Source organism: Rattus norvegicus, chromosome 4, assembly GCF_036323735.1.
Source record: "Rattus norvegicus strain BN/NHsdMcwi chromosome 4, GRCr8, whole genome shotgun sequence".
In the NCBI taxonomy this organism is placed as follows: domain Eukaryota; kingdom Metazoa; phylum Chordata; class Mammalia; order Rodentia; family Muridae; genus Rattus; species Rattus norvegicus.
Genome location: NC_086022.1, coordinates 105,767,470 through 105,905,062, shown reverse-complemented (window position 1 = coordinate 105,905,062; position 137,593 = coordinate 105,767,470). Strand labels below are relative to the sequence as shown.

Below are 137,593 nucleotides of genomic sequence, written 5' to 3'. Positions count from 1 at the left end.
ACTTGTAGAAGAAATACACACACACACACACACACACACAATAGAAGTAAGCTAGTTCCTGTGTTCATTACTAAAAACATTTTTAATACAGGGTCTCACTGTGTGTTCTGGGTCAGGCTGGCCTCCAACTCACAGACATCTACCTGCCTCTGCTCCCTGAGTTCAAGGTGGGGCGGGGGTTAAAGGCATGAATCACCATGCTGGCCAGTTCCTACATTTCAGTTTAAATTTTGCTTGAAACTTAAGCTTCGCTTAATCATTAAGCCTTGTGGTGAAAACAGACCCTTTGGAAAAGAGAGCTCAGCTGCAGAATCCTCTGCACAGCCGTTCCGAAGACATCTAATTGCCACTCTCCGTACTGCCAAGCCCACTTATCTGAGGCGTGTGGTGTGCTGCCCTTTTTCTATGAGTCACACTCTCTAAACATCCTGCTTAAGTGTGAACCGTGCACTCTCCTTGTCTCCACTTAATAAGCCTGTCCACCTTGCTTCACTCTCCTGCTTTGAACTTCTTTTCTGCTGACAGTGCTACACAGTGTAGAGCCTCGGTCATTCTGTTCCTAACTCAGGGGAGTCCCAACAAGTTAGAGCTGGTCAGCCATCCTCTCCCCCCACAATTAAATAAAAATGTAGCCATGAACTACGGACAGGGAATTTGGTCAGCGGAGCCACACCAGAATCAAGTGGGATGGAGCAGTCTAGCCATGTCTTCAAGGGTATTGATATGAGGTCCAAGGTTGTGGAGAGAAGAGGGCAGGAAGTGTTTGTGGCCAAGCAGCCATGCCCAAGCTGTGGCCTGGCTGATCATTGTGTCGGCTCTGTTAATACGAATGTTGACAGGACAGCCACAGCAGGGCAGGGGGCAGATCTGTGTCTGGCGCTGAGGAAATGCTGGCATGCAAGAGGGATGTCTACAGATTCTGTTTGCTTTTCATGTGTTTGTCCATCAGTCCTGTGATCCTGGCAGTTCAGGTTCTACAAGCCCAGATTCTGCAGAGATGGCCCCTTCAGAAGCCACTTTCCCTAAGAAGCACTGACTCCTCCCTTGGGTCAGCTAAAGCCGACTGGAAGCCACCATCTCTGCCCTTATTTTGTGTGACTCCTTTCCCCTGGGGCACCTGCTTGCCTCTGCAGGTCTACATAGTCGCATATGACTCTTGGAGTGTCTGTCCAGCACAACTCAGTCCCCTTTAGTGCTGAAGATGTAGAGAGAAGTCACTGACCTAAACATGCAGCTACTGTGGACTCCAGAGAGAACATAACCTTGCAGTATACACGCCCTGCCCCCAGAGAAGGGTTCTCACTTGTGATGGGTAGGCTAGGAGCACCCTGGAGCAGAAGTGAGCATCTTCTAGAAACTAGACTGGACCCCTCAAGGAATGGTGCTGATAGGAATTCTTTGGACCTCTTGCTCCTTACCCTAATGCTTCCTCTGTTAAAGCTCATACCAGTATCTCAAAGACGGACTTGAGGGCTACTGAGTCTCTTTATCTGTCCCTCTTCACAGTGTGACAATCTGACCATACTGAATCAATCCCCTCTTTTCTTTTACCACTACTTAGCTACTGAATTGGTATACCGCCTAGTTGCTGTGTTTTTATAACCCAGAGTTTTACCTAAAAACTCTGTTTACACTGATTATGGGGTGTCTTTGCTTAATTCTCTTGTTGCTGTGACAAAAATGCCTGAGAAAAGCAACTTAAAGGTGGAGATGCTTTGACTCACAGTCTAGAGGTACACAGTCTGAAGGTACACAGTCTGAAGGTACACAGTCTGAAGGTACACAGTCAGAGGTACACAGTCTGAAGGTACACAGTCAGAGGTACACAGTCTGAAGGCACACAGTCAGAGATACACAGTCTGAAGGTACACAGTCAGAGTTACACAGTCTGAAGGTACAGAGTCAGAGGTACACAGTCTGAAGGTACACAGTCAGAGGTACACAGTCTGAAGGCACACAGTCAGAGATCCACAGTCTGAAGGTACACAGTCAGAGTTGTACAGTCTGAAGGTACACAGTCAGAGTTGCACAGTCTGAAGGTACACAGTCAGAGTTGCACAGTCTGAAGATACACAGTCAGAGGTACACAGTCTGAAGGCACACAGTCAGAGGTACACAGTCTGAAGGTACACAGTCTAATGTGCATAGTCTGGATGTAAACAGTCCAAAGGCACAAAGTCTGAAAGTACACAGTCTGAGGTAGACAGATTGAAGGTTCACAGCTGAAGCTATACAGTCTAAGGTGCACAGTCTGAAGGCACACAGTCTGAAGGTACAAAGTCTGAAGGTGCAATCCATCACAGTGTCAAAGTAATGGTGGTAGGAGTGTGAGGTAGTCATGCTGCAACTGCAGTCAGGAGGCAGAGAAATGAATGCTGGTGTTTAGCTCTCCACCTCCTCCTTCTCGTTGTTTCTGGGACAGGATCTCACCAGGTAGCCCTAGATGGCCTGGAAATCATTATATAGACCAGGCTGGACTCGGATTCAAAGAGATTCACTTGCTTTTGTCTCCTGAGTCTGTAATTTAAGGCATGTGCCACCATGCCCAACACCTTCTCCTTAAAATAAAAATATTATAGGGCATAGAAGTAAGAGTGCCTGCTCCTTCCAGAGGACCCATGTTGCATTTCCAGCACACCTGCTTTGGAGAGTGACCTCAGGTTCAGGCTTGGCAGCAAGTGCCTTAGTCCACTGAGGCATCTTGACAACACACTTCCTCCTTTCTCTTCGGCCTATGGGACGCTGCTGTCCACATTTGCCCACATTTAGGCTGGACATTTTCACCTCAAATAATCCAAGTAGAAACTGCATCACAGACATGCCCAGAGATTTATCTCCTGGCGACTTTAGATCCTGCTAAGTTGATAGTCAATTAAGCATCACCTGGTAAAGTGGGACTTCCTTTCCATGGTGGGGTGATTGTCCTTACTGATGGGAACAGTCTTATCAAGGAGTGATCTGTCTGAGCTTGGAGAGTTTAATACCTGAAGATTTCCTGCCCACTGTTCTTAGACAGAACCAGGTCAAGCTGGCAGTCACCACATGTCAGAGACACCTTAGCCACTTACCTTGCAGTCTAAAGCCTCAAAGGGGAGAATTATTAGCTTTGCACAGACACTCCTTACATGAGCAATACACTTGTGCACAGAGCTGAGCAAAAACCTGACCCAAAGTTAAAGGCACACAGACAGACAAAATGAAGGCAGAGGCTCCTTTGGTTCCCCCTTGGCCATCTGCTGGCCTGAGTCATTGGTTTTCAGCAAACACGGATTTTTAAATCCCTGTTATAACACCAGTTATAACAGGTCAGAGAGTTTCTTGTCTGTTGTAACCTGGAATTTAACTTCAGCCTAAACTTGATGGAGGATGTTGTCTCTCCCAGGAGATTCTTTGAACACTTCTTTCTTTCTTTTCTTTCTTTCTCTCTTTTTCTTTCTTTCTCTCTTTCTCTTTCTTTCTTTCTTTCTTTCTTTCTTTCTTTCTTTCCTTTCTTTCTCTCTTTCTTTCTTTCTGACAGGATCTTACATTTTATACAGCTTATAAGTTGATTTTAAACTCACTTTGTAGTCAAGACTGGCCTTGAATTCCTAATCCTCCAGCCTTCTTCCTTCAAGTGTTGGAATGACAGGCATATGCACTTGGCTGGCCTTGACCTCTTGGTTCTCCTACCTCAGCCCTCCCAGCTAGCTGGCATTGCAGGCCTGTGTCACCTGGCCTGGAAATCCTTGCTGTCTTCCTAGAGAAGAGACATTGAGTTCTCACATACACTTGAGGCAATTGACCTGGGTGCAAGTCCTTGAGGATCAACAGGACCAGAATGTTCCACACACAACTGGTTAGAAAACAGAAACTGACAACCTTGATGGTTTCCTCCATCCTGTGGTGCATGGGCTGGGCCTTGCAGTCCTCACAGCACAGATCTGAGGACAGAAATAGGTGGCCACCAGGTTCTTCTGTCCTAGTAGCTGCTTGAAATTCCTCTCCACAGCAGGTGGCCCAGCCTGAGCTTACATTTCCCATGTCCCAACCCTAAGCTGCCATGAGGTTGATAGCTTGGATAGCAAATTACATGAAGTGTTTTCATTTTATTTTAATTTTTATTTATTTCCTTCTTAGTGAGGGTTTCACTTAGCACAATCTTCCTGTCTTCACCACCTGAGAGCTAGGGTTGCAGGTGTGACACCGAGGTGGAGGAATTACTTCCTTCTCGTGATGAGCTTGCTTATGTGCACAGTTCTCTGAGGACAAGCCACACAGACGCTGCTGTGGGCTAATTTAAGAGAATGGACATGATGGGACAGCCATGGCTGCCACGGGGTGAGGCCTAGATCCGAACAGACGGAGACAGAAGTTGGAAGGAGTATGAACTCTCTGTCTTGTTTGTGGCGTCTTTTTGAAGGAGGGTCTGCCTCAGCCTCCTGAGCAATGGGCTACAGGTGTATGCCACCACGAGTTGTGTGGTCACTGGGGGACTTGCAAGAAATTACCCTTTCCAGTGAAGCCTGGATCTCGGTTGTTGAGAAATGTGAGAAGAACCAACAGGAAACGTGGGGAATCCTTTTGGCCTAGGTAGAAGGACAGAATATTAAGCCTATACTGAGAGGCTGAATCTTTTAAATTCAGACCCCATTTTTTTTTTTTTTTGAGAACTTGACCTAAATTTGAATTCAAGTAAACTAACAGGCTGGTATCTAGCATTAGTTTCCAAGTTATTCCCCCAACAAAACCCAAACCTAGCTCCAGTCTCTAGGCTGACCCCCAACAAGACCAGCATCTCCAGGTTATTCCCTAAACAAGCCTACACCCCCAGGGTACAAGCCCAACCCTTGCCTAAGAACTTAGGACAGAGGAAAACAGAAGTTAAGTTTATGATAGGACTCCCAGCACCAGCCAGTTATGTTAAAGGCCACAGAGCTTTCCAATCAGATGCTTGCACTTCCCCCACTTGCTGCTCACTATAAAGCCTTGCCCTGATAGATTGATAGATATTCAGGACTCCTCTCTCCACCAGAACCATCCTGTGTATCATTGGGTCATCAGTGAGCTGAGGGGCCCAAGCCAGCTAGAATAAAGACCCTGCTCTAAGTTGCATCAGATCGGCTCCTGACTGTTTTGTGGAGGATCTCTACACTTCCCTCGTATTCCAATGCAAGGGCTCCCAAATGATTGCCCAAAGGATCTCATGGTGATGCTAAGAAAGAGGTCAAATATACATTTAAAAAATGGTAGGCAGGGTCTTGCTATCTCACTGCATAGTGTTGGTTGGACTGGAGCTCCCTGTGTAGCCCAGATTAGCTTTGAATTGGAAGAAATCCCAAGTGTCAATGGTCCCTGCCTGGCTCAGAGGCACACCGTGTAATACAAGGAGGGTGGGTGGCCATCATACTTACTAATGGGAAGCTATTTCTTTGACGGGAATCAGGAGCTGGGGGCTTCCTGGGAAATGGAGACCTGTGTCAGACCAGCTTTCAATCCACTCACGCTGAGAACCTTGGAGCCCACTAACATGTCAGCTGTTGTCTGTAGTGGAGCAGCTGTGCCTTAGGGACTGTCACTCAGACAAAGCCAGGTCCCAGCCTACATGGCAGAAAATAATCACAGGAGTCAGATTACAGCACAGTGCTTAGTAAGGAGAGGTAAGAGCAGCACCTGCTTCAGATTTTAACAGGAACGGAAGCATCAAGAGAGGTGAGAGAACCAAGTGGGAGGGAACCACACAGAGACAGAAGGACACAGAGAGGCAGAAGAAGAGAGGTAGAGGAAGGGAGAGAGAGCACACGGAGACAGAGAAAGAGATGGAGAGAGAGAAGGAAAGGGAGACAGAGGGGGAAGAGAGACAGAGACGCAGAGACAGCAAAAGAGACAGAGGCAGCAAGAGAGTGAGAGATAGAGAAAGGGAGAGAGGGAAGGAGGGTGCACATGTGTCTTAGGTACCTCCAACCATATATGCATATTGAAGTTTTTTATATATATGATATATACCTTATAAATATATATTATAAATAAATATATATTGGAATTTTATATATAAGATATACATCTTATAAATAAATATCCATATACATATATCTATGTATATATATGCAAACCATAGAATCATATCTATCTATACACATATATATGAGTCTGTGGTTTGCAGAGTTAAAATTGCTCAAAAGATATCATTTACAACCAGATTTAAAGATTAAGCAAACCTAAAGATCAAATAGGAAAATATGAGCTGGTTTCCCTGTTTTTCTTTTCTTTTTTTTTTTTCTTGGTTCTTTTTTTCGGAGCTGGGGACCGAACCCAGGGCCTTGCGCTTCCTAGGTAAGCGCTCTACCACTGAGCTAAATCCCCAGCCCCCTGTTTTTCTTTTCTTAATGAATTCCCTTTGTGTAATGAAATGGTAAGATGACTTACCAGACGCCCTGCTTCTATGGAGGAAAGACAGTGCTGACACAATTCAACTCAAGGCCCAACTGAGAAGTCTCCTCTGTTGTTTGTTTTTTCTTTGAGACAGAATCTCATTCTTTTTTTTTCTTTATTAACTTGAGTATTTCTTATTTACATTTCAATTGTTATTCCCTTTCCCGGTGTCTCTGGGCCAACATTCCCCTAACCCCTCCCCCTCCCTTTCTCTATGGCTGTTCCCCTCTCCATCCTCCCCCCATTACCACCCTCCCCACAACAATCACATTCACTGGGGATTCAGTCTTAGCGGGACCCAGGGCTTCCCCTTCCACTGGTGATCTTACTAGGATATTCATTGCTACCTATGAGGTTGGAGTCCAGGGTCAGTCCATGTATAGTCTTTGGGTAGGGGCTTAGTCCCTGGAAGCTCTGGTTGCTTGGCATTGTTGTTCATAAGGGGTCTCGAGCCCCTTCAAGCTCTTCCAGTCCTTTCTAAGATTCCTTCAACGGGGGTCCCGTTCTCAGTGGTTTGCTGCTGGCATTCGCCTCTGTATTTGCTGTATTCTGGCTGTGTCTCTCAGGAGAGATCTATATCCGGCTCCTGTTGGCCTGCACTTCTTTGCTTCATCCATCTTGTCTAATTGGATGGCTGTATATGTATGGGCCACATGTGGGGCAGGCTCTGAATGGGTGTTCCTTCTGCCTCTGTTTTAAACTTTGCCTCCCTGCCAAGGGTATTCTTGTTCCCCTTTTAAAGAATGAGTGAAGCATTCGCATTTTGATCATCCATCTTGAGTTTCATGTGTTCTGTGCATCTAGGGCAATTCAAGCATTTGGGCTAATAGCCACAGAATCTCATTCTATAGCCCTGGTTAGCGTAGAACTCTTCACACAAAGACCAGTCTAGCCTGGCTCAGCTTCCCGAGTGCTGGACGAAAGGCGTGCACCACCATGCCCAACCCCCACTTTTGGCTTTAATGTCCTCGTTTGAGATGCCTTTGGGACAAGGAGTCTTGTAGGCAATCTTGATTCTGTCAGTTATGAGGCTTTGACTCAGACAGCAGGAGCTGTAACTGGTTCCCGGGTGCTGGTGTCTTTCCAGTCCCCGGGTTTCTCCTTTCTGTCCCTCTCCTTTGGGCAGGCTGTCTTTGGCAGGCAGCCTGGTCTCAGAGTTGCTGTGTAACTGAGGATGACCTTCAGTATTTGAACTGCGTTGGGATCACAGACTTGTGCCACTATTCCTGCTTTATATGGCTCTCTTATTAGGGTTTTACTGCTGTGGACAGACATCATGACCAAAGCAACTCTTATAAGGGACAACATTTAATTGGGTTCAGTCCATTATCGTCATGGCAGGAAGCAAGGCAGCCTGCAGGCAGACATGGTGCTGGAGATAGTGAGAGTCCTACATCACGGAGCACCTGTCCTGTGGCCTTGTTCACTCTTGAGAATAATTCCTTGAACTCAAGTAGCTGCTTCACCTGTGTGTGACATGTGGTACATTTTCTGCTATGTGTTTATTTATTCATATTATTTACCACTGCATGTAGCTTGTGTGCGAGTGCCTGCTTGTGCACACATGCATGTAGGGGGACAAAGGTCAGTGTTGGGTGTTTTCTATTTCACCCTACCTTTTTTGGGAGGTGGGGGAGGAGTATTGAGACACGGTTTCTCTGTGTAACAGCTCTGGCTGTTCTGGAATTCACTATGTAGATGAGGCTGGCTTCAAACTCACAGCCATCCTCCTGTGTTTACTGGGATTAAAGGCTTATGTCACCACCACCCAGTTTCCTACCTTTTATTTGAGACAGAGTTTTCCTGAGCTCGGAGTTCACTGATTGGCTAGAGTGGCCAGCCAGTGAGCTCTGGGGATCCTCCTGTCTCTGTGTGTCACTATCCTCCCATTCTGGCTCTGAGATTATAGACAAACACTGCCATGCCCTGGCTTTATGTGGTTGTTGGGGATCTGAACTCAAATCCTCATTCTTGTGAGGTAGGCACTTCTGAATAAGCTATGTCCCCAGCCCCCTTTTTGTGAAAGTTCTTCTTTTCTTTTCTTTTCTTTTCTTTTTTTTTTTGGTTCTTTTTTTCGGAGCTGGGGACCGAACCCAGGGCCTTGTGCTTCCTAGACAAGCGCTCTGCCACTGAGCCAAATCCCCAACCCCGAAAGTTCTTTTTTAGTGTGGGTTCTCATCATTTGTATAAGGGTGTGGATGCTGTAATCGCTTGCTCTCTGGGACATACTTGGATTGTTTACTGTGATGATTTTATCACCAAGACTCACTGAAAACCCGATTCAGATGGGTGGGAGCACAGGCCTGTAAGACCAGCATTCAGAAAGCAGACACAGCGGGATTGTGTGCTCAGAGTCTCACACTGCATTGGATCCGTTGTGGTACACACCTGTGTCCCTGCACTTGGGAGGTGGAGGCAGGAAGTTCAGACATTTATGACATCATCCTCTGCTCCATAGTGAGTTCAAGGCCATCCTGGGATATATGAGATGCTGTCTCAAAGAACCATAGCAGCAATATCATCACTACCCTTGAAAGAATCACAGGGGTGGGAAGAACCTGCTTAAACCGTGGTTCACATGCTGCCACCTACTGGGAGAAAACTGCATTTCACCCTATTAGATATGAAGGATTTTTAAAATTTTTAAATTTTTATTTATTTTTAAAGATTTTCTTTATTTTATTTATATGAATATAACTGTCTTCAGACACACCAGAAGAGGGCATTGGATCCAATTACAGATGGTTGTGAGCCACTATGTAGTTGCTGGGAATTGAACTCAGGACCTCTAGAGTCAGTGCTCTTAACCGCTGAGCCTTCTCTGTAGCCCTATTTATTTATTTATTTATTTGTAACTTTTCTTGGATATTTTATGTATTTACATTCAAATGCTATCCCCTTTCCCCCCTCTTCCATACCCATCACTATTTATTTTTAATAAGCCTTCAATCTTACAAACTCTTTCTTGTTCTTCCTCACATCAATTGATATTATGGGCCAATGTTTCATTGCAACAATCAGACACCAATGGAAAACTTTGCTATAGGCTAGGCATGGTGGTGCATGTCTATGATCCTAGCACTAAAGAGGGTTAATATTAGATTCATAGTGAGTTTGAGGCTAGCCTGGGCTATATGAGACCCTGCCTCAAAAACAAAACAAGGGGTTAGAAAGGTAGCTCAGAGGTTAAAGGGTGCTTTGCTCTGAGTACCAGAGTTTGGATCTGAGAACCCACACAGACACTTATAACTATCCTGAGAGATCCAACACTCTCTTATGTCTTCTGTAGGCATATATACATATAAATAAATAAATAAATAAATAAATAAATAGTAAAGAAAAGCAGCAACAAACTAACAGATGCACTTTTAATCAAAATACTTGGGAAGTAGATATAGATGGATCTCTGTGAATTTGGGCCAGCCTGGTCTACATAGTCAGACTCTGTCTCAAAAATCAAGACAAAAGTAATAATAAACAACAACAATAAAAAGGTCTTAGAAATATTGAGTTTTTCAAATATATACCACAATTGAACAAATAAGTACCTATAAGTGGGATAGTGGAATCAGAACCCATGTAACAACATTCCTGCTCCATTAGATCGGATCCTAGGCACTGGCGTAAGCTAATGATTTTACACACAGTGATAGTCAGACATGACCACTCCACTGCACAGGTTGTATCTCAATTTACGATTAGAAAGTTCCATATGGCAAGACTTTAGATAATGAGAATGTGTCTCAAACACAGCCTGACTTGGATTTGTCACAAGCATTTACACTGGGTTTGATGAGCGTTTACACTGGAGATGAAGAAAGCGTAGGCACATCAGGATGGAGCCCCAACCTCTTCTGGGCCCTCAGTGTCTCTCCAGGCATGGAAGCCTGGCTTGCCTTGTGTCTCATTTGTGTGCCTAGAGCGGGGCCCACTGAAGCCGAGTGGATGCCCAACACAGACAGATTTTTTTTCTTAACTTTCTTATTAATTCCTAAAGACATAACGTTCGTTTTTATTTTCAAATTTTATGTGTGTGGGTGTTTGGCCTGTATGAGCATCTGCAACATGTGCATGCAGTGCCTGAGAAGAGGGCATTGGGTTGGGAAAGGGCAAAGGTTCTTCCATCTTGTCTCAGCTGGAGCCATCTTTGATTTAGCCTAAAACTGACCCCTTCTCTACACTCATGTGAAAAGTCCCATGGGAAATTAGCCAACCCTGTTCTAGAAACTCCGGTAGAAATACCCCAGGTAACTGCATGTTTTTGCCTTCCGTTAAACTGCTTACTTTACTCCAATCTATCTATCTATCTATCTATCTATCTATCTATCTATCTATCTATCTATCCATCCACCCTTCTTTCCACCCACCCACCTATCCATCCACCCATCTATCTATCCATCCATCCATCCACCCACCCACCCACCCACCCACTCACCTATCCATCCATGCACCCACCATCCATCTATCTATCTATCTATCTATCTATCTATCTATCTATCTATCTATCTATCTACCTACCTACCTACCTACCTACCTATCTATCTATTAGGTTAACCTTGAACTGGCTATGTATCTGGGTTTATAAGGGTGAGTCCCTACACTAGATTACGTGGTGCTGGGAATGGAGCCCAGGGCTTTGCACAAGCCAGGAGGTACTTTATTAACTGAACTACATCCTAGAGCCTTGATACCATCTTATATTTTGAACCCGTGTATGTGTCAATTTTGATATCTATGGGGTATCCTGAAACTGGGCCCACAGGATAGCTGGGGTTGACTCTCTACACTTCCTAGTTGAGTTCTCTTTGACAGGCACTAGAACCAAAGACATCCTCATACTATGAGACTTTTCTTTTTCAGGCCTTGTGTAGCCTTAACTGACCTTGAACTCACTGATATAACCTTGAACCTTTGACCCATGGCCTCTACCTCCCAAGTGCTAGGATTATAGTCGATGCCACCACCGTAGTTTTGTGCAGTGCTGGGGACCAAACCTAGGTTTCATGCACACTAGGCAAGCACTCTCTCAACTGAGCCACATCCCCAATGAAATACGTTTTAAAATTATATACATTGAGCTGGAGAGATGGCTCAGTGGTTAAGAGCACTGACTGCTCTTCCAGACGACCCAGGTTCAATTCCCAGCAACCATATGGCAGCTCACAACTGTCTGTAATTCCAGATCTACACAAACATACATATATATATATATATATATATATATGCACATATATATGCAAAACACCAATGCACATAAAATAAAAATAAATAAAAAACCTTAAATTAAAAAAATGATATTTATTTATGTGTGCGTGTACTCACATGTATGAATGCAGCACAGTTTATGGAGGTGAGAGGACAGCTTGTGAGAGTTGTTAGACTTGGAGGTTTGGTGGCAAGGGCCATTATCTGCTGAGTCACTTTGCCAATCCCCTGTGAGATCTTGATCTCAAATATCATCCTTTCTTTTGAGACAGGACCAAACACAGTTTGGTCATCAAGGTCTCTGTTGGTCAAGTCTGGGAGAATTAGAGGAGCAAATAATTAACAACTATAAAAATAACAATTTGGAATATGACCAAACTCAGTTTCTCCACATGGACGGAATATGCAGAGTTGAATAAGCCAACAACGGAAGAACGATGCTCTTTCTCCCCCAGAATTCCATTTGGTCAGGAGGAAGGAACGCTGGAAATAGAAAGTCCAGCCTTTGGCTAATGCAATGCAATGTAAAGTAATGGTTAGAGGCTCATTCCTGAAGCTGAAGGTAGTGGTGGGGGATGGGACAGACAAAAGACATTGCACATTCTCAAAATGTCTCCACACAGCACGTTGATTTCAAAGGAGAAACACAGTGACTTCGCTCGCAACCCATCCCTTGTGTGCCACCTAATCCAAGTGCTCATCTTTCTGTCATGAGGATCAGAGGCAGCCGCCTGACCTCCTGGACAGCAGTCCCTGACTGAGGATGCAATGTCTCTTCAGCAGTGTTCTTGCCCAATATACAGACCTACAATCTAATCGTGAAAAATACCAGACACACCTCACATTTGCAGAATGTGAGGAACATTCTGCAAAGTAACTGGCCATTGCTCTTCAAAAATGTCACAATCTTGACAGGCAAAGAGTAAAGAAACAGTGTCAGATCACTGGAGACTAGGGAAACAGACTGGCTCCATTTGGGATCCTGGATTGGAAAAAACATCAGTAGGACAATTGATACACTTTAATTAATGTTTGGAGATAAGTTAACAGCATTCTAGTTCTGTTCCATACTCTGGTTTTACTGATTAAGTGGTGGCTATATAAGGCGTTAGCACTGAGGGTTGGGGCTTAGGAGTAGAGCCTGGCTTCCCCAAGGCTCTAGGTTCAATCTCTAGGACAAGGAGAAACATTGTTAACATTTGGGCGAGCAGTACTGTCTCTGTCTCTGTGTCTCTCTGTGTCTCTGTGTCTCTCTCTATCGCTGTGTCTCTCTCTGTCTCTGTGTGCCTCTGTCTATGTCTCTGTCTCTGTGTGTGTGTGTGTGTGTGTGTGTTTGTGTGCGCGTACACATGTTTTGGGGTTTGGACCCCTAGCCTTGTGCATGCTAAGCAAGTATTCTACCACTGGGCTTCATCTCCAGCCCTGCTCCCCACTTTGGTACAAATATTCACTGAGTTCTGGAGCTCAGCAGTGCTCTGGAGGCCATTCCCTCCCTAGGGTTCTGTTTTCAGAGCTGCAGATGTCCCTAGAGGGGACTGGTACCTGTGTCCCAGCATGTTGCTCACCTAGGCAATTTATTTAGGTTGGAGTTCTTTTCCTCCCTCCCTCCCTCCCTCCCTCCCTCCCTCCCTCCCTCCCTCCCTCCCCCTCCCCCTCCCCCTCCCCCCTCCCTCCGTCCCTCTCTTTGACTGGGTCTCATGTAGCTCAGGCTTTAAGGTCACTATGTAGCTAAGACTGACCTTGAACCTCTGATTCTCCTGCCTCCACTCCTGAGTCTTAAGATTGTAGGTGTGTATCACTATGCCCAGCCTACTTGAAGATTCCGACTTAATGATGTCTCCCTTCTAGACAAAGTCAATCCTGGGGCACCTGAGCCCCGCTCTTGCTGTTATAGTGTACCCCACTTGACCCCTGAGAGGAAACAAAATATGGAACAGAAATATGAACGGAGACAAACCTCAACCACAATGTCTGAGAGTTTAGTCCTCCCTCCTTAGCGCCCTGAGAAGTGTGTAGGATAGGCGACCGGGACTGGCCCAGGAAGCCCATGCCGGCTGAGTGACTCTAAACTGGAGCCTGCTTTCTCTGGGCTTTGGTGAATTGAACCCTGAAAGAGAAGAAAGCTGATGATTTCTTTCTGGGGTTTCTGCTTCCGGCTGGCTCCTCCATTTTGTGGCACCAGGAGCCTTCTGACAAAGGCAGAAGGAAGCCAGGCCCATTCCTGGAGGGCTTGAAGGTGTCTGCTCTTGGCTGTGGCTCTAGGGAGAAATTGTCTTTGCTCTGTCTGCAGTTAGGGCTGAGTCAGACGTGAACATGCCGTGTGTTAAAATAAGAGCGGGTGTTTCTGAGAAGGGAAGTCCCAGAGCCGGCCAGGCCGGGATTAACTGTTGATAAGGGCCTGGCATTGTTCTAGCTCTCCCCTGAGGCCCATACCACATCCTAGAAGAGAAGCCAGGTCCCTTGACTGGGACAGTTGCAGGCAGAGCTGGAGGGGTTGTCCTGCAGGCCATCTGTGCCGGTGGCTGTGAGGAGACAGGGTAGCACAATGGTCAGGCATAAAACTTATCCTTGGCCCAACCTTGCTGTCACAGCCTGGGCCCTGTCTTGTAGAAATTCTTACTCCTAGACCAGAGTGGAGGCAATGAGCCAACCAGCAATGTGTAAGCCCAGCCATCCAGGCCAGCCACATCCCTAACGCCAAGGTCAAAGCAAAGAGCCAAGGAATGGGGAGAGAGAGGGGAGACCTCTCCAGTTTAGACTCTTCAGTCTTAAGAAACAAAAGCGACAGGAATGTGAGGAAACCACTGTTTACATGGTTCTCATGAGTGGTCCACTCCAACGTGTCCTAATGCACTTCTGGGCTGAGCAGGGAGGGGGAGGCATACTGAGGTGGGAACCGGAGATGGGGGTGAGGACTCGGTGTTCTTGGGAAGTTGTGGGGAGGTGGCCAGCTCTTTCCCCTTCCCTGAGGATGCAGGTGTTGGCCACTCTGAGCTTCAGTAGGGTCTGGAGGAAGAGGGGAGGGCAGAGGGTCTCCGTGGAACACCAAGGTCCAGCCAGGAAGGTGGATAGGAGGGCAGTGAGCACCGAGGTTGGTTGAGGGCAGATGACCACCCGGGGTGGCCTAGTGTAGAAGGACTTGGAGAGGGATGCATGGAACCAGGGAGTAAGGTTTTGAACCCAGCTCCCAGCAGGCCGAGATATAAAGCTGTCCATTTTGATTATTCCAGTTCATGACCTCGATGAGCCAACCAGCAGTGTGGCTCCACATGGCTGCATTAGGGTTTTTCTGACTTTCTGGAAACAGAACACGCTCCCAGCTACTCAGAGATCCTCCCTCTCAGTCCTACGTTCTAGGGAGTAAACGTGACTGCCCCGAGAGCCACAGGCGTGGACAGGTGAGGCAAGCCCACAGGAACAAGGGCGATCCTTCCACGTCCTCAGCAGCTCTGGGAGGTGGGGGAGGAAGCAGTTTTCACAGCCCAGAGAAGCAATATGGGAACTGGGGAGTGGGGGTGAGCAAGGAAACCGCCCGCCTCGGAGGGATAGAGCAGGGAGGGATGGGAAAGAAGAGTTACCGTCTCTGGCCCGAGCATGCGCAATCCAAATCTTTCACAAATGATCTGAACTCATGGCTTGAGAGATGGCTCCCAGGGTTAAGAGCACCGGCGGCTCTTGCAGAGGACCCAGGTTTGATTCTCAGCTCATGAACAGCCAAGACTGCAATTTCAGATCTGATGCCCTCTTCCGGCCCCCTTAGGCACTGAATGCATGTGAGGCATAAATATGCATGCAGGCAAAACACTCCGACACAAAAGAAATCTTAAAAAAGTGAGTGCCTGGACTTACTACATTAGACTTTCCGCTAAGTGTAGTGGGATATGTTTGTGATCTCAGCGCCTGGGAGGTTGGTGCAAGAGCATCGGGGTTTAAGGTCATTCTCGGCTACAAATCAAGTCTGAGTCCAGGCTATGTGAGATGCTGCCTCAGCAGCAGTGGTAACAACAACAACAACAACAACAACAACAACTACACACCATAAGACAGACAAATAGAATTCCAATGAAGACACTCTGTAATCCATTTGCCAACAACTAATACAGAAAAATGTCTTAACTTCTTTAAGAGGCCATTTAAAAGATTTTATTTATTTATTTTTCTTTTTTTTCCTATTTCACTGTGTGTGTGTGTGTGTGTGTGTGTGTGTGTGTGTGTGTGTGTGTGTATGCATGTGTATGTTGGTGTGTGGTATGTGGGTCTCTGTGTGTGTAGGGTTCTCTCTCTCTCTCTCTCTCCCTTTGTGTGTGTGTGTGTGTGGTGTCTGATGCTGGGACTCATCTCCCACTGGCCTCACTAGTTCTATGTCACCTGCAGTCACTTGGGCAGAGGGAACCTCAGTTGAGAAAATGGCCCCCATCGGACTGGGCTGTGGTCAAGTGTGTGGAGCACTTCCTTGACTGATGATTGACGTGGGAGGCTCAGCTCGTTGGGGGTGGTGCCAACTCTGCGGGTGCTCCTGGGCACTATGGGAAAGTATGAATAAGTCACGAGGAGCAAGCTAGTAAACCGCGTTCCTCTGTGGCCTCTGCGTCAGTTCCCACCTTAGGTTCTTGCCCTGACCTCTCTTCAGGTGAACTGTAATTAGGACATGGAAGCTGAAATAAACCCTCTCCTCCCCAAGTTGCTTTTGGTCATGTGTCATGTCACAGCTATGGGAACCCTCGCTAAGATACCTACCTAATCAATGAGGTGGGGTTTCCAGCCAGACCCAGGGCTTGAAGACATGATTGTCTACCAGCCATCTTGTTCTGGGGGAGGCTGGAATCATAGGCAGGCTGCTATAGACACTCCACATTTACACAGCTCTGGGTACCCAGACTCTGGCCCTCAGACAAGTAAGTGTTTGAAGCACTGAGCCATCCTCCTGGCCTCGGAGCAGGGACTTAAAAAAAAAACCCCAAAAAACCTCAGGGGAGTTATGCACTGAAAGGTAACATTTTGTTTCATGTACAGGAGAGACATTCCTGCCTGCCTGTCCTCTGCTCCAAGTCATTGACACTGAGCTCTCAGAGGTGGCACATAAATGCCCTGGTTATTCCACACATGAAGTCAGCCTAGGGATAGACGCAGTCTCACCCCCTCTCCATCACAGGTATTCCAATGTCTTGAATTCCCAGAACTGACACCTGAGAGCCTCGTGGCACAGAGGTAGCCACCTCAATTCCTTTTCTTTCTTTTTAAATATGTATCTTACATGTCTGGTGGGTGACTGCTTGTCTGCACTTTGTATAGACTCTTGGAGGCCATAAGAGGCCATCAGATTCACTAGAACTGGGGTTACAGGCAGTTCTAAGCTCACCAGAGGCGGTGCTCACACAGCCTAGAAATATCTTGGGTTTCTGGAACTTTCTCAGTTTAAGCCCTGGGCTGTCTAACACCCCAGGAAACCGTTCAGTCCTGGTTAGTGGTTGAGGCCCAGGTCTCCCCAGATACCAGCTCACGGTGGTGGTGCTAACGCAGGGTGAGGCACTCTCAGCTGAGGATCAGAAAAGCTCAGCCGCCCACATTGGACACTGACCCCAGCCCACCCCTCCACCTTCCCCGGCTGTCCCAAGCCTGGGGCCCTGCCCTGTCCCAGGGAACTCTGGCTTTTCTCACACCCACACTTGCACATTCATAAGCAAGGCAGAGAAAGAAAGCAGGTATTGTTCAAATTCATAGCAGGTTATATTGTAGGAAAAGGTGGTGTAAGGGGAAAAGATAAAAACTGGGTTGATTTCCCCACAGAAACAATACCAAGATGAGAAACCCTGAGCTAGGGAAAGAATTCTATTAAAAAAGTCCTGACCTGGTTGGGAAAACTCTCTCATTATTCCCTTAGGCAACATGCTGAGAAATTAGGGCCCAGATGTAACTGACCAAAAGAAGGTCACCATCCAGGTAAGACACTGCAAGTGCTCCTGCAGGCCTAATCGGCCATCAGCTGCAGGTAGTGCCAGCTCTGTTGGAAAAAGTCGAAATGAGAGAGGACTCAGGTTAGTGGGATGCCCTCAGCATGGCTGCCCATTGGTGTTGCCCAGAGGAGCTGTCAAACCTATTGCCCTGGGTTGTCTTCTAGATATGCTGATGCACTGGGCTATGCCTTGAGGCAGGGTGTCACTGTGTAGCCCAGGCTGGCCTTCAATGAAATTTAGTTTTTAAAAACTTTTATTTTTTGTGTGTATAGGGGTATGGAGTGCTGGGATTACCAATGTGTGCCACTATGCCCCATTTACGGAGTGCGTAGTGTGGATTCATTTGTGTGTGCTGGGCAAACATTTGGTTAACTGAGTTCTGCCCCCTCTCCTAATTTGTATACTCTTCCCACAACTGTAATCAAATTAGTAGGAGGCTTTCTCCCCTCCCTTCTTCATACGTGTGTGTGTGTGTGTGTGTGTGTGTCTGTGTGTGTTTGTCTGTGTGTGTGTCTATGTATGTGTATCTGTGTGTGTTTGTCTGTGTGTGTCTATGTGTGTGTATCTGTGTGTGTTTGTCTGTGTGTGTGTCTATGTGTGTGTATCTGTGTGTGTTTGTCTGTGTGTGTGTGTCTGTGTGTGTGTGTCTGTGTGTGTGTGTCTGTGTGTGTGTGTCTGTGTGTGTGTCTATGAGTGTGTGTGTGTGTATATCTGTGTGTGTGTGTGGGGTGTTGGGAGTCATCCTTCACTTTTCCACTTACTCACTAAGGCAGGGTCTGTCAATCAAATGCTGAGCTTGACAACGTGCTCTGCCTACCATGGCTGGAATTACAGGTGAGATGTCACTCCCTAGGCTCAACTAGGGGACTCTACTCCAGTCCTTACACTTTAATCACAGCCATTTCCCTAGCCCCAGTAGGAGCCCTTCTAAGTGTCCCCTCACCTGCCCTGTTGGCACAAAGCCTCTCTCCCTAGCAGGCCTGTCTGGTGGCTGCCTCACACAGCCGAGGGGAGCTGGGAGCTCTACTCAGAACTGAAGACCAAGGAGGGTTAGGTTGGGATACTGGGTCCTCAGCCTCCATTGCTTGAGGATGAGGTACTGTCTGGGATGGGTGCTGTGGGTGGGGCGGGCTGTGAGTCTGGTAAGTAAGCTGGGCGTGGTGGTGGCGGTAAGTGGGTAGATGGTATGACCAATAAGAGCTGACTCCCAGGGCTCTCAGTTGAGGCAGGCAACTTACCAGGCTAAATCACTGTGCTTCCAAAGCCAAGGTCACAAACCAAGAAGCAAGGAGTCCTTCTTCCCTGCTTCTCAAGAGCAGGTGACAGAGATTAGATTATGAAGATTAGATTAGTGGTCTTGTGACTCCTATTTCCCTGGTGTGGTGGATTCTGATGGAAGGAGACCGAACCTTCCTTCTTTGGACTTAAGCTCACCTGTAAACTCACCATGTGAGGCAGAGGAGAGTACTAGCCTCCCTGGGCCACAGTCTCTTTGTCTTTGAGATGGGGACAACATGCCCAAGTCCTGTATGTCCAGAAGTGTCGGGAGGGGAGAGGACCGAAGGATGTGAGCTGTGAGGATGCAGTGGGATGCAGAGGAGACCGGAAACTGGGCACCTCAGGCTAGGGCTGGTGATACCAGTTCTTCAGTGGGAAGAAAATTCTAGATGGGGTCTCTACACAGGTCTCCATCTGTGGGCACTGGAAACTGTCACCTTGTTCTGTTTTAGAGAGCTGCCAACCTTGATGGCAACGGCTTTTGCCTGCCCCACCCCCACCAGGCTGCCTGGTTGTCAGCGATGGTTGGACCTGTGCTAGGCGGACCTCACAGCAGTATACAGCTAGAGTCCAGCAGGGAACAGACCCCAAGCTGAGTCTCCTAGAGAACCCGCAGCCTGCTAGGGGCACTGGCTTCTGGGGAATGTGAGGAACTTGTGAGGCGGCTGGGCCACAGTCACCAGAGTTGGTCAAGGCTATTTGCGAGCTCTTGAGTCAGCCCTGCACGGTTGCTTCACACACTGCGTTTTGAAACTTGCCTTTGCTCTCGGTCTTTGTTCCATTCAGAAATATTTACCAAGGGCTGACATGGCCTCTGTACAGCTTGCAACTCAGTGAGTAAGTAAACATGAGAAGAACGCAATGAGAATCTAGGAGCTGGGCTGAACCGGGAGCAGTGGTGGGGCGCGCAGGTGCCCTCCCCGAGCTGTATCATTGAAGGCCAGGAGGAGACCTAGGCCGTGTGGGAAAGTGTTCTAGGCAGAAGGAATAGCTTATGCTGAAGCTCCGAGACAGGAGAGAGCCCAGGATCTGAAAGACCAAGCAGCCAGAAGTACTGTGGCAGGGACAAGACAGTCTAGAAAATAGACAGGGTCCAGACCGGTCCTACTGTGTGTGTGCGTGCGTGTGTGTGTGTGTGTGTGTGTGTGTGTGTGTGTGTGTGTGTGCACACGTGTGTATGAGAGCACATGCACAGTGTCTATACGTGCGTGAATGTGTGGAGGTCACAGGACAACCTTGTGTGTTATTACTCAAACACTGACATCTTTTATTTTTTGGAGACAGTGTTCCCCATTGCCCTGAAACTTGTCAAATAGGCTAGACTCTCTGGTGCATGAGATCTGCAGAGATCTTCAGGGGTAACAAGTGCTGGCCACCAAGCCTTAGTCTATGTGGGCCTTGGGAGCCCCTGGTGCCTGTGCTTGGCACTTTGTTGACTAACCCCCACCCCAACCCTAGAGTTTGTATTTTCTTCTATGCGCCACAGGAAGTGCTGTGGGGGCTTAAGGAGCACATGTGGATTTGATCCACGTTCTCCAAAAGCTACAGACCGCTCTGTGTGGTCGGAATGATAGAAGCCAGAGGTTGCCCGGGAGATTGAGTGACTTGGGCCATGAGGGCACTTCAGACAGGAAGAGCAGGTTGTGCTTCAGTAACAAACAGCCTCTGAGTTTAGTGACTTTACCATAGGTCAGCAGAGGGGTTCTGATCACCTTAGCCACTTAGAGGCTCCAAGGACACAGCTCCCATAATCTACAGGGCGAGAAGAACGAAAGCACATCAGCCTTGAGATTCACTGTCAGAAGTGAAGTTATAGCCGTACAGTGGCAGAGTACCGCTCTGAATGAGACCCACTGGACCATAAATAGCCCGGCTCAGGCCATGGGAGTGAAGGTGGAGAGAAGGAATGAGGTGAAGCCATATCTGAAAGTACAATGGCTGCTTTAACTGAGGAGCTGTATACACAGACCAGAAGGCAGGGAGAGTCTAACTGACTTCCAGGTTCACGAGCAGATGTCAGGTGGTCCCCATGGTCTGATATGGGTTCTCATGCACACTGTGGCAAAGTGGGAATTGGGATATAGGTTTGGGCCAGGGCAGGCTCCAGTCTGGTTACTGGGTTTTGCAAATCTAAATCAATGAAGAGGTCTAGGCTGGAGAAGAATTTGGGTGTTATCAGCTACAAACAATGATTAAGACCTTGGACATAGATGGTTCTCAGGCCTTTGAATTGAGTCTGGCCATTCACCGTAGGTTCCTCTGGTTCTTGGGACTCAGCTAGGGACTTCCTGTGTTCACTTGTTTTCGGGGAGCAGATGGTAGGACTTCTTACCCAGCACGGTGTGAGTCCAGTCCTGTCAGTCCTGTAACACAATGTAAACATATGTCCTGTGAGTTCTGTTTCTCTGGAGAATACTCCAACATTCTTTTCAGTTTGCATTTCTACCACCAATATTTAAGATCCCTATTACCCCATCTCTCACCTGCACTAAAACATATTTGAATCCTCAAGGCTGGCATGCTAAAACTTCAGCCAGCGTGATGGAAGGGGAGAGATAGGGAAGTGGGCAGAGTGGCTGCAAACTTGGCTCCAGTGTGTCTAGTATGGAGGTCAAGGGCAAACCGTTTAACATCTATGAAGCTCAGTCTTCATACCTGCAGAGAGCCTCATCAATGTCAAAAATTAGAGCTGCTTCTAGCTAGCTTAAAGGAGCAAGGGGTTCATTAGAAGGGCCTTGGTGGCCCCTGGTTTCCAAGGCAGGGCAGGTCACTTAGCTCTTGGAAGGGCCAAGAAGGCCAGGTCCAGGATGACCAGCTTTGAGACCAAACTTCTGTGCAGCACGGCTCATCCTCCGTGTCTACGGCACTAAGTCCTTAAAATTCCAAGTGTCATGTTCTGGTGCTTTTGAAAATGCAATAAAATTAGACGATGAGGCAGAGAGTTTGGAGCTTGGTGAGCTGGGCACCATTCCATGCTGGCTGGAGCCCTGAGGACGCTCCCAGGGCCAGGGTGTCATGGCACCTGTTGTACAGGGAGATGTTCTGCCTGCCAAGTTCACTCAGCTTTAATGAGAATTACGGGCTCCCCCTGGAGACTGACCTTTAGAGGCCAGGGGTGGTGTTCTCTCTCTCTCTCTCTCTCTCTCTCTCTCTCTCTCTCTCTCTCTCTCTCTCTCTCTCTCTCTCTCTTCCAAGACAGGGTTTCTCTGTGTAGCTCTGGGTGTGTCCTGGACTAATTTTGCAGACCAGGTTAGCTTGGAAGGAGACTTGCCTGCCTCTACCTCCTGAGAGCTGGGATTAACTTCACGAAAATGATCCTCAGTGCTCATATGTTACGAAATAGCAGGAGTTGGGCTAGTTAGTTAGTTAGTTAGTTGGTTACTTAGTTAGTTTTCTCGAGGATGGCTTTCATGTCTTTGTTTTGAGAGGGAGTTGATGAGTTGATACAGTTAAACCAAGTCTTCTCAAGGCAGGGCCAGTGTTGGAGAAGAGTCTGAAGCTACAGACAAATATCTTGGTCCCCTGTCTCTCTTGTGAGGCCATTTTAATTTTTTTTATTCCATAAAGAACTTTCACTAGTGGACCTGTGTAGCTTTTAAAAATTAGGGGTTGGGGATTTAGCTCAGTGGTAGAGCGCTTGCCTAGGAAGCGCAAGGCCTTGGGTTCGGTCCCCAGCTCCGAAAAAAAAAGAACCAAAAAAAAAAAATTAAATTAGCAGAAAAACGAAATAAAGAGACTTACACAGTATAGACTTTCTTTCTTTTGAGACAGGGCCTCACCTAGGAAAAGACTAGCTGAGGATCAACTTGAATTTTGGCCCTTCCTGCTTCCACAGTCTCACTGCTGGGATTTCAGCTATGCACCGCCACATCTGGCCAGACCTTATTTTTAATTATTGAGGTTAAGAGGCATGAAGTTGCTTTGTCAAATTAACATCAATGTTTTTAAAGCTTCCCTGGGTGAGGCTTGACGGCAGAGCCTGCATCTTCCCTGGCCCCAGACAAAACCTGGAGGCCACCCCTTGCTTTAGATTATTGCCAAATTCAGTTTACGTCTCTGGACAGTGTTCCACAGTTTTGTTTGCTTGTTTGTTTGAGTTCGAGTCTCATGTGTCTCTGGCTGGTCTTAAATTTACTATATAGCTAAGAACGGTCTTGAACTCCTAATTCTCCTGCCTCCACCTCCAAAGGGCAGGCATTATTACACACCACTGCTCCCACTTCTGCTATGCTGGAGAGCAAACCTAGACCTTCATACTAAGCAAGCACTCTACCAACTCACCTACATTTTCTCTCTCTCTCTCTCTCTCTCTCTCTCTCTCTCTCTCTCTCTCTCTCTCTGTGTGTGTGTGTGTGTGTGTATGTGTGAGATAGATGCCTCTGGGGGTATGCACATGTAGGTCAGGTATGTAGGTCCTAAGATGACATCTGATGTCTTACTTCGACAGTCTCCACTTTTCTTTCTTTCTTTCTTTTTTTTTTTGGAAACAGGACTTCTCACTGAACCTTAGCTCCCTGATTCAGCTAAGCTTTCTGGTCACTGGTCCAAGGGTCTGCCCATCTCTATTCCTAACCCTCGGGGCAGCGTCACAGACATAGGCATCCATGCCTGGCTTTTAGATGGGTGCTGGGGATCCTAAGTCTCCTGTCTTCACCTCCGAAGTGCGGGGACTACTGTCACTCAACTCTCAGGTCCTCATCCCTGAGCAGCAGCATTCTGACTGAGCCACCTGCCAGCCCCTCCTTATTCTTGGAGGGAACCTGGGTCAGACGGCAGTAGAACATACCTTACTTGGGGAGACCTCACTTGTGGAGAGGCCCCCACTGTTTTTGTCCTGTGAGTATGACCTTTCTTAAACAGAATCTAGGCACCTGCATCTCCTGGTTCATGTTCGGGCTTTTGAGCCCACTGTGTGGCTGGGGCCGTGACTTTGCTAACAGGAGAACACCAGGGCATTGGTTTCTGGAGTTACCATGGAAACCAGGTTCATGGCAGGTCAGTTCAGCAGTGGGCTCCTAGCCATTTTCTGGGAGCCCACTAGTGCCTGTTTTTCCACCCCTCTGACTCCTGAGCTTTCTAATGTTTCCTGCCAGAGTGAGGATTGAACTCAGGGCTTCATGCACAGTACAAAGTGCTCTATCACTGACCTACGACTTGGCCCTTTTAGGTCTTAATAGAGCCACTTCTCCATCAGCGAAGGTGGCTTCTGTTGTCACCCATAAACCATAACCAATCCCTCCATGTTGGAGGATGACTCTGAGGAGGGGCGTTGTGAGCTGACAGTCCGTGGGGAGTTGTCTAGGGTGACATCATGCTACTGGGATGTTCTGAAGACGAATCATAGATACATGTCTAATGAAACTGTCATTATAAGTTCTCAGTGAATAGCTGAGGGTGCAGGAAAAAGTGCTGGCTTCTGCCCCTTGGGTAGCTGAGATTTCTGATGGTGGGAGGCTCATGGTTGAAACTTGTCTCCTATACTGGACCAACGGCTGCTATCGTGCATCTTCTCAAGGGTTTGGTAGGACCAACCTGCCCAGAGGTTTCAGAGTTGTGAAGAAGATGGGAGAGCAGACACAGGCATAGATCTCAGATTTACCTCCTTTACCATCTTCAAGAGCCTCTGCAGGTCAGGACTTTTAAAATGACATAGCTACCCTTCCCCTCCACAGTGCCTGGTTAATCATCGCTGCACAATTCACACACACACACACACACACACACACACACACACACACACACGGCCTCTCTCCCAGAGGGCACTGCAGGGTCTTCACCAGCACAAAGATGGAACCATTCAACTACATACCAAACTGGAAGGCTGGGTATGGTAGCACATGCCTTTCACCTCAACACCAGATAGATCTCTGTGCGTTTGAAGCCAGTCTGCTCTATACAGCAGACTCTAAGCCAGCTAGTGAGATCTCTTCGGGGAGGGAGGTGGAGCTGGGCTACATTCCCTGGCATCTGTCTCTCCTATCTCCATGTAGAACGGCCACCTGAGACAGTGGGCATCATGCACACAGCCATGCTAAGGCCGGGCTGCTTCCCTGGGTTCTGCCTTCATCCTCATTGTGGGTTCTGCTGCTGGACTGCGCTACCCTTCCTGCTTCCTGGCCCTCTCTCTCTACGCTTTGTCACTTATTTAGTAGAGTGCACCCTCCAGTAGCTTCTAGAAAAAGGATGACCACTAGGCCAATTTTGGGGGAGCTTGCTTATCTGAAAATGCCCTTTAATTATATTTTATTGACAGTTGGCTAGGCATATGGTCTAGACTGGAGACAATCTTTCTTGCAAAGTTGATTCATTGTCTCCTTCCTCAGAGTGGCTGTTGGGAAGCCAGAGGCTGCTCTGCAGGGAGTCTATCAGTGCGCTCTACTCCCTGTGGAGCACGTTGAATCAAACCATCCCTATTCTCTGGCGCTCTGAAATCTCACAGCACTGCACATGCGTTAGGTTCTTTTACCCACCTTTGGTGCATGGAAGCCTTTTCATCTAAAAACACAGACTTCAATTTCTGAATTGCATTTTTAACTGTCTTTATTGGTTTCTTTCTTTTTTGCCCCTTATATCCCTAGAATGCAAAAATGATTGACTTGGGTGTTGGGCTTCCTGGATTCTGTCTCTGTTTTCATTTCTCCTCCCCTTCTTCTCCCTCCTCCTCTTCTGTTTTTCATTGTTCCTATTATCACCATCATTATTGTTTAGCTTAAAAATTTTAGGTCTTTGTGTATTATACATGCGTGTACACATATGTGTACCAGTGCATGTGCATACTGTGCAGAAACCAGAGGGTGTCATATTCTGTTACTCTCTGCCTTATTCCTGTGAGATATGGTCTTTCACTGAGCCTGGAACTAAAACGTCAGCCAGCAAAACATAGAATACCTCCATAGTATACGCAGCAAACCTCCTGCCTCTGTTCTCTACTGTACTGGAGTTGCAGACCCACATGGCTATGCCCAGTTGTTTTTAAGTGGGTGTTGGGAATTTGAACTTAGGTCTTCATGATTAGCAAGATCTTTTACCCACTGAGCCATCTCCCTAGTCCATGTGTTGTTTTTCTGAGTCCAGGTCTCACAGTGTAGCTCAGACTGGCTTAAAACTGGGGTCCTCTTGCCTCTGTGTTCTGAGTGCTGAGATTACAGGTGTGTGTTCTGAATCCCCGCACCCCCCACACGTCAACAGGAAGAACGTTCTCTAGGAGAAAGACAGGAACCAATGGGAGGGGGCCCACTGGGGGGGCAGGGACTGAAAGGGCAGAAGTGAGCCAAGTACAACCATGTGTGTATGAAAATGTAACCATGGATTTGGTTGCTTTGTATGCTAATGTTTAAATTGTTACAATTTAGAATCACCTGAGCAGGAAGCCTCAGAGGAATTGTTTTGATTGCCTTAATTGATACTGAGTGACCACCTCCCAAATGTGGGCCCCATCTTGAAGCAGCCAGATAAGAGAGAAGAAGAAAGGTTTCCATCTTTTGGTCCCTCTTGCTGCCAAGCTGATTTTCCCATCCAGGCTGTGACTGACTCGGTTGGTGATTCCAGAATCTCAGGCTTCCAACACAGTCTGAGGACCAGCAGCTCGCCGGGAACCATGGAGACATCCATCTGCAAGGACAGAACAACTGTGTTGTCAGCCTCTCTGGGAATGCTGGTTAATACACTAACTGAAAAATCGTAAGAACAAATACAAAGAATTGAATCACAGCAATCTTTAGGATTGCAGAAAGGAAATCAGAGAACAACCAATGCTACATGTGATAGTTTTGGTAGGTAGCCTAAAGAGATACAGTGTGACCTCAGTGCTTAAAATAACTAGGTATAAGGCCAGGCATGGTGGTGCATGCCTGTAACCCAGCACGGCGGGGAGGGGTGGAGGTCGGATAGGAACTCAACCAGAGACTATGTATCAAAACCAAAGCAAAACGAACAAAAACAAAACAAAAAAAAGAGGGGCTAAAGAGATGGCTCCCTCAGCAAACTGCTTGCCTTTTAAGTGTAAGGATCTGAGTTTGATTCCTAGTACAAGCCCAGGCACGCTCACACGCACAGGCATGCTCACACACACTTACATATATTAAATATATACACTTAAAGCCAGACATGATGGTACATAATTGTAATCCCGGCACTGGGGAGGTGGGGACAGGAGGATTCCTAGAGCTTGGAAGTCAGCTAAGCTTTCAGAATTGAACTCCAGATTCAGTGAGAAACCCTGTCTCAAAAAAAAAAATATGGAGAATGATTGAGGGAGACACCTAACATCAACCTATGGCCTCCACACACATGCATGTACATGCATATGCAGACATACATGCAGACATGTACACACACCTTTCAACAAAACAAAATAGATGTATGTGTAGAAAAAAAACAGGAAAGAAACACATTGAACCACCCTCAGTGTTTGTTGCAGGGTACTGCATGCCTTGTCTGGGCATGTTCTGGGAAGGCTGAGATGCTCCCTTTGTCCCAAGGGGTTGGGGGCTGCTTACTGGTACCTACCAGATGAATGGTTATCATGAATGGGTTTGGCTGTCTCTGGACTTTCTGTACATTTTAAAGTTTCTATAGCAAATGTATACTTTTAGAATCACAAGCAAAAATGTTTAATAAGGAAAAATATTTAAAAGGGAAGGGACATAGTATAGAAGTGTGGCCGACCCCAAATGGACCCCATCCTCCTCCAGATAGTGACGGCAGGATGAGTGATGTGAACCAACGCCTTCCTCCTAACACTTCGTCATCCCAAATCAGCCAAGGACTGGGTTTCCAGACCACCCAAGGACCAAAGCCCTGGCACCCGGCCCACCACGTACTGGTGTGCGGAGGTCCTGGGTGGTGGTGGTGGTGGGTGTTCCACTCTGTTTCTGAGCTAGGCACACACCTGCCATCAGACATTGCTTGTGTAGAATTCCAGGGAACTGTGGGACTCCTAATTATCCCCTGGAATGATTCATTGTCAACACGGAGAGGCAGGGGTGAACTGGGGAGAGAGAGTCATGTGGAAAGGGAACACTTGTCACGTACTGTCACTGCCACCTGGAGAAGGTGGCTGTGCACTGGGGAAGGATGCAATTCTGCACCAGCTTCCCCCCTAGTCCCACTGCTCCCCATTAATACATTTTTATGTGATTTTTTTTTTTTTGGTTCTTTTTTTCAGAGCTGGGGACCGAACCCAGGGCCTTGCGCTTCCTAGGCAAGCGCTCTACCACTGAGCTAAATCCCCAACCTTTTTATGTGATTTTTAAAGTGATTGTGCCTGTAAGATGAGATAGCTGCCTACCCCTCAAACAGTGATTATGTTTAATGCAGAAGTTTTAGACCGTGCAGAGAAATCTTAAGTTTTTAAAAATCACATTTATTATGGTGAGAGGCTGGGTGTGCACATGTGTAGAGCTCAGAGGACAGCCCACAGGAGCCAGTTCTCTTCCTGCTTCCTAGTGGGTCCCGGGGGTCAAACACAGGCTTGATGGCAAGTGCGTTTACCAGGAAGCCAGCTTACTTGCGTCCTGCACAGGAAAGCCGATAGAAGCATGTTGAACTTGCCCATAATACTCTTCACCATTTGGCCAGCACTATTGAGCAGACCCAGGTCCTATGTACAAAACAGAGACAAGACATCCCATCACAGCATTCCAGACATCAGGCACTGGGGCTGGGAATGCAGTACAGTGGTAGTGTAAGTGCCTGGCATGCACAGGGCTTGGGTTGGAGGACTAGAACTGCAGGAAAAGAAGAGTGAGATTTTGTGTGGGCAGAAGCACCTAGTGACAGAGAGGCATGAAACACGGGCGTCTCTGAGGGCTTCCTTGTTTCAATTGTAGCCACGGGGGCTGGGGAAGCAGCTTAGGTTGGTTGTGTTTGTCTAACATAAACGAGGTCCTGGGTTTGGTCTCCAGCACTGCAGAAACAGGGTGTGGTGGTGCATGGTCACAAGCCCAGCATTCCAGTGATGGAGGCATAAGGGTCAGAAGGTCAAGCTCATCCTTGGCTTCATAGTGAATTTGAGGCCAGCCTGGCCTACAACTGACTTCCAGTAGCTATCGTCTGGAGATTTAGGATTAAACACCTCCCATGCATAGTCTCCTTCAATCTACACAACAACCTTGGGGAGTAGGATCCATCTTCATTTTGCCGATAAGAAAGTGGATGCTTGGGAAGGTAAAGGAGGTCACTTCAAAAAAGGAAGCCCCTGAATGCCCTTCTCTCTGCTCTCCCTAGTGCCCTTTGGGATTGGGCAGCAGAGGTGAACTGGAGAATCAGGCAACCTCAGCTCAGCTACTAGGAGCCCAGCAGCCACTAGGCGGCAGCAGAGGCCTGCGTTGCAGGGATCTGTCCCCAGCTGACTGCGGGCTCTGGTCAAAGCCTGAGCCTCTGAAGACCAAGAATAGCAAGGGGCTGTAATTCACGTGGGCGGATGCCTTCCCAGGTTTCGAAAGCCCCTCGCGTCATCCCTGTCATTTCATAATCCTCCTCACAGGATACTTTTTCCATCTTCAAACAGGTTTGGCGTGGGCCAGGCCCGCAAGCTTCTCTTTAAGATGTGGCCTGGGGCCACACAGATCAATGAAATAAAAGAAATAAATAAAAGAAATAAATAAAAGAAATAAATAAATAAAAATAAAGAAATAAATAAAGAAATAAATAAATAAAAGAAAAAATAAATTAAAAAAAGAAATGAAATAAAAGAAATCCTATGGCTTGCCCTTGAGGACGATGGACATCTAAACAGAAAGCCAGGATACAGAGTGTTAAAGTGCAACGACAGACAGACAGTCAGTCAAGATCTCATGACAGACAGTCGAGATCCCATGAAGAGAGGAACTATGAGCTAGAGGCTGGCCCAGTGGTGCCCCGAGGTTCGGTGTCTGTTTGTGGATGTCCTTGTTATAGTTGATCCCAAAGCTGAGAGTCAGTGGGAGTTCTCTTTAAAATGTGCCGAGGCGGAGGAAGAGGCTTGTTCTGAAAGCTGTTGGGTAAGGAGTGAGTCCCAGGTTAAAAGCAGCAGGTGGCAAGAGTGAGTGAAGTGTTCTAGAGATGGGGCTGGGAATAGAGTTGATGGAGTGTGGCCCTGCCCGCACGGCTGAAGCCCTGGGTTTGATCTTTAGCATCCCATAAACTGGGCACGGTGATGCTCACCCGTCACCCCTGCACTCAGGAGTTAAAAGCAAAAGGCTCAACAGAAGAGTTCAAGGCCATCCTCAGCTACATAGCTAGAGGCTAGCCTAAGCTATGCAGAAACCCTGTCTAAAACAGAACAAAACAACAAGCAAGGGCCAGGGGACACAGGAATGGGCAAAGCAATTTCCATGTAAGTTTGAGGGTTGAACTTTGGGTTCCCAGCACATACTTAAAAACTGCTGGGCATGGTGGTCGTCCTGTATCCGCAGGGCTCAGGAGATGGCCGCAGAGGATTCCTGGGGCCAGCTGACTAGCTAGACTAGCTGACCCAGCAAGCTCTGGGGTGAGGGGAGACCCCGACTCAATATAAAAGGTGGAAAGTGATTGTGAAAGACAACAGTGTCAGCCTCCTCCCAGGACATACATACGCATAAGCTCGACACGCACACAACAATAAAAAACATCCACAGACCATGCAGCCTGCTTCTGTGAGTCCTGATGGGCTGTGGGCTGTGGCCAGCCTTGCTTCCTTTCTTTGCCCACACCCACGACCGCATGACCGCTCGAGTCCCTCACCTGCAACGGTATCAGGAGTGTGCCTAGTACAGAGACTGAATGAACCTCTTACACCTTTCCCAGCCAGGATGGCCCCAGTGGCATTCCAGGTCTCCTCCCAATTCCCCATTCTCTCTCCGGACAAGAAGTCTGAAACAGGCCTGGCCAGATGAGGTAATAACTCCTTCACGCCTCCCCTCATTCTTCAAATCATTAAGCAACAGCACCACTTTAATGAACTCAGACTTAAAAAGTGGTAAAATATGAAAATAAAAGATACATATCTTAGAAGGAAAATTGTTTCCTAAACAATTTTAGGAATTTTGCTGAAACCCCGTGGTGTGTGAAGCTCTGGGCTTACCCAGGACTGGCCCAGAAGGGGCTGGAGTGTGGGACAGAGAGAGGCGTCACTGGAGATGCTGCTGTGTCCACCTGCTCACTGTAGCCCAGCAACCTCTGCAGCTGCCCCCGTCCTCAGGCACCATCCACAGGTGTGCCCAGAAGCAGGCAGTCGCCAGTGTCACATGTGTAGGACACCTCTGCTTTGCCAACAGTTAATTTTAGCGCCAGCCACTTCTCTTTGGGCAGGCTAATCCAAGAGGGTGACGTTAGGCAGCCACCCTCAAAGTTCATCCTGAGGAAACCAAACGCAAGAGAGAGGGGCGGGACTGGCCCTGGGCTCACAAGTCACGGCCACACCTCAGGCAGAGCATTTTACAAACCTCTGCTAGTTTTTTCCTTTTCTTCCTCTTCTTTTTTTTTTTTTTTTTTGGTTCTTTTTTTTGGAGCTGGGGACCAAACCCAGGGCCTTGCACTTCCTAGGCAAGCACTCTACCACTGAGCTAAATCCCCAACCCCTTTTCTTCCTCTTCTTTTCCATCCTCTTTCCCCCCTTTCCTCCCTCCTTTATTTTAATAAATACTTTTATTTTATTTTTAATTGTGTTCGGCTGTATATGTAGTTATATGCACATTAACGTAGATGTCTGCTGAGGCCAGAGGCATTGGTCAGATACCCTGGAGCTGAACATACAGCTGTGTGAGCAGTCCCACAGGACAGAGGCAGGTTCTCTGGGGGAAGTTACACACTCTTAAGCTGAGTCAGCTCTCCAGTTCACACACACACACACACACACACACACACACACACACACACACACACACACTTTTTTGTGGTGTTGGGTGGTGTGGTAGAGTGAGACAGCGTCTCTGCAGTCTTGGCTGACCTGGAACTCACTATGTAGACCAGGCTGGCCTCCAATTCTTACAAATCTGCCTGCCTCTGCCCCCCAAGTGCTGAGATTAAAGGTGTGCACCACCACACCTAGACCCCATCCCTTTTCTTTAAAAAAATGTATTCATGGGGGTCGGGCAGCTGTCTCATTGGTTAACAGCACTTGCTGCTTTCACAAAGGACCCACGTTTGCGTATCAGCTCCCACGTGGTTGCTCATAATCTCTGGGCACCAGGCACATGCAGTGTGCTAATATACTTGCAGGCAAACCACTGGCACATGTAAATTAAAAATTAATTAAAAATAAGTAAACATTTTAAAAGTCAATGTTCATTTGAAATTCTGCCTTTTAGAGTGTCCTTGCAAGTTTTAGCAAAACAAAACAAAACACAAGAACAAACCCCAATATCTTAAATGGCTTTCAGTTCCATTTAGATCACTGGTTTATTTTCACACCTTGGAGATGGTGTCAGTTGCAGGGCCTGCAGATGTAGCCTTTTGGTACACTGCTTGGCTAACATGCATGGAACTCTGGGATAGCTCTCCATCACCCCATAACCCAACCATGGGGGTACACGCCTATCATCTTAGAATTCAGGGGGTAGAGGCATGAAAGTTAGAAACGCAAAGTCATCTTTTGCTCTATAACAAATTCGAGGCTGGTAGGGGCTGGAGAAATGACTCAACACCGAAAAGCATTTGCTGCTCTTCCACAGGACCCAAGATCATTTTCCCAAACCTACAGTGGGCGTCTCATAACTACCTGTAACTCTAGCTCCAGGAGATCTGATGCCATCGTCTGTGGGGCACATATGTGGGGCATGAACGTGCACTTGTGCACACACACACACATGCACAGGCACCCACACACACACACACACACACACACACACACACACACACACACAATGGTGTCAGCTGCAATAATATTTAACTGTTTTGGATGAGCAAGAAATGCAAATCACTAAGCAACAGCACCATTTTAATGAACCCAGATTAAAAAAACAGCAAAATATGAAAAGATACATATCTTAGAAGAAAAACTGTTTCCTAAATTTTTAAATTATGTGTATGTGTGCATGTACATGTGAGTGCACAAGCTCTCAGAAGCCAGAGATGTCACATCACGCTGGAGCTGAGGTTACAGGTGGCTGTGAACCTGATATGGGTGCTGGGAATCAAGCTTGGGTCCGTCTTCTGGACAAACAGAAGGTGCTCCTAACTCTGAGCCAGCTCTTCAGTCCCAGACCGAGAATTCCTGTGGGTAATTCTCATCCTCTAAATGCCTTTGGGATGAATAGCTGCCATCCTAGAAAATGTGATTCCCCTCAGACAGGGTGGTGCCTGCTCCTTGAGTTGTTACTGAGTTTCCTCACCTGAAATCTTTCTCTGGTCACCTAAAATGTTCAGGGGCTCTGTTCTGGTGAAACAGGGCCGTCTGAGGCACATGTGAAGATTTGAATACTTGGGATAAGAACTTGCTGTCAAGTGCTGTACTACAGACCAGGGGTTGCTGTCACCGATGTGCTGTTGCCAGTATTTCCTCGCAGAAGGAGTTGAAGGTCATCAGACTCTCATCTGAGACCTGCCACTCACATCCTCTTGCACCCGCCCCTCCAACCCAGCTGCACACGGTGATGCTAATGCAGCTGAGGGGAGTCACTGAAGGCAGGCTGTCCTCCATGTAGGGGGAGGGGAGGCTTTTGGTGATGCGGCTGTTTTTGGAGCCATCCATAGTGCTGTAAGCAATCTCTCACTGTGTTTCTGTAAGCACAATTAACTCACTGTCACTCGGAGCTGGAGTTTTATTTTATCCTTTATTACATTTATTTGCCGGTGTGTGCATGTGTGTGTGCTTGTCCATGTGAATGTATATGTGGGAGGAAGGCCTATGTGTCATGCCACTCTTTCCAGGTCAAAGACAACTTGCAGGACTCAGGTCTAGCCTTCCATGCCGTGGGTCCTGGGTATTGAACTCCGGCCATCGGATTTGGCAGCAAGCGCCTTTATACACTGAGCTACTCACTTCACTGGCCCAGAACTGTTTCTTTGCTCTCTTACTGGTGCCCTATTTGGGGTAATCAGATATGAGTTCGTGTATCCTCAAGAAAAGTTACACAACAGAGCTCTTTTTAAAAAAGTGATGTATTTATTTTATGTGCACTGGTGTTTTGTTTGCATGTACGTCTGTGTGAGGGTGTCGCGTCTTAGAGTTGCCAGTTGTAAGCTGCCGTGTGGCTGCTGGGTATTGAACCCTAGTCCTCTGGAAGGACAGCTGCTGAGCCATCTCCCTAGTCCCATCAGAACTCTTCAAAACAGCCTATGGGTACATCACAAGCGTTCATTCAATCCCTAGCATGGGCTGGTTTCACCTCTGCTCACGGGTGATGATTTCACGGAACTCTCTAGGCCCTTGTTGTCAACATTGGTTTTCTGGAACTGGGCATAATGTGACCCTAGCTCACTGCTGTGCTATATTTTCTTGTCAATCACTTTGTCACCTCTTTTTAAACGACCACAAATTTTATTGTCATACATCTTCTTGGTGAACCAAAGCATACATTTTGGCTCTGATAAAGCATTTTACCTGGTCCTGTGCCAATGAGAGGGCACCCAGACAGCAGGTCCCCTGGTCCTGTGCCAATGAGAGGGCACCCAGACAGCGGGTCCCCTGGTCCTGTGCCAATGAGAGGGCACCCAGACAGCGGGTCCCCTGGTCCTCCTTTCTTTACTGGCTTCCTGGGGACAGAAACTGTTCAGGTACTTTTGGTTTCACAAGGGCAGTTTGATTTTTAGTATTTTTATAATTCTCCCTCCATAACTAAGATCAACCTTAATTGACCCAGTGGCCTTGTGAGAAGCTCTAGTGGACCGCGAGAGTTGTAGAGAGGCTATGATAAATAAACATCTTCTCAAAAACATGTTTAATTTTTAGATGGAGTCTCTTGTAGCACAGGCTGATCTCGAGCGAGCTATTTAGCTAAGGATGACCTTAAGGTTCTGATTCTCCTACTTTTATGCTTTACCTGGGACCTAAAACTTAGGGATTAATGCATGCTGAGCAGAGCTCTACCAAGGAGCTACGCCCCTTGCCAAATAAAGGCCTATTTAGATGCATTCCCTCACTATTTGCTAACAACCCGAATGTATCCTCAGCAAGGACAAACGTGTCACCAGGGTGAGGGTGATATATCTGTCTGTAACCCCTGAGGACAGGTCTTCGTGGTCATGTGTCTAAGGAAGACAAGTCATTCCTGGGCTCTGCCAGACCACCTCTGCTGCCCTTGAGCCCCTGCTGGCTGGCAGGGTTGAAAGACAGGTGGCTGTGAGGCCATCTGCTAACACAGCAGTGGGCACACCGTGCTCGTGTGTGGAGCTGCTGGGGGCTTTAATGAATCTGTTCGTGAGGAGAGAGGCAGAACATGAGGCCAGTGTCAGGGACATCTGAGCTGGCTTCTTGAAGGCTGAATGGAATTTACCAGGTGGAGAGAGGACATTCATAATGAGGTAAAGCCACAGAAGCCATAGCGCATATTGGACAGTGTGGGGAGGAGGGTGGGAGCAGGAAGCTTCTTCCAGGTTTCTCTATCGTTCACCCCCCAAGTACCGTCCCACCGTTTCAGTAGATCCCTGCCTTAAGCTTCTCTTGTGAGAAAAGTTGTCTTTGAATCTGTTCATCCTAAGCCTAAGACTTGGCTTCCAGAGGGACAGTCACTCAATCCAGCCCAAGGCTGGCAGGGGCCACCACGCTGGGAGCAGCTGTGAGGGTGGTGTTGACTCCAGATGGAAAGCCTTTGGAGAATTCTGATGTGACATCACAGTACCCGACACTGCGCAGGCTGTGCCATGCTTCCCAGCAGTCGGCTGAAGCTATCCTCCCCCTCCCTAGCTAGCCTGGATCAAGGACCTTAGCTTGCTGAGGGTGGGTGGAGGGGTGAGAACGGTATCTAGGATCAAGGGGTGGTCCCAATAGACTGTCTCTGAGACCATGCTGGATGTGAACAAGTGCCCTTCTTCTGCTCCCAAGGACTGAAGCCCAGTCTGTCATTGATGCCACTAGCTGGAAGAGAAACCCAGTATGGCTGCTCTGTGCTCTCCTACTCAGCCCAGAGTCTTCTCTCTCTTCTCTCAGCCAGGCCTCTGTTTCCAAAAGGCTGTTACAACTCTGCCATGTGGCTTTCTGCAGTTCAGCCCCAGGCCTGCTAAGCCCTGTTGAGCCAGGTGAAGAGCTGGGACTGCCCCAACCCTAGACTGGAGGATGAAAGGGGAACCCTGTCACAGCTGACATGGTCCCCCTGGGCTCCAGCCCAGGGCTTGGCTTCAAGGCACCATCTGTCACTGTGAGAGCTGTGGGACAGAAGGCTGGCAAGGGGATTAGGAGGGCAAGTCATGGCGGCCTGCACTGTGGTTTGTGGGATGGCCCTCTTTGCCTATCTCCTGCCACCTGGGCACCTTGGAACTGGGACTGAAGGGTAATAGCAGTGATCGGCTCCCCGGTAAGGCTGGCTTCAGCTGCACAGACACTCAAGAGTGGTCTCTTCTGAGGAAGCCAGAGGGTACAGCCAGATGGTCTTTAGCCGGGGGTAGCATTCAATCACAGGCATCTCCACAGTCACCACAGAGCCATAGGCATAGTTGGGCACTGGCATGAGCCACTTGGGTTAGCACTTTGGCTGGCTTTCTGTTCCTTCCCAGGGAAGAGGGCACCGTCAGGGCACATAGCTGAATCTGGCCTGAGGCTCCTGTAGGCGGAGACACATCTCTGGCAGGGCAGAGTCCTTGGGATAGGGACATGTCCACACAGGCTGGATAGCAGGAGGCCTTCCTGTGTCCTCAGCAGACCACTTTAGAACAGGGTCATGGAGAGTAGACGGGAGTAAGAGGGGGGAGAGTCTGAGAATCTGGGGGAGAAGGCAGAAGAGGAAGGAGCAGGAAGAAACCAGACAGCAGGAGAGGGGAGTGAAGGAGAGAAGCAGAAGTGGAAGACAGGGTCGGGCTACAGTTAACTCCAGACCCCAAGATGAGAGTGGCCCAAACAAGACATCCTTCCCCATCTGATAGCTCTAGGGAGGTCCAGCCTGAGCGTGAAACCCACAATCTTTCGCTTTTGACCATTTCTAATGCATCTTCCCTAGTCTTTCCTTTCTCTTGGTTCTGTTTTTAGACAGAGTCTCACTGTGTGGCCCCTAACTGAACTAAAATTCACTTTGTAGACCTGGCTGGCCTTGAACTCACAGAGATCTGCCTGCCTCTCCTCTGTCTCCCAGGTGCTGGCATGAAAGGCATGTGCCATCATGCTCAGATCTTATTTTAAGCAGCTGGTTAGAGGAAGGGGTGGGAGGTACAATCCTAACTTTAAGGACCCAAGTGTGAGCTAACACCCGACTCCCTTAGCCTTACCACTGGGCAGAATATTTCTTACTGAAGCTACATCTAGTTGCAAGGGAGCCTGGGTAATGTAGTCCTTTCTTCTGGACATTCATAGATCCAGAATAAAAAACCTCAGTGAAAAAGAAGACAACAGAAACTGGGACAAGGAGGACTCTTAGGAAGCAGAGAGGACAGGAAGGGAAGTAGGGTTCAAGCAGCCTTGTCAGACCTGACCCTCAGCCCTGCTGGCTCTTGCCCGAGGACGACTAGGGTCCAGGCGTCCGTCATGGATAAACTCTTTGGGTCTGTCATGGATAGACTCTTTGGAGTTTGGATCCTTCCCATTGTCCAGAGATTGTTAAACCTGCTACACACTCCTGGAAGTGGGCTGTGGATTCTTTTTGGTGAGTTTTTTCCAGGAAAGGTCTACACCTAACTCTGAGAGGGAAGCCCAAACTAAGCAGCTGGGGAGATAGTTCCACCAGTAAAATGTTTACTGTGCTACTACGAAGACATGACTTGTATGCCCAACACCCACGTTAACAGGCCAGCTATGGCTGGATACCCAGTGCTGGTGAGGTTGTCTCTACAGAAAGCGCCAAGGATTTACTGGCAGCAACAACTCCAGTTCACCAGTGGACTTTACCTTTAAATGTACAATAGAGACGAGCCAGCAAGATGACTCAGCAGGGAAAGGTGACTGCTGAACCTGATGGCCTGGTGCAGTCTTCAGGACCCACAGGGTAGGAAGTGAGCATGAACATCTGTGAGCTGTCTGACTGCCACATGGGAAACGTGTTATGTGAATACAAGTAATACGCACACACACATAACACACACACACACACACACACACACACCTCACACTCACACACTCAGGAACTAGCACACACACAGATAAACACATAAACTATATGAGTGAGATAAATAGAAGACCGAGGTCAAGGTTTAACTTTCTGAGAAAGGGCTCGTGAGCATAGCTAGAGTGTGATGTGAATGGAATTCTGTAATTGTGACATCCAACCAAGAACCTTGTAGGGCTTTCTTGGAGGTAGGGAAGGTGCGTGCACCATACAGGACTGTTTCATGTAGCAATTTGACTGCAGTTGGCTTCATATTATAGAAAACCCAATCAGAATATTCAACGGGAGCGTCTGCTTTCTCTCAAAGAAACAAGTCCTAAGAATGAGAACCAGGACTGGCTGCCCCACTGTCTCCTCGGTGCGTGGGCTCCTGTTCCACCCCCCAGGAATCTCAGTGTTTCCTTTGGATGTAAGGTGGAAGTCAGACCACCAGGAATGCCGCCCTTCCAAAGCTGCTTTTATTTCCTTCCTTTTCTTCTTTTTAATTTTTATTTTACTTATCAGTAAGTGCATGCGGTGGGGTAATGCAGTGGCCCCTGTGTGTGTTGGGGGGAGAGATAACCTTTGGGAGTTGATTCTCTTCTGTCATTGTGGATACACATCGTGGAACCCAGGGATTAAACTCAGGCTGCTAATCTTGCACAGCAAGCCCTTTTGCCCGATAAAGCATGTCACCAGACCTTTAGCTTCAAATGTGAGTGTCTGCGTGTGTGTATGTATGTGTTCCCGTGCATGGGTGCACAAGTGTGTGCTGGTGCACAGAAAAGCTCGGCTACAGGATTACTCAACGACTCTCTACTTTATTTTTTAAGTTTTACTTTGTTTCAACTTTATTATGTGTATGAGTGTTTTGCCTACATGTGTGTCTGTGTACCACATGTGTGCCTGTTTCCCTCAGAGGGTCCGGATGACCAGGACTGTGAGTTACAAATGGTTGTGGGCTGTCATGTGGGAGCTAGGAATTGAACACAGGTCCTCTAGAGCAGCAAGCACCTTTAACTGCTAGGCCAGAGATGTCTCCAGTCTCCCCCCCTAATTCTTTGAGATAGGCTTCTCATCACATCTAGAACTTGTAAATTAAGCTAGCTTGGCTGGCCAGCCAGCCCCTCTGTCCCTTGCAGTTCAATGCCAAGACTACAGGCACACACCACCACTCTTAGATCTTAGGAGGACTGAACTCAGGTCCTCATGTATGGATGGCAAAGTTTACTGACTAAGCCAACTTCTAGCTTTCCTTATGTTTTTAGGCAGAAGACTCCTGCTTCTCCCTTGAATGCCATTACCTGTGTATGCTGCCATGCCTGCCTCAAATTACTCTCAAAGGAAGTATTCTCACTAGTTTTATTTTATCTGGAGGGCATTCCTTTCCCAGAACATTTCCACCAGGACTCTCTTATATTGGCTAGTTTAGATGCAGCTTCGTCCCTAAGTCACCACAGGTTAAGAATGAATGGGCCTACCCTCTCCCGTGTTGTGGAAGGTTTAGTTGGGTCATAAAGCATCATTTAGGACACACTTTCTCTGAGCACATTAAGGTTGGATCATGAGCAAGGACAGATTCTGTTATCAAAGAACTAGGGAACAATGGCTGTTGGTTTGGTTGAAGACAGACATTAATAATCAACTGCTGCATTTTCTCGGTCAGTACCACTCAAATAGTTGGCCCATGAGATGAAAATGTGGGACTGGGAATGTGTGCCTTGGTGGTTAAGAATGCTGACTGCTCTTCCACAGGACTGGGGTTCAATTCCCAACATCCACATGGTGGATCACAACTGTTTATAATTCTAATGCAAGGGGTCTGGAGTCATCTTCTGTACAGACATATATATGCAGGCAAAACACCCATATACTTAAAATAGAAATAAATAAATCTCAAAAAAAAAAAAAAAGACTGAAGATGTGTTATCTAGGCCTTTGACAGTAAAAGTAAAAGAAGCCATAATTCCAGTATTTGAGAGTGTTATTTGTTTTTACAGTGCTAGGAAGTAGACAGAACCTTTCATATGCTGGACATGTACTCTACAACTTAACAAGCTGCAGCCTCAGTCCCAGCACCGCTCCCCCTTTCTGGAGCAGGGTCTTCCTGTATAGCCCAGTCTGGCTTTGAACTTGCAATCATTCTGTTTCCCAGGCGCTAGGATTACATGTATGTACTACCAAGTCCTCAGGGCACCTATGGGGAGTCACCCATCTTGTAATTTCCTCTCGTGGTACCCTGAGGTCTACAGACTCCTTGGTGTTTCTTTCGGGAGGTAGATTACACTCGGCTTTAGTGACTCATTCCTAACTGACAGCAGCAGAGTGGTTGGTGTGACCTTTGAGAGGCATAAAAGGCAACATGACTTATGTCTTTTTCATCCATACCATTTGCTCTGGGGGAGCCATCTACAATGCCGTGAGGCACATTGTATCAGTAGCTCTTTGGGACTGCCCGCCAGTGGCCATTTTGGAAATAGATTTTCCCGCTGACATCTGGACTTCATGACAGACCCCAAGCCAGTTGCCCCAGCTAAAGCACTCCCAGATCCTTGGCCTGCAGAAACCTCCACACAACCAATGCTTCTTGTTCAAGTGAACAAGTCTCCTGTAGTCGGCTGAGTAGTCAGGGTTGACGAGGAGGGAAGCAAACGGCACATATGGGGTGTGCAGCAGGAGGCACACCCTCAGGATTGTAGCCGGGGTCAGGCCTGTGAGACGCCCTAGTGGGTAAAAGCACTTACCAAGCCAGTTGACCCGAGTTCAATCCCCAAGCCCCATGTGTGGACAGAGAGAACCAACACTTGAGAATTGTCATCTGATCGCTACACAGGTACTGTGCCACATGCCTGGCCACAAACTAATTAAATAACCAAATAAAAAATTAAAATTTAAAAACAATAAAGGCAGAGCCAGCTCACGGCCTCAAATGGGTAAAGATGTCTTTAAAAGTGCCCTCTGTCCCTCACATGCCTCGTCTTAGTCCCACCCCTGTGTCTGGCAGGAGCTGTGCCTTTCCCTGTGACCCTCCATCTTGATTCTGTAAATCTGAAGATGCTGTTTTCACAAGGGGAACAGAACAGCTCAGCCAGCCACTACCCTCGGATAACAGAGATTGGGAATGTGCGGCCCAGTCCTGTCCAGTCAGAGTAGATTTGAGGCTTTTGCAGAGATAATTGTGATCCCACTCTCCTGACATGAACAGGCTTCTGGTGGCCCTTGTGGGACCACCCAGGGGGCCTTGTCTGAGGCGAGGGGTGGGGGAAGGGAAAGGTGAGAGCAGAAAACAGAAACACAGAGATGAGTCCACGGGGCTCCGTTCCACTGCTAGATTAGCACCCACCCAGAGCCGACCTCGTCCTGTTGCTGCTCAGCCCAGTAAGCTAAGCATTTCCCTTTTAAAGTTTAAACCAGTCTGGGCCTGGTTTTCGGTCACAAGGCAAAGGGAAGCACGGATGTCAGTTACTCACGCGGACGCTGCCAAGCGCGCAGTTGTTCCATGCTGTGCAGAGCGAGTATCCAGATGTTTGGTTACACTGCTCTTGTTTCGGCCAGATGTTTAGCATCTTAGGAATGAGAGGTTAACATGATCTAATGCTTCACCAAGTGCATCCCGTATCCCTACCATCTCTGTTGCTGTGGGGCGGGATGGGGTGGTCTAGGGGATGCTAGCTAAGTCCTGCATCCTCCGGGTGCCATGCTTGGCCACGTCCTGGACCAGGTGCTAAGTTTTGTATCATGTAATACCCTTACCACCGAGCTCTTTTGGAATCCATACTTAGCACAGAAAGACGGCTCGGCTGGGTGCTGGATTCTCCATGTGGCATGAAGGAAGACCCCAGGGTCACCCTTAGCAAGAGCCCAGGGTCACCCTTCGCCTCTCTAAAGGAAGGCGCCCTGAAGAACGAGGCTGTCAGAGGCGGGGCTGCACAGCAGAGCTTCCCCACAGGACAGTGTGGAGGAAGCAAAAGTGCCATGGGAGCAGAAACTGAGGGCAGAGACAAAGGAAGAGACCAAACTATCCTAGAGTTCAGGGGAAAGTGAGGATGCAGATGACTACAGGCCGAGAAAGAGAAGGGGGGACAGAGACTGCACAGAGGTCTGGGGAACTCACAGCCCTTCTGCCTTAGCTACTGTGCTGGGATTACAGACATCGTTACCACACATCGCCCTGACTCTGTTTTATAACAAAGCGGGTATCAAGGATATCAAAAAAAAAAAAAAAAAAAGGTATCACAAAGACGGGATTTGGAGGATGACTGCCAGAAACTTTGCATGCACAAAGAAGTCTCCAGACAGGCACAGCATGGATCTGCACCATTTCCTAGTGCTTTCTGTTTGCCTAGAGGTTTGCCTGACATACTTCATTTAAAACACCCTGGGCCTGTGAGATGATGGCTCACCAGGTAAAAAGCACTTCCTGCCTTGCTTGATGATCTGAGTTTGATTCTCAGGACCCGTATGTTGGAAGGAGAGAACTAACTCCAGTAACTATCCTCTGAGCCCCAGAAGCATGCTCTGGTACAGGTGGACACACACACACACACACACACACACACACACACACACACGCTCCTGCGTATGCACACACATACACACAATCCAGGGCTGAGGAGATGGTTCAGTGTAAGACCACTGACCACAGAGGGCCTGGGTTTGATTACCAGTACCACACGGCAACTTGCAACTCCCTATTACTCCAGTCCCAGAAGGATCTGAGGCCTTCTTCCGACGAGCGCCAGGAATGTGCACACACATACACGCAGGCAAACAATAATGCACATACAATAATATTTTATAATAAAAATGTAATATTAAGAATACCGCCATATTTTGGTGGAAGAACTTTGACTTAGAAGCTCAACTCCTGGGATTTATAATTTAGTGACTGGTCCTCTCCTCTCACATTACAGTACGTACCCTAAGAGGTGGCACATGGCAGTCTTACCCATTCCCAGAGGTTGAGGTTAGTGTGTAGGAATGGGAGAAGGGAGAAAGTGCTTTCAACCAGGCAAAGCTTACCTCTCAGGGCTGAGGCAGCCTCAGGTCTGGGAGAGTCCTACTTAGCTGTATGATGCCCTGAATCTTGCAAGTTCTTCTTAGAGAAAACCAAGAAGCAGAGAAAACACACACAGAGTATTTGTAGTGCCCCAATTGTGGTCTCTAAGTATCCTCTCCCACAGGAAGAAATACACTTCCTAGAGAATCGCCTATTTCCAGGTCAGTGTATAAGATAAGTCCACACCATCATGCACTAGAAAGCAAGAAAGGTTATCACCTACCACTAGGGCCATGGCAGGGCTCAGGCGCCAACCTGGAGGAGGTTGGGCTGGTTAATCAGAACTATTTGCATTTGAAAATCCTTGAGTTCAAAATACTAATACAGAGGAATTAGGGAGCTGGGGGGATGGCTCAGTTGGTAACACAGTTGCTGCACAAACATGAAGACCTGAGTTCAAATCCTCAGAAATAAGGCAGGGGTAATAACAAAAGAACAGTTCCTATGGCTCACGGGGATGCAGACACCAGTACTTCTCTGGGACTGGCTGACCAGATAGCGGAGCTAAATCAGTGAGCTCCATTTCTGAGAGACAATTGTCTCAAAAAATTAGGCTGGAGAGAGACAGACCAAGAGAGAGGCCAGCACTGACTTCCCACTTCCACACGCTCACATGCATGTGTGTACACATATACAACATGTTTTCAGAAGTGTTAGAGGCTGTTTATAGAGACATGTCATGCTAAGACCTGACAAATTAACTGGAAGGGGACATTTTACAAACACAGTCCTTAGGGGCTCCCAACAATACGGTGAACTTGAAAACTATCTTACCAACTTTCCAGGGTTACCCCGTCTGGTTTCTCTGGGTCAGTAGTAACTCATTTCTTTAGCATAAGACATGTCTTGAATTTGGGTAAAAATATCCTTTGGACAAGTTTGCAAACTACTTTGCTTGAAGATTGTGAGAGGGAGAGTGTCAAGTCCTCAGGACAGTTGGAGAAGGGCCAAGGTCCAAAGAACTTGTCACCTCTTCTACGGGAGGGTTCCTTACCTTGGACAGAGAGACAGTCCAGGTCAGCCGCCTGAGGCTTGCCTCCTCAGGAGCCAGTCGGATAAAGTTCCATCAGGCTGAATGAGTGCAGGGATACACATTTGATGACACCCGAGGTGGCTGCATCATGGTCTCCCTCTGGCTTTTCTCTCATTTTCTGTGAGTGAATTTGTTCCAGAAACCCTGTCTGTCAAGCCCCTCACCCCGAGACCTCACTCATCTTGCTATTTCTCAGGTGCCAGGGTCCGCTCTGTGTGGGGAGCTTACACCATAGTGAAGTCGAAGAGGCTACCTGGGGCCCCGAGAGTGTTTACTCCAGCCCTCCCTTACAGTTTTCCAGCAATCTGGACTCAGCAGCTTCTCTTGTGCCCCTGATCCCTGTTGGGCAAGCTTTCTGGCTTGAGTGGAGGGGAGGCAACCCCCACCTGAGTGTCTAAGCTGCTCCAGCACTCCAGTTCCTGGCCATGATTGTTCTGCTCATCTGTGTGTTGGTGGCATCTGAGTCTGTCTGTCCTCATTCTGCAGCCTGCTGACCTCCTCTCTCCTTTCTGTCCGTGCACCTCCCCATTTATCCTACACCCTGCCTTTTAGCTCCAAGGACATACCCTAAACTGATCTAAGCACAATGTCCCCAGACCAAGTCCATCAGTGAAGCTGTGAACCCATCTCTTCCCCAGAAGGACCCCCATGGAGACTGACCTTCAGAATCCTGTCCCCACAGCCCTGGCCTTGGCGGCACTCCCTTGCTCTGACACCTGGCCTTTGCCTGACCTCATGAACAGGCCTGGGCGCCAGGCTCGGCCCTCCCTGGCTGGCCCATCCCATGGCTCCCCAAGACTGGCTTATGACATCTTTCCACTAAGCAGACCTTATTTTGAGACGGCAAACCCAGCGGCGCCCACAGGCATGTACACACGCTAGCACACGCGCTCGGGCGTGTACACACACACACACACACACACACACACACACACACACACACACACCCTGTCCCTGCAGCGCCCCTATGCTGCACGCCCTGGCCTTCAATTCTGGCTGGTCGTGTTTATTTTTCTTCCTGTAATTTCCCCTTTGGAACAAACACCAGTGTTGAAGCCCGACTACCCTATCCTCACAGTCTCCAGTCTCCCCTCATCTTTCTGTCCTGTCCTCCCAGCTCGGCTATGAATGAGAACAGAGTCGTCTTTAGCAGCAGCCTGAATGAATTGGTCTCAGCCTCCAAGCCATCATGAGAGGTGGGGTGTCGGGCGGCATGTGGGTTTGCTTCTTTAAACTCTTTGCACCCCCTGAAGCTTATATTTTTCTGTGTGCCTTGGAGCAAAGCCCTCACCCTGCAGCCCCCTCGTTCTAAAAGTTTATTTTGTTGCAGTTTTTGGTCCCACACATTTTGTTTTCTGTTTTCTACAAGGGAGACTGAATTAGGGCCTCAGAAAAACAAGGCCAGGCTGCCAACTGGAAATGTTTGCTCTGGGGGCGAGTTCGGAGGCTGGCGTCAGGCGGGGCAAGATCCGTGCCAGTGGAATGTGATTTGGGGAGGAAGCTGCAGGTCACTCAATTGCTGGCAGGCGGCCCGGGAGCAACTGGATGCTTTCTGGGCTGTGTGTGTGCATGAAGACTTTTTTTCCTCTTCATGCAAACAGAGCCCCAGAGACGTGGAGACAGAAGCACTAGGAACAAAGTAGACAGGGGGCGGGGCTGGAAAACCAGAAAGGGGGTGGGTAAAATGGGTGGAGCCGGCTGAAGGGCAAGATCCTGTTAGCCACTTTGTTCTGTACCCATTGAGTCCTTGACTGGTGGGACACACTGGTGGGAGGGAGGGGGGAACCCGGTGACTGAGAGAGAAGGCTCCCAGTTCAGAGCACAGGCAACTTTTCTTGGAAGGCCCCCTACAGCAGGGTGTATGGATGGACTCAGGTGTTGGGGATGGGGTGGAGGGTGGGGCTTTCTGGAGGAGGTGTGGGAGGAAAGGCCAGGAAGGATTGCATTGTAAGGAAAGACTCTTGGTCTCCTGCTAGTGGTTACCGGGTGCCAAGCCTTTCCCATGAATAATCTCCTTACTCCTTCTCTCCTGTCCTGTTGTGACACCAGGTATCCTGTACCCCAAACTCCCTATGTAGCTGAGGATGGCTCTAAACTAATCCTCCTGCCTCCACTCCTCAGTGCTGGGATTGCAGTACTGCACCACCATACCTGGTGTGTATAGTGCTGTGTCTGAGCTCAAGGCTTTATGCGTGCCAGCTACCGACTGAGCTGCGTCCCCAGCTCTGATCCTAATTCTCACGGCAACCTTGTGATGCTCAGTAATCTTTCAGTACTGACTTGGCAGAGGAGGAAGCAGAGGCCCAGAGAGGTCTGGAAACTTGGCCCATTGGCTAGGTTGTAAATGGTGAGCCAGGGCCGACTCAGGGCTCTCCCGTAGCCTGAGTGTTCTTTGCAGCACTGAGTGTCCTTTTGTCTCTTAGGCAGGAGCTACTTCCTCCTCTAGCACCTCAGCTCGGATGAGGACCATGAGGACCGAAGGCGGTGGCTGCACTCCCTAGAGTCCTGGGATAAGGTGTCTGGAGCTGAGAGATAGTGACTGGACTTCTGGGCACTCCTCCTGCATTTTCAATCTCATAGGTTCTTTCCTGTCGCCTGGCTACCTTCCAGCACCACACCTCACATCCTAGCCTTCATGTGCCAAGTTCTTGTCCACCCAGACCTTTCTCAGGACCCCTTCCCTAGGCTTCCTTATTTGTTCTGTTCTGAGGAGTAAACGAAAGTGGAGTTCATACTCTCTAGGAGGTACTTACCCCTGGAGTCAGGATGAGGGCCCTGGATCTGTCACCCCCATGTGACATCAAGTGAGCCCTTTCCCCTCTCAGGCCTCAGGGTCCCTGTTTTTTAAAAGTGGGAAGTCTCCAGTCTGCACTGTGGCAGACTTTGGGTAGTGGAACTGATCAGCAGGTGTGGTGGGGCCGGGGAGACTTGTCTCAAGTACCCAGCATACCACAGAAGGTCTCTCAGCCAAGAGAAGCAAGGCTGGAGAGAGAGGGAAATGAGCTGAGCTGGCAGGGCATGAGGGGATGGGACAAACGAAGTGGGGTCATGGGTAGAGCAGCTAGGCCAGCTCAGCCCTAATACGCTGGACAATGGTTTCCCATTTGGACAACATCACCAACTACTTGGGGATTTTATTGTCCTGGGCTAAATATTTAGTTAACCTCACCCACAGATCCTGTTCTGACTGAAGTGACCACTAGTCTCAGGTCGACAGCGAAGGCCTGCCCATCACCTGCATTTGTGAAGCCAACTTGCCAGTTCAGTACGATAAATGGATCGACTAATTGTTTTCAGGAAATAGGCAACTGCCCTTGCTAACCCAAGCCAGTGGTTGTCTTTTTTCTTGGGGACAGTCCTTGGACCTGACACCCGCGGTCCTGAAATTAGGATAGGGTACCACTTATCCAAAGCAGCTAGCTTCCTGAGAAGACTGGGCATGGGGGGAAACCTGTCAACGAGCTTTGGGACTCAGTCTCCCCATCAATAAAGTGGGATGGTCAGATTACAGCAGACAAGGCCAACACATGGCGTGAATCCTCAGCTTTTACCCAAGGCAGACGTTTGCTAATCAATTTCAGACCCTCTACCCCAAGGGACCCAGAAACCTTTTCAATACCAAACTTCAGGCCACCCCTACCAATCAATTAGATTTGGCATGTGTGATAAAAAGCATTTGCCCTTGGGGCAGTAGATGGTGTCGAGCTTCTCTCTCCAGCTGTGGTGATCTAGGATCGAGACTGATTAGGTATTTTGAAGACTCAGCCGGGGTGGAGACCACCAGCTCTCCAGCTGTCCCTGGGGCTTCCCAGGTCTACAGAGTGGGCCTTGCTCTGGAACGCCTTATTAATTTTCCTCACTGCTAATAAATGTAGATTACGTCAGCTCTCTTCTGCCCCCTCATGTTCTCCGACTGCAGCCATCAGCAGGGACTTTTTTAGAAGCTTCACTGAAGCAGCAGCCAAGCACTCCCCCCTCTTTTCTTTCTGAGGGACTAGGGGAGATGGGTTAGGGACGACTTCACAATGAAGGAATGCACGGCACGGGGAATTGAAAGTTGTTTTCCTCAAGAGAGAAGATGAAAGAGAAGTGGTTATCACCCTGGTTTCCCCTCCAGTCCTTGAGCACAGCTGTGGGGACTGGTAACCAACTGGGAGGATAGTGGCTGAAGCCTGGCCTTGTCTGGCTGTTGACACCTGGGTCCTGATGCTCACAGCCTGAAGGAGACATTTGCTGGCTCCCTGTCTGCCTCCCTGTCTGCCTCTCCCTTTTTCCAAGGGCCCTGAGCCTTCTCTGCCTGTGGAGGAGGCTGCTAGGGCTTCTGCTCCGAGTGGAGACTCCGCTCTTCCCCGGCGCTGCTCTCTGTGGTGGGAGGAGGTTTAGCACAAATCCTCATTTGCTAAAGCTCTGGCTGTTTGAGGTCTGTGGTTCTGCGTCCTCCTGCTGCTTCTCCATTTACAGATGGAGAGCCTAGCCTTGCAGGGGGCCAGTACTGGGTACAAACCAGTCTTGGGAAGAGGATGCCTCTAGAGCCCCTTGAGCTTGAGTGAAGCCTGGGGAAACAGTGTCCCAAACTCCTGGATTTGAATTAGACTTTTCTTTCTTCCTTTCTTAAAAAGATTTTATTTAAAAAATTGTGTTTTGGATTTATTTATTTGATCTATATGAGTGCTTTTTCCTGTGTTTATATGTGGTGTGTGTGTGTGTGTGTGTGTGTGTGTGTGTGTGTGTGTGTATACGTGTGTACGCACACCTGATGCCCATGATGTCAGGAGACGGTGTTTGGTCTTCTAGAACTGGAGCCACACATGGTTCTGAGTCACCATGTGATGCTGGGAGCCCCGCACCTCTTCAGGAGCAGCAAGTGCTCTTAACCTCTGAGCCGTCTCTCTAGTTCCCATTTAAAAAAAATTAAACTGGGCTGGAGAGATGGCTCAGTGGTTAAGAGCACTGACTGCTCTTCCAGAGGTCATGAGTTCAATTCCCAGCAACCACATGGTGGCTCACAACCATCTGTAAAGAGATCCGATGCCCTCTTCTGGTGTGTCTGAAGACAGCTACAGTGTACTTATATAAATAAATGAATAAATCTTAAAAAAAAATTAAACTATGTTTACATGTGTGCGGGAGTACATGAGTGTAGTGTCCCCAGAGGCCAGAAGAGGCTGTCACATTCCCCTAAAGCTGCAGTGACACAGGTGGTGCTGAGACGCAGACTCACGTCCTCGGCGTGATCAGTACATACGCTTAACGGCTGAACCATCTTTCCAGTCTCCTTTCTCCCCATTTTGAAACAGGGTCTTGTGTACTCCTGTGTGGCTGAGAATGACTTTGTGGTTTTGACCCTCCCTCCTCCACCCCGTGTGCTGGGATCACAGGCCTGCACCACCATGACTAGTTTATGCAGTACTGGAATGGAGCTTGGGGCTTCACGTATGCTAGGCAAGCACTCTATCAACTGAGCCAGCCAACCCCAGCCCTGAATTATCATTTATGCCTTTCCTTTCTTTTCTATTTTACCTGCATGTCCGCATGCCTGTGAGTGCATATGCACTATGTGTGTGCAGGTACTGGAGGAGAGCAGAAGAGGGCCTTGGGTTCCCAGGAACTGGAATTACAGGAGGTGCTGAACAACACAATGTGGACGCCAGGAACTGAATCTGAGTCCTCTGAAGCTCTCTTAACTACTGAGTCGTCACCTCTCCAGCCCTCCTTTAACACATACATAGATGTCCAATATTCCTATTGGCCACATAAAGTGACTGATTCCATCACCTGGTTGAAAGACAGCCCCACAGGTAAACAGATGGCAAGGCAGATGGCCTTTCTGCCTGCACCCCTCTGGGCCTCCCCCACAGTGTAACAGTGAGGTCGGGGAGGATGAGGGCAGGGCATGCCAAGGGAAACTGGGTGCCTGGAGACTTGGTTGCTCTCTCTTATCTGTCAAGTCTTCTTGGCTGACAGTGTGCAGGCTTTGGGCAGAGACGGCTGAAGTCATCCCACCCTTTCTTAGCAGAGCTCCACTGTTAGAGCTCCACCTGCCATTTTGCACAAGGTTGGACCTAGTCTTCCTCCAGGACACTCACTGTCTCTTTGTACTAGAATGGTAGTTTATTGAGGTCAGGGTTGTTGCTTTTCCTCTCATCATGGACATATCCCCAGCCTTGAGAGCAACCTCCCAGCACTGCAGATACTTAGGGGAATGGATGGGATCTACCTGTTCTCAGTCCACTCCACCCTGGGGGTCTTTGTTCACCACAGATATCTCTCCTATCTCCTTCTTCCTACTGGGGAATGGGGAGCAAAGACCATGAGATTCGAAATGCGCTGGACAAGGAAAGCACACACTGGAGGAGGCTACAGACTAAACAGGGCTCCAGCTGCAAATGGATGGAGAGAGGAGACCTCTGGGATCACGACACAGGGCAGCATAGGCATAAAGGAAGAGGGGAAGCAAGCGGGGTCCTCTAGGCCAACCCTACCCCCTTCCTAGTTCAAACACCCTGTCTTCCAAGAAGCACCCCAGAGCTATCTCACCACACTCTACTTGCTAAACTCTTCCGGAAGCACCTGACATTTTGCACAAGGTTGGACCTAGTCTCCAGGACACTCACTGTCTCTTTGTACTAGAATGGTAGTTTATTGAGGTCAGGGTTGTTGCTTTTCTTCTCTTCATGGACATATCCCCAGCCTTGAGAGCAACCTCCCAGCACTGCAGATACTTAGGGGAATGGATAGGATCTACCTGTCCTCAGGCTCCTAACAGCAAGAACCTGATCCAATTCTTCTGGCTTCCCAGCGCCATCAGGGCATCTGGTTGAATCTGAGGTATGAATGGCTACTGATCTGAGCCACTGCCTCCTACTCAGTTTACCTCTCCAGGAGAGGGTCTTATAGGTAGTGTGGTGTTCCCCCAACCCCAGCAGAATCACAGACGCCTCTACCTTGGTGATTAAGGGATCCAAATGGCAGGAAGCTGACGCAACCAGGCCCTCCCTGTAGAGCCCACAGACACTTCCAAGGCTCCATTATTCAAAGGAATCACAGGGCAGCTCAGACTTACTGCTGCCTCAGCTTTCTAGGGATACACACAGAGAGAAGGGCTCCATGGAAGACTTCAACTCATCTCAGCTAAGTGAAGTTAGCTTTGAGCTAGATCTCAAAGATTTGAGCATAGAGGACACAACACATACTACATTTTAACTGGCTTTCCTTCTTCCCCTTCCTCCCCTTACGCTAGGGATCAAACCCAGAGCCATGCTAACCAGTCACTCCACTACAGAACGTCTGAACTGCACCCTAGTCATCTTGTTCCTCTTGACTTTTGTCCTCTCAACTTCAGAGTCGGGAGTAAGCCCTCCACCCCACTCCACTCCACCCCACTCCACCCCACCCCACAGACATCACAGACATGGTCCTTTTCTGTGTCTAAGAGACAGTTCCACTAAGGGCAGAACACACTCAGAGCAAAACTAAACCACAGGGTCTCAGAGAGAGTCCTTCCTCCCTTCCTGCAGAGCCCATTCACCCCGTCCTGTCTCCAATACTCTCGGTTCTCCATAGCTGGGGTAGCCACTGGGGTGCAGGAAGGAAGGAAGGTATCTCATCCCTGGATCCAGTGTCCTGTGGCCAGTAGGGCAATGCTGGCTCCCCGGCTTGTCAGCAGAGAGGGGCTTTCATGGACCCAGGGTAATCCTGTTCTCTTTTTACTCCAGCTAGTCCTGTGCAGGGCTGCTGTGAGCACAATTGCAAAGCGTGATGTTCCCACTGAATTCTGCTTGCACCTGGCTAATTCCTACTCTTCCCCTAATTTCTCTAATGGGGCACAGGCACTTTGGAGCAATCTGAACAGACAGAAATAGACTCCATGTTTAGGAATGTAGAGCTTCATGCAGCAAGTATTAAGGTCCCTTCTCATCTGGCCAAGAAGACAGAACTCAGAGCTCCATCCTGAAGACCTGACCAGTCCTCATGGGTTGTGCTTGTGTACCAAGGACCCGTGGGGCAGGCTCAGCTGGACAGCTAAGAGCAAACACTAGTGTATGGCCACCATGATTCAGAACATTTGGGCATGAGACCCCTGGCTGTCCAAGAAGTCCTGACATCTGGAAGGAACCAGGCAGACATCAGGCTGGGCTAAGGGAGACCTGTGGCTCCAGCTTCTACTCTGGCTAAAAGAACAAGCAGAAACAGCCAGCAGTCAAAACAAACGGGCAGGCAGACAAACAGACCAACCAGTCCCACGGATGGTCCAGTCCCTCATCTCCAGGTGCCAGCCAGTTGCTGGGCTCTCAAGAAGGAGCATGACAGGGGTTGGGGATTTAGCTCGGTGGTAGAGCGCTTGCCTAGGAAGCACAAGGCCCTGGGTTCGGTACCCAGCTCCGAAAAAAAGAACAAAAAAAAAAAAAGAAAAAGAAAAAAAAGGAGCATGACGGCTCAGAATCACCTTTCAGACTGTTGGTATGGATTCAAACAGCGTTTCTCTCGCTCCCATTCTGTTGGCTACTTTCTTCCACCAGCAACCTTGGTCCTCTTGTGGGTAGAGTGGGTTTGCCTCCCTGAATTGTCATAAAGATGAAAGATAAAGAACGTATGTGGTCACTGTGGTAATTAATTATCAGCGCTTGGCTGCCTAGCATGTCTTTCCTGTGGATTAAGTTCTGCTTAATTCACCGTCCCTTCCTTTTCCAGCATCACTCCAGTGCCATGGAACCTCCATTCAAAGGATATGGAATCTTCTAGAGGCACTGTTACACTCTTCCAGTGTAACCCCAAAAGGTTGTCTCAATGGGGGAGGTTTTACAAAATCCTTTACCGCACCCTTTACTAAAGGGTGTAGACTTTCTGGAGGGTTTCTGTGCCATTTCATACAAAGCAAAGATGGAGCTGCTATGAGAACTGAGAGCCTCTTTATCCCAGTACCTCCATGGATTTGTGAAATTCTTAATGCTGTTTTTATAGGGCCACTCATGCATCCTAACCCAGCTGAGTTCCTTGAGAGAAGTCAGTGGTGTTGAGTCTCCTAAGCTTTATACCACCAGGGGGCGCTGCCCAGCTGGTTTCTGTCCAGCTTCTCAAGGAAGCTGATGGGAAATCGGAGAACAGGGAGTACCGGGAGAGGACAGGTTTGCATTCAGCTGGCCTCGGACTGAAATTTGTGGGCTGGTAGGCTGAGAATGGCAGTCACAGGCACTCTTCCCATCAATTAGGCTACTTACATTTCTCTCCTGTTCCTCAGAACACCCTTCCATCCCGTGACTGCCAAGGTCAGATAAGTTCAGATCCTCAAGTTGCCCAGAGGGAGAGAGGTGATGAAGGTGGCGGATGTGCCTACCCAACACAGATGCCATTCCTATGTCTGCTCCCTTTCCTCCCATCCTGAGGAATGACAGTGGTCTTTCCCTTCTTTTGGGAGACATTAGAAAAGGGCTGAGATTCAGCTTTCCTGGAGTCCCTTGTATTCAAAGATGAGCTTTTCCTTACTGTGACTGACTGAACACTGACAGCCTCTTTAGGAATGACATCCACCCACCCATCTAACACACTCCTAACTGCCCTGGGCAGCTCAGCCTACGTCTCTGCCCAACACTGGCTAAATCTTGAGATATAGTTTCACTATACCAGTGTGTTGTGGGTCATCACTCAAATGCCATATACGATCTCACCTGGGGCTCTATGCCTTACCGTTGGCATCAGGCTCTGTGCTCCATGTATCTTCACCAGCACCACAGGGGGAAGGCGTGATTGTGACCCCTATCCTGGGTACAAGGAGCCAGAGATGCAGAGGGACAGCGTGACTAATGCCATGGTCGCTCAGTAAATGGCAACGCTGAGCTCTGGAACATAGGAATTTTGCCTGATTGAGGAGCTGTCCTGCCCTGGCTGATAACATTAGCACAGCTACTGATGTCCCGGCACCTCCTGTGCAGCTGGTTTCACAGCCAGGCTGTGACAAGCATGGGTGTTCTCCAGATTCCTCATTTCATAGATGAGTAAATCTGGATTTAGCAGGGCGCCTCGGGTGAGATGACTTAAGATCTTCACCGATGTTACATCTGCTAAACCAGAAATTTGTACCCTTCTGTGCCTCCCGTGTACTTTGGTGCCTCAGTTTCCCAATGTCCCCGGTGTTCTCTTCTGTTCCTAAGACCTCTGCTCCAGCAAATAAGAGAAAGAAGGGAGAAGGCCTTGCAGTTGGATGACAATGACCATCCACTCCGGGGTTCTTCTCTCCCACTTCTCTTTCCCTCCCAGAAGCTCTGGGATTTCTCCCTCTGTTGGACAGTTTGGGTGGGAGGTTGAGGGTAAGGTTCTGGGTGGGGAAGGTCGGCGCTGCGTCACCCCCCGGGCCAACGAGACCAGGCAATGAAGGGCCACAGCGGTCAGCAACCACGTGCTTAGGACAGTAGTGGAAAGTGCAGTCTGTCTTTGGGGAGAGGAGGCGCGCCCCCAACTTGGGTAGGGGGCGGGGAGGGAGAGCAGGAGGAGGCAGGTTCCGGCAGAAGGCATGGGGGTGGGGGGAGGCCGAGAGCACGCGGACAAAGGAGGCGGCCCTCAGCCCAGCTGTTTTGAAAAATGCTTCCTGTTTCTTTAAAGGCGCTCGCAGCTCGGGCGGCCTGGGCTCGGGAGGCGGCAGTGGCGGCGGCGGCGGCGGGAGCTGCCTCCTCTCCGGGCGGGCGGCGCTGAGTGATCTTGCGAACTGGGCTTCTGTGTAAACTGAGGCTAAACAAACACAGATGGAGCGCAGCGGGCGTTCTGCAGAAATGCTGGCAGGGCGGCAGCGACTTCAGATGACACTTTGAGCTCTCCCGGGGAACGGGCAGCTCCGAGGCTTCACGGAGCCGGAGGCGCAGCTGCCCCGGGAGTGGGGGTGCGAGGGAGGGACCCGGGGAGGGAGGGTAGGAGGAGAGAGCGCGGCGACAAGGCGGCGCTGAGCGCGGCGGCCACCGGGCACAGGCAGGCGCGCGGCGTGCAGAGCAATCGTTGTGGGCGCGTGTCCCGGGCAGTCCCACGCTCCTGCCTCGCGCCGTCCGCGCCATGAAGCACATCCCGGTCCTCGAGGATGGGCCGTGGAAGACCGTGTGCGTGAAAGAGCTGAACGGCCTCAAGAAGCTCAAGCGGAAAGGCAAGGAGCCGGTGCGGCGCGCGAATGGCTATAAAACTTTCCGATTGGACTTGGAAGCTCCCGAGTTCGGCGCCACGGCCAGCGCCACCGCCGCCACCAACGGTCTCCGGGACAGGACACAACCGTTCCCGATCGCGACCCCAGTACCAGCCTCTGTGGCGCCGGCGGTTCCTCCAGGTGGAGGCACAGACACAGCCAGGGAATTCCGGGGCATCAGAGCGCCTGAGGTCTCAGACGCGCGCAAACGCGGTTTCGCTCTGGGCACAGTGGGACCGGGACTACCCACGCCACCGCCACCTCCCGCGTCCCAGAGCTTGGCACCCGGGGATCCCGAGGTGCAGCCCTTACGCGAGCAGGCTCTGCGTCCCCGCATCTTGCTGTGCGCCCCTCCCGCGCGTCCCACGCCGTCCGCGCCTCTCGCACCCCCAGCGGTGCCACAAGAGTCCCCCGTGCGCCCTGCGCCCCCCACGCGCCCGGGGGAAAGTTCCTACTCGTCAATTTCACACGTAATTTACAATAACCACCCGGATTCTTCCGCGTCGCCTAGGAAACGGCCAGGCGAAGCGACCGCCGCCTCCACCGAGATCAAAGCCCTGCAGCAGACCCGGAGGCTCCTGGCCAACGCCAGGGAGCGGACGCGGGTGCACACCATCAGCGCAGCCTTTGAGGCGCTGAGGAAGCAGGTACCCACTAGCCGCCGGGCTACAGTGGCAGGAGTGGGTGGGTGGGTGTCCCCAGGATCCGAGTTAGGATAAAAGGAATCCCACAAGGCAAGCAGATTGGAGTTATCATTGTTGTTGCAACTCTTAGTTTGCAAAGTGGGCGAAAGCTAGGGATCTCTGGCCTAGAAACGCCCCTGTTCCCCAGGGGTAACTTGCGCGTCTGACCTCAAGTCTTGTAGTTGACTTGTATGGCAGCGAGTATTTATCTTCTGGTCCCTTGGGCTTGGTGGGGACTACAGAGGGGGAATGTGGGAATCTTCCCCTGGCAGGGGAAGGGAGCAGAGCACGACCTTTCCGCTCTGTGCACTTGGCATGCTTGGGGTCTTGGCCCCCTGTTGGTGGCATCGAGGCACACAACACTACAGAGGTGCGCTCCTGGGGGCCCTGGAATGTAAGGGGCAGTCGGGGGTGGGGGCCTTGTCCGTCCCTCTCAGCTCCTGGTTTCCATGGTCACTCAGCTTGTTTCTAGGATCTCTGCACTCCTTATCTGGTTCCCGGAGTCCATAAGGACCCGGGCTTACAAGGCTGTGGGTCTTCCAGGTACAGCTTCAGGAACTTTCCCAGGAGATCCTGCCCACCACTGCCCTTCCTCTTCACACCTCTGCCCAGGAGATTGCTGGGGATTCTCTCCGGGACGGGGTTGGGGGGGTCCACCGAGCTTAGCTCTGGATAAGCCAGGGGGCTCCTCTTTAGGTACTGGGGGCAGACTGCCCTCACCCGACAGCGCCTATTGGGGAAGCTAAAGACTACTTGACTGGAGAATTACCATGGCAGAGGGGGCAGTTGACAGCTAAGCTTGGTTTTCCTCCAGGACTCTCTAGTTTCTCACTTTCTTAGAGCAGGGTAAGATCTTAAAAGGGAGTGGGATGGGCCCTCTCCTCCAGATCATATAAGGGGTTGAGTGGGTGGTGGGTGTTACTTGTTTAATGGATGAAGTTCTTGTTTGTTCTGCCACTGATTAGCTGTCGGTCTCCTGGAAAGTTACTCAACCTCTCTGGGCTTTAGCCAGTAGCAAACCATTCGGAAAACTTTTTTTTTTCTTCTCTTAGACTCTCTTCTATGGGTAAAGACAGGCATTGGAGACCTAGTCGACCCATGAAGAGGACATGGAACCCCTAAGAGAGAGTGACTCTTATGGCTGTTGAACCTGGCTTTGGGAGAAGTGTTTGGTCATGGAGGTGGGGTGGAGACGGGGTGGCTGTCACTGCCTGTAGTAGATCAGCTGTTCCCCAGCCAGCTGCCGTGTGCCTGCATGCCTGGGCAGCCTGTGGGGTATCTTGCAGTCCTCATCTCAGGGCAGGATGACAGAGGGCAGGGAGTTGCCCGTATATCTGCTTCACTTGTGGCAAGGTGAACCCCTCCTGAACTGGGGGATCACATGCCCAGAAACCTCCCTCTCAGCTCCCTTTCTCTGCCTCCAGCCACCTTCTTCAACTTTTCCCAGGGCAAGCATTCATGCCCGTGTGTTTGCCTGTGTCTCTTGTGTACTGTGGCTTTTGTGACTTTCAACAAGGACTCCTATCTTATTTAATCTTAATGTCAGGATTGGATAGACCCATTTTATAATAAGCAATACTGAGGCTAGGGGAAGGGAGGAGACTTACCCAAGGTCATCTTGTAGTGAGCCGTTTACAGACAGTTTCTGTGGTTACAATCTTCCCACTGGGTGGTGCCCTTGTCGACTTTCAGAGATGAGGTTGTTGCTACTGGTCTCCTTTGGTTCCTGCTGTCAGTAGGGGAAGGTCTGCACAGAAGCATCACATTCAATGTGTCCTGCAGAAGGTTGGTCCAAGCATTTTCAAATCTGTGTGTGTGTACACATGTAGTTAAATGTATGTACATGTGTTCCTTATGTCTACCCAAAGAACACACAAACGCACATAGGTTTCCTGTTTCTTTTCTCCTAGCTCTAACCATTCTGTCCTTTCCCTAGAAGGGGTGCTGGGCCCCAGAGGACACTTGCTTGTTGGCTGAGAAGGACAGAAATAATAGAGAAGGCCTGAGGCTATACCCACCCTGTATCCACCACCAGAGCTGAGCAGTGGAGGGCTGTGTCACAGAGGAGTATCTTCCTGTCCTGGACCTCAGCCTCCTGGGCTTTCTGCGTGCCCATGGACAGCCCTCACTGGGCTTCAGCTGCTAAGGTTGCATCATGAGGTTGTCCCCTGCCTCCCATGCAGCTCATTTGCAGAGAGCAGGCAGGGGCAGTGAGGAGGAACATTCCTTGACTGTCTTCAGGGGCCAGGGGACTGAGGAGGGCTCCACAAGACAAAGGAGTATGGGTGCTTTATTAGCCCCGCCCCCTTTTTTTCCAGACAGGGTCTCTATGTACTCTTGAATGGCCAGTAGCCAACTTGTTATGTAGACCAGGCTAGCCTGGAATTTATAGAAAATTGCCTGCTTCCTGCATCTGCCTCTTGCTTGCTGACATTAAAGGCTTGTACCACCACCACATCCATCTCATTCGGAAACTTTAAAATTATATTTTATTAAGTGTGTGTGTGTGTGTGTGTGTGTGTGTGTGTGTGTGTGTGTGTGGTGTGTCACAGTGTATGAGTAGAGGTCAGAGAACAGCTTGAGAAAATGGTTCTCTCCTACCATGTGGGCCTTGGGGATCGAACTCAGGCCATTGGACTTGGCAGCAGGCACCCACAGAGCCATTTAGCCAACCGTTTAGTCATTTTGATAATAATCACAGAATGTACCAGGCTCTGTGCTTAGAACCTCTGGTGTTCTAGTTGGCCCTGTGAAAGAGGTGCTGTCATCATTCCTCGGTGCCCCGGTTCGTACAAGGTGGTTTGGGGGTCTCAGGAAGCTTATGTGGACTGGCTGAGGTCTTACCGTGCTTCTGGGGCCCCGCAGGCTTCGCGCTGTGCCGTATCCATGTGTCGGCACTCTCGGGTCTTGGCAATGCTTTCATGGTGTTGTGCATTTGCAGAGCTGTGTGGTCACCGCAAAGCCTGGAATGAATCAGGGTTAGTGAGTCTTCCCAGTGGCCAGTGCTTAACAGCTTTGCTTCTTAGCTTATCCACCACAGCACCAGGAAAACAGTCAGGCCCTTCCTGACATTGCAGTCAACCCGCCTTCCAACCAGGAAGAAATGGGAGGGGGCTGTGTGCCTGCTGGCAAGGTGCAGGTGGGAGAGAGCCCCTCAAGTCTGGGGATGGGGGGTGAAGGGCAGATGGTCAGACTACAGCACTTGCCACCAGCCCAGCTGCACCCGAGCCCTCCTCGCTGCCTCATATGAGGGCCATGTGTGTGCAGCTGGGCTGGCCACGTGCAGGCTGCTCCCTGCCAGGTGGGAGGGGTCCATGGGAAAGGCCAGCTGCACTGGGCAGAGGAGGGATGTGCCTGAGCTCTGGGACTCAGTTCCCTGGCAGGACCCTCTGGCTGTGCTCACCTTCGGGATGTCTAGCCCATGGGCGGCTTTGTTCTCCCCCTTGAAGCCCCTTAATGTCTATGGAGGAGTGGATCAGCAGACAGTGATGACCCCTTAGCAGCTGCCTCTACCCCATGAAGGAGGCATTAAGCAAGTGGACCCCAGGCTACCTCCTCCAATGTTCCTTGGGGATCTCCAAAGGTCATCACTAGATTAATTCAGTGATATCAGAAGGGTATGGGGATGGTGGTCTTAGCCTGTCTTTGGCTCCCAAATCCTCTGAAGTGAAAGACATAGGGGAACCCCAGCAGTGTCTGTACACCTCCTCCCGGAGGCAGTGTCTGGCAAACCTACTCACACTGGAAGCTCCACACAGTTGGTAAGGGTTGACAGGATTCCACCCTACTCCCAGGTTCCAAGAGAGGCTGTTTATTGAGATTCTTATGACATGGATATATATCTTTGGTCATAAGTTTGTAGAACTGCTTGTCGCACCGACAAGGACACTTACAGGAAGTGGCCAGGTTCTGTCCCCAGATTTGCCAGGCCCTAGGGGAGAAGGACTGGGTCTTGTGTCCTCCTTCACTTTGTAGATGGTTTGAATTTTAAAGTCCTTTCTAAGTAGATCTGGAAGGGATGTTGAACAGCCAAGATGAGGCAGCTTTGTGCCAGGAGTCCTGCCCCACAGACAAGAGAAGAGCTTTATACAGAGGAGTCTAGAATACCACTGTGTGCAGGGACACCGTGTACTTGAAGCTCTGTAGGCCTGGGGTCTCTGAGGACTGCCTCTGATAGACTGTTAGAGGGCAAAAGGCTTTGAGGGTGTACCTGAATGTTCTGCTGGGTTCCTGATTTTGTTTTGGTTGGGTTTTCCCTCACACTTGCCCACTGTGATCCCATTCTGAGAAGCAGATGTTTGTATGCCCATGTTTCTGGTGAAGAAACAGGTCCTGTGAGGCCATAATCCTCCTTAAAGTTGGGAAGATGTCCAGAGGACAGCCAGGCCCTTGGGCTGCCCAGCCAGTGTTTGCTGGAGCCAAGGGAGGGTCTAGCTTGGGCAGTGGAGGAGGAGTGGAATGCTTGGGGGGGACCCAGAGGACCTTGTGAAAATACCCAAAACTGATCCTTTGTGGAGTTTAAAATCCAGGAGCAGGGGACGTCGCTCCATTGGTAAAACGCTTGCCGAGCAAATGCGAAGATCTGAGTTCAACCTCCACCGACCCACGTTAAACGTCAGGAACGCTGGCATACATCTGTCACCCTAGCACCGGGGAGGTAGAGACACGGTCTCTGGGGCTTTATAACTAGCAGCCTGCCAACCTAGCTGAATCAGGGAGCGCCTGGCTCAGGAGAGAACTTGCCTCAAAATTCAAGATGGAGAGTGATTGAGGAAGACACCTGATACCGATGTCTAGCCTTCACATGCGTGCTCGAACGTGTGCATGTATAACCTGCAAAGACATCTGTGCAGAGAGGTGTCTTTACCTAGTGTTTTAAGCTAGTCCTTATGGATGAATCTGAGGGAGGTCTTTTACTATTCTGGAAGCTGGAAAATACAGGTAGGGAGTGGGAGACAGGTGGCCATATCTCCTTCACCCCCAGTCCTTTGACCACGTAGGGCCCTGTGGCAGCAGTCAGATGGGGTATGGATGGGGCTTGTGACTTACTCTGGATATTCATAGAGGTAATGCACAAATCTGGAGTCCTTGGGGAATCACTAGCCTAAAACTATCGAGAGCTATCCACACCTACCCTAGGCTAATTGGAAAGAGCCCTGGTGGGGCCATGACTTGAAAACCCACCTGGCGCACCTTCTCTGCAGCCGGAGAAGTAGGGAGACCACGCAGCTGGGAGTCCAGTGCATCTTTGTGGAATCGACGCCATGACTTTTCCTCCGCGGTCTGCTGAAGAGATGGGTCTAGCCAGTGCATTCAGAGAGCCTCTGTCCACGTGGCTGTGAAGAAGACAGCTGTTGGGGACTTTTTGCAACACCAGTAAATGTCCTCAAGACTCCATGAGGAACACAAGTGTTGCTGTCTCTACCCTCTCAAGGAGGAAAACAGGCTCAGAGAGGTGAAGGGACTTGCTTTAAATCATGCCAACTGCAGATGCCTGGAACTTTGTGATGGCAGCCGGGCCACGGTGTAGCTGGGCTGTTGGGGGTCCAAGGTTGCATGGGCATTAGGAGAATGCATGGTAGTGGTTTATGGGTTTTGTTGTTATCTGTTGTGAATGGTTTGTATGCTTTATGTTTGTGACAGGGTCAGATGTAGTCAAGGCTAGATTTCAAACTTCTGATCCTCCTGCTTCTATCTCCCATGTGCTGGGGTTACAAGTGTACACTACTCTTGGTTCGTGTAGTGCTGGGGACCAAACCCAGGGTATTAAGGTATGTCAGGCAAGCACTCTAGCAACTGAGTGTCGCTAGGGGACTCCAGAAGGAACCTTCCAGCCAGCCTTGGGGTAGGGGAGGAGGAGGGACAAGCCACTTGAAAGGGCCACTGCTGCCCCATGTGTTCACCGCGGTAGCAGACTGTCCCTTCCTGGGGTACCGGGCAGATGAACTGCTGGCTCCAGCCAGGTCTCAGCTGACCGATCTGAGGCTCGGAACGCCACTCACCTGCTTTCCTCATGTGCATACGGACAGTCCTCTTTCTTTGAGGTAGATCTCAGATAGGATAATGCTGTGTCGACCGTGCCAGAAAGACAGGGCTCAGTCCATGGTTTTCTTTTGGTTTGACCAGAAGCTTGACCCAAGCAATGGCTCAAAGTGACATATCTGGGACAGACTGCCCCAGAACCTGGCATGGTGCTCCTGGGTTGGCCTTGGCTTCACCTGCTATTCTGGGCCCCAGCACACAGACCTTTCTCAGACTCTTACTTCCTCCTAGAAGCCCAGCTGTTTGGGGGCCCAGGTGCAGACTTGTCTGTTGAAAGGAGATTTCTAGAGTAATCCCTGGGTCTCCAGATTCTCCCACCCTGTAGGCAGACACCACCTCCTGGGTCAAGGAGCAGGCATAGATGCTGGGCCTGACCCTGAGACCCCCTTCCGTGGCCCAGATCTTGTTTATTTGTTCAAACTGATAACAGGGTTTTCTGGACTCTGACTGGAAACAGGCGAATAGAGTTGTTCTGCCAGCTTTTCTTGGATGGGTTTGGCGCTGTGGCTGGCGGGAGGATGAGCACGTAGGTGGGAGTCGGAGGTTCAGGAGAGTTAGCTTGCTCTTGTACCTTTCCTGCTCCTGCACTCCTGGTTCGTGTAGAATGAGGGGTGGCTAGTACTGTGCCCCGGATGAGAGTGCTTAGCTTCTGTGCCCCGGATGAGAGGTGCTTAGCTTCTGTGCCCAGGTTTCTCACCCCTTCTGGAGCCTGTCTCGGGACCTTTTGCAATACTGAGTGCCATCATTTTGCTGACCTTTGCTAGGCTTGCTGTGTACAATGCCTATGTCATCAGCTGAGTCCCTACTACCTTGTGAGGTCAGTCTTGTGCCCAGTGTACAAAGGCTCAGAGTGAGTATGTCATTGACTTGGAAGTATGCTGGGCAGACTGAGAGCCACGCTTTGAATCCAGGAGACAAAGTTAAGTATATGTCGTTTGTTCATCCTCAGAGAGATGGACTTCAAAACTGCACCTCTCTCTCTCTCTCTCTCTCTCTCTCTCTCTCTCTCTCTCTCTCTCTGTGTGTGTGTGTGTGTGTGTGTGTGCGCGCGCGCGCGCGCATGCGTGCGTGTGTGTTTAAGGTTCCCTCCTCTCATTGATCTGGAATTGACCGGGTAGTCTAGCCATGTTAGCTAACATGCTCCACAATGTTTCTGATTCTGTGTTCCGAGTACTGAGATTGTTAGCGTGTGCTGCCATGCTGGACACTTGAATGTGTTTTCTAGGATGGAACTAAGGTCCTCTGTTTTGCTAGGTGAACTGATTAAACTATTTCCCCAGCCCAGTTTTTTCTTTTATCCTCTTATAAAAGATTTATTTATTGTATGGATATAAGTGTTTTGCCTGTGTGTGTGTGTGTGTGTGTGTGTGTGTGTGTGTGTGTGTGTATGCACACATCATGTGAGTGCCTGATACCCAAAGAGGTGGAAAGAAGACATTGGTCTCCTGGAATTAGGGTTACAGGTAGCTTTGAGCTGCCATGTGAGTGCTAGGAACCCAAGCCCAGGTCCTTTGGAAGAGCAGACCCTTAACCACTGGGGTCATCTCTCCGACCCCTTGTCACTTTATTTTTAGTTGTGTGTATATGTGTCTGAGTATAGGTTTGTGCACTAGTGCAGTGTCTAAGGCCAGATGAGGGCCTGGGGTCCCATGTTCCCGGAGTTACAGGCAGTCGTAAACTGTTCTGTTGGCTGCTGAGAACAAAATGTTGGTTGTCTGCAAGATCGGCATGCTGTCTTAACTGCTGTGCCATCTCTCCAGTGCCCAAAGTATGTTTTTAGAACTAGATTCAAAATATTTTGGAGTTAATTCACTCACGGCCTTATTTAACTAGCCCTTTTGAAACCTGGCATGGGCCAGACATGGACATCAGCTGTGAGCCTTCCCCCAGCATATGGGGGATACTGGATACCGAGAGTGGTAGCAAAAATGAGACTTAAAGACAGATAGGCCTATTACAGCACCATTAAGCACAGGCTGTTCCCTTAGTATAGGGCAGGCATGAGAAATCAGAGAAAGTTCCTAGATGAAGTGCTGGTTGTAGTGGATGATGTAATGATATACTTAGGATCTACATCCTGGGGCTGCCAGCAGGGACTTTCATTCTCTTGGTATTACTGAACTTCGGGGCCAAGGAGTTCTTTGTTGAGGAGGGCATTGAGGATCCTCTACATGGTACAATGTTCAGCAGTACCCTAGATGTCCTTTCAAACCCTGCTGCTCCTCTGTTGTGACAACTAGGAATGTCCCTTGAGGGCTAAAATTATCCCTGGTTCAAAACATTGGTTTCGAAGAGTTCCTGGCCCGTGAGCATGCTCCCTTAATATTACTGCTGCAGTTCTGTATGGGACCCACACAGTGGGCTGATACAGATGGTGTATCTAGATGCCAAAGAGCCATATGTGGGACCAGAGTTTGCCAGGGGGAACCTTTTAGCTGTTTGGGTGAAGAGATCTGAGGAAGAACAGACCAACAGGTTAAAAGCAGCCAGGTAGATTATGAGGGGTTCCGTCCATGTTAATTGCCACACTCAGTTACATTGTGCCGAGGTCTTAGCATTTCGATGGCTCACACGGCACACGTGTAGGGTAGCCAGTACTAAGAGGTCAGAGGCCCTGCCCATCTCCCACATTAGTGAGTGATGAGCTGTTGCCAACACAGACACATGAATCAAGTCAGGGCTGTTGGCATTTATTACCCACCTGTTGTGTGCCCTGCTTGGCAGTAACCCAGATCTAGAGGGCATAGAGGAAGTGAAGAAAGAAGAAAACATCACATTTTTTGTGTCTGAGTATTTGCGCTGTCCCCCTGAGCATCTCCAGGGTCCCAAGAGAATGTATGGTATCTTTTAAAACATGTTATTTATGGTTGACGGTCTGTGTGCACATGGCATGGGTGTGCCACAGCACACGAGGGTACGGAGGGCAGATGGATAGGCCGTTTTCTCCACCCACCTATATGTGGGTTCCCAGGATGGGCCTCGGATTACAAGGTTTGCATGGCATAGCCTTTCCCATGGAACCATCACTCCAGCTCCGTCATTCTTCGTGGGTCTAAAGTCTTTGAAGGCAAGAGTTAAAGTTTGTCTAATTGTTGGCCTGTTTTCAGGCAGGAGCTTGTTCTGTCGTCCTAGCTAGTCTGGTACTCACTATGTAGCGAAGGGTGGCTTCCAATTCGTAGTAATCCTTCTGCCTCAGTTCCCCAAATGCTGTGATTCTAGGTGTGCACCTCCACATTTGGCTAGGAGTCAGGGTTTCTCTGTGTAGCCCTGGTTGTCCTGGAACTCAGTATGTAGACCAGACTGGCCTCAAACTCAGAGATCAGCCTGCCTGTACCTCCCTAGTGCCGGGATTAAAGGCATGCACCACCACCTGGCTAGGAGTTGTGTTTTTATTTTAAATTTACTTTTAAAAATGTTTTGAGACAGGGTCACAATGTATTTATCTTTGAGCCTGCAGTGTGAGGCTGACTTTGAACTCCTGACCCCCGCTGCCTACTTCCCAAGTGCTAGGATTATAGGTCTAGATGACCAGGCTCACAGGAGTCAGGTCTTTGCGGGGCATGGTGCCTCACACCTTTAATCCCAGTGCTCAGGAGGCAGAGGCAGGCAGGTTTCTGAGTTAGAGGCCAGCTTGGACTGCATCATGAATTTCAGCCCAGCCAGGGCTACAGAATGACACGCTATCTAAAAAAAGAAAAAAAAGTTTTTAATTGTTGAGGCCTCGAGTATCCAACAGAGTGTCAGTGAACGAGTGAGCACATGAAGGGAGCCTCAGGTAGGAAGAGTGTCCTCCCTGCTCCCTCAGCAGCAGGGGACAGAGCTTTGTAGGGCAGAAACCTGTGGTACTTCTGCTGGTGCTTGGGTATGAATCCCGTCTCCTCCTGTCAAATGGGAATTTAGATCCACCCTAGAGATTGGGTGTGGCTGAGCTGGATGTGGGTGTGGCTGAGCTAGATGTGGGTGTGGTTGGGCTGGATGTGGGTATGGCTGGGCTGGATGTGGGTGTGGTTGGGCTGGATGTGGGTGTGGCTGAGCTGGATGTGGGTGTGGTTGGGCTGGATGTGGGTGTGGCTGGGCTGGATGTGGGTGTGGCTGAGCTGGATGTGGGTGTGGCTGAGCTGGATGTGGGTGTGTAGACTTCAGATGCTTAATTAGCTAGCACAGATCATAAGTCAGGTTGCCCCCCACACACAGTAGATTGGCTGCCTCCACCTCCCTGCCAGCCTAGGTGGGTACTGAAGGGTGATGCTCAGCACAGAGGCCTCTGGAGCTCTTCCTGATGCCCTCTCCCGCCATTCTCAGGTGCCCTGCTACTCCTATGGGCAGAAGCTGTCCAAACTGGCCATCCTGAGGATTGCCTGTAACTACATCCTGTCCCTGGCGCGGCTGGCTGACCTGGACTACAGTGCCGACCACAGCAACCTCAGCTTCTCCGAGTGTGTGCAGCGCTGCACCCGCACCCTGCAGGCAGAAGGACGTGCCAAGAAGCGTAAGGTATCCACCTGCACTGGGGCAGCAACCTTAGGGGCAGTCGGGGATGGCATGGTAGGGACACCCTGCGTGTGTCCGGGATTCCCAAGAGTCCAGAGAGATCAGCCTCTTGGGATGTTGCAGTAGACACCTCAGATCCAAGAATCCTCACACCTCAGGGAGCATGGGTGGGATTGTGTGCATAAAGCTGCTGGGTGACCCTCGAGATATCCTGGAGTCTCTAGGTTTGAGTTTCCCTTTTCCTTAAATGAAGAAATGGTCCCTCTTTGAAGCCCTTCCTGTTCCTGTGTGAGGTTAAATGACCCATGTGGCCCTGACAGACATCCTGTCAGGATGAGATTTCCCCGAATAGGTGGTAGCCCAGAAGAGTCTATCTGTGGGTTTGGGGAATGTGGTTTTGTCATATGAAGGTGTGCGTGAGGGAGTGTGATATCTATCTGTTTATTCATTTCCGAGAGATTCACTGAGAAAGTTGGACAGGGATATGAACCCCCTATCATGCAGTGATAGGGCGGTCAGAAAGATATCCCGTACGTCCAGGTGGAAGGGGTGGTGTGGGCTATTCTGGAGCGGAGGAAGGCCAGATGGAAGAGTCATAGTAATTCTCCTGCCCAAGAGAGCTGGGTAGAACATCTTGCTGGAAGTGGCATTTGGGCTGAGACTAGTAGGACGGCTAAGAGGCCGCCAGGCAGTGAAGCAGGGACATCCCTGGAGGTGGGTGGAGCAGACAGCCTGTACTAAGCCTGATATATTTAAGGAAATCTGTGGAGGAGAAAAGGGGGGTTGGGCACAGCCATAGTATCCTACAGGCTTGATGCTTCCAGTCAGGGTCCAGTACTTAGTAGAGATGCTGTAACTGTCTGGATCTGTGAGATGCTCAAGAGGTCCTGGGAACAGGAGCTGGGGACTCTGGTGTCCTTCATCCAGTCCTTCCCTGCTTCCATCCTTTCGGCCTGCCCCTCCCCCAGGGAACCTAAAGCTTGCCCTGATTTCCCAGAGGCCACTGAGGCCCCAGCCAGGGAGGCCTCCTCAGGGGGTGCTACCAGCCCTAATTGCACATTGCATTCCTGGGAGTGATTTAGCAGGGCCAATTAGGAGAGGCCCTCATCAAGTGGGTGAGCACCACCGGCCACTCTAGCCACTCCGGGGCCAGCTTTCCTTGGGAGAGTGACATGGGTAAATGAAGGCGTGATTGATGGCTCCATGCCGCGTGCTCCGTGACAAAGGAGGTTGGTAAACTCCTGGTGAACTCCCCTGGCATTCAGCTGTTGGTGTGTGTCCCTTAGTGGTGCAGATAGGCAGCCCTTACCTTCCTCTCTCCCCTCTCCCCTCCTCACCTCTTTGCACCCCTCCCCACTGCACTCCCGGGCAGCACCAGGCCCCTCCCTCTGCTCGTCCTTTGATTGGAGTAGGCTGCACACTCCAGCCCCAGTCAGACAACCAGGGAAGAAAGGCCAGCAGTGAGGATGCCCCACAGAGCCAAGCGTTTGGAGCCCTGTGAAACCACCTCAGGGCTAAGAAACCGTTGAGGCCTCCCGTGGTGTAGATGAGGAGATGGAGGTAGCAGATTATGCAGTTATCTGACAGCCCTGGCTGTCACCTACCAGTTGAGAACCATTTCCTAACGTATCAAGCTTCCTTGATAGTCGGAACTAATGGGGCACCCACTCAGGGGCACCTTAGAGATAAAATGTCCTGTTCATGGGTCGCAAAAGGGAGGGCAGACCTGCCTGCTCGGTGACTGGTTGGAGGGCGCCTTCCCTTTGCTCTGGGGTGGGGATGGGGGACGGGGGAGCAGTGCAAAGGTCCCAACAAGAAGCACATCTTGAGATGTGCCCTATCTACTTAAAGTAATGGCCCTCAGTAGTCTCCTTGGCTCCTGTGACCTCCAGGGTGTGTGTCCCAGCTTCTCCTCCTCATATGCAGAACTGCCTCTTTGAAAAGCCTCCTGTGGCAAGAGGGAACAGAGGCTGTGCTCCAGGGCTCAGTGCTGCCAAGGCTGCCTGGGACATTGGCAGGCTCCAGAGGACACTTCTGCTTCAGCAGATTTACACAGCACCTCTTATAGGGCGTGTAACCACTCCAGGAGTCCTTAAGCATGGGGATTTTACAGTCTTTCTCTGTATACCTAATCCCTGTACAGTTCCCTCTTTGTGACAGACATGGGGGTATAGACACAAAATAGTTTGCCACACTGTCCCCGCCATCTAGTGGCAACAGTACATTGCGGTTGGAGGATTTGGAAGCCAAGAGTGAAAAAGACAAAATCTAAGGAAGAATTCTTGTTCTTCACATGGAGTCTTCAGCCATGAGAGGCCACTGGGAAGCCATGGATATAGGAGAGTCTATTCAGCAGGTTCGAGGATTGGGAAGATTTGCCCAAAGTCCTGTCAGGCCTTAGAGAGTACAAGGAATCAAGATCTAGAACTTTCCATGCTGCTATCTGCTTCGCCCTTTCTGGGTCTGGAGTAGCATGGGGGCTCCATGCCTGGGCTTGTTGTAAGCATCACTCTCCAGGAGGCCCTGGGATAGAGTGCATGGCCCTGTTTGCCAGACTCTGAGTGACATCAGGAATGTATGCTCTCCACTTGGCTTATGGGCCACTCAGAAACCCTTGCTGTTCCTCCATGGAAAATGAGATGGCTATCTCAGGCTACACTCACCTCCCAGCCCCTTACTAGCAAGGCCAAGTCACGGTTGGTTGCTTTTGCCCTTTCATGTGTCTGTTGGGGATAGCTTCATAGTTACCCTCTGCCTTTGTCCCTATACTAGAGGCTGGGCAGTTTCTAAAGAACAGAGGTTTATTTAGCTCTTGGATCTGGGGCTGGGAGGTCCAATAGACAGTGCAGTGTTGGTTTCGGATAAGGACTTTCTTGCTTTATTTGCCTTGCCTGGTGAACAGCATCACAAGTCGGATAGCAAGCATGCTAGCTCAAGTTTCTCTTCCACTTACAAAGCCGGCACTGTCACCTTGATGAGCTCACGTCATATCATCAACTCCCAGAAGTCCTTGCCTCCATATTATTGGCACGGGAGATTTGGAGTTGAGTTTCCAATACGTGTAATTGAGGGCACATGTTGACATTCCATTACAACTCAATTGCATAGAGAAAATTAATTCATGGGGGTGGAGAGGGACCGTGCCATGCACGTGGAGGTCATCGGAGGAAAATTTGTTGGTTCTCCCTTTTCTCCCACATAGGGACCAGGGTTAAACTCAGCTCATCAGGCTTGGTGGCAAGTGCCTTTACCCTCAGAGTCATCTTACGGGGCGCCTGACTCAGCTCATGTTTAAAGGCTTATGTGGTACCTAGCAAGATGGTTCATACCTCTAATCCCAGCCCAGCACTCTGGGAGCTGAGGCAGGAAGATTGCCAAGAATTCAGGACAACCCTGGCTACAGAGCGAGCAGCCCTTGTCCCCAAAGCCTTAGGCAGAAAGAGCAGTTGTGATGTGAGACCACCAGGAAGGGCAGCCAGAGGCTGAGGCCAAGGGGCTGTGGATGAAGACTGCTGTGCCTATGAGCAGATGTCTGTTCTGCCTTGGAGATGCTGGTGGTCCTGGCCAATGAGACCGGTGACAGTTTGAGCTGGGAGATGGCTCTATGAGCAAACATGGACGGCTGGCTGACCCTACTTCAGGATATCAGTTTGAGAGCCTGCGTCCAGGACTCCTGATCTACCCATCCCATGAGCCATCCTGCCTCTTAGGTCTGCATTAAGAACAAAAGCGGCATTGAGTTTTGTTCACTCCCCAGGCCTCAGTTGCACATCTCTATCCATCACAGCCCTTCACCAGCCATTCTTCCTGTCTAGCTTCCAGTTTTCACACAACGCATATGCCCTAGCAGTGCAGAGAGCCTTGTCAGAGGCCTTTCAGCCTCTGAGAGACAGGACTGGAGGAGGAAAGGCTCCAGGGAGGGCTGTGCTGGAGAGAGAGCCGCTAAGCGCCTGGCCTTGCACTATGCTCCCACAGCTTCTGTTTCTATGGTGGCAGCTTCTGGGGGGCCTCTCAGAAGGAGGAGTATGAAGAACAGGAATGGGGACAGTTCTGTTCCTTCATAACTGGCCTCTGTGAGTCTTTCTCATCCTATAGGAGAGCCAGAACCCCTAATCTAGAACGTTATCTTCCAGATATTACAAGTAACTCAGCAACAATGTCTCCTGCGGACATTGATGGAGTTCTTTGAGTCTTGGCGGTGAATGGCTATGGAGGGACAGCCTTGGCTGCTCACAGCTGTGGGGTGGGATTGGACAGTAGGGTGGGTAGCACTCCATTGAGGAACCTAGGGTGTCAGCCAGCCTATGTGGTCTGTAGGGCTAAGGAAATGGACAGGAGCCTTTTGAGTGTGGGCTCCCTGGAGTCTGTGGCCTCCTAAGCAGGTAAAGTTTTATCCTTCTGCGGTTTACTGCCACCTGAGAGAAGGCGGAAGCTTTTTAAGGTGATAGCAGGTGGGGCACCAGACTCTGCTTTTTGAAAGACTGTCTCAATGACAGAGTTGTGTGATGTCAATTCTGGGGACAGACCAAGGGCAGATCCTTTGGGGGGGGGGTTGTCAGTGGGGGAAGAGAGGACAGTTAGTGTGAGCTTTGGTTAGTGTCCTATCCAGGTGGCTGAGCTCTGGACCATCCCTTTCAGCCTTGTTCATAGAGCCTGAACGCATGTGGCAAAGGCTTAAGAGCCTCTTCCTGCCTGGGTCCAGCTCTTCCAGCTCCATGTGGACCTGAGCACCCACTGAGGGCACTGGCCTAGCTTTGTCCTTCAGCCTGCCACATATGTGGTCACCGCTGCTGTGTCTGGGTGTCCCCTTCAGGAAGGCTTGCACTGATTGCTTCCCACGTGGAACTCAGGCCGGCCAGCGTGCTCCAGGCTAAGTCATTGAGTTAAATGCCATTTGCTCTCAAAGTCTGTGAAGTCCATCTAAGCTGGGGAAAAAGAGAGGTGGGTGGGAAACCACCACCCAATTCCCTTCCAGTCATAAAAATGGATGCAATTATTTTTTCTGGCATTCCAATTACTTAGATGTTTGTCGCCAGCTGTTCCAACATGGAGCCTCCTCTCAGCTGCTGTTTCTTCTCTCACATTTGACACCGTTAGGCCACAAGTCTGGCAAGGCCTGGGTTGGAGGGATCATTAGCTGGGGAGCCTCCCAGGTGAGCTTGGGCCAGCTTTCCTTGCAGTGGCCTGTGATGTTACTTGGGTGGTCTGAGGTAGGGTAGAGGCTGGGGTGCTGCTATCCCAGCTCTGCCAATCAGAACTCTGTCTTTCACCCTGTAGTGCTAGGTGTGAATAGAGAGAGATTCAGAGCCTTGAGCGAGGAAAAAAAAAGCAACTGCCCTGCGTGCTCAGACACGAGAACCATCTCTGTTACAAGGACTCACTGTGCTTAGGATATAGATGCTTTAGAAGGGTGTCTGTGTAGAGCTGGGGTGAACCCTGAGAGCTTTACACCTCTCGTGAGTGCTGTCTTCTCTGGCATGCTTAACTGTGAAGTAAACAAAACCTAGGACTTTGGGACCAGACAAGGTTTTAAATCCTGACATTTTTACTTCTTTCTTGGTGATCTTGGAGTTGTTACTTAATCTCTTTGGTCTCTAGGATTCTCCCCGAATAAAGCAGGAACATCAGACCTTCCTTTCTGAAGGGATTAAACAAAACCCTGTGTGAGAGGGGCTGCCCTTCTCTTCCAGTGTACAGCTACAAAGCAACAAGTTCGCATCCAGCCCTAGGAAGGAACATCTCAGGAAAGGGAAGGTACCCAGGGTGGACAGATGCAGAACCTTCAAGTTAGGGATTTTTGAGTCTCTAGCACTTGAATCTAGAGCTCTGATTCTGTCCTTTAAAGTGAGGCCAGCAAGCAGCCAGTCCATAAATCCTCGATTTCAAAGGGTGTGGATCTATATTAAGAAATCTAGGCAACATTTGGCTCAAAAGAATGCCAATAAACAGACTGCCATCAACAGACACCAACCATATGGTGAGGTACACTGTGCACCAAGCACTGTATCAACCATCTCCACCTCTTGTCAGTAATACTGGAGTCAGAAGCAGTGCCATTGCACAGAAGGGAAACTGAGGCCAAGAGAAAGCCATGTGCCTTAGGGCCAGGAAATAGGTTTCCTGTCTTTGGTTGAAACCCCCGAAAGCTCTTTCTCTCCTGAAGATTGCCCAGGAGCGCCCCCCATCCGACCCCCTCCCAGCCCGCACGCTATGTCTTTTGCCATATACCCACTTGGAGCCCTTATGTAAACAGGCATCTGCAGCACGTGGAGGTTCCATTTAGCTGCAGGGAGCCAATAGCCCGCTGGTGGTGGCAAGGAGTGGGGTGGGCCTGGATTCGGGGGGCGGTGTGGGGGGTGTCATCAGCTCCGAGTACCCCCAGGGCTGCGCCGCCAGTGAGGCCTGACACCGGGTTAAGTCGCCTGGCGGCCTCCGGCTGCAGCTGGGAGCGCCGCCTGGTTCCCATTCGGTGCTGTGGTTTTGATTAGCTGCTGGGAGAGGCCGGCCTGCCTGCAAGTCTATGGGAGCTCCGCAGGAACAGCGGGTCCCCCACAGGCCGCCCGCCCCCCCCCTCCTGGCAACCCCAGACTCCAGATGTTCCGAGCGCTCGCTGGGAAGGCCTGCTGGCGCCACGGAGGGCAGAGGGCAGGGAAAGCACGCGAGCTGGAAGCCCAAGAACTCAGTCACCGCAGGCCTTGGCAGCTCGCCCGGCCCTCCGCTGGCACATTCCCCAGCTCTCCCCTGGCCATCTGTTCCCAGAAAGCCCTTTCAGAACCTCATCATCACTCAGATACAACAGCGCGAGCAGCTGGTTTGGAGGCAGCAGCGAAAACCGTGCAAAAGGTTCTTTGTGAGAGAGGAAACTCGCTTATGAATAACAGAGCTGGATGCCGTAAAAGTTGGCGGCTGCAGTTCGTGTTTCTCAGGCGCCTCTGTTTGCTCTTGACTTTTTATCTCTGGTTTTTATTCCCCCCCTCCCCAATGCCACCCCCTTGTTTGCTTTCAGTGTTGTTTCTTCCTCTTCTGACACCAGGTGTCATTTCTTCCTTCTTGGGAGTACCTGAAGGCCACCTAATTACTTCTAAGGATACTGGCAACTTTTTTTTTTTTTTTTTTTTTTGGTCTCAAAGCTGTTAATCCTGGGAATAGTGGGAAGCGACTGTTTTCCTCTGGCCTGGAAGAGACAGGCAAGCAAGAAGGTCGGGAAGTCTAATGGGAGGACAGTAGCTAAAGATGGCTCAATAGATAAAGTGCTTGTTAGGCAAGAGTAAGGACCAGAGGTCCCACCCCAGTAGACTCATGAGTGTGGCAGCATGTGATGGATGAAATGACAAGGCTTAGATTCAGGGAGGAAGCCCCGTCTCAAGAAAGGGAATATTGTACGGAGGTAAGTGAGGAAGGTACTCTAATGTCAACTTTTGTCCCCCATATGTACCCTCATGCGTGTGTGCGAGTATGCGTGGCCAGGTCCTGACCTGTAATTGCTGAGGTCATCTCCAAAAGTGTGGCCTGGTCCTGACGTGTCATTGTTGGAGCTCTAACCAGATAGCACTGAGCTGGAGAAGTCATCCCGTTGTACCCCGACTGACCCCAGTTTGCAGAAGAAGCAAACACTGTGTCTGCAGGGGCTGGGGGGAGACTAGCAGAAGACAGGAGAGAGAGACAGAGACGCGTCCATTGGCTCATCAGAGGGGCGGCACAGAGGAGCTTTTGGGAGAACAGTGGTAGCCATAAACACCCCAGTGCCTGGGCCCCCACAGCTGACTACAGCATGACGTGAGGCCTTTTTAAAGAACCGGCTGCCGCCACTGTCGCCAAAGGCTTCTGGGACATGTCTGCTCAGAATCTGGGCACCTTCTGGGAACAGTCACCAGGTGGCCTGTCCTGGGCTGTGGGATCCTGGGGCGGGGCTGGCAGCTGGGACGAAGAGAGAAAAGCAGGGATTCCTGTCTTCCTGGAACCCCTCTGGGTAGGGATGGGGTCAAGACTGTCCAGGAGGGGTTGGCCATGGTGTGCTTCTGGTATTAGTGTGGCTCTGGGCTTAGGGCAGGGGGACAGGGCTTTGCCCCATCAGTTCCCTGTATTCTCTGCCATTGGCTCCCTCCCTGCTGTCCCTTAAGACCCCAGAGCCAGCAGGCCCCTCACTTAGCAGTATGAAGTGACTGCCAGTGGTTTGCTTTCCCCAAGCCTCCCCTTTGGGTCTTTGGAGAGCATGCTGTGCTTTCTTCAAAGCCCTCACCCCTTTCTTCCTGTCTTACCCAGTGTTTTCCACCCGCCTACACTTGGGCAGACAGGGCAGGACCAAACGTTTATTTTATCATAATTTCAGGGCCATTAATCTCATGTCCAGAGGGGCTTGGCGCCAGCCCTTGGGTCCTCCCTGTGTGACTTCTAGGGGGGCAGGGTGTCAGGGTCTCAGTGGTGCCTTAGAGACCATGAGACCTTGTTCAAGAGTCTCAGGCTTGGCTGGAGAGTGGTTTCAGAGGTTAAGAGCACTGGCTCATCTTCCAGAGGCCCAGGGTTCAATTCCCAGCACCCACATATTCTCCACAGGCATAGGTCAGACTCGACAGAACACGCTGCTGTCCCTCCTACCCACCAGTGTTGACCCAGCCCCAGCCACCTGTTTCTTGTGTCCCAACTTTCACAGATCTCCTGGCCAGGAGGGCCTGCTTGGTGCACATGCTTGCTTGTTGACTGTAACCTTGCCTTCAGCCATCTGATCTAGCGCTGCCTTACTTTGACCCATTGTGAAAGGCTCGGTTCCTCCAGGAAGCCCTCCTGGACTCCTACTCCAGTGTCTTCATGGGTCCTGTAGAACAGCCCATCCCTGCCTTGGGAATTCAGGCTTCTTTTTCTTTGCTCCCCATGACTACACAGTGGCTGCCATAGTTTCAAGCACTTCATTCTCAAAGGACATCCAAAATTTGGGTTGAGAACAAGACCAGGATGAAGGCTTCTTTTCTTTAGTGCAGTGTGTTCTAGATATATCCTTCCTTCCCCGAAGAGTTGTTTTCCTTGAACGCCAGTGAACATCTCCTGGGAAAAACATCGGGCCCGTGCCCTGGGAGGGCGACAGAGTAGTCTCCACATAGACCAACCCAGGAGAGTTGACTCCATTTGTGACAGGGTAGTTTTCCTTTTAGTGGAGCCAACCAGTGCTATAACCCTGACCACGGTGGCAGAAAACTGTTTCCCCAGCTACTTTAATCTTAGCTGTATCTTTACAAAGCTGGTGCCCCTAGCCCCGCTTTCTGCAGGTGGCATTCAGGTCCGTGGAACATGGGTGGATGGGTGGCCAGCTCCCCAATGACCTCATGCCTCTTTACAGGTAATAGATGTTTACAGTTTGCAAAATCCTCTCACATCATTTTTTTTTAAATCCCACCACCCTTAGAGATGTCTATTATTTACAGGCGTTCTATGACAGAAAGTCTCACCCATGGCTCCAGCGGGGTGGGGCTGGGCAGGACTCAGGCTACCACCACCTTTGATACACCCCTCTCTCTGGACCACCTAGTGGTGTTTGTTCTGGGGCCAGGAGCCTGCATTTCAGCACAGCCGTTTAAGCTTGCCCTGAGAGCTGGTACTTGCCTTTGGCAGGCAGCATCTTCCTCCTAAAATGTGGACAAGGGGCCGGAGGGCACAATGACTATGAAAAGGTTTTCTCAAATGAAAGTCAAAAGGGGTCCTGGAGAACATGGCCACTCAATCTGAAAAGTAGCCAGAAAAAGCCAAATGTCAGACTAGACTGGGATGTTTCCCAAGAACTTGACTTTGATTTAGGAAGAAAACTTGAGTCCGACCGTCTCTCTGTTGATAACTGTGTGTGTGTGTGTGTGTGTGTGTGTGTGTGTGTGTGTGTGTGTGTGTGTCTGTATCTGTGTGTGTGTCTGTGTGTCTGTGTGTCTGTGTGTCCAGGTGTGCGGCCATCTGTCAGGATCAAATGGAGGTTTTCTGCAGGACAACAGCAAGGTGCAATTCAGAAGGCTGTTGGTTGATGGTTTTACAAGCCCTCCATAGATCAGAAGCCCTTAGAAATGGTTCCATGGTGGCAGAGAGGACAGAGACATGCAGCTGGGCACAAGTGCCAGCACAAGAAACAAGTTACTCAGAGCCCACCCGGGGGTGGTGACAGCCACTTGTGGGAGTCCCCCTCCCACCACAGGAGCACGCTTCCTGGTCCCTAACACCCTGAACAGGAAGGACATGGGTTGGTACCAGAAGGGTAATTTGCAGAGGGTAGACCACTTTGTACCCTCCTCAGCGTATACGTGTCAATTTTAATTTTTATTAATTGTCTAATGGAGTATGGCCTCCCATCTCTGTCTCCCTGGAGCTGAGATTACAGCCAGTTCCAACCCAGCCAGTTTCTGCCATGCTGGGCATGGGGCTGGAGCTTTGTGCTTGCTAGGCAAGCACTTGCTAACTGAGCTCTATTCCCAGCCTATATAATTTTACTTCAATCTTTTTAGATCCCTATGTAGAAAATGATGAAGATGACCAATGCACTTTATTTAAGGCTAAGTAAGTGTCAGCCCCGCTCTGACAGGCATTGATGTCGATTACTTCAGTGAGAAAAACAGACAGAGGCCCCACCCTGGAGATCAGAGCTAAAGTGATAGCTACCAATGCAGAGGAGGGCTCTCGTGGACAGGAGCTTGTCGTAGTTGCTGACACGCAGGCCTTATGGCCTGGACTCCCAGGTGCCTGGGATCTAAGCGCAAAGCAAAAACAACCTGTTTCAGCAAGGCCAGCTCTGGGAGTAGGGACAGAGATGACCAGGGCCACACACCCAGGGAAGAAGTAGAATGATAATGGTGAAGAAGCAGAGGCCATTTAGTATTGGACCCAGGGAGACAGGTGATGCTCATGGCTTTGACCTTGAGTTGCCTAGGAAAGGGTTAACTGACTTGCTTATATACAGGTAGTAGAATGGATCTCAGAATTCAAACACAGACTTTCTGCTGACACTGGTTGGCACCATTAACCTCTATATTGTATTACCCGCTGGGTGGTTCTCCTCCACCCCACACCCTCCTCTCTCCCTCCATCCCTCCCTCCCCTTCTCTCTCTCTCTCTCTCTCTCTCTCTCACACACACACACACACACACACACACACACACACACACACCCCACACACACAGACATCTATGAAAGGAAGGAAAGAGTCATTTCCCTCATCTCATTCTCAGCCTTTCCTTAGTGTAACTGGAACCTCCTTTTATGGTGTAATTGATAAGGTGTCAGGGAAAGAAAAGCCCTGATGAGAGATGGCCCCACCTATACCCACATCCCACAGTGGCTCCAGATTCTAGCTAAGGCATGGGCTTAAGGATATTGGAAGAGACAAGAAAAAGGATATCTCTTGTTAAAACTGCAGTTTTGAGTTAGAAGTTAGTTCAATTGGTAGTGTTTGTCTGACATGCATAAAACTCTGAGTTTGACCCCCAGCATCACAGAAAAAGGAGTCTCAACTCATACCTGCATTCGGGAGATAGAGCAAGCTTGAGGCTACCGTAGACCATTAGTGAGATCCTGTCTCAAAAAGTAAATAATTAAGGAAGCAACACCTCCAAAACCAAACTCCCTGTGTTTGCATGGAACTCCAGTTGCTTTTGCTGAAAGCATTTGATTATTTGGGTTGCTTGGGGTTCCTGGCCTTTCCCAGCTGCAATACACAGATGCATACAGATGCATACACACACAGGCACACACACACAAGCATGCAGACACACAGGCACACACACAGGCACATGTGCATGCACGGGCACACACACACATACTGGTGCACACACACAGTCACACACACAAACACGGACACACACACACACTGGTGCACACACATAGTCACACACACACAAACAGAGGCACACACACTGGTGCACACACACAGAGGCACACACAAATACACACAGGCACACACACATGCTCCGGTGGTGCTGTCCTATGCATGGCAGGCCCCCTTGTGTGTCTTCTGGGTACAGACTGAGATTTTTGCAGAGGCCAGCATGGCATAGATTGGTTTATCGGTGTTGCCTCCTTGCCCCTGTTGTCACTTTGCTAGAAGGATTACAAAGGGGAGGTGCTGAGAGATGCAGCGTCACAGTAACTGCCATCTCAGGCCAGATGGCTCAGGGACCTGACGTCGGGCTCACTAGTGAAGAGACAAGTGTCTGTAGGTCAGGGTCAGGGTCAGGGTCAGGGTCCGCTGTACCCTAGAAGCATGATGTGAGGTAAGAGAAGTAACTGATCTCAAAGGGATGGCTGTCTCCAAGGAGACACTGTGCCCCTCCCTTTTTCTGTCAGACTATAAAAACACTCAGCCCCAAGAAATTGGAATTTCCCCAGTTGTCTCCCACTGGGAGAAAGAAAAAGATTAGGGTGTGCATACACATAGGGGGTGTCTGTGGGGGCCAGACCCACTTGGGAAGATTGAGGAGTGGGGCTTTCCTGCTTGTCTGGGCTCTGTCCACCTAGCTCTGTTTCTCTCCAGCCTGGTGCTTCAGGGAAGAGTCCTGAACTCTGGGGGCTGCCAGGAGGGAGCCTGCAGGACTGGAGACAACTGGGAAGCTACAGCAGCTGTGGCCCATAGCCTTGCCTGGACCAGCCCTGCCCTCACAGGGCACCATACCAAGAAAGACAGACTGACAGACACAGAGAGACAAACATAGAAGAAGCCAAGAAAGAGTTGGCTCAGGAGACACAGGCAGAGCTCTGAGAGAGAAACAGATCAGCAGCCAGAGAAGAGGCGTCAGCATGGCGTGGCGGTCCCCTGCAGGCCCTGGGGGCTCCTTGTAGGCTCTGGTCCTAGCTTTGGGTGTGCCAGGTCTCTCGAGCTCCCAGCCAGGAGAAGGAAAAGGCTGAAAACTTGTCTCCCAGGAAGAGATTTCACACAGTTCTGACAGCTTGTCAGAGCACTTTTCCAAGAGAGAATGAAGCTGAGGTAACAGTGATGGCTGGACCACAAATTAAACAGGATTGATCTGTTATACCCACCTCTAGTCCCTCTCTGTTTAAACCTAAACTTCATGTCAGTTCCCTTGGGGGCTGCAGAACCTCTTTTTCATTCCCCTTCCCACTGTGGTCCCTTTTAATAAGTCTCTGTCACTATCTGTTTAATTGGTCCAAGTTGGCAAGTCGGAAGTTGGCTCGTTAGGACTGCCAGGGTCCATGTTTCGTCCGCAGCAGCTCCAGTAGCACAGGGTGCTCATGCAGGCTTCTGTTTCGTCGTCTGCAGAATGGACACAGTGACACACATTTCCCAAGGCTTGTCTCTGTCAGTGTAAGCGAGGGAGTGAAATGAGGTTCCTGGCACGTGGCCACTTTTCTAAAAATCTTGCACTGAGCCTCAATCCCTCACGTCCCTGCCAGGCCGTGAGAAGATCAGGGTGCCTGAGGCAGTGCCCCTTGGGAGGGGTGGAAGGGTGGGTGTGTGATCAGTAACCCAGAGAGATGGAGGGGACTGGGAATTAAGTGCTTTGGGAGCTGGGAACAACAAGTCATTCTTTCTAGGTGGGAGCTGGTGGGCTGAGAGGGTGGACCTGAACAGAGCTTCAATATTCTGTAAGGGGTCGAGCCACAGTCTGTGCTGGAGCTTGCATATTCCTGGGTAGGATGCTTCCGTCCATATCTAGAGCCGGTAGCAGTGAATGCAGCTCAGGTTGCCTGCGATTTAGCTCTACCTACACATCAGCATAGGAAAGGCTTTTGCCAGCCACCTGCCCTCAGCTTCCAGCTTTCAGCAACTGTTGCTTCTTACTGCTAGGAAAGTCCCTCTCTGTACCACCCTCCAGCCTAGAGGTTTGGCCTGAATCATTGTCTTCAGCAAATGAAGGGTTTGTTCTGCAGTAGTCTCAGAGCCTGGGACCTGTGGGCTACATACACGAACCTAGAATCCAGGATGATGTCTTCTGTTTGGGGAATGGCCCTGGGGAATACAGGGGACTGAACAGAGTCGAGACAGGAAGTAGGGCAGGGCCTCCAACTCAGTGTCTTTCACCAACCAACCTGCTATGGGACAGCAACTCACTACAGCTGGTTGAGTGAATAGGTTCTCCCCATCCTGACTCTCAGACTCAAAGGCTTTGTCTACGACTTTGATGCCTGCCCTTAGGAGCCCTGAGGATCCTCCCAGCCAAGACACAGGAGGAACCGCAGACTCCTACCATGTCCCTGTCACATCCTGCTCCTGAATTCTCCATCTGCTTCATGTCCAGGTGGGGTAGGACAGGGTGGCTGGAGATGAGTGACTTTTTGCCTGTTTCCAGTTCCTGAGAAACTTGAGGCCAGAAGCTCATGGACTTAGAGCAAATCTACAAGTCCTGAGTCAGCAGCAGTTGGTCTCTGAGTTCCGCTGGCCTGCATGCACACACCCACGCACACTAAGGATAGAAGCGTTGAGGAGATGGCTCAGCGTTCTGAGGTGAGTTGCCTCCAAGCCTTAGGACCAGGTTCCACCCTAGGAGGAAGGAGAGAACCAACTTCTGTAAGTTGTCTTCTGACTGACACACAGGCCCTGTGGTGCACCCCGTCTCCCACACACAAATAAATAAATAACATTTTTCACTTTTTATTCGTTATTTTATTTATTGACATTTCAAATGTTATCCCCCCTTTCCAGTTTCCCCTCCACAAACCCCCTATCCTCTCCCCTCCCCCTGCCTCTATGAAGGTGTTCCCCCACCCTCCCATCCACTCCTGCCTCACCGCCCTAGCATTCCCCTTCCCTGGGTCATTGAGCGTCCACAAGACCAAGGGGCTCCCCTCCCAGTGGTGCCGGATAAGGCCATCCTCTGCTGCATATCCAGCTGGAGCCATGGGTCTTCCCATGTGAACTCTTTGGTTGATGGTTTAGTCCCTGGGAACTTCAGGGAGGGGGGGTCTGGTTGGTTGATATAGTTGTTTTTCTATGGGGTTGCAAACCCCTTCAGCTCCTTCAGTCCTTGCCCTAACTTCTCCATTGGGGTCCCTGTGCTCAGTCCCCATGTTTGACTGTGTACATCCACATCTGTATTGGTCCAGCTCTAACAAAGCTTCTCAGAGGACAGCTATACTAGGCTTCTGTCAGTAAGTACTTCTTGGCATCAGCAATAGTGTCTGGGTTTGGTGACTGCATGTGGGAGGGATCCCCAGGTAGGGCAACCTCTGGATGGCCTCTTTCTGTCTCTGCTCCACCCTTTGTCCCTGCATTTCCTTTTGACAGGAGGAATTCTGGATTAATATTTTGGAGATGCGTGGGTAACTCCATCCCTTAACTGGGGGCCATACCTATCCACTGGATGTGGTCTCTACAGGTTCTGTCTCCCCTTTGTTGGGCTAATGTCCTCCCAGTTGGGTCGTGGGAACCTCCTGGGTCCCTGGCATCTGGGACTTTCTAGTGGCTACCCCTAGTTCCCCTTCCCCCACTGCTACTCTCCTACTTTCAAATTCCTGACCCTCTGTACTTCTCCCCCATCTCCTCCCTATCTGAAATGCCCCCCATCCCTCTCTCCTTCTACTTCCCAAGATTATTTTCTTCCCCCTTCTGAGTAGGACTGTAGCATCCACACTTTCTTCTTGGGTTTCATATGGTCTGTGAGTTGAATCTTGGGTATTGAGAATGAGTACAGTGACTGGATTACCTCACACGGGATGATATTTTCTAGTTCCATCCATTTGCCTATGAATTTCATGAAGTCATTGTTTTTGATAGCTGAGTAGTACTCCATTGTACAAGTGTACCACATTTTCTGTATCCATTCCTCTATTGAAGGTCATCTGGGTTCTTTCCAGCTTCTTGCTATTATAAATAAGGCTGCTATGAACATAGTGGAGCATGTGTCCTTATTATATGTTGCAACATCTTTTGGGTATATGCCCAGGATGGTATATCTGGGTCCTCAGGTAGAACTATTTCCAATTTTCTGAAGAACCTCCAGACTGATTTCCAGAATGGTTGTACCAGTCTGCAATCCCACCAACAATGGAGGAGTGTTCCTCTTTCTCCACATCCTTGCCAGCATCTACTGTCACTTGAGTGTTTGATCTTAGCCCTTCTGACTGGGGTAAGGTGAAATCTCAGGGTCATTTTGATTTGCATTTCTCTGATGACTAAGGATGTTGAACATTTCTTTAAGTGCTTCTCAGCCATTCAAGATTCCTCAGTTGAGAATTCTCTGTTTAGCTCTGTACCCCCTTTTAAATAGGATTGTTTGGTTCTCTGGAGTCCTAACTTCTTGAGTTCTTTGTGTATTTTGGATATTAGTCTGCTATTGGATGTAGGGTTGGTAAAGATCTTTTTCCAGTGTATGGGTTGCTGTTTTGTCCTGTTGACAGTGTCCTTCGCCTTACAATAAGTAACATTTTTTAAAATGAGGAAACCGAGGCTTAGTTGACTGACAGCAGCAGCCAACATGGAAGGCTAAAAAGGACACTGGTGTGGCTCTCATAAAATTCTCCTACCTCTCTGCTTTTCTATTGCATTTTAGTTAAAAGATGCTTGAAATCTGCTCTTTTGGGGATGTAATAATTTAAAAAAAAATCACTGTCCAGATTTCAATGTCACCAGGTCTCTCTTCACACCTGTTGAAGACTATCCAAATTGTTAAATGTAGAAAAGTGGACAATTTGAAAATAGTGGAGAAAAAAGCTAAGTAGGTTAAAGTAGACATTGCTGATGAACAATACATTTTTTAAACTTAGGAGGAAAATAGAGACTGGAGAGATGGCTGAGTGGTTAAGAGCACTGGTTGCTCCCACAGAGGACCTGGGCTCAGTTCTTAGCACCACATGTCAACTCCCAAGTCTGCAACTCCAGTTGGTGATACAGTGCCTCCTTCTGGCCTCTGTAAGCACCAGGCATGCATATGGTGCACAAACATGCATTGGGGCAAAATGTTCACACATAGGAATTATTTATTTGTGTGTGTGTGTGTGTGTGTGTGTGTGTGTGTGTGTGTGTGTACGTGCAATGGCACATATGGGAAGGTCAGAGGACAACCTGTGAAAGTCACTTCTCTTCACATAGTTTCAGGGATAGACAGATTGGCCACTAGGCCTGGTGGCAAGTACCTTTTTCCTTCATTCCATCTCCCTGGCCTGGTTAATTTTTAATTTCCCCAAAATGGCTCAACTACCCTGCATGACACAGTGGTGAAGAGAGGAGAGGAAGGATTTAAGGGATATGCACGGTCATCGGAGGGGGTGGGGGAGAAGCAAACTGAAAGGGGACAAGTGAAGCGTCTGAGATTGCTGGAAGTTACAGGGGGAACATCGCTAAAGGGCAGTCACACAGCCCCATAGTTCCCCCTGTGGATGGAGGAAGGTCCTGTGGTACAGAGAGCTGCAGTAGTCTGAAGCCTGCGACTGAGGGGGGTTGTGCCTGGTGTATACTGAGTGCTTCTGGAGTCCTGCTGGGCGCTGGGCTACAGCAGTGAACAGAGCCATTCACTGGCCCCTGTAGGTTGGTATTCTGACCCCACATGAAGAGACAGGTGGAAGGGTGACTTCTGTTTGTGATGATGTCATCCATTCTGCCTTACTGACAGGATCACAGCCAGACATGCCAGAATAGCCAATAGCAACAATGTGCAATTGTGTTTGCTTCCTTGCCCTCTGCCACAGCTGATTGGTCCAGAGGAAGAAACCAAATGAATACTGAAGCTTCCCTTGGTGGACCGGGGGGGGGGGGGGGATACCTGGAGCTGGTCATCAATTGTGAGCTCAGTCTGAGAACCGGCAGGGAGGGTTTGTAGCTGGAGCCAGGCTGTCCTGGCCGCCTTCACGGTGTGGGCTAGGAGAATGGTCTCGGCCTTCCACTCCTTCTCCAGACCATAGTCAAGGGATGAGGAAGGAGCCCCAGTCCCAGTCCATGGCAGGGCCCGCCCAGGCAGCCAGTGCCGGATGACGTGGCTGTAAACCATGCTGTGGACCACAGACCCAGTGCCATCCCCGTGGGCTTTCCTTCTGCTTCTTAATCCTTCTTCTCCAACACAGTAACGAGAAGCAGATCTCTGTTGGGGCCAGCCATGCACAATGGGCCAGGAGGATGTAAGCCTGGGACTTACCACGGCAAGATCCTGCCGGCCTCTCACTTTTCCTTTCCCCTGCTTAGCCACTCTTAGCAGGACAGCCTTCCTCCTCCAATAGCCTGGCTCACTCGTCCTGCTTGGCCCCTGTATCCAGCCTGGCTCTAACCTCTTGGTTTGGATCTCGGACCACATCTTGGCTATGTTCCTGCCAGTGTCCTGGGGCCTCCAAGGCAAGACACACAAAGGCCTGTGGTTAGCAGCCCTCCAGCCTCATGGTTTGGCTCCTTCCTGCTGGCCGTTCAAAGCCAGGCTTCATCAGGAGCAGCTTCTGTTGATAGGAGAAGCAGAGCTCATCTGGGTTCAACTCCTGTCATTGCCGTGTGAAGCACTCACTCCCTACTTTGCCCGCAGTGGCTTGCTCTTGACTCAGAATGTGAGAAGGGTCCCGGCAGGTCAGTGGTGCCTGAGAGCTGGTTTGCTTAAGCATTAGCAGGAACTGCTTGCTCCGGATTCTTACAGAACACAGAGGTGTGCTGTATAAGGTCTCTGAGTACTTTTTCCATGTTCTGCATGGATTTTTGGCTCCCTCATGAGCCTCCGTACTCATTCTGACCATCCCCCCGTCCTCCAGGACTGGTGCTCCAGTGTGTCCTTGGCTTGCCCTCTTCATCTGTCCCTTCTTGGAAGCTCAGGACTTAGGGACAGCCTGACCCAGTAACTCGTGGTTCTCAAGATGTCCCAGGTGCCTGTGAAGGCAACACAGTAGGACTCTGGACCCCTTCTGTCTCCACCTCATGATGTTCAGATACACAGGATTCTGTTGTTTTCTGGGTGAGGACTCTACAGGTCCATTCTCATTTCTGCATAAAGAGGAGGGACTGACTCGTTGGTTTCCTTCATCTGAGCCATTTGTCAGAGGTGGACACCTAAGATGTAATGGTGTCAGGTGTCCCATCTGGTGGGTGATAGGCCACAGCTAAAGGAGGGCTCAGGACCTGTGATGACAGGTTCTTGGCCAAATAGGGTGGGGAGATGGTAAAAGTGATGGGCAGACAATTACTTCCTTGGGAAACAACAGCATACAGGGAAGCCCTGCTGTTACCCAACTCTGGTACCCATAGTAGAGGGCTGCTCTGACACCCCTCGGAGGTGTGACTCTGGGCTTCGTGACATCAGCACCAGGTGTCCCTGGGATTAAAAGGGTTTGGCATCCTCAAGACAGTGGACTTCAGTGGGGAGAAAGGGGGCATGGTGTGGGGATTGCTAGTTTTTCGTCTAAATCCGGCCATATTGTTTGACTGAAATACTGCCGGGTCAGTGTGGATGTGGGCAGCCGTGACAATTGAATGTCCTCTGAGTGTTAGCATCCGACTTCGGGATGAACAGGGATAATACTGGTACTTTTTTTTTCAGGAGTGACCTGTCACAGGCTAGACCACGGACACCACTGTGAGTCTCTCCCCAGTCAGGCCTGAGGAGAAAGCTGGGACCACCAGGAGACAGACAGCCTCATTCCTTGTCTTCTTCAAGATGCTCCATATACTCAGCCCATGCACCACCTCTCAGGGTCACCGAGGACCAGGACAAGGGCCACCAGCCTCCCTCTTAGTCTCCTGATGTCCTCCAGCCATCCAGGGTTACTTCAGATTTTGCCTTCTGCCTGATGGGGTGGGCTATTGCCAAAGATTCTACAGAGATCGATCGTCCAAGGAAACCATGGGATGAAGTTCCAACAGCACAAAACCACACCATTGCTGCCCAACCAAGTCCACCTCAAGCCAAAGATGGATTAGCACTTCTGCCAGAACTCACGCAAGGTGTGGGCCTTTGGTGACCTTCAGAAGCACTTAACCCTCCAAGCCAGTGCTCTGTCTGTGCCGGGCTCTGAGCAGCTGGTCATCTTGGAGACAGTCTTCCTAGAGCCATGACAAGCAGGCTGGCCGTGGAAGATGGGGCCTGAGATCCTTGACTCTTCCCATTAGCTACCCAGGCCTCTGACTCCTGTTCCTGATACCCTTTGGGTCCTGGCTCCTTGCAACCCAAGCCTCCTGAGAGAGGAAGAAAGGGGGAGACTGAAGAAGCAATATTGCCCCACGCCCCACCCAGGACGTGCCCCAAGGAAATCTTTCTGAGGGTCCTTGCTCCCAGATGTGCCCCACCAGGTGCTCCTCACCAGTGGCCAGGTTCAGGCTATCACATGGGGTAGTACTCTGCTGGAGGGCAGTAGCTGCCTGTGGGCAGGTCAGGCACGAGCGTTTAGGGAGGAAGGGACCAGGGGAAGGGGCCAGCATGTGGGGGAACGGGTACGTTCAAAGCCAAGGCCTGCTCCTTGTGCTCCAGGGGCCAAAGCTGTTCACATCTGTGTGCAACCATCTGCTTCAAATTGAAGTAAAAGCTGCAACGTATAAAGTACTCGTGTATGTTGAATGGACTCGGGGGTGAGCCAGACAGTGGGCAGTCGTTAGCTTGGGATTGTGAGGGAGGACCAGGGAATCCTTCCGACTTGGTGTTGGTGAGGGGTCCCTACCATGGCCTCTGGCTAGACTGTGCTCAGGCTGGCTGGCCCAGGTCTTAGGAGAAGCTCTCTCTGCTTCACTTTTCCCTTAGCCCCCACCACGAGTTTGTGAGTCCATGATCATTATTAATGTCATTTTCCAGAAGAGGGAAACAAGGCCCCAGGAGACAGGGCAGTCATCGGCAGAGACAGTCCTTGAATCAGGATGGCCTGGCTCCAAGCCCTGTGCTCTCAAGTCCTTTCCAGTTCCAGCACAGTGGTTTGTTGGGTGGCCTTGTTACTTTCCTTTATTTTGTGGGTCATTTTAGGATAGAGACAGGAGAGGGGAAGAAAGTAGACTAAGAAGTAGGAAAGGACTGTTGGGGTGTTAGGGAATGCATGGGGGGAGAGTAATGTGGACCCGAGGTGTCCTGAGAGTGGGCCTCCCTCAGACACTGAGTAACAGGCTAGGCCATCCTATGTCGCTGCGGGAGAGCACAGCACAAGCACTTGTCTGTGGTCCTGACCAGACATAGTACAACCGCTTGCTTAGGTTAGGACAGGCCTACTGGGCTTGGAGATGTGACTGTAGTTAGGAGCTCTTCTTGCAGAGGACCCAAGTGTGGTTCTCAGCACCCATTGGGCAACTCACAGCAGCCTATAACTTCAAAATCAGGGAGTCCGGGGCCTCTGTGCTCATCCATACTCACATGCAGACACATAACTAAAAGGAAAATCTTTTAAGAGAAGGAAACAGGGACAGGCATGCTGCAGGCTGCTTCGACATCTCTGAAGTCTATATCCTCTACCCAGTCTACGGCTCCCATTCTGGCTGGGGTGCCGAGTTCCATCCTGAGACCAACAGTCCTTCTTCCTCAGTCACACCCGTTCCTTTTTCTGTGGTTTCCCACGGAACAAGGTCCTTTTCTGGAGCCCTGTGCTTGTGACACTGGAAACAGTTCCTTTCTGTGCCCTGCACCGTCTGCCGCCGGGTCTGTGGCTCCCCTGGGAATTCTAGTCTTCTTGAGCCAGACCCTGGGGCTGAGAGGGTGGACTCATGGAGCGGGATGACCTAGGTGCACCCCCTTCTGTCACGGGGTACAAGTTTCCTTTCACATACAAATAAACACCCCACCCCACCCTGTGTCCTAGGGGACATGCACAGCCCACTCAAATCCCAGATCTGTGACAATTCTCAAGGGATTAACATCTCAAAATCTCTGCCTTTGGTCTCTTGGACCAGCTTCCTGTGGCCTCTTCTTCCTCTACCTCTCCTGGCCAAGTCCTTCTCTATCCCCTGTCCCTGAAACTGCCCATACAAGGCAGCAGTGTGGAGAGCTGTTAGTTTTTGCTGTTTGCGATAAAGTTTACAACATTTACAAATCACAATGAGCAGAGCGTCACCTTGACGTCCCCATTTATGGGGCTCTTCTCATTATATTCCCAGCAGCTGTAATTCCCCTGACAATGCATTTCTGGGCTGTGACTCACCCCTAGGTTGTCTCACAGCTGCCGCTGAAATCCTGTCTTTTCCTTTATTCTGATGTTCCAGACCCAAAACATTACCATGCATGGTAACCGATGGATGGGCCATGAGGTAGCATGGCTAGTCCCCAGCCTCATCTGAGTGGGGGCCCAGGTCTTGTCTCCAGGAGGATTGAGGCTCTCCCTGGATCAGCAACATTCTCACCCCCCCGGGTACCCTGTACCCTAGGACTGGTTCAGAGGTAGCAGATGGGCCACAGAGGGAAGGAAGGGACAGGGCAAAAGATACTCCTCCCCAACATGCAGGACCAGCCAAGACCATGCCTTAAACCATCCTCAAAGCCATCTGGCCCACAGACAGTAAGAATGCTTTCTTCTTCTGGGGCTGCATTTCCAGCCTTACAACCAGAAGTTCCTAGAAAATCCCCCTTACATACACACACAGGCATGGAATATGCATCACACGTGTGTGTGCATGCACGTGCGTGCGCACACACATGTACATGTGCCTGTGTGCATGTATGTATGTTCATGCACGTATATGTATGTGTACACGGTATATGTGTACATGTATGTGCATGTACATATATGTATGTATGCACAGTATATATGTGTGCAGGTATGTAGGGAGCCCTGATGTCTTTCTGTCTGCCCCACTCAATGCTGTGTTCAAGGCATGCCAGACCATGCCCAACATTTTATGGGTTCTGGGGTCCAAATTCCAGCCCCCATGCTTAACTTTCCTAACCACTAAGCTATCTCTAAAGCCCCCAGACATACTTTTCTGGAAATAGTAAAATAGGACTAAGGCTCTGGGAGTGAGCTCAGTGGGTAGAGTGCTTGTCTGGAACACATGTTGCCTGGGGTTAGGCCCCCCAGCAGTGTATAACACTGATGAGGTAGTTCACCCTTGTAATCCCAGCTCTCACGGGAGGTGGGAGGGTGAAGGGGAGAGAAACAGGAGTCTAAGGTCATCCTTGGCTGTGTAGTGAGGTAAGAGATAGCCTGGGCTACACTAGACGTCTACATGAGCTGCTTCCAGTCACCAAATGCAGGCTTCTCCATGTTTCCTTTTGAACACCTAGAATAATAATGCTTTTCCTAATTTTCAAAATAAAAGTCAGAGCACAGGTTTCACAAAGATCTCAGTGCCTGTTCGGTGTGTGAGATAGTGCCAAGAAGCCAAATACTGTATTTGGCAAGCAGTACTAAGATGACTTAGGCCTTTTAAGACTGTAGGACTCTGGTCAAATCTCCTCAGACCACAGCCCTTCAGTAAGGCTCTGAAGGTCCTGCAAGAGAGACCTTTGTCTTTGTGACTAGAGCACCCCTCAAGCTTATACAATCAGTAAGCAGATAATCTTTTCTCAAACAAATTCCACTGTGAGACTGGGCTGCCACTCAGTGTTGGAGCTCTTTCAGGGTTACCTTCCTTGGTTTGCGGCAAGACCCAGGAGCCAAGCCTGAGGGAGTAGCCGGCCTGGAATTTGCAGCTCCTGCTGGGTTCTAATACTACAGCTGTGTTAATGACTATCCCTGCCAGCACCTCTCCCATCAAGCTCTTTGTGGGAGCACGCATGGAGACTAAAGGGTTGAGGGTCCCTTGGAAGACACCATGGCCCTCTGGAAAATGAGAAGACACCCAGAAAAGGCTCCAACGACATGTGATCCTTCCGGGATCCCGAGGGGCTGGCTTCATCCTAGTCAAACCATGGTGACCCTCTTGAGCACAAGCAGGCAGTGACCTCATGACCTCTGGGGTCCCCTTAAGCTAATTGATGTCCCATCCAGATCTTTAAATGTCCTTTTCTCATTCTGGACTCAGATTAAAACTCCCCACATAACTAGTAAGCCATGGTGTCAGAGGCTACCACTTCTCAAGAGGCAGTCTGCTCTGCTCGTGTGAGATTAGCTTTTGGGCAGAGAAAAAGAAGAGGAGGAGGAAGAGTAGGAGGAACAGGGAGAGGAGGAGAGAGGGAGGGAGGGAGAAAGAGGGAAGTGGGGAAAGGAAGAGAGACTATCCAGAGAGGTTAAAACAAAAAAGGAGAGAACTCATCCAAGCCAGTGAATGGCTCAGTAGGTCAAGTCTGACAATCTGAGTTCCATCCCTGAGTTGCACCTAGTGGAAAGAGGAAAAAAGTCTTGTTAAGGCAGTGGTGGTACAGTTTTTAATTCCAGTACTCAGGAGGCATATACAGGCACATCTCTGAGTTCAGGGCCAGCTTGGTCTACAGAGTGAGTTCCAGGACAGCCAGGGCTATATAGAAAAACCACGACACAAAATAAAATGCCCATTTCCCAAATAAACTTTTTTAGAAAGGCAGAATAATTATAAAAGAAGTACTCATCCCTGTAGTCACCTCCTCAGACCCTAGGCCTCAACCGTCATACCCTCTGGGCCTTCCTGGACCCTCTCCTCCTTCATAGCACAGTGACTTGTGTGGCTATCTTTCTGGCGTAGCCAGGCAGCCTAGGCAAGAAGAAATGCACCTATCTTGTCTCCACAGCGTGGGGAGGGGCTCAGTGCCTGAAAGACAAGTCTCCCCCTACTCTCTGCCACAGTAGGGGCTGGGCAGTGAGCCCATAGGATCCTGCCCCCCTCACCCCTGGCCCTGTTTGTTCTACAGAGCCTGGTGGAGATTCAAGACAGAGGATGGAGCACGTTACATTCTAGACATGACACGAAGGAGCCCGTAGAAACTGGCTCAACTTAGCAAAGGGAAACACAGGCAGTATTGTTCTTCTTCACCCAAAGCTGTTCAGAGGGTGAGGTGGTGGCTTGGAGAGGGGCAGTGGCAGGGGTGGAGGGAGTCCACTCTTCCCAGGGCCAGAGAGTGATCTCCAGGCCTACCTTCTCCCCTAACTCTATCTCTTCCTGCAACCTGGGTGGAGCTGTTCTCACCACAGTCGTTCCCTCCCCACTCAGGTACACACTCTCCTCAGGGCCTCTATCTCTTCTCTTCCTCCATCTGGAACCATTTTACCGTGTTCGGGTCCTGCCTCACTCCCAGCCTAGCCCCCTCAGTGTGTAGATGTTGGCAGCTGCGGAATGTCATGGGTGTCAGAGGCCTGGGGGTTTGGGTGAGCCTGGGCAAATCAGACCTTGTCTGAGCCTCAGTTTCTCCCTTAGGGAAACAGAATGGCAAAGTCTTGCATCATATATTTCACTAGATAGCATCTTCCGACTTCCCACCCTAAGTTCACAAGCCGTGCTTGCCCTGCCAGGCACCCCAGCAAGGAAGGAAGAGGCTTTTTGCTCAGTCTGCTTTTCCACTCAGCGCTGGCCTCATCTGGCCTGGCCTCTCCCCAGCCCTTCCCAGGACTATGTCCTTCCTCTGGCCCAACCCTTAAGTCAGGGGGACCGTCTTCCTCTTCCAAGTGTTCCCAGGAGCCGGAGCTTCAACTAGTTGCCTTGCTGCTTCCTCTGGCTGGAGCCCTGGTCAGTGAGCGCTGGTTTGCCCTGGTGGAGATTTAATTAACAAAGGGACCTGCTTTGTCCTGGCCCTGGGTGAGAGGCCTCTGGAAAGCAAGGAAGGACACAGGGCATCCCATTGTTCTAGAGAAACAGCTGCCAGTGTGCAGCTGCTCAAGGCTGTCACCTGCTGCCCTCTTGCTCCCCTTTCAACTTCCCTCCTGGAGGGAAGACCATGGTGCCCACCCACTGTGATGGGAGTCCTCCCATAGATCTGCTGCCTCCAGTCTTCCCTGCCCTTCAGATGTAGATGTGTGATGGTGGTGCATCAGGGCACAGTCTGTAGTCCTCGTCAGACACTTCCCTCCCCAAAGCCTCCCTTAACTTGGCTCTGCATCCCATTCCAGACACTGCCTGGTTATATTCAGGGTAAAGCTGTGTCTTTACTGTGACACCATATCCACCCCTACCCCAGGCTCTGAGCCGTTTGCCCCCTGTCCTTCCTGAACTTATCATATGTTAATATCACCCCCCATCTTTGTGTGTGTGTGTGTGTCTGTGTCTGTGTGTCTGTGTGTGTGTGTGTCTGTGTGTGTGTGTGTGTGTGTGTGTGTGTGTGTGTGTGTTTTAAGGTCTCCTGTAACCCAGGCCGCCCTGAACTCTGTATATATCTTGAGTTCTGATTCTCTTTCCTCTACCTGCCAAGTGCTGGGATCACAGTCTTTTCCTACCACACCTGTTTATCTGGTCTGAGGATCTGACAGAGTCATCTGGGAAGAGGGAGTCTCGATGGAGAAAGTCCTTCGGACTGGCCTGAAGGCAAGTCTGTAGTGCGTTTGCTTGATTGATTATTGGTGTAGGAGAGCTCAACTCACTGTGAGCGAGGCCACACCTGGGCTGGCCTGCTAAGAGAGGATGAGCAAGCCACAGGGAGCCACGGGGAGCAAGCAACAATCCTCCATGTCTTTCGCATTAGCTCCTGCCTCCAGGTTCTTGCTCTCACTTCCCTGAGCAGTGGAGTTTGACTGGTAAATTACCATCTGGAGTAAACCCCTTTCCTCCTCAAGTTGCTTATGCTCACGGTGTTTCATCGCAGCCATAAACGCTCTAACCAAGACAGCCTCAGATGTCCCAATGGCTAGTTCCCTCATCTTCTAATCTCTGATTAAGTGCCTTTTGTGATGTCGAATCTTGTCAACCAGATGGATTTTAGAATCGCATAGATGATACATCTCTGGGTGTGGCTCTGAGAGCATCTACAGGGAGGGTTAACTGGGGAAGAAGATCCACCTTGAAAGTGGGCAGCTCCATCCCATGGGCTGGGATGCTAAAATGAATAAAGAGAAAGTGGGCTGAGGGGCTGGAGAGATGGCTCAGGGGTTAAGAGCACTGACTGCTCTTCCAGAGGTCTTGAGTTCAATTCCCACCAACCTCATGGTGGCCCACAACCATCTGTAATGGGATCTGATGCCCTCTTCTGGTGGGTCTGAAAACAGCTACTGTGTACTCATATAAATAAAATAAAAGTCTTTAGAAAAAAGAAAGTGGGCTGAGAAGCAGCCTCCACATCTCTTTGGTTTTTGTGTGAACTCAGTGTGATTGGCTGCCTCACATCCCTGCCTATGTGCCTCCCCCATCGTGATGGATTGCTTGCTCAAACTGTAGCCCAAGTACGCCCCCTTCCTATCCTAGTTTGCTTTCTGTTACTATGATAAACACCACGACCAAAAGCAACTTGGGGAGGAAATGGTTTCTTTCATATTAGAGGTTAGACTTCATCATGGAGGGAAGCCAGGACAGGAGCTGCTGCAGAGACCACTGAGGAACCTGGCTTACTGATTTGCTTCAGCTCCACAATCAGCTCTCTTCCTTACACAGCCTAGCCCCACCTATCTGTGAATAGCAATACCCACGCAGGCCATCCTACATCAATTAGCAATCAAGAAAATGTCCCATAGGCCAGATTTTTAGTTGAGTTTCCCTTTCCTGGTGACCCTAGATTCGTGCCAAGTTGATGCTGGAGCTAAAACTATGACTCTTAAGTTACATTTGTCATAGCAACAAGAGAAGTACCTAGAGAGGGTTTTCTCCAGGAGGCTTTCCCTCACTCACCTAAGCCCCGCCCCTCACCTCCTCCCATGATTCGCAGAGGTTTCCTCCTACTAGGTAAACTTGTCCGGAGTCAGGAGTCAGGATTCGGGTTTGTTTCTCTGCTACCTTCCAGGCATCCAAACCTGTGTGGCTCATGGTGCTGCTTAACAAGTATCTGTTGAACACAATGGGTGCGTGCTTCAGGAAAGTTGCGGTGTCTTCCCGTCCCCGTGTTTTACCTGGACGTGGGGTGGGTCTGTCTGTACAGAACGTGCTAAGTGTTCATCAGCAACCCCAGATGAGTCTCCCAAGAGGTTGTAGCCATTTGTGCCCCTTCCCTTACCGGATCTAGACCTTATCACTCTTGGATTTGTGCCAGTCTTCCAGAGAATGGAACCGACACCTCGTTGTTTTAACTCCTATATTTCTCCCATGCTTTTTGAGCACTAAAACTTCCATTTCTGTCGTTGGCCTTGCTCATAGCTTTTTGCCTGCCTTTTTGAGGGGGAGAAGTGGCTTTTGAAATAAGATTACAGATAATTCTGACACTTGAGGAAAGTTCCAGAACTCTTGCTCTAGTAGGAGAATGCTCCTGGTTTTGTACTGCCTAACAAGTTCCCTGATGGACTTTAGGATTAAAATGTTTCCAAGTGGGGTTGGGGATTTAGCTCAGTGGTAGAGCACTTGCCTAGCAAGCACAAGGCCCTGGGTTCCGTCCCCAGCTCCGGAAAAAAAAAGAAAAAAAAGAAAAAAAGAAAAAAAAGAAAAAAAAACAAAAAATGTTTCCAAGTTTTACTTTAATGTTTGAGAAGCTCTCTCACATAACTAAGGATGACCTTGAACTCTCAACCTTTTGCTTCTGTCTCCTGAGTACCAGCCTGAGGTGCAGGTATATGCCATCACACCTTGTTTGCCCAGACTAGCGATCAAACCCCACTCTACCAAGTGAGCTGCTTCCTCAGCCCATAGTGGTTTCTTCTTCTTTATTAGTTCTCTACTACAGGATTGTGTTGCTTTAAAAAAAATCACACTAAGAAACAATCATAGGAAAGCCCTGTGCTGTCTTGCCAAGTGCAAAATGCATTTACAATTAGGACCTGCCTTTTGATTACAACTGCTTTCATAAAGCTCCTGGCGTATAGTCTAGCAGTGGGTCGGCCAAATGAGAAGGGTGGAGTTGTGGATACGGTTTTCTTCTGAGTGGGGCATCCAAGTGGGGGAAGAGGAGGTGAAGGTGAATCACGTGTGGAAAAAGGAAAAGTTCCAGAGACTGTGTGCTGTTCACCTACCACAGCCTTCTCCTGTACCCTGGCAGGCATCACTAATCAATCTTGTTTGTTTGAAACTGAGTCTTTTCTATCCCTGGCTGACCTTGAACTCCTGAACTGTCTTGACCTTCTGAGTACTGGGTTCGGTACCTTATTTGGTACTTGGAATCTAACTCAGAGGTTCACATATGGTAAGTATATACTCAACCGAATAAGCTACACTCTAAACCTTTACTATTCCTTACTGAGTAGGAGAGACCTTAGAGATCCTTAGCTTCAGGACCAAGAGTCTGCCTTTCTTGCTGCAGGCCCCTGTCTCCTCAGGGCACCACTAGGCTCCCTCTGCTTTCTGGCTTGACACTCTAGCCTCTACCTCAGTTATCATGGTTCTGTGATGGCCTCTCCCCAACTCTGGTCCTAGCAGCAATTTCTTTCTTCTTCTTTTTAATTTCTTTTCATCTTTTATGTATGTATATATGATGGGGGCTGGAGGGAGTTGCACATAGAGGCCAAGAGAAGACATCAGATTCCTGGGAGCCGGAGTTACGGGTAGTTGTAAGCCAGGTACCTGATGTGGGTGTTAGGAACTAAAACTCCAGTTCTCTGAAGGAGCAGCCAGTGCACCTAATGTTCGAGCCATCTCTCCAGCTCTGGGCTGTAATTTCATGCCTTGCTACTGTGTCTGCTGGCTTATCCTGTCTAACCAGGCCCTGGCTCTGCCCCTCCTGACTCCTTTGCACTTGGCATGCCTTGGAGCTGACAGGTTCATAGACACAGGAATGAATCTAGGACAGTTATCTTTTGCATGGTGTAAGCCTGGCTAAAAGTCTGTTCTATGTGAGAGAAAATGAAACATGATTGCACTTGAGGCTCTAGAAGAAACAAAATTACAGACGTGCTAGAAGGGTAGGGAAAGGGAGAAGGTGGAAAAAGAGAGAAATCAGGTAGGGTATGATTTACCTTCTAGGAGAGTGTCTTAGTCACTATTCTAGCTGTGGAAAAACACCATGACCAAGGCAACTTGTGAAAGGAAGCATTTAATCAGGGGCTTCCTTACAGTCAGAGAGTACTCCATGACCATCATGGCCGGGAGCATGGCAGGCAGGCAGGCAGGCAGGCAGGCAGGCAGGCAGGCAGGCAGGCAGGCAGGCGTGGTGCTGAGAGTTTACATCTGATTCCCTAGGGACCAAGCATTCAAACAGATGGGGGCCATTCTCATCCAAACTACCATGGAGATAAAAACTTACTTCTGATTCCTGGCATTTTGTGGAGTTACTCATAGAGTATGGCTGGATGGAAAATGCGGTGAAATAGCATCATGACTGTGGCAGCTTACAGTCACCTGGAAAGAGCCACTTGGAAAGTCAGGAAATCTCTGAAGCAGTTCTGTTCACTGGCCCAGGTACAAGGGATTGAGGTTTTCTGCCAGAGTCAACCACTTTTGAAGCAAACCTCACACCCCAGTCAAATGTTCTAAAGGCTGTCACCCTGGACGCTTTCAAATTCCTGATCCACAGAAACAGAGTGCTTATTAGTTTTAACAAGTAAGTTTTACTAATATTTGATCTAATAAGACAACTGATGTGTGTTCTGAAAGGACTAGGTGGCCCATCCCTTCTCCTGTATCCTCGGGATGGACGGTTGATATGTAGCGGCCATCTTGCATCTTAAAGATGAGGATACCATGCTGGGGATGGAGGAGCAACAACATAGATGGGGTCTGGACCCTTGGCGACATCATAGAGCAGGGCAGAATAATAGGTCAGATTTCTATATAAAAGGTAAGTAAACATCTATATTAATTAAGCCAGCACTTTGAAGCCAATGCTGAGCCTCTCTGGTGTGCTACAGATTTGTGAAGCTACATAGCCTCTGTCCTGGGCTGTATTTCTAGGGCGCATGAAGGGGCAAGAGGTCCCTTTTTTCACCATCTGAAGGAACAGCGATAAGATGCCATCCAGGAACTGGAAAGCAAGCCCTCACCAGGTTCCAAATCTGCTGATACAATGATACATTTTCTTCTCCTTCTCCTCCTCCTCTTCCTTTTCTTCCTCCTTTTTCTCTTCCTTCTCTTCTTTCCTCTTCCTTTTCCTGTACTTCCTCCCTCTCATCCTCCTCTTGATACTGCTGGCATTATTTTATTCTCAAAATGCTAGGAACTGAACCTGGGGATTCCTGAATGCCCTGCCCCTACACTCCATCCCAGTTCTCGGTGGGACTCCTCAGCTTCCAGGACTGTCAGAAATAGCCGTCTGTTAGAGAGTTGTTTGTTTGCGTGCTTGTTTTTTTAAGATTTCTAACAGACTAAGGCACATCCGTGTTCTTTTACTCCAGTGTCGTAGTTAACACGTCTATTGCTGTAATGAAACACTGCGACCAAAGCAACTTGGGAAGGAATGGGTTAATTTTATCAGGTTATTGTCCCTCATCCAGGGTAGTCAGGGAAGGAGCTCAAGGCTGGAGATGAAGCTGAGGCTGTGGAGGACTGCTGCTTACTGGCTTGCTTGCCCATGGTCTTATTATACCATCCAGGACCACCTTCCCAGAGATGGCACCACTCACAGCGACCTGGGCCCTCCCACATACTTGACCAATCAAGAAGATGCCCTGCTGACTGCCTTCAGCCAATCCTATGAAGGACTTTTCTCAATTAAGATTCCTTCTGGCCATATGACCTTAGTTGTGTTAAGTTGACATAAAACTAGCCAGCACACCCTGTGAACTTTACAATTGCTGTCATCATCTCTGTGTGCTGTGATGGGAATAAAATTTGGGAAGGTTTGGGTTTCTCTCATAATAACCGAATTTTATCCAGAGAAACACATTCTCCACAGTGGGTTGTTGCTTAGTCCAGCTGATGTGTGTCAGTGGATTTTCATCAGGGGCTGAAGTTTCCTAAGCAGTCTGCCAATGAGCAGTCTCACAAATGCTCATTATCCTGGTAGGTTTTTGTTTTTGTTTTTTTTCAACTGGATACAAGCTAGAGGGGCTTAGTTACTGATCAGTTACTGTGAAGAGACCACAACCCAGGAAACTCTTATAGAAAAGTTGGGGCTTGTTTACTGTTTTAGAGGGTTAGAACAAGATCCTCATGGTGGGAAACAGACAGACATGGCGCTCGAACAGTAGCTGAGGGTTCTGATCCACAAGCAGACAACAGGGAGGGAAGGAGGGAGGGAGGGAGGGAAGGAGACACAGAGAGAGACAGGGAGACAGAGACAGAGAGAGACAGAGAGACAGAGAGACACAGACACAGAGACAGAGAGACAGAGACAGAGAGAGTCTGAGAGGAGCCTGGACTTGGTATGAACTTTTGAAACCTCAAAGTGACAAATCTCCTCTAACAAGACCATGATCTCTAATTCTTTTCAAACACTTACACCACCTGGGAACCAAGCGTTCAAATATATGAGACTGTGAAGCCATTATTATTCACACCATGAATTATCTGAGAGACAAAACCTCAATTGAAAAAATGCCTCTATCATATTAGCGTGTGAGCACATTGTTTTGATTAAAGATTGATTGGGGGCAGGGAGCCCACTTGTGAACAGTGCAATCCTCTAAGCAGGTAGTCCTGGATGGTGTAAGAAAGCGGGTTGAGCAAGCCATGGGGAGAAAGCCTTCATGGCTTCAGCTTTAGATCCTGCCTCTGAGTCCTGCCCTGACTTCCTTCAGTAATGGACTATATAACCTATGAGGTGAAAAAACAACACAAAACAACAACAAAATCATTTCCTCCCCAAATTGTCTTGATCATGGTCTTTCTTACAGCAATAGAAAGCAAACTAGAACACTCCTGGTAGGTTGAATGAGCATGGCCCCCATAGGCTCATATTTTGAATACTTGATCCCCAGCTGCTGGAACTCTTTGGGAAGGATTAGGAGGTGTGGCCATGTTGAAGGAGGTGTGGTACTGGAGTGGCCTTGAGGTTTCAAAAGTCCATGGTATTCCCACTAGCTCTCCCTTTCTGCCTCCTGCTTCTAGATCAGATATAAAGTCTTAGATACTGTTCCAGCAATCGAGCCTGCCTGCTGCCATGCTCCTGCCATGATGGTTAAGGACTCTAGAATCTTCTAGGACCATGGGCTCCAAATTAAATGTTTTATTTTATAAGTTGCCCCAGTCATTGTGTTTTGTCAAAGCAATAGAAAAGTAAGACAACAAAATTGCCTTCCCTCTTTCCTGAACCCTATTTTCTGGATCCTCTATATGTGTCTATCTGATATTTGCAGTTCCCAAGACAATGTTCCTTGGTCTAGCATTAGAAGGGAATTCTCATGGGCTAAGCAGTACTTGCCACTCAGGAAAGTAGATTTTTACTGGTGGCCAGTCTGGGTGAATAGTGACATTACTCCCTCCGTTTATTCCAGTGAATAGAACAAAATAGGAGCCCAAGCCAGCTTGCATTTTGATAGGGACATAGGGGGTATCACCTTGTGCTCTTGAAACTCATTGCTAACCTAAAGACTGGTCCAGCTTGTGAATGTGACCGGACTTCCCTGCTCACTCCTCCTTCCTTCCAGCTCTTTGTCAACACACACATAAATACCCACAATTCTTTTTTTATTCTTTTTTTCGGAGCTGGGGACTGAACCCAGGTCCTTGTGCTTGCTAGGCAAGCGCTCTACTACTGAGCTAAATCCCCAACCCCAATACCCACAATTCTAAAGGTGGAAAACATTCTGCAAAAGACCCTGTTAAAAAGGATCAAAGGCAAACTTATGTGTCGCGCGCCCAATGTCCCGCCAGCAAGAACGACGCGCGGCAACAGGATTCTTCTGCGAGCAAGCCTTTACTGTGTTACAGCTCTTCTTAGTGTTACAGCTCTCTTGAACAGGGACCCCGAGCAGCAAAATCGCTCGGCTTATATAGACAACAGTATGCTAATTATCTCTCAGGGATTGGTGGGGCTTGGATCACCCCACTACTTGTCCTCCAGGGATTGGCGGAGAATGAATCACCTCATTAGCATATTAACGGTCAACTAACACCTGGTGCATAAACCGCACATGTGCAGTACCGCTGTTCACCACTAGAGGGAAGGGGACAAGCCTGCACATGTGCAGTAAGTCGTTTATATCCAGACAAGGCTGGATGTCAGCGCCATCTTTGTTTCGCCGCGCCGCTCTCTACATCTCCCCCTTTTTTGTTTAATAAAATGACTGGTCTAGATCTGGGTGTCACGTCAATCTTGTCATTGCTCCTGTCTTAGGTCGTTCTCATCCAAACTCGGCCTTACCCGTCATAGAGTTACCCTATCGCCACCAGGCCCCGTGTCTTAGGTTGGTCCGAGTTCGAGGAAAGTTGCCCGTCCCTGGATACAATGACTCCACATGACTGTGACAAAAATGATCTAGGGCGAACTCTTGATCTTTCAAAGAGGCCAGCCATATGTTGGGAGAAGCACCCTTTTTAATGGTGGTCATAGCCTGGTAAACAACCATTTTGTGTCTGGCATGTTCTCTTTTTAAACAGCCAATAAGCCAGAGACCTACTCCGCATCCCAGGAGGACAATAGCTCCCCGGGACAAACATGTCTGCCCACTCCTTGAAAAGGGAGAAAGCATTGGTAATCCATGAGGTAAAGTCTTCAACTGTGATGGGGTCCAGCCTAGTGCTGTTGAGGACAGCAATCTGTATCAGCAATTGTCTTGATAGTTGCTCTGCTTTCATGGACCAGTTTCCTTTCAGATAATTTGAGATTTCTTTGTTCTGTTGAAAATTTTGAGAAAAGTTAGCTCGCAAAGGAATAATGTATAAACCTCGAAGGGAGGAAACCACAAGACAGCTGTGTCATATGATATAGTGCTTTAATTTGTTCTTGAACTAAATCTATCCTTTGATTGGCTAATAGAAGGCCAGATGCCAAATGGGTATTAAATTCTTTCTTGTATCTCTAGTGCCTCTGTAGTTCTTTCTACAATCTGATTGACAGTCTCAGCCGTCTGTATTTGATTGGTCATAGTAATTGTAGCTGTGGTAGCTATAGCATCAGTCAGCACAATGGCTGAAATTATGGCTGTCATAATTCCAAAATCTCTTCAGCAAATTAAGGATAGGAAAGCTATCTGGGTTTGCCTCCACTGGGATTGGCACAAAGGAGGGAATCTTAACCATCACTGTGGTGTCATTGGTGTCATCCCAGCATTCAGCTAAATAGCAGACTACATCAGAGCTATCACAATTTAAAGCACCACTGTTTACATCAGTGCTTATCAGAAAGAAAAAAGGTGATCTAACACATACTGAAGTACTAGTGGCAGTATTATTTGCCAAGAGGTTATTATATTGAATATTGGTCAACGTGGTATCATTTTTTCTGGTAGCTGAAACATTATACAGCACGAAGTTCTCACCCATCAACGTAGCAAAGGGGGTCATGGATGTATATTCCCCTTGCTCATTGGACAGCACCCATTGAAACCAAGGTCAGAGATTATGTTTGCCAGTCTTATTCTCAAAACAGTAGAACTGGCATGGGTACTGGCCAGGATCTGGCAATAGCCCACAAGGTGAGCGAATTAACCTGTATTACCATTCCTAGTAGTAATAGTAGGGTTCGTAGTCTCATCTTTAGGAAGAGCAGAAGACAATCTTCGAGTCAAACGCTCAGGTACCCAAATTGGATTTTCTTGATTCTGCGGAAAAACACAAATCGCTCCCCTAGATCTCGAAATCACGGGATCTGGGCCACGCCATTCATCAGTTAAGACATCCTTCCACTTTACTTCTGCATTAGTTATAGGTGTAGTAGCAGCATGGCGATCTGCAGCAGAGCGGCCATGTGCATCCAAAATTAAGAAATTTAGAGTAAAAAGAGCCAAAGAAAGTTGTCCTTTTGGTGTTTGGCCGCTGGCAATTCCCTCTTTTTGTTTTTGTATAAGCTCTTTTAAGGTACGATGTACTCTTTTCACAATTCCTTGACCCTGGGGATTGTATGGTAAGCCTGTAGTATGACCGACCTGCATTGTCTGGCAAAATGTCTGAAAGAACTTTGTAGTGTAGGCAGGCCCATTGTCTGTCTTGAGACTATCAGGGTTTCCCCAGGCTGTCCATGCCTCTAAGCAATGGCTGATGGCATTACGAGCCTTTTCACCAGTCATCAGAGTAGCGTGTATAATACCGGAACAGGTATCAACAGAAACATGAGCATATTTTAAATTTTATCAGTTTTATGTCAACTTTTTGTTATCAATGTTACATTTTTTAAACCATATCCAATAACTTAAAAGCCAATAGTCCATAACCAAGGCATGTAGAGAATATTTATACATTTAAAACCAATCAGAAAACAAAATTGAAGTGGCTACACATATCTTAGCTACAGGTGCAAGGCTCCAAGGGCCGATTGAAACTGCTTTTTTAAGAGAAGCACCTTGTCACTTGCTAAATCTCCTTGAGACCAGGAATCCAAGTAGGCACACTCAAGTTTATCTTTTTGTTTGATTCTCCTGAATAAATTTTTAGGCGGTCTACCTCTATCAAATCTGATCAGTATGACTCTGTGAGGTTTTCAGAGCCTAATCACATACCTAGCAATAGCCTCAACTTGAGCCACAACAAAAGCTGCACTGACCCCATTTTTTATCTCTGTCTTCTCTCTGTTCCTTTTATCTCCTTTTCTTTTCTTTTTTCTTTCGAGACCTTTTCTCCCTCTGACATACTTTCTTGTTGCTCTGTAAGGACCCTCTGACCTGTCCTAACAGCTTCCTCACATCGTTTATCCTCTAAGCAGGCAGGGACCATTTGCCAAAGAGGTTTTGGTCCGGGCTTAAGCTTGCCGTCAGTGGCTTCTCTATCCCACACAAAGAAAAAAAGAAACAAAATTACCAGCCTTTTCCACAAAGGATCCATAACTTTAGGTTTCTTCACAGTGGCTCTCCACCTAGGCCCATATCTTTCTTCCTCATATATGGCTGCCTCTTCCTCTAATTCCTCCTCCTCCGACTCTGACAACTCTTGCTCAGAGTCACTGTCAGCCAGTTCTAAGGCTTCTAATTCTTTTAATGGATACAAAGTATCCTCTCCGGATGACTTGTACTTGGACCTCCGGGGCATACCTATTTTTTCCTCTGGCAGAGTTTCTTCTGCCTTTTGTATCTCGAAAGATACTTTTGTTTTAGTAACCTTTTTCTTTTTTGCCCGCTCCTAATTTCTCACTCTGCTCCGTTTCTGACATGCTCTCTTAAATCCAAAAAGGGGCATGCCTCTCGAAGCCTAATTTCTCACTCTGCTCCGTTTCTGACATGCTCTCTTCCAAAAAGGGGCATGCCTCTCGAAGCTTACCTTTTAATTTACCTTCTCGCAGTTCTGAATCCTCTTCAGCACACTGAAGGGTCCCCTGGCGCCGGCGATGTTGGTTTCCGGGTTTCGGCACCACTTGTCGCGCGCCCAATGTCCCGCCAGCAAGAACGACGCGCGGCAACAGGATTCTTCTGCGAGCAAGCCTTTACTGTGTTACAGCTCTTCTTAGTGTTACAGCTCTCTTGAACAGGGACCCCGAGCAGCAAAATCGCTCGGCTTATATAGACAACAGTATGCTAATTATCTCTCAGGGATTGGTGGGGCTTGGATCACCCCACTACTTGTCCTCCAGGGATTGGCGGAGAATGAATCACCTCATTAGCATATTAACGGTCAACTAACACCTGGTGCATAAACCGCACATGTGCAGTACCGCTGTTCACCACTAGAGGGAGCCCTAGCAAGGGGACAAGCCTGCACATGTGCAGTAAGTTGTTTATATCCAGACAAGGCTGGATGTCAGCGCCATCTTTGTTTCGCCACGCCGCTCTCTACACTTATGCATAGTATAGAAGTGGTAAGGGCTAGCTACACCATAGTGCTTGGGAAGATTCTGAAGTGTGAAGTCAGCCTAAGCTACATAGCAAGCAAGTTTAGGCCAGTCAGGACTACATAGTGAGAACATATAAAAAAAAATCACACACACACACACACACACACACACACACACACACACACACACAGAGGCAGACAGGCAGACAGACAGACAGGCAGAAAGAGATAGAGACAGAGAGACAGAGAATGAGGTGAATGCGCATGTATGTCTTATAAAATCAAGACACACTCTTGAGATTGCCTGGGTCTCCATTTCTAGTTTCAATGCTGTGGCATCCGGTGCTGGTTAGTTTTGTTTTCTCATTTATTTATTTGTTTATTTATTTACTTATTTATGTATTGCTGCCTTGTCACAAGGCCAATTCATATGGGAAGAGGGAATCTCATTGAGAAAAATGCCTCTGTCAAATTGCCTGTAGGCAAGTTTGTGGGGTATTTTCTTGATTAATGATTGACACGGGAGGGTCTAGCCCACTGTAGGCAGTGAACCTGGGTGATATAAGAAGCAAATTGAATTCCTTCCATGAAGCCACAATTACTCTTATACCTAAACCACATGAAGATCCAACAAAGAAAGAGAACTTCAGACCAATTTCCCTTATGAATATTAGTGCAAAATACTCAATAAAATTCTTGCAAACCAAATCCAAGAGCATATCAAAACGATCATCCATCATGATCAAGTAGGCTTCATCCCAGGCATGCAGGGATGGTTTAATATACGGAAAACCATCAATGTAATCCATGATATAAACAAACTCAAAGATAAGAACCACATGATCATTTCATTAGATGCTGAGAAAGCATTTGACAAAATTCAACACCCATTCATGATAAAAGTCCTGGAAAGATCGGGAATTCAAGACCCATATCTAAACATAGTAAAAGTCATATACAGCAAACCAGTAGCCAACATTAAACTAAAGGGAGAGAAACTTGAAGCAATCCCACTAAAATCAAGGACTAGACCAGGCTGCCCACTCTCTCCCTACTTATTCAATATAGTACTCGAAGTCCTTGCCAGAGCAATCAAACAACAAAAGGAGATCAAAGGGATACAGATTGGAAAGGAAGAAATTAAAATATCAGTATTTGCAGATGATATGATAGTGTACTTAAGTGACCCCAAAAATTCCACCGGAGAACTACTTAACCTGATAAACAACTTCAGCAAAGTGGCTGGGTATAAAATTAACTCAAACAGATAAATAGCCTTCCTCTACTCAAAGGATAAACAGGCTGAGAGAGAAATTAAGGAAATGATGCCCTTCACAATAGTCCCAAATAATATAAAATACCTCAGTGTGACTTTAACCAAGCAAGTAAAACATCTTTATGACAAGAACTTCAAGTCTCTGAAGAAAGAAATTAAGGAAGATTTCAGAAGATGGAAAGATCTCCCATGCTCATGGATTGGCAGGATTAATATAGTAAAGATGACCACTTTGCCAAAAGCAATCTACAGATTCAATGCAATCCCCATCAAAATTCCTACTCAATTCTTTATAGATAGAAAGAGCAATTTGCAAATTCATTTGGAATAACAAAAATCCCAGGATAGTGAAAACTATACTCAACAATAAAAGAACTTCTGGGGGAATCACCATCTCTGACTTCAAGCAGTATTACAGAGCAATAGTGATAAAAAAAATTGCGTGGTATTGGTACAGAGACAGGCAGATAGATCAGTGGAACAGAATTGAAGACCCAGAAATGAACCCACACACCTATAGTCACTTGATCTTTGACAAAGGAGCTAAAACCACCCAATGGAAGAAAGATAGCATTTTCAACAAATGGTGCTAGTTCAACTGGAGGTCAGCATGTAGAAGAATGCAAATTGATCCATTCTTATCACCCTGTACAAAGCTTAAGTCCAAGTGGATCAAGGACCTCCACATCAAACCAGATAAACTCAAACTAATAGAAGAAAAAGTGGGGAAGCATCTCGAACGCATGGGCACTGGGGAAAATTTCCTGAACAAAACAACAATGGCTTATGCTCTAAGGTCAAGAATCGACAAATGGGATCTTGTAACACTACAAAGCTTCTGTAAGGCAAAGGAAACTGTTGTTAGGACAAAACGGCAACCAACAGATTAGGAAAAGATCTTTACCAATCCCACAACTGATGGAGGGCTAATATCCAAAATATACAAAGAACTCATGAAGTTAGACTGCAAGGAGACAAATAACCCTATTAAAAATGGGGTTCAGAGCTAAACAAAGAATTCACAGCTGAGGAATGCCGAATGGCCGAGAAGCACCTAAAGAAATGTTCAACATCTTTAGTTATAAGGGAAATGCAAATCAAAACAACCCTGAGATTCCACCTCACACCAGTCAGAATGGCTAAGATCAAAAACTCTGGCGACAGCAGATGCTGGTGAGGATATGGAGAAAGAGGAACACTCCTCCATTGTTGGTGGGATTGCAGACTGGTACAACCACTCTGGAAATCAGTCTGGAGGTTCTCAGAAAATTGGACATTGCACTACCTGAAGACCCAGCTATACCTCTCTTGGGCATATACCCAAAAGATGCTCCAACATATAACAAAGACACATGCTCCACTATGTTCATAGCAGCCTTATTTACAATAGCCAGAAGATGGAAAGAACCCAGATGCCCTTCAACAGAGGATTGGATACAGAAATGTGGTATATCTACACAATGGAATATTACTCAGCTATCAAAAACAATGACTTTATGAAATTCATAGGCAAATGGATGGAACTGGAAAATGTCATCCTGCGTGAGGTAACCCAATCACAGAAAAATACACATGGTGTGCACTCATTGATAAGTGGATATTAGCCCAATTACCACTAGCTCAAGTTACCCTAGATGCACAGAACACATGAAACTCAAGAAGGATGACCAAAATGTGGATGCTTCACTCCTTCTTTAAAAGGGGAACAAGAATACCCTTGGGAGGGAATAGGGAAGCAAAGTTTAGAACAGAGGCTGAAGGAACACCCATTCAGAGCCTGCCCCACATGTGGCCCATACATATACAGCCACCAAACTAGATAAGATGGATGAAGCAAAGAAGTGCAGGCTGACAGGAACCAGATATAGATCTCTCCTGAGAGACACAGCCAGAATATCGCAAATACAGAGGCGAATGCCAGCAGCAAACCACTGAACTGAGAATAGGACCCCTGTTGAAGGAATCAGAGAAAGGACTAAAAGAACTGAAGTGGCTCGAGACCCCATATGAACAACAATGCCAAGCAACCAGAGCTTACAGGGACTAAGCCACTACCTAAAGACTATACATGGACTGACCCTGGACTCTGACCCCATAGGTAGCAATGAATATCCTAGTAAGAGCACCAGTGGAAGGGGAAGCCCTGGGTCCTGCGAAGGCTAGACCCCCAGTGAATGGGATTGTTGGGGGGAGGGCGGTAATGGGGGGAGGGTGGGGAGGGGAACACCCATAGAGAATGGAAGGGGGAGGGGCTAGTGGGATGTTGGCATGGAAACTGGGAAAGGGAATAACATTTGAAATGTAAATAAGAAATACTCAATTTAATAAAGATGGGGAAAAAAAGAGCCTGCTCCTACTCTAGGCCCCACTCAAAGTTAGTCGCCTTCCTAGTCACCTGATATTTGGGCTGGAGTCACACACCCAAGTGAGGAGTGCAGTGTATCCCAAATCCAAATGGGTTTACTAAACTTTGTGTTTCCTGCTTGGTGTTGGGAGAGGCCAGGTGTAATAACGGGTCCTCTGCCTTGGAAGCAATATCTTTCTTCATGTCCACCTCACTGGATTCCTAAGAACTTCACAGAAGTAGAAGGCCCTTGAGTTTTGGTTGGATTCATCTCCCATCCTGACACACATGCATGTTACCACTGAATCCAAAGTAGTGTCTCCCTCCTGCTCACTTGGTCCAGTCAGGATGCCGTTGATATAGTGCACCCATGTGGTATTTTGAGGAAGAGCCAGGCAATCGAGATCCCTTCTAAGTTTTGACACAAGGCAGGAGAGATAATATATCCTTGAGGTAAAAATTTAAAGTTATAGGGAAATTAGAAAATTATGGACAGGAAACCGGGGAGGAGAATAACATTTGAAATGTAAGTAAAGAAATAAGCCAATAAAAATTTTAAAAAATGAAGCAAATTGAACAAGGCAGGAGAAGCAAATCAGTAGGCAGTGTTTCTCCACAGCCTCCACTCCAGGTCTTGCCTTGTGGTCTAGCCTTCACTACCCTTGTGGTCTAGCCTTTACTTCCCTCAGTGACAGACTGAGTGGGAACTCTGAGCCAAATAAACCCTTTCCTCCCCAAGTTGCTGTTTGGTCACAGGCTTTCTCACAGCAATAGGAAGCAAGCTAGGACACATGGCGATGACAGAGCACTGAGAGCAGCGTTTGCGAGCCGGATGGAGGACACTGGGGACATTCCTGGACATTGCAGTGTACTCTTCTACACATTTCTAGTTATTTCAAAATGAGACGAAAACAACAAAACTCCCTTCAGCCCTGCTTCCCACCACATGTATGTTGTAAGGACCGTGTTGTACATACCCATCCATGCATGGAGGTCCTACATCAGTCCTACACGACACTCCCAACATGGTTGCCTCTAAAAACTGGAGTTGAGGGCCACATAGGACACCGTGGCTGCAGAACACCAGCAGAGCCAAGTGAATCACTGCCACACAGACAGGTTTCGCCTGTTCATGGCTTCCTACCAGGAACCTTTGGGACTGGGAAGTTTTAAATTTTGGTTTTCCTAAGGAAGGCTAGAGAAGTCCTGTAACGTCCTGTTGTTACTCAGTCACCTTCCTCATCCCAGCCTGGGGACAGCCCTGCTAGCAAAGATGTCAGAACCAATATTCCCAGTTCAGGGGTCCCAGGTCGTGGGTTACAGACAGACAGAAACGTGTCTCTGGAAATCACCAATGAGTTCTGTTCAGGTCAGATTCCTTTCCAAACATCACACATTTGCACACATGTGCACATGCACACCTCCTTGGTTTTCAGAGCTTCTGGACTTCAAAGAAGCAGAGCAGAATATAGATCACCTCTGCTGGGGGTAGGGGTGGGGGCAGGCCCTGCCTGACCTGGGCTGGGTGCCCGGGCTGCAAGTACTGTTCCTCAGAGTGCGAGGAACATGAAGGTATGGTGTGTGCAGAGCTCCCACACTGACCCCTTCACACCCAGCAAAGAAATGTCAAATCTTCCTTCATCAGAGCAGGTACACCTTGCTCTCAGCCCTGGCTTCTGTCAAGGGCATCTGGGAGATACCACCCACTACTGCCACCAATAGCCTGAAGCACCCCTTGAGGATCTGTGGTGAGTTAAGTGGGGCCCCTGCCTGTGCCCTAGAAAAGTACTTCAAGACAAGTCAGAGTGAATCAGGCTTAGTGCATTTATTACGTAGAGTTAAGAGGTAAAACATTAAGTACCTACTAGGGGGGCAGAGAGGAGGAGAGGAAGAAGGGGATAGGGTGAGGGAGGAGAGGGGGAGGGGAAGGGAGGAGGTGGGGAGTATGAATGACCACTAGGAAAAGAAAGTCGGCAGCAAAGACTTTGGGGGCAGGATTTCTAGAGGACGTCACACTACTGTACCAGCACAGTGGCATTTTGCATGATCCTGTGGTTTTCTAAATTATGCTGTTCAAAGGTTGTAATTACCACAAGCCTTAAAGATTAAGCAAAGTTTAAAACTTAAGTAAAGTTTAAGATGGGTGTGGTGACACATGCCCCCCTGTAATCTCAACACTTGGGAGGTGGAGGCAGGAGGATCAGGAGTTCAAGGTCACCCTCAATTACACGCAGAGTGCCTAGCTAGCTTGGGATACAGGAGACTGTTTCATCCGGATGATATGCTCCGCCACTCATTTAAAAAATTAAGTTTAAAAAGTGAACAGTTTACTTACGTCTTAATAGATCGGGAATGAATTTGCAAGGTAAGGTTTTATGAGGCGTGTTTCTATTTAGAGTGGAAAGAAGAATCCTGGTAACTTTAAGGCCACAGCCCTATCCGAAGTGTGTGTTCACCATGTGTGTTTTGAACACTCTTGTTTGCTGCAGATTCAAGAAGACAAGCCCAACCTCAGTGGGCAGTTTCGGCTTATCAACAGTGTGGAAGTTTCCGGACACAGTCAGCAGGCACTGCACGCTGGGTCTCAGGGTGAGGAACTTTACCTTTCCCGAGACCTGTTCATTTTCTCTGTGTCTCTCTCCTGCCTCACACATCCACAGCTGGAACGAGAGCTACAGAGATGGGGGTAGACAGACCCTTGCGCTTTACAGAGAGAACTCAGAGTGAGTGAACTGTGAAGATGCGCACAGCTCAAGGACAAGGTGTTTTCACGCTGGGGGCTTGAGGTGCTTGAAAGTCAAGAGGCCAGAAGTGCCTTCCGTACCCACCTCCTGGCCACAAGGAGCCTTCCCTCCCCAGCCTCCAATACTGTCCCAATGAACATGGGAAAGCTTTCTGGGCTCTGGGGGAGGAAAGGAGTCAAGGAATTACGCCTTCGCCTCTCCCTAGGAGTGCACCCCAGCCCCTGAGGTTTGCTTAGAGCCAGATCAGCCAGCTCCTGGCAAGGCTGGGCCGTTTGCGTGTGGGCGCTCTAGAGTTCCCCTCCCCGCCCGCGTCCCCTTGCCCCCGCAGCTGGCGCCTTTCTCCGCGCTTCCATCCCCCCAGCAGCTTCCCTCCCGCCATCCGCCCCTCATTGCTTGGTCCCCCCACCCCACCTCAGGCGCCCTGGTCCCTGTGTGGGCTTTGACTCAGCGCCGGGAGCCTGGCTTAGGCAAACCACGCCGCACTGGACGCCGTTCAAGCTTTTACAGGCCCTCAAATTGGGGCTGGAGCCGGAGAGGAAATACTAAAATCCTGTGTACACAACTTCTGTCTGTGCGCGCCGGGGTTCCAGGAGAATCCAGGCAGCGAGGGACACATTTGCGCTGTGTGGAAGGGCGCCTTCCCCCACCCCAGCTTTTAACAAGAGAACCAGGACTCCTGGATGTGGGTGAGGGGAGAGTCAACAGAGCTGATGAGCCAGTGGATTGGGATGGGGAACACTGCTCTCCACACGTCCTGTTCCAAACCTCCAGAGCCATCGGCCAAAGACCTGCATGGCCCAGGCCCGGTTCCCAATGGGTCCTTGGAACCTGGGAAGGAAACAAACCACTCACCACCTTGCCCCTCTGTGACTGTGGGCAAGGGCCGCTACCTGCCCTTGTAACAGTGGGACAAGATGTTAAGCCAAATATTTATATTTGTATCCATAGGTCAGTATTGCTCTCAACACTGGCCAGAGAAGCTTCTGCTCTGGGTAGCAATTAATACAGAGACTTAGAATTAGTCAAAGTGCTGATGCTAAGTGACTACTGAGGGCTCAGTCCTAAGTAGGACCGTCAAAAAGCAAACAAACAAAACAAAACAAACAAAAAAACAAAAACAAAAACAAAAACAAAAAAACCCCTCCTCTTCCAAGGCTCAGAGAACACTGCAGAAGAAGGGAGTCTGAGAGTCTGAGGATGGGGAGGAGAGCTGTCAACTGCTGACTTCCAGACAGAACTCTTTTTTTTTTTTTTTTTTTTTTTTATTAACTTGAGTATTTCTTATATACATTTCGAGTGTTATTCCCTTTCCCGGTTTCCGGGCAAACATCCCCCTCCCCCCTCCCCTTCCTTATGGGTGTTCCCCTCCCAACCCTCCCCCCATTGCCGCCCTCCCCCCATAGACTAGTTCACTGGGGGTTCAGTCTTAGCAGGACCCAGGGCTTCCCCTTCCACTGGTGCTCTTACTAGGATATTCATTGCTACCTATGGGGTCAGAGTCCAGGGTCAGTCCATGTATAGTCTTTAGGTAGTGGCTTAGTCCCTGGAAGCTCTGGTTGCTTGGCATTGTTGTACTTTTGGGGTCTCGAGCCCCTTCAAGCTCTTCCAGTTCTTTCTCTGATTCCTTCAACGGGGGACCTATTCTCAGTTCAGTGGTTTGCTGCTGGCATTCGCCTCTGTATTTGCTGTATTCTGGCTGTCAGACAGAACTCTTGCTTGGGAACTCACTACAGTTTGGTTGGGGTTTACTGGCATAAGACCAAGCCAACAATAGACCTGTCAGTATGCCATCACGTAGCACTAATTGAACTCCATGGATTCAATAATGACAATAATAATATTAATAATGATGATGATGAGAACGAGAATGAGAACACCAGAAAAATTAAGAAGAAATTAAGAAGACATGAACATCGGAGGCAGGGATTGGGCAGAGGCATGATCAAGATACATTGTATATGTGTGTGAAAGTGTCAATGAATAAAGCTACTTGGGAGTTTCCTGTCACGGTCTGAGATGAGCTTGGTAGTAACTTGGAGACCAGGTGTAACAAGTGTTCACTAAAGGCAGTGTTATTATGTATATGGAGCCCACCCTTAAGAGCCTGTACGGTGCTAAAAGCTGCCTATAGCTCAGTTAATCCTCACAGCAGCCTAGGAAGAGGATTTGTTAACAACAATATAGAAAAATAGAACCCCCAGGACTCACCCAACACCACCCAACTTGGGGGCGGGGCATCAATTGAAGAATTAATTGTATTAATTGCCTTTCTTCACAGTCCGGACATGTTCGGGCACCGGGACACTGTAAGCAGAGAGGGGATAGTGGTCAGAGCTGCTGACCTGGCACACAGCTCCACACCCGAGCCCTGCTCCACTGTCCCAGGTTCATCCCTGTCAAGTGCCCTGAAACGTCCACTGCTGGGTCTTCTGGGAGGTACCTGTCCTACCACCCTCTCCAAACAGGCTCCTCCTTCTCCCAGCTCCCCAAGGCTCTCACCTCCCTGCGCCTTCCCTCCCATCCTGTTGACCTTGACCCCTCTGGCCCAGGATGAGGTTATCCTCATCATTCTAGCTTCTCATCTGGACTCCTGCATCCCTGGCCCAGTCTCTCACACAAAACAGTGTCTGTCAAGTACGAAAACGAAAGTTCTCTGGTGGAAAATCTAGGTGATTGGTTACAGTACTCCCTATGAATGCCAGTCAGGAGAACAGAAGAGGGACCCAAGCCAGCTTGCACAGTGACAGGGAGATGCAGGGGGCATCACTCACCCTGTGCCCCTGATACCTGCAGCCAACCCCAGGAATTGGTCCAGTCAGCGAACGTGGATGGCTCATCTGACAGCCTCTCCTTTCCTTCCCTCCCCCTTAATTATCCCCCATGACAAGGACCTGCCAAGAGGCTGTGTTTAGTCACAGGCAAAAGCTGACACCTCCCAGGGCATCTCAATGCCTTTCTGGTAAGCCACTCATGCTGGAATTAGAGGGGCTCCTGCCCAGGCCCACACTACACTCATGATCTGTACCCCTGTTCCCAGGCTGTGACAGCACAGCAGCTCTCCCAGACTTGTAGATAGGAGTTGTCTCTGCTTTTCCCAGTGATTTGAATGCCAGAAATCCACAGCTAAGAGGCCCACTGGAATCCAATTATTGGCTGTAACTTCTGGCATCGTGGTTTGTTGAGGTCTTGGGCAAATCGCTTCCCCTCTTTGTCCCTCAGTTTCCTCATACAATTGAAATCCTCAGGACTGAAAGGTGTGGGGGTGTTTGAGACCTAGATACCCTTGGGGAGCTGCAGGAAATTTTGTGGGAGCCACAGTTGGGGTACCAACCTACCACCTAGGCTGTGTATCGTGAGGGGATGGCTAACCAGAGTTTTTCCCCAGGCACTGAGAAGGGAGAACTCAGTGTTGGGGAGGCTGCTGTGTCTCATTTGGCACCTGCGGAATTTGTAGCTTGGTAGCCCCCACCTCTGCCTTAACCATTCTGTAGCTCTGACATTCTGGAGAACAGTCTATATCCAGAAAAAGGTTGTTCTGAGCCTGGAGTGCTCTGCTGGGGACACCTCTGATGCCTAACAGATTTGGTGGTGCCTTGTGAACACACACACTGGTTTGAGACCCACAGGACTTGTGAGGCTCCCAGAAGGTCCCAGTGCTTTGAACCTGTTATGTGGGAGTCTAGGGGTACAGAGAAACTGGGAATGTGACACTGGTGCTCACACATTGATGACCCAAGAATCTGATTGTTCTACTTGAAAGAGGGGAGAGCTACTGGACACCACACCTTATTCAGTTAGCAGCCCTCCTGGAAATTGGTGGCCTTGGAGAGGGGAAGTCTTCGCGGTGAGGCACTGCCCTCTGCTGTCTAGGATGGGAAGTACTGACGACACAGCACAGGAGGAGCTGATCTTAGAGAGGGATTTCCAGGGCCGCACCTTCTCAGCCTTCACAAACGGGGACTCCTGAAGCCTGGAGGGGTACCAGCAGGTGGGAATCTCACTCTCACTTTACAGATGAAAAGCTTTAAGAAGGTCAGAGAAGAAATGGAAGTCACTCAAGGCTCCCAGTTTTCAAATGGCCAGGCCAGCCCTGTCTTTGGACTGCTTCTCAGAACTCCACATAGAATCACCTCGCCTGCCTGGTAGTATGCATGAGCCTCTGGACTCCATCCCTGGCACTGCATGAGTGGGGGGTGGACTGCACACCAGTAACCCCAGTAGTACTCAGAAAGGAGAGGTTGGAGGGTTATCAGCCTTGGCTTCTGAGGCTGGGTACATGAGACTCGTGTGTGTGTGTGTGTGTGTGTGTGTGTGTGTGTGTGTGTCTGAGTCAGCTTCCGAGAATATAACAGGACTCACAGCTTCTAAAATAGTATTAATGTTTTCATTAAAATCACTAGGTATGGTGATGCAGGCCTTTAATCCCAGCACTTTGGAGGCAGAGGCAGGTCTCTGTGATTGTCAATCTGGTATATATAGCAAGTACCAGGCTAGCCAGGGATTCTTAGCCAGACCGTGACTCAAAAATAGAAAGAAAGAAATTAAAATGAATCCAGCCTGACTCCACCGTACTGACAGAAAGGACTTTCTTAGAAGATGGGAATTATGGTCTCTTTGTCCAGGCTATACCAGAGATCCCAATGTGGTCCAGGGAGGGAGGAGAGGAGGCATGCTTGAATCTTCACAGGGCCCACTGTGAGCTCAGGAGGCGATTGACAGCCCTGGGCTTGGCCTGTGCCCACTCTGGTTCTTGCTGCTCCCCCTATACCTGTTGCTTGTAGCTATTGAATGTGTCCCTCAAAATGTCTCTGGAGCCTCCTCCTTTCCCAATCCCCTCAAGGCTCTGGGAAATAAAATCAGGAAAGTCAGAATGCCCAGGGAGAAGAAAATCTGTGAGGACCACAGCCAAGTGGTCATCTCTGGAAAAGTTCCTGCCCTGGGCTGGGTTACAGCACCTGCTGTGGGACACTGTGGGTTCTTGGAGTGATCTCTGCCCTGAAGCTGAAGCCAGTACAGGCTGCCCTGACGAGGACCCACTGCCCCACCCCTCTTTTGAAGACACGGGGGCCTGGACAAGGGATGTGACAGTCTGTTGTTAGATTCAGAGCTTGGGCCAGGCGTCTCCTTAAAAGCCGGGATTGGCCACTTGCCAATTAATGGACAAGTAACTGGGAGAAGCAGAGACAAGATAGGTATTCAGTGTAGCCACACTGGGAAGAAGAGCAAAGCGGTCCAGTGGTACCACACCCTCCACAACTTTATCCTCAGGATCCTGAAGGCTGTAAGATATGCACAGAGGTGTGCATAACTAAGCAGTCTTGGTCATGTTATGATCCCTTGTCATCACTGCCCCAGTCTCCTCTGCAAGGTGGTCTGTGGAGTTAGCTGTCCCCTCTACCTTTTCATGGGTTCTGGACATTGAACACAGGTCATCTGGCTTGTGTGGCAAGCGCCTTATCACTGCGCTATCCTACCAGTCCAAAGTGGCTAGACAAGTTGTCAGCAGTGTGAAATCACCCCTGGGATTAGTACCAAGAACCCAGCCTTTCCTTCTTCTAGCAGGAGACTCCTGAGGAAATTCCACTTCCTGTTGTCTACTGTCTTAATGGTTTGACGCTGGAGGGAGGGACACAACTGTTTCTTTAAAATATTCCCATTCCTGTCAGGATGGTTATAGTGTGACCCTCCCAAATGAGTAAGGGTCACTTGCCCAGGAGGTCAGGGTCACAGAATAGATTCTATTTACCCTGTAATTGTAACTACATAGAGAGCCTCGTAAGTCCTTCCCGTCACTGTGGCTACCAGTTCAGCAATCCTGGGTTTTTTTTTTGTTTTGTTTTGTTTTGTTTTGTTTTGTTTTGTTTTGTTTTTGACTCTCTGACCAAAAGGTACTACATGTCCAAGATCACCAGTTCCCAAAAGGTGGCCTCTTGGCCTACTGGAGGCGGTTCATGTTGTCATCGAGAGCCCTCTTCTACCCTAAGGAAGTGTCACTGTGCCCACTATGAACAAGCTAAGCTCCAGACGACTGAAACTTCCACAGTACTCTTAGGAGTGATCTGGGGCTGGGGCGATGGCTCAGCGGTTAAGAGCACTGACTGCTCTTCCAGAGGTCCTGAGTTCAAGTCCCAGCAACCACATGGTGGCTCACAACCATCCGCAATGGCATCTGATGCCCTCTTCTCATGTGTCTGAAGACCGTGACAGTGTGTGTACTCATGTACATAAAATAAATAAATCTTTTTAAACAATGTGGATTCTGTGGGATGGAACTCAGGTCCCCTTGCTTGCAAAGCAGTCGTTTTCCTGCCTGAGCCAGTCCTCCAGCCCTGATACCTTCCAGTTTAAATGGATAATAAAATTTAGCCTTGTAACTTTAAGGGGGGAAGAGAAAGAAAACTTGACTCATTTTTGTGCCTCTCCTTGGGTTTTAAGGGAAACCGGTGCCTCATTGTAGTGATAAGTTTTGTTTCCTAGATTTACCACCGAATTCTTGAAGGATTTTGCTTGCTGAGGTCGTGGTTTGCTTTGTTTGACAACTAAAGTACTTATGAAGGAGAGGCAGTGTGCTAAATTTATAATGCAGTTCAAAGTGTTTAAGGGAATGTAATGAATTACATTTGCAAATGATCTCTAAGGAATCCCGGTGTCTTCTCGATGAGCTAAGAGCTCATTAGCCAGAGAACATTGAAGCTCATTGTTCTTAGACTTCTGGTTATAAACAGAATAACAAGGTTTACAGAGAAGACACAACAACTCCAGAATAGCCGGATTGCTTCTCCCTTAATGAACGGATCGTTAAGACCTAGTCCTTTCTGGATTCGCCTCGGATATAAGAAACCAATTCCTGCTGGTAACTATGAAGACTAATGGCCACACTGGTGAAATCCCTTACTCTGAAGACCTCATCCTGTTCTCCGTTACAAGAGAGAAACTCAGGGGCTTAGGGACTTGCACAGCTTGGCAGGTGTTCAAGCCAGACCTGAGCTTGGGTCCTTGACTCCAGATGGTTGATGGGTCTTGTTTCTTGAGTTCATGGTGGAGCTCCCCAGAGAACAGCTGACAGGTCTAACATCTGCACCCCTTCTTTGGTACCCCAGGGCATTGATTCCCGGATTCCTGGAGATGCTGAGGTCTACACACAAGCCCCTGCAGTAAAATGATGTACGACTTGCAGAAAACCTCTGCATGTTTATATCATTTTTTATATTGTTTTTTATTTTATTCCATGTATATGAGTGTTTTGCCTGTGTGTATGTCTGTGTACCTCTTTGGCCTCTTTTGGTGCTGAACACTAGAACTGGAGTTGCAGATGGTATGAGCTGCCATGTGGGACGCTGGGAATTGAACCCAAGTCCTCTTGAAGAGCAGTCAGTGCCTTTAACCACTGAACCGTATTTTTGTACCTTATTATATTTGGAAACAAGGTCTTACTCTGTAGCCCAGGCTGGCTTTGAACTTACATTGGTCTTCCTGCCTCAGCCTCTGGAGGGAGGAAACTACAGATACCCACCATGCCTGGATCCTCAGGTATATGGAACTCTTCAGGTGATGTCAATATTACATAATTAGTTGGTGTTCTGTATTGATTACGGCAGTGGCTCTTAACCTTCCTAAGGCTGTGACCCTTTATCATACATCCTCATGTTGTGGTGGTGACTCCCAACCATAGAACTATTTTCATTGCTACTTTATATCTGTAATTTTGTTACTGTTTTAAATTATAATGTAAATATCTGATGTGCAGGATATCTGTTATGTGCCCCGAAGGGGTTGAGACTCCCAGGTTGAGAACCCCTGGCATCTGGAACATGACAAGGAAAGGCCTCTGTATATTTAATACACATGTAATCTCCTTAGGCCTAGACACATGGTGTGCCACCATGACTCAAGGTGAACGATACCGAGACAGGAGTGCTGGAGAGATGGCCAATTTCTGTCTTTAGCAGTCTTTTTTTTTTCTTTTTTTTTCGGAGTTGGGGACCAAACCCAGGGCCTTGCACTTGCTAGGCAAGCGCTCTACCACTGAGCTTAGCAGTCTTTACTGCTTATTTATCCTTTGAGAGGGAGGGGCCTTGTATGTCTTGTAAGTTTCAGGAACTTCCTGAGAATTTTGAGTTTAATTCCTTTAGAATTTCTTAATGATTCCTCATTTAAAATTTCCAGAGTCTTAAATACCTTCTGGGTTTTAATGAGGTTCCTGGCACCAAAGAAAATTGCTACACAATATAGCATAGTTTCCATACTGTGTTCTCTGACTGTTTGGGCTAAGCCTCTGAAAATGTCGTGGGAGTTCAGACTTCTTGGCTGCCAACCTGTTCACAGGGAATTAGATTCCAAGAACCCATTACTCTCATCCTTTGTGTGTCTCTGAGATATAGTCTATTTCTGAAAGTTCTGTGGGAACCCCAGATGATTTCTGTCACTAATATTGGTGATATATATATGTATATATATATATATATATATATATATATACTCACTTCCTTCTTGCAATTCCATTCTTTCTTCTTGACTCAAAAATAGCAGCATTAGGGACACTTCCTGTTCTAACTTTGATAAGGAAAGAGCTTAGAAGTCACAATTCCCAGCTTGGGAATGTAGTTCAGCTAATAAAGTACTTTCCCAGCATTCACAAAGCCCCAGGCACTGCATAAAGCCAGGCATGGTGGTAAAGCCTAATCACAGCATTCAGGAGGATCAGAAATTCAAGACCATCCTTGCCTACATACCTATTTTGAGGCTAGCCTGAGCTACATGAGACTCTATTCTATGTATCATCTACCTGTCTGTCTGTCTGTCTGTCTGTCTGTCTGCCTACCTAACTACCCACACCTACCTATTATCTATCTATCTATCTATCTATCTATCTATCTATCTATCTATCTATCTATCTATTGTACTCATTCTTATTACAAGGAACACCTCCGAGAAAACTAAAAGTAAAGCATTTTTCAGTCATAACAGAAAACTGTGTTCTCAGGGCAGCCCACCAACCAGTATTTGAAAGATTAACAAAGCAGAGAATCAGCTCAATGCAGGGGAAGTGGCATCATGTCTGGTTTGCAACCAAGATCCCGAGATGCTGAAGAAAAATCACAGTATAGGCAGAAAGACATGGATATTTAAGGAAAATAGGTTAATGTGTGAAAGGCTCTATAGCAGTCAGAGTTCCGCAGAGAGTCAATAATATGCACTTACTCTGAAGAATTGCCTGATTCAATCTTAGAAGCTAAGTCCCACTACCTGCTGTCTGCAGCTGAAGACCCAGGAAAGGCAGGAGTGGAACTCAGTCCAAGCCTTAGGACTCCACAGCCAGTGCAGCAGATAATGCGCATTCCGGACCAGGAGCAGGGGGTGAGATAAGATGGCCAGGTCAAGCACACGGGAAGGAAGAGGTGATTCCTTCTTCTCTGGTTCTATTCAGGGGCTCAGTCTATTGGGATAGCACACTGGGGAGGCAACCTGCTTTACTTCTTTTTTCTTCTTTTTTTTCGGAGCTGGGGACTGAACACAGGGCCTTGCACTTGCTAGGCAAGCGCTCTACCACTGAGCTAAATCCCCAACCCCAACCTCTTTTAAATGCTAAATTCATTTAGAAATGTGGGCATATTGCGGCTTTTTTTTTTTTTTTTGAAATTGAGTCTCATGTAGCCAAGAATGGCCTTGTACTTGCTCTGTACCTGAACTTTTGATCCCCCTGCCTCCTACCTCCACATTCTTACTGGCATTGCAGGCTTGCACTGCCATGCCCAGTTCACACCATCAAACCCAGGGCTTTGTTCATGCTGGGCAAACACTCTACTAATTGAGCTATGTCTCAGAATAATGTTTAACATGGATATACTGTGACTCATTCAAGTTGATACCTGAAATTAAATGTCACAGGCCATAAAGAAAAAAGCAAACTCATTCAGGACAGGTGAGCAAGCAGGAGGTTGGAAATGCTGGAAAAGGAAAACATAGAAATTAGATCCATCGTAATAGGGGCTGGAGAAAAGGCTTAGCAGTTAAGAGTGTGCACTACTCTTACAGAGGACCTGCATTGGATCTGATCCCTTTGGCCTCTTCAGGAATCCACATTTACTTGCACACACCCACACATGTAATCACAATTGAAAAGAATTTTGAGGCCATGTGTGAATGCATATAACTTTAATCCCAGTGCTAAGAAGTCAGAGACAGATCTCTGTGAGAGTGAGGCCAGACTGCACTAAATAGGAAGTTCCAGGCAGCTAGGGCTATGTAATATAACTTATACACAAATAGGATAACCTGTACACAAACAGTGTAACCTGTTAGAGTGCAGCTTGTGCACAGTGTAACCTGTGCACAGTGTAACCTGTGCACGAAACAATGTAACTGTTACAGTGTAACCTGCGCACAAACAATGTAACCTGTGCACAGTGTAACCTATGTATGATGGGATAGCTAGAGAGGAAAGAGAAAGGAATGGCAGTATTTGAAATAACAATGGTTATCATGGTGGAGAATTTACAAAAATCAGTGACAGACATGAGCAGCTCAGCTCCACAATGCTCACGTGGTCTGAGCAATATAAACGGCAGCGGCTGCAGCAATCCCACACCTCAGTTTATTGTATAAGTACAGACAACCAAAGAGAAACACAAAGCCTTCAGAAGATGAAGTGAGGCCGCCAGAGAATGCCAAGGAACACATTCTCTCTAGAAGAAATGGATGATAATTACATCAGACTTCTCATCAGAAACCGGCCAAGTAAACCATAGGGACATAAAATATTTAAGTTGTTGAAAGAAAACATGACCACTTGAAGACCTTTTAGATTATCTATCTATCTATCTATCTATCTATCTATCTATCTATCTATCTATCTATCTATCTATATGTACTTGTGTGAGTTTATGTGCACTGCTTGTGTACGGGTGTCTGCAGAGGTTATAGGATGTCAGATCCCCTAGAACTGAGGTTAGAGGTGGTTGTGAGCTACTTGCTGTGGACCCTGGTCCTCTACACTAGCAGGAAGTGCTCTTTAGGCTGAGCCATCTCTCTAGCCCTTACCATTGGTTAAATTAGAGTGTTCGGTTTCCCTATGCAACAGCCCAGACTTAAGTGTTGAAGCCTTAGTGACTTCAGAAGTGGGCTTTGGGGGAAGTGATTGGATCATGAGGATGAATTAATTTGTTATTAATCAATGACTTAGTGGATAGATGTAGTCATGGTTTGATGGCATTATTGGGAGATGGGAGAAACAATGAGGCGGCACCTCACTGGCAGAAGTACTTCATTGAGGGCATTCCTTTAAAAGGTATATCTTTTCTCGACATGCCTCATCTCTCTGTCTCCCTAACTCTTTATTTCTCTCTTCCTCTCTCTCATACTCTCCTCTCTGTTTTCTGGTTCCATGAGCCCCCCCACCCCCAAAGCCCCTATTCTCTTGCATTGGTTGTCCTTCTTTCTTTCTTTTAAAATATTTATTTATTTATTTATTTATTTATTTATTTATTTATTTATTTATTTATTTATTTATTTATTTATTATATATGAGTACACTGTAGCTGTCTTCAGACACACCAGAAGAGGGCATCAGATCCCATTATAGATGGTTGTGAGCCACCATGTGGTTTCTGGGAATTGAACTCAGGACCTCTGGAAGAGCAGTCAGTGCTCTTAACCGCTGAGCCACCTCTCCAGCCCTGGTTACGTTTCTTGTGACACAACACCTGAGGCAAACAACACAAGGGAAAACAGGCTTATTCTGGCTTAGAGTCATAGGAGATACCTTCTGTGATGGACAGAGGGACACTCTGGCAGGAAAGGGGGCAGCCTGTCTCACTGCACTCACAGTCAGGAAGCAGAGAGTGAGCAGAGGCCCACCCCTGGTGACCTGCTTCCTCCAGTGAGGTTGCATCCCAAAGCAGCTCGACTGGCTGGAGACCAAGTGTCCAAATGTGAGCCTTGAGAAACGCTTTATATTTAAACTATATCTTCAGGATATAACAGGGAAGCTACGCCTGCGTAATCTCAACAATATGGCTGCCCAAAGAGGACCTGAACAGTGGCAACACCACCTGACGTACCAATGTAGATGGGGAAGTCTCACGGGCCCACAACTCTAGGTGAAGAGCTACAAGCAATTAACTACTCAGAAAGGGAGGATTAGTTAAGGGATGGAGCCTTAACTGGTTACCCCACAGCAAGTGGTCAGACCTAAACACACACACACACACACACACACACACACACACACACACACACACACACACACACACACACACCACTAAAAAGAAAATCTAAAAAAAAACCCCAAAAAAACAAAAAACAAAAAGGCAACACAATAGAATGTGTGTGAGTTCAGAGGTTTGAAAGCCCAAGCTGCCTGTGTTCAGTTTCTGAGATTCTTCCTTTACCTCTGGAGGTCCCGTGGGTTCTGAGAGACCCAAGGTGAGACATGACTTAGAGCACAGTCCCTGGTGGAGGTCCTGTAGCTCTGTCACTTGTTTTTCAGAAGCTGAGTTGCAATTCTGTGGCCCTGTGGTCACAGCCTCTCCTGGTCTGCTCTCGGGTTTTGACAAATTGAGCTGCCTCTTAGATGTACATGAATGAACACACTGTAGCTCACAGTTTCCCTGCTAAAAAGGAAATGTCCACAATTTCTAGGCCTACAGAAACTGCTTGGGTTTTTGTCAACTTGACACAAGCTCCAGTAATTTGGGAAGAGGGAACTCCATCGGATTGGCAAGCCTATGGGGGCATTTTCATGATTAATGTTTGGTGTGGTGCCACCCCTGGGCAGGTTGTTCTGAGCTATATAAAGAAAGCAGTCTGAGCAAGTCATGGGGAGGGAATGAGGGCTATTCTTGGTGTTAACTTGATTATATCTGGAATTAACTAAATCCCCAAATGGAGGGCATATCTGTAAGGGATTTTTGATTAACCCGAAGTAGGAAGATCTACTTTTAATTCAAATCTATGAGGACATTCCTTTAATCCAGATCATTTGAGCTGTGAAAACTAACATCTAATCTGGGCCACACCTTCTGCTGGAAGCCTATGTAAGGACATGGAAGAAAGAAGCTTTTGCTCTTTGCCTGCTTGCTCTCACCTTGCCAGCACATCCATTCCTTCACTGGCTTTGGAGTCTACTTCTTTGGGATTCCAGTGTATACTGAAGACCAGCTGAGACATTGAGCCTTGCGAACTGAACAAGTACTGGATTCTTCTTTTTTTTTTTTTTTAAGATTTATTCATTTATTATATATAAGTACACTGTAGCTGTCTTCAGACACACCAGAAGAGGGCATCGGATCTCTTTACAGATGGTTGTGAGCCACCATGTGGTTGCTGGGAATTGAACTCAGGACCTCTGGAAGAGTAGTCGGTGCTCTTAACCACTGAGCCATCTCTCCAGCCCCAAGTACTGGATTCTTAGACTTTCCATTGAGCCAGCCATTGTTGGATTAGCTGGAGCACAGCCTATAAGTCATTCCAATAAATAGTGTGTGTGTGTGTGTGTGTGTGTGTGTGTGTGTGTGTGTGTGATGTGAGTTGAATACGCTTGGCCCAGGGAGTGGCTATATTAGGAGGTGTGGCCTTGTTGGAGTGGGCGTGGCCTTGTTGGAGGAAGTGTGTCACTGTGGGCATGGGATTTAATTCACTGACCCTACGGGCCTCCCTCTTTGCCTTTGGAACAAGATGTTGAACTCTGCGTCTCCTGTGCCATGCCTGCCTGAGTGTTGCCATGCTCTTGACCTGATGATAATCGACTGAACCTCTGAAACCAGCCCTCAACTAAATGTTGTCCTTATAAGAGTTGCCTTGGTCATAGTGTCTGTTTACAGCAGTAAAACCCTAAGACACACACACACACACACACACACACACACACTAGGACAACAATGAACTTAATCATAAAATTGACCAGCTTCAGAGGTAGATAAACAGTCTAAAGTTTTCTAAGTTTGCCTTGAAAGACAATCTTCTCTCCAGCAGCCACAGAGATCAAATTGTGGAAAATCAAACCTAAGCCCTCATTAGAAGGTTGGCTGAATTACAAGTCCCAGCCTCAGAGGGTGTCAGTGGTTAAAGTCAGGGCATTAATTAGTAAAGAATGGGATCCTGTTACTTGGAGACGTGTGGGAGGACCCTACTGATGCTGAGAACTCTGATCCCTCAGTCTCTCAAGGGTTTATCTCACCTGAGGAAGTAAATAGTCTAAGTTCAGCTCTACCCCCCCTTGAAATAGTCCCCTTTTCACCTTTGACTGAGGAAATTAATCCTTCATTTTTTACTAAACCAACAGTGACCTTGTCTGAAGGAAATGCCAGGCAAGAGAATACTGATGTCCCTCAGGACCCACTAATAGTTGCTCTAGATCTATAACCAGACTTAAGGGAAAGAGGCTTCTAGAGGTGCAGGAGCAATGCTGTCTGTCTGTGAGGAGGCACACTGCGATACTAAAGAGCTTAATGCGTTTGCTAATTCATCCAAGCAGAAGTCTGAGTAGAATGTGTAGGATTTTAAGTGTGTGGGGTAGAGAGAACATAAGACTGGATCAGGCTGAGTTTACCAATCTGGCTCTCTCAGTGGAGAGTCTAGGTTTAATATGGAAGCTCACTGAGTTAAAGAAGGTATCTAAACTTTCAATGGTTGACTGAAGCATCTGTCAAAAGAGGACCTGCTGAAAAGGAGCTGGAGATGTGTAAAAGCATTTTTTAAAAGGAAAAATCTTTTGTCTATCCTGCCTAGCTCCCAAATAAATGAGACAGAGACTGAGCAGTTATTAATCTATTCAATTCCGCTAAGCTAATCTGGCTACTTCCCTGCCACAGTCCCCAAGATACTTGTATTTTAGTGTTGGTCTGACTCTCTCTGCTCCAGGCGTGTTCCCATGGTGTCTCTCTGACCCTCTCTACCTGGCAGATCCCCTCCTCTTTCTCCTTCTCCCCTGGCTGGGATTGGAAATCCAGACCTATTCTCTCTTCTGTTCAGCCATTGGCTGAAAGTCAGAGACCAAATGGGGAACAATGTTTACATTGTTTCAGGCAGGAGATACTTAAATAAGCATGACAGTGTCATCTCTGTATTGCAACCAGATATGGGGGCAGAGAAATCAGCATTTGAAAAGCACAAGGATAGTCTTTGCACAGTGTACAATAACATTATCCTAAGAGATGCCTGCTAACCTGTACTGTGTTGATGAGAGAATTTTAAGGTTCAGGGAAATTACACTGTCTGGGTGAGTATACTGTGTCAAACCTAATCCTCCACAATGGAAAGGCCCAGAAGACATTCCCTTCACTAATCCTCTAAGATGCAAAATGGTGAGAGGGGCACCAGCACACGTGGAGAGCTGTGTTGTCGCCCGTTTCCTTGTGTCAGAGCGTAGGGCTGGAGATGCTGCAGTTCCATTGGATGAATTAAATGCAGTGGGTTTAATTGGCTCCCAAGGCAGCAGGGGCCAGGTGGCAGTGCCTTTGCCAAAGGCGAAGTGACGAGAGCTGGGTGCCATAGACAGAGTAGTAATGCTCACAGTGCCCTGACCTGCAACGCCCAGCACAGGCAAAGTGAACTTTATGGTCGTATGACTCATATGGACTTTTGGTATGAGCTTGTCAGTCATGGTGTTTTCAGGCTTGAAATAGATAAGAAACCCACTGAATTTTTGTTTAATCTGCATAAGCAGAAAATTTCTCAAACAAATAAAAGAAAGACTACATTGGATTGTGGCAACCTCAGCCAGACTTGAGGCAGTTTGTAGACCCAGAACCCCGTGAATGAAGGGACAGCCAGGTTCTCCTGAGAAAGGATATTGATAAAAACGCCTAAAAGTTGAACTGTTAACCCTTTCTACAGTCCTCCCCCAGAGGAACCTGTGGGCATTTTACAAAGGTAACTGTCCACTGGCAGAAGGGAAACAATCAGACTTTCCAGGCTGTGTTGGATACTGGTTATGAATTAACACCGATTCTGGGATATCTCAATAAACACCGTGGCTCTCCAGTTAAAGTAGGGGCTTATGGAAGTCAGGCGATTAATGGAGTTTTGGCTGAAGTTCTACTCAGAGGAGGTCCAGTGGGTCCCCAAACTCATCCTCTGGTTTTTCCCAGTCCCAGAATGTGTAATTGGGATAGATTATACTTAGAAGTTGGTTCCCTGATTTATGGAGTGAGAATTAGAAAGGTTAAACGGAGGCCTTTAGTGTCACCTCTGTCAGGGAAAATAGTAAACACAAGTATCACATCCCTGAAAGAACTGCACAAATTAGTACCACCATCAAGGGCTTGAAAGGTGCAGGGGTGCTGGTTCTCACCACATCTCCCTCCAACTCTCCTCTCTAGCCAATGCAGAAGACAGTTGGGTTCTAGTGAATGACAGTTGACTATCGAGAACTCAATCAAGTAGTGATTCCAATTGCAGCTGCTTACCAGCTGTGGTGCCCTTTTTCGAGCAGATTAATACATCTCCTGGTACATAGTATGCAGATATTAACCTAGCAAATGCTTTTCTCTTGGTACCTGTCTATAAGGACCACCAAAAGCAAAGCTATATACCTTTGTTGAGAGTCACGCCCAGTTTGAGACTAGGAAGGAGTCAGAGTCCAGATACTGCTCCATCTCAAGGTTTATTTGCTATAATAACAAGCATTAGTCCACAGCACACATGGGGCACTTGACTCAGAAGCAAGTGGCCAAGAGGCTCACAGGCAAGGCTTGCTGTGTGTCAGGTAGAGGTTCCTTCCTCTGGATCCTCTTATCTCAACTCAGCCACAGCAATCAGTTGTTCTCTGGTTGGAGAGCCAGCTCGCAGGATGGTCTTCGCCGTGTCAGCATCAGGGTCTCTGCCTGCCTACTGTGGGCCTCTGCTTCTGTTAGTTACAAGGGGCGATCACTCTCTGGCATTCCACCATTGCATAGGACTTCATTCTTGTCTGCTGCAGGCAGAGCTAATAGCCGGAGAGCTGGCTTGAGCTGGCTGCTCCTCCAACCCTTATCCACGACACGCAACTGACATGAGCGAGCTGCTCCTCGCTGTAACAGTCAACCCAGCCTTGTTCTAATTTCTTACTTCTCTATATCTTTAAATTTTTACCTCAAGGGTATATTATCTCTCCTGCTTTGAGTCAAAACTTAGAAGGGATCTCGATTGCCTGGCTCTTCCACAAAGTACCACATGGGTGCACTATATCGACGGCATCCTGACTGGACCAAGTGAGCAGGAGGGAGACACTACTTTGGATTCAGTGGTAACATGCATGTGTGTCAGGATGGGAGATGAATCCAACCAAAACTCAAGGGCCTTCTACTTCTGTGAAGTTCTTAGGAATCCAGTGAGGTGGACATGAAGAAAGATATTGCTTCCAAGGCAGAGGACCCGTTATTACACCTGGCCCCTCCCAACACCAAGCAGGAAACACAAAGTTTAGTAAACCCATTTGGATTTGGGATACACTGCACTCCTCACTTGGGTGTGTGACTCCAGCCCAAGTAACAGGTGACTAGGAAGGCGACTAACTTTGAGTGGGGCCTAGAGTAGGAGCAGGCTCTTTTTTTCCCCATCTTTATTAAATTGGGTATTTCTTATTTACATTTCAAATGTTATTCCCTTTCCCAGTTTCCATGCCAACATCCCACTAGCCCCTCCCCCTTCCATTCTCTATGGGTGTTCCCCTCCCTACCCTCCCCCCATTACCGCCCTCCCCCCAACAATCCCATTCACTGGGGGTCTAGCCTTGGCAGGACCCAGGGCTTCCCCCTCCACTGGTGCTCTTACTAGGATATTCATTGCTTCCTATGAGGTCAGAGTCCAGGGTCAGTCCATGTATAGTCTTTAGGTAGTGGCTTAGTCCCTGTAAGCTCTGGTTGCTTGGCATTGTTGTTCATATGGGGTCTCGAGCCACTTCAGTTCTTTTAGTCCTTTCTCTGATTCCTTCAACAGGGGTCCTATTCTCAGTTCAGTGGTTTGCTGCTGGCATTCGCCTCTGTGTTTGCGATATTCTGGCTGTGTCTCTCAGGAGAGATCTACATCCGGCTCCTGTCGGCCTGAACTTCTTTGCTTCATCCATCTTGTCTAATTGGGTGGCTGTATATGTATGGGTCACATGTGGGGCAGGCTCTGAATGGGTGTTCCTTCTGTGTCTGTTTTAATCTTTGTCTCTCTATTCACTGCCAAGGGTATTCTTGTTCCCCTTTTAAAGAAGGAGGGAAGCATTCGCATTTTGGTCATCCTTCTTGAGTTTCATGTGTTCTGTGCATCTAGGGTAATTCAAGCATTTGGGCTAATAGCCACTTATCAATGAGTGCATACCATGTGTGTTTTTCTGTGATTGGGTTACCTCACTCAGGATGATATTTTCCAGTTCCATCCATTTGCCTATGAATTTCATAAAGTTTCATGTGTTCTGTGCATCTAGGGCAATTCAAGCATTTGGGCTAATAGCCACTTATCAATGAATGCATACCATGTGTTCTTCTGTGATTGGGTTACCTCACTCAGGATGATATTTTCCAGATCCATTCATTTGCCTATGAATTTCATAAAGTCATTGTTTTTGATAGCTGAGTAATATTCCATTGTGTAGATATACCACATTTCTATATCCAATCCTCTGTTGAAGGGCATCTGGGTTCTTTCCAGCTTCTGGCTATTATAAATAAGGCTGCTATGAACATAGTGGAGCATGTGTCTTTGTTATATGTTGGGGCATCTTTTGGGTATATGCCCAAGAGAGTTATAGCTGGGTCCTCAGGTAGTGCAATGTCCAATTTTCTGAGGAACCTCCAGACTGATTTCCAGAATGGTTGTACCAGTCTGCAATCCCACCAACAATGGAGGAGTGTTCCCCTTTCTCCACATCCTCACCAGCATCTGCTGTCGCCAGAGTTTTTGATCTTAGCCATTCTGACTGGTGTGAGGTGGAATCTCAGGGTTGTTTTGATTTGCATTTCCCTTATGACTAAAGATGTTGAACATTTCTTTAGGTGCTTCTCAGCCATTCGGCATTCCTCAGCTGTGAATTCTTTGTTTAGCTCTGAACCCCATTTTTTTCTTTTTCTTTTTTTCGGAGCTGGGGACCGAACCCAGGGCCTTGCGGTTGCTAGGCAAGCGCTCTACCACTAAGCTAAATCCCCAACCCCTGAACCCCATTTTTTTGGTTCTTTTTTTTCGGAGCTGGGGACCAAACCCAGGGCCTTGCGCTTCCTAGGCAAGCGCTCCACCACTGAGCTAAATCCCCAACCCCGAACCCCATTTTTAAAATAGGGTTATTTGTCTCCTTGCAGTCTAACTTCATGAGTTCTTTGTATATTTTGGATATAAGCCCTCTATCAGTTGTGGATTGGTAAAGATCTTTTCCCAATCTGTTGGTTGCCGTTTTGTCCTAACAACAGTTTCCTTTGCCTTACAGAAGCTTTGTGGTTTTACAAGATCCCATTTGTCGATTCTTGATCTTACAGCATAAGCCATTGGTGTTTTGTTCAGGAAATTTTCTCCAGTGCCCATGTGTTCGAGATTCTTCTCCACTTTTTCTTCTATTAGTTTGAGTGTATCTGGTTTGATGTGGAGGTCCTTGATCCACTTGGACTTAAGCTTTGTACAGGGTGATAAGCATGGATTGATCTGCATTCTTCTACATGCTCACCTCCAGTTGAATTAGCACCATTTGCTGAAAATGCTATCTTTTTTCCATTGGATGGTTTTGGCTCCTTTGTCAAAAATCAAGTGACCATAGGTGTGTGAGTTCATTTCTGGATCTTCAATTCTATTCCACTGGTCTATCTGCCTGTCTCTGTATCAATACCATGCAGTTTTTATCACTATTGCTCTGTAATACAGCTTGAATTCAGGGATAGTGATTCCCTCAGAAGTTCTTTTATTGTTGAGGCTAGTTTTAGCTATCCTGGGTTTTTTGTTATTCCAGATGAATTTTCAAATTGTTCTGTCGAACTCTCTGAAGAATTGGATTGGTATTTTGATGGGGATTGCATTGAATCTGTAGGTTGCTTTTGGTAAAATGGCCATCTTTACTATATTAATCCTACCAATCCATGAGCATGGGAATCCTACCAATTCCATCTTCTGAGATCTTCAATTTCTTTCTTCAGAGGCTTGAAGTTCTTATCATACAGATCTTTCACTTGCTTGGTTAAAGTCACACCAAGGTGGGGCTGGGGATTTAGCTCAGTGGTAGAGCGCTTACCTAAGAAGAGCAAGGCCCTGGGTTCGGTCCCCAGCTCCGAAAAAAGAGAACCAAAAAAAAAAAAAAAAAAGTCACACCAAGGTACTTTATATTATTTGGGACTATAATGAACGGTGTCGTTTCCTTAATTTCTTTCTCAGCTTGTTTCTCTTTTGTGTAGGGGAAGGCTACTGATTTATTTGAGTTAATTTTATACCCAGCCACATTGCTGAACGTGTTTATCAGGTTTAGTAGTTCTCTGGTGGAACTTTTGGGATTGCTTAAATATACTATCATATCATCTGCAAATAGTGATATTTTGACTTCTTCCTTTCCAATCTGTATCCCTTTGATCTTCTTTTGCTGTCTGATTGCTCTGGCTAGAACTTCAAGAACTTTATTGAATAAGTAGGGAGAGAGTGGGCAGCCTTGTCTAGTCCCCGATTTTAGTGGGATTGCTTTAAGTTTCTCTACATTTAGTTTTATTATTAGCTACTGTTTTGCTGTATATGGCTTTTACTATGTTTAGGTATGGGTCTTGAATTCCTGTTCTTTCCAGGACTTCTATCATGAAGGGGTGTTGAATTTTGTCAAATGCTTTCTCAGCATATAATGAAATGATCATGTGGTTTTTATCTTTCAGTTTGTTTATATAGTGGATTACATTGATGGTTTTCTGTATTAAACCATCCCTGCATGCCTGGGATGAAGCCTACTTGACCATGATGGATGATTGTTTTGATGTGTTCTTGGATTCGGTTTGCAAGAATTTTATTGAATATTTTTACATCAATATTCATAAGGGAAATTGATCTGAAGTTCTCTTTCTTTGTTGGGTCTTTGTGTGGTTTTGGTATAAGAGTAATTGTGGCTTCATAGAAGGAATTCGGTAGTGATCCATCTGTTTCAATTTTATGAAATAGTTTGGATAGTATTGGTATGAGTTCTTCTATGAAGGTCTGATAGAATTCTGCACTGAACCCATCTGGATCTGGGCTCTTTTTGTTTGGGAGACTTTAAATGACTGCTTCTATTTCTTTAGGAGTTATGGGGTTGTTTAAATGGTTTATCTGTTCCTGATTTAACTTCGATACCTGGTATCTGTCTAGGAAATTATCCATTTCCTCCAGATTTTCAAGATTTGTTGAATATAGGCTTTTGTAGTAGGATCTGATGAATTTTTATTTCCTCTGATTCTGTTGTTACGTCTTCCTTTTATTTCTATTTCTAATTTTAATTTCTAAGACACTCTCTGTGTCTTCCTGTTAGTCTGGCTAAGGGTTTATCTATCTTGTTGATTTTCTCAAAGAACCAGCTTTTGGTTCTGTTGATTCTTTGTATAGTCCTTTTTGTTTCTACTTGGTTGATTTCAGCTCTGAGTTTGATTACTTCCTGCCTTCTACTCCTCCTGGGTATATTTGCTTCTTTTTGTTCTAGAGCTTTTAGGTGTGCTGTCAAGCTGCTGACATATGCTCTCTCCTGTTTCTTTCTGCAGGCACTCAGAGCTATGAGTTTTCCTCTTAGCACAGCTTTCATTGTTTCCCATAAGTTTGGGTATGTTGTACCTTCATTTTCATTACATTCTAAGAAGTCTTTAATTTCTTTCTTTATTTCTTCCTTGACCAGGTTATCATTGAGTAGAGCATTGTTCAACTTCCATGTATATGTGGGCATTCTTTCCTTACTGTTATTGAAGACCACCTTTAGCCTGTGGTGGTCTGATAGGACGCATGGGATTATTTCTGTCTTTCTGTATCTATTGAGTCCTGTTTTGTCAATTATATGGTCAATTTTGGAGAAAGTACCATGAGGTGGTGAGAAGAAGGTATATCCTTTTGTTTTAGGACAGAATGTTCTATAAATACCTGTTAAGTCCATTTGGTTCATGACTTCTGTTAGTCTGTCTATGTCTCTGTTTAATTTCTGTTTCCATGATCTGTCCATTGATGAGAGTGGGGTATTGAAATCTCCTACTATTATTGTGTGAGGTGCAATGTGTGCTTTGAGCTTTAGTAAGGTTTCTTTTATGTATGTAGGTGCCCTTGTATTTGGAGCCTAGATATTTAGGATTGAGAGTTCATCTTGGTGGATTTTTCCTTTGATGAATACGAAGTGACCTTCCTTATTATTTTGATGACTTTTGGTTGAAAATTGATTTTATTCGATATTAGAATGGCTACTCCAGCTTGCTTCTTCAGACCTTTTACAGCCTTTTACTCTGAGGTAGTGTCTGTCTTTGTCTCTGAGGTGTGTTTCCTGTAGCAGCTAAATGCTGGGTCCTCATTCTGTATCCAGTTTGTTAATCTGTGTCTTTTTTTTTTCTTTTCTTTTTTTCGGAGCTGGGGACCGAACCCAGGGCCTTGCGCTTGCTAGGCAAGTGCTCTACCACTGAGCTAAATCCCCAACCCCTAATCTGTGTCTTTTTATGGGGAATTGAATCCATTGATGTTGAGAGATATTAAGGAATAGTGATTGTTGTTTCCTGATATCTTCGTATTTGGAGGTGAGATTATGTTTGTGCGCTTGTCTTCTCTTTGTTTTGTTGCAAAACGATTAGTTTCTTGCTTTTTCTAGGGTGTAGCTTGCCTCCTTGTGTTGGGCTTTACTATTTATTATCCTTTGTAGGGGTGGATTTGTAGAAAGATATTGTGTAAAATTGGTTTTGTCATGGAATATCTTGGTTTCTCCATCTATGTTAATTGAGTTTTGCTGGATACAGTAACCTGGGCTGGCATTTGTGTTCTCTTAAGGTCTGTATGACATCTGTCCAGGATCTTCTGGCTTTCATAGTCTCTGGTGAGAAGTCTAGTGTAATTCTGGTAGGTCTGCCTTTATATGTTACTTGACCTTTTTCCCTTACTGCTTTTAATATTCTTTCTTTTTTTGTTCTTTTGGTGTTTTGACTATTATGTGACGGGAGGAGTTTCTTTTCTGGTCCAATCTATTTGGAGTTCTGTGAGCTTCTTGTATGTTTATGGGCATCTCTTTCTTTAGGTTAGGGAAGTTTTCTTTTATGATATTGTTGAAGATATTTACTGGCCCTTTGAGTTGGTAGTCTTCACTCTCTTCTATACCTATTGTCCTTGATCTTCTCATTGTGTCCTGGATTTCCTGTATGTTTTGGGCCAGTAGCTTTTTCTATTTTATATTATCTTTGACAATTGTGTCAATGATTTCTGTGGAATCTTCTGCTCCTGAGATTCTCTCTTCTATCTCTTGTATTCTGTTGGTGATGCTTGTATTTACGGTTCCTTGTCTCTTCCTTTGCTTTTCTATATCCAGGGTTGTCTCCTTGTGCTTTCTTTATTGTTTTTATTTCAATTTTCAATTCCTTCACCTGTTTGTTTGTGTTTTCCTGTAATTCTTTCAGGGATTTTTCCTGGATTTCCTGGAGAGGATCTTTCAGGATTAGGATCCTCTCTAAGAGCTTCTACTTGTTTACTTGTGTTTTCCTGCATTTCTCTAAAGGAGTCCTTTATGTCTTTCTTAAAGTCCTCCATCATCATGATCAAATGTGATTTTAAATCTAGATCTTGCTTTTCTGGTGTGTTTGGATATTCAGTGTTTGCTTTGGTGGGAGAATTGGGCTCCGATGATGCCATGTAGTCTTGGTTTCTGTTGCTTGGGTTTCTATACTTGCCTCTTGCCATCGGGTTGTCTCTGGTGTTACCTTGTTCTGCTATTTCTAGCAGTGGCTTGACTATCTTATAGGCCTGTGTGTCAGGAGTGCTGTAGATCTGTTTTCCTGTTTTCTTTCAGCCAGTTATGGGAACAGAGTGTTCTGCTTTCAGTCGTTCCTGTCTATAGGCTTTCAGCTGTTCCTGTAGGCATGTGTCCTGAGTCCACCAGGCAGGTCACTTGGAGCAGAAAATTTTGTCTTACTTCTAGTCTTGGACCTGAAGTCGCTCCTCAGGGTTAGGTTTCAGCTCTCCGTGAGGGCAGCAACCAGAAGGGCCTGCCCCTAATTCTAGGTCCCTGTACACAGGGGGCCCTGATGCCGCTAGGTGTTTTCCTCTAGAGTCAGAAATGTGGGCAGAGTGTAGTCTCCTCTGGTTTCCCAGGCATGTCTGCCCCTCTGAAGGTCTAGCTCTCCCTCCCATGGGATTTGGGTACAGGGAGCTGTTTGACAGGGTCCCTTCAGATCTGGGCACAGTCTGGACTGAAGGGCTCCTGCAGCCTGAGTGCCCCTATCTTCCTGTTCCCAGAGGCCCTATACAGTTTCCTCTTGGGCCAGGGATGTGGGCAAAGGTGGGCAGGAGTGGCGGTCTCTCCTGCCCTGCAGTCTCAGGAGTGCCCACACGTCTGGGCGATGAGCTCTCTGTCCCATGGGGTTTGGGAGCAGGGCAGGAGAAGGCTCTTTAACAGATTCAGGCTGATGGCACAAGCCACTCAACCACTTGGACCACGTGATCCAGCAGACCCAATGGTACTTGAGGTATTGGTAGCAGATGGGGATGCTGTTTGGAGCCTTTGGCAGGCCCCTATAGGTGAATCACAGAATCATTTGGGAGTTTGGAGCAAGGCTCTCCCACCATCTGCAGACAATTATTCTCCCTTTAAGAGGCTGTTGTTGTAAAAATATAAAAATAAATAAGTATATATATATGCCCGGCTAGGTCCGGCACCGCAGTGCCCCAAGATATCTCCTAGATATCTTGGCAGAAACACATCCTAACTCCATGGCGGCCCAGACCAGTCACCCCACACTCCATTACACTTAAATCTACACTTTAAAGAACACACAACACAATAACCTTAGATTCAATTGATAAGATATAATTGCCCACCTAAACATACAAAGCCCAGTACCATCCATCCCTTAGGAACATTAATAACAACCTGTAAATACACAGAGCGGAATCTTAATGTCAGCCTCCATTGTCCTGCCATGGCTTCTCTCTCCCTCCTGTCTCTTCCTTTCTGTCCTAGTCTCCTCCTCTTCCTTCAAAGTTCTCTCTCAACCATTCTTCTTTCTCCTCCAATGACAGGCCTCCTTCTATCCTGTACCTGCCCCTCACCTGTACTTTACAAATTCAGTGGGGAGAAGGTTCCGGTGAAGTCACCTGAGTCCTGAGTACGTGACTAGGCAGCTGTCCTTGGGGCAGTGGAATTAGCATCAAAATACAGATAACTTCAGGGCAAACCACAACAAGAGGCAGCTCTTGACTTGATGGGTCTTAGTGGAAACTGGAAATTTAACAATGGGCCACCAAGTTACCGTGGGACATCAGCTGTCCATCATGAGCTGGGTGTCATCTAACCCAACAAGTCATAAAGTAGAACATATATAACAGAACTTTATTATCAAGTGGAAGTGGTATATATGTGAATGGGCCCAAGCTGATCTTGAAGGCACAAACAAGTTACATGGAGATGTTGCCCAAATGCCTGTTTTTACTCATCTTACAATGCTATCTGGTGCCAAACATGCACCTATAGCCTCATGGGGTGTGCTCCATTATTGGTTGACTTAGAAAGAGAAGGCTAGGGCTTGGTTTACTGATGGTCTGCGTCTATGCAAGCACTCCTCAGAAGTGGACCCCTGCAGCTTTACAACATTTTTCTGGGACAACCCTGAAAGATACTGGTGAAGAAATGTTCACAGTGGGCAGAACTTTTGGTAGTACACACGGTCATATTGTTTGTTTGGAAGGAGAAATAGCCAGACATGGAATTGTTTGCTTATTCATGGGCTATAGCCAATGGATTGGCTGCATGGTCAGGGACTTGGAAAGAGTATTGGAAATTGGTGAGAAAGACATCTGGGGAACGGTATGTGGGTAAATCTTTCCAAATGGGCAGAGGATGTGAAAATACTTGTATTTCATGTTAACGCTCATCCGAAGGTGACTTCGGCTGAGAAGTTCAATAATAAAAAAAATAGGATGACCCATTCTGTGGTCAGTCAGCCTCTTTCCCCAGCCATCCCTGTCATTGCCCAATGGGGTCCATGAAGAAAGTGGCTGGAATGGGAGAGATGGAGGTTATGACCAGGGAGAGAATGACCTAGCTATAGCTGATGCTGGTGCCAGATCTGCCAACAGAAGAGACCAACACTGAGCCCCAGATAAGGCATCATTCCCCAGGGTGACCAGCCAGTGACCTGGTGGCATGGGAACTATATTGGACCACTTCCTCCATGGAAAGGACAATACCTTGCCCTTATTATAGTAGATACACATTCTGGCTATAGATTTGCTTTTTTCTGCACATAATGCTTCTGCCAAAACCACCATCCATGGATAAAAAAATGCCTTATGGTCATGGTATTTCACGCAGTATTGTTTCTGACCAAGGAACTCACTCCACAGCTAGAGACAGTGGGCAAATAATCATGGAATCTACTTTTCGTACCACATTAACCATGGCAACCACCATCTTGAAGCAGCTATCCTGATAGAAAAGTGGAATGACCTTTGAAGACACAGTTATAGCATAGGTGGCAGCAGCCTGGAGGGCTGGGGCAGAGTTCCCCAGAAGGTACTATATGTTTTGAATCAGTGTCTAACATATGGTATGGTTTCTTCAATGACCAGGACTCATGGATCCAGACGTCAAGGGGTGGAAAAGGGACTAGTGCTACTCACTATCACTCCTAGGTGACTCACCAAAATGGTTTTTACTTCTTGTTCCCACAACCTTAAGTTAAGCTGGCCTAGAAGTTTTGCTTCCAGAGAGGGGAATGTTCCTATGAGAGCCACAACAAACATTGGACTGGAAACTCAGACTTTGCCCTTGTCACTTTGATGTGCCACTCCTCTAGGCTTCTGATGCCCTTAAGCCAACAGGCTAGGAAAAGAATAACAGTGTTAGGAAGAGTGATTGATCCAGAATACCAGGGGGAGGTTGAATTTCTCTCCACAATGGAGTGTGGCCCTTTCTGCCTCCGGGGATCATTGACCAATATCTGTCCACAATGGCAAAGGGAGCAGAGACAACAGAAGTAGGGTGGAGGGTGGGGGAAGACAGATCAGCCTTACTTGGGGTGATTCAAGGCTTATGTAACAAAAAGCTTTAGGGACAAAGGTCAGAAATCCAGGATGGGCAAAGATCACTGGCTGAAGGCTTACT

At 48.3% G+C, this 137,593-nt stretch overlaps 1 protein-coding gene and 1 long non-coding RNA gene across 9 annotated transcripts; one reads left to right on the top strand and one right to left on the bottom strand.

Moving 5' to 3' along the window:
• Positions 1-25,367: 25,367 nt before the first annotated feature.
• LOC120102308 (uncharacterized) lies at positions 25,368-62,893 on the bottom strand. 8 transcript variants are annotated; one of them, XR_010065825.1, is made up of 8 exons: positions 61,911-62,893; positions 61,093-61,244; positions 58,753-58,871; positions 57,516-57,715; positions 53,749-53,900; positions 44,725-52,622; positions 44,026-44,182; positions 25,368-26,456 (listed from the first exon to the last, which is right to left on the bottom strand). It is a non-coding gene; the product is annotated as an uncharacterized LOC120102308 (long non-coding RNA). The 8 variants fall into 8 exon arrangements; XR_010065822.1 differs by having other exon boundaries at positions 44,026-52,622; positions 61,911-62,892; XR_010065824.1 differs by lacking the exon at positions 25,368-26,456 and adding an exon at positions 28,006-28,446 and having other exon boundaries at positions 44,026-52,622; positions 61,911-62,892.
• Atoh8 (atonal bHLH transcription factor 8) lies at positions 54,684-86,860 on the top strand. The gene is made up of 3 exons (NM_001109241.1): positions 54,684-55,872; positions 66,253-66,444; positions 85,867-86,860. Exons 1-3 carry the CDS (start codon positions 55,102-55,104, stop codon positions 85,870-85,872), a joined length of 969 nt encoding a protein of 322 aa, NP_001102711.1. The 5' UTR covers positions 54,684-55,101; the 3' UTR covers positions 85,873-86,860.
• Positions 86,861-137,593: the final 50,733 nt, after the last annotated feature.

Coding starts and splice junctions, on each gene's coding strand:
- Atoh8 (NM_001109241.1), top strand. CDS start 55,102: ATGAAGCACATCCCGGTCCTCGAGGATGGGCCGTGGAAGACCGTGTGC. Junction 55,873..66,252: donor TTGAGGCGCTGAGGAAGCAG/GTACCCACTAGC, acceptor CGCCATTCTCAG/GTGCCCTGCTACTCCTATGG.